The sequence below is a fragment of the Panthera leo genome, chromosome B2, assembly GCF_018350215.1.
Source record: "Panthera leo isolate Ple1 chromosome B2, P.leo_Ple1_pat1.1, whole genome shotgun sequence".
Classification (NCBI taxonomy): Eukaryota; Metazoa; Chordata; class Mammalia; order Carnivora; family Felidae; genus Panthera; species Panthera leo.
Genome location: NC_056683.1, coordinates 79,467,056 through 79,611,234, shown reverse-complemented (window position 1 = coordinate 79,611,234; position 144,179 = coordinate 79,467,056). Strand labels below are relative to the sequence as shown.

General features: G+C 42.2%; 3 protein-coding genes and 1 pseudogene across 5 annotated transcripts; 3 read left to right on the top strand and 1 right to left on the bottom strand.

The window, feature by feature from the left end:
* The first annotated feature begins 9,867 nt into the window (after positions 1-9,867).
* Positions 9,868-49,970, top strand: RRAGD (Ras related GTP binding D). Its single transcript, XM_042939354.1, has 7 exons — positions 9,868-10,256; positions 26,310-26,605; positions 31,849-32,048; positions 33,486-33,600; positions 34,820-34,962; positions 39,629-39,777; positions 47,135-49,970. The coding sequence occupies exons 1-7, from the start codon at positions 10,121-10,123 to the stop codon at positions 47,284-47,286; spliced, it is 1,191 nt and encodes a 396-aa protein (XP_042795288.1). The 5' UTR covers positions 9,868-10,120; the 3' UTR covers positions 47,287-49,970.
* Positions 49,971-62,287: 12,317 nt separating this feature from the next.
* UBE2J1 (ubiquitin conjugating enzyme E2 J1) lies at positions 62,288-89,070 on the top strand. 3 transcript variants are annotated; one of them, XM_042939351.1, is made up of 8 exons: positions 62,288-62,632; positions 71,756-71,829; positions 73,239-73,370; positions 76,267-76,351; positions 76,896-77,001; positions 80,361-80,490; positions 82,032-82,151; positions 88,723-89,070. In XM_042939351.1, exons 1-8 carry the CDS (start codon positions 62,602-62,604, stop codon positions 88,999-89,001), a joined length of 957 nt encoding a protein of 318 aa, XP_042795285.1. In that variant the 5' UTR covers positions 62,288-62,601; the 3' UTR covers positions 89,002-89,070. The 3 variants fall into 3 exon arrangements, with proteins under 3 accessions (XP_042795285.1, XP_042795287.1, XP_042795286.1); XM_042939353.1 differs by lacking the exon at positions 62,288-62,632 and adding an exon at positions 62,962-63,057; XM_042939352.1 differs by lacking the exon at positions 62,288-62,632 and adding an exon at positions 70,637-70,732.
* A 7,076-nt stretch (positions 89,071-96,146) lies between these two features.
* LOC122219098 (gamma-aminobutyric acid receptor subunit rho-2) lies at positions 96,147-136,739 on the top strand. Its single transcript, XM_042937359.1, has 9 exons — positions 96,147-96,274; positions 103,628-103,734; positions 126,525-126,592; positions 128,402-128,625; positions 129,603-129,685; positions 129,884-130,024; positions 132,963-133,115; positions 134,345-134,541; positions 136,428-136,739. Exons 1-9 carry the CDS (start codon positions 96,162-96,164, stop codon positions 136,737-136,739), a joined length of 1,398 nt encoding a protein of 465 aa, XP_042793293.1. The 5' UTR covers positions 96,147-96,161.
* Positions 106,967-107,054, bottom strand: LOC122220847 (annotated as a pseudogene).
* Positions 136,740-144,179: the final 7,440 nt, after the last annotated feature.

Genomic DNA, 144,179 nt, shown 5'->3' with positions numbered 1-144,179 from the left:
CTTACTGACCAAACATGAAGGAGTCATATGAGTACCTGACTTTTCCCATTTCTAGTTTGGGAAGTAGGCACAGGGAAGAACAGGGAAGCGGGTTTTGGAATGGCTGATAAGTAGCTGACCAACCATGTCTGCCACTTTTGTAGGTGACATTAAGTGAAATGTATAAGTGACAGTTCCTAGATCTCATTCTACTAGATATTTATTTATTTAGTAAACTCTACCTTCAATGTGGGGCTTGAACTCATGACCCTGAGATCAAGAGTTGCATGGTCTATGGACTGAGCCAACCAAGTTCCCCTCTTACAGATTTTTAATAAGGTCATTTGTCTTGGAGAATCTTGTATCATTGAAAGTATAATTTGGTGTAACCTCCCAGCCAAAGCAGGAGTTGCCAAGTCCAAACTAATCTACAGATACATAGAGCTGTTAATACCTCTGTCCAGTTGACTCTGTTGTCAAGAGGTTTCTACCCTCATGTTACAGCACCATATACATCAGAAGCTTGTCCTTAAAAGTCCATATGAATAAAAAGTTGATTTTTTTAATAGAAGTCCACATGTAGCAATTCTATCTCACTACTTTGGGACTTTTCAATTACAAATGTCATCTTCAGGGGTGCCTGGGTGGCTCAGTAGGTTGGGCATCCTACTTCAGTCCAGGTCATGATCTCGCAGTTTGTGAGTTCGAGCCCCTCATCAGGCTCTGGGCTGACAGTTCAGAGCCTGGATCCTGCTTCAGATTCTGTGTCTCCTCTCTCTGCCTCTCCCTTGCTGGCACTCTCTCTGTCAAAAATACACAAACATTAAAAACAAATGCTTATCCTTTAAAAAACAAAAACAAAACAAAAAACACAAATATCTTCAGGAGCCCTGGGAGCACTCAGTAGGTTAAATGTCCGACTCTTCATTTTGGCTTAGGTTATGATTTCATGGTTCCTGATATTGAGCCCTTCATGGAGCCTTCTTGGGATTCTCTCTCTCTCTGCCTTTCCCCGCTCATGCTCTCTCTCTCTCTCTCAAAATAAATAAATAAACTTAAAAAAACAAAAAACAGGGGCACCTGTGTGGCTCAGTTGGTTAAGTGTCCAACTGTTGGTTTTAGCTCAGATTATGATCTCAGTTTTGTGAGGTTGAGCCCCGCATCGGGCTCTGGCTGACAGTGCTGAGCCTGCTTGGGATATTCTCTCTCTCTCTCTCTCTCTCTCTCTCTCTCTCTCTCTCTGCCTCTTCCCCACTCATGTTGTCTGTCTCTCAAGATAAATAAATAAACTTAAGAAAAATGTCATCTTCAGTACATTCATGGCTCTAAGTTGGAAAATATCATTATTTATTCCAAAGACAACATGATAGACATCTAAGAAATAGCCAAATCACAGGATTAAGAGAGATTGTCCTGTGACAATATACAATAACTAGACTGTTAAAAATCAAGGACCTTGGGGCACCTGGATGGCTCAGTCCGTTAAGTGTCCAACTTCGGCTCAGGTCATGATTTCACGGTTCGTGGGTTTGAGCCCTGCGTCAGGCTCTGTGCTGACAGCTTGCTCAGAGCCTGGAGCCTGCTTCAGATTCTGTGTCTCCTTCTCTCTCTGCCCCTCCCCTGCCCGTGCTCTCTCTGTCTCTCAAAAATAAATAAGTGTTAAAAAAAAATTTTTTTTTTAAATCAAGGACCTTGATTCACATCTTGCCCCCCAATCCTGTTCCTATCTAGGTCTTACTTATTTTAATAAATGGCATTACTATACTTCTAGATACTCAAACCAAATGCCTGGGAGGAGCCTTCTCCCTGACTACCATGTTAAATAAGCTATCAACAAATCTTATCTAGTCTACTTCTGAAATTTATATAAAATCTACCCACGTCTCTCACTTTCCACTGTTATTTTCTTCCACCCTTAAATCTGCAATCCATTTTCCCCACATCAGCCAGAATGTAGGCATCAGTTATCTACCGCAGTGTGACAAATCATCCCAAACACTGCTGGATTTAAAAAACAGCCATTTTAGGGGTGCCTAGCTGGCTGTCAGTAGAACATGCAACTGTTGATCTAGGGGTTATGATTTCAAGTCCCACATTGGGTGTAGAGTCTAACAAAACAAAACAAAACAAAACAAAACAAAACAAAACAAAACAAAACAAAACACAAAACCCAGCCATTTTGTTTGCTCATGATTCTGTGGATTGGCAGAGCAGGGTTCAGCTGGAATAGCAAGCCTGTGTTCCATGTGGTGTGGACTAGACTTGCTCATGTGCCTGCAATTTAGGCTGGAGAATCCAATATGGCTGGGATGGCTCATTGGAGATGGCTGGGATGTTGGAGCCTTTCTACTCTGGCATCCTTCAGGGCCTCTCTGTACATGGGGAGTCTCCAGCAAGCTAGCCCAGACCTCTTTGCATGGTAGCTCCAGGCTCCAAGAAAATAAAAAAGGATGTAGTAGCAAGGCCTTTTATGGTCCAGTCTCAGAAGTTGTACACTGTCACTGTCACACCTACCACAATCTATTGGTTAAAGCAAGTCACAGGCCCTGTGCACATCCAAGAAGAGGAAAAATAGGTGGAAGGAGTGGCAAAGTCACATTTGCAAAAGGGCGTGTGGGATGGCGTGGAGGGTTGTAGCCATCTTTGGAAACAATCTACCAGCAAGGGCTTTTAGAAAAGCAAACCACACATCTCATCTCCCCTCTTAAAACTTTTCAATGCTTCTAGAGGTACTTAGAATAAAATCCACACTCCTTATCCTGAAAAGACGGCCTGTCTCTAATGCCTACTACTGTCTCCCTCTCTCATCACACTGACATTTTGTTCCTCCAATGCCCTTTCTTTTCTCCTTGGCCTTTCCAACTACTGAGAAACCTTCAAGGGAACACTTTCCATTCCAGCTTTAACTTTGCTATCCCCTCATGCTCAACTCAAATGTCATCTTTTCATCTATCTATTTATTAATTTTTTAAATATTTTACTTTTTTAAAGTGATCTCTACCTCCAATATGGGGCTCAAACCTACAACCCCTAGATCAAGAGTCACATGCTCTACTGACTGAACCAGCCAGGCATCCCTAAAAAAATTTTTCTAAGTAAGCCCTATGCCCAAAGTCAGGCTTGAATTCACAACCCTGAGGTCAAGAGTCACATGCTCTACTGACTAAACCAGCCAGTTGTCCCAAATGTCATCTTTTTTAGAGAGGTTTTCTCTGGCCATCCCATCAAATTCAGGCTCCTTCTCTCATCCTCACATACTTTCACCTCCCTCTGTTTATCTCCTCCAAAGCACAGCCCTAAAAATCTAATTGTCTTCATGGTCATTAAAAACAAAACAAAACAAAAAAACATATTTGGGGCACCTGGGTAGCTCAGTCAGTTTAGCATCTGACTCTTGATTTTGGCTCAGGTCATGATACCAGGGTTATGGAATCGAGCCCTACATTGGGCTCCATGCTAAGCATAGAGCCTGCTTAAGATTCTCTTTCTCTTTCTCTCTCTTTCTCTTTCTTTCTTTCTCTCTCTCTCTCTCTCCCCCCACACACACACCCCCTGGCCCCTGGGTGGCTCAGTTTGTTAAACCTCCAACTCTTGGTTTCGGCTCAGGTCACAATCTCACAGTTCGTGAATTTGAGCCCCTCTCTAACTCCACACTGGAGTTCCACACTGACAGGGCAGAGAGAGAGAGGAGGATACAGAATCTAAAGCAGATTCCAGGCTCTGAGCTGTCAGGACAGAACCTGGCGCGGGGCTTGAACCCACAAACCATGAGACCATGACCTGAGATGAAGTCGGATGCTTAACCAACTGAGCCACCCAGGTGCCCCTCAAAACATTATATTAATAAAATCTCTATAATGATGGATTGCTTCAATGAAAATGATTTAACAATTTTTTTAAATGATTTCATCAATTCATTGACTGTCTTAGGAGTACTGGAGACTGTAAGCTGCCCTTTTGAAAAATTCGATTGGCTTCCCTGGATTAGCAGGAGTCCAGTGAGATTTTGTAGAAGGCTCTTTCCTTTGTTTGCTTCAAGAGAGAATTAATGGCTTTAAATACATATTTTAAAAGAAAGCCTAAAAGGCTTTCAACATATGAATCCCAGGAACCAGGCATAATGCCATCAGATGCCTTAAAATATCCTAAGATGCAGGATGCAGGCTGTATTTAATTGCTTGCCCTCTTCAGGACTGCAATTATTCTGCCTAAATTGTACAGGTCTCTTTTACACAGCTCTCATGTTCCTTGTCACAAGGCATCTAATTGCAAACAGCAAAATAATTCACCAAAATAAGGGCACAAACTTGTGGCCTTTAAAATTCAAATTTTAGGGCACCTGGGGGGCTCAGTTGGTGAAGTGCCTAACTTCTGCTCAGGTCATGATCTCATGGTCTGTGAGTTCGAGCCCCTCATGGGGCTCTGTGCTGACAGCTCAGAGCCTGGAGCCTGCTTCAGATTCTGTGTCTCCCTCTCTCTCTGCCCCTCCCTTGCTTACTCTGTCTCTCTCTCTCTCAAAAAAAAAAATTTTTTTTTAATTTTAAAAAATAAATAAAATTCAAATTTTAAACAAAAAACCCACTTAGATATCATACTTTAGCTTAATGTATGGTACAATATAAACCAGAAGGGGTATTAAATCACTTGCTATTTGTGCTCCTAATAGAAGGAGCCAAAATAATCAGTATTTTTTTTAAGTTTATTTATTTGGGGGGAGACAGAGAGAATGTGAGCAGAAGAGGGGCAGAGACAGTGGAAGGGCTTGAACTCACAAACCGTGAGATCATGACTTGAACCAAAATCAAGAGTTGGAAGCTCAATCAACTGAGCCATCCAGGTGCCCCAATCAGCAATTTTCTTGTGACAAGTAGTTTTCTAACTTTTGTGGGTTAGGAAACTTTGCATTTTTTTTTTTCCTCCTTTCAGTGAATCCTGTAAATTAAATGGCCTGAGACAGCAGACCCATTTTCTGAGTGTATATGTGTTTTGATTCTTTACCTAGGAGATTGGGAGCCAGTTCTTCCCTTCCCTTCCCTTCCCCTCTTTTCAGTTTAAGGCTATAATGTAATTGACTGTAGCCTTTATTTTAATTTTATTAAAAAATTTTTTTTAACGTTTATTAATTTTTGAGGGACAGACTGTGAGCTGGGGAGGGGCAGAGAGAGATGCAGAATTCAAAGTAGGCTCCAGGCTCTGAGCTGTCAGCACAGAGCCTGATGTAGGGCTTGAACTCATGAACTGCGACATCATGACCTGAGCCAAAGTCGGACGCTTAACCAACTAAGCCACCCAGGCCCCCCTTTACTTTGTTTTAAGTTTATTTATTTTGAGAGAGACGGAGATAGCACAAATGGGGGAGTGGCAGAGAGAGAGAACCCCAAGCAGGCTCCACGCTGCAAGCCCAGAGCCTGTCGTGGGACTTGAAACCACAAAGCTGTGATGTCGTAACCTGAGCCAAAACCAAAAGTTGGACGTTTAACTGAGTGAGTCACCCAGGCATCCTGACTGTAGCCTTTAAATAAGATCTAATGTCTGAGTTCCAAAGTGGTTCCACTGTCCACTCCAGGTCCACTCCATGTGGTACCTTGGGCAAATTGTTTAACCTCAGTGTTTTTACCTGTAAAGTAAGAACAATCATATTACTTACTTAATGGGAATATTTCGAAGGTCATATTATTTTGGAAGAGTGCCTCATTTATGGAAAATCTCAGTAAATATTAGTTGGTTAAATTTTAGTTATGTTTTAGTGGGCGATAGACAAAGTTTTCAGGATGCTACAAAATACCTCTGAGTTAAGAGTTTTTGTCAACTATAGGGGCACCTGGGTGGCTCAGTTGGTTGAGGGTCAGACTCTTGATTTTTGCTCAGGTCATAAGCTCATGGTTTGTGAGTTTGAGCCCCTCATAGGGATCTGCTCTGACAGTGTGGAGCCTGATTTAGATTCTTTCTCTCCCTCTCTCACTTCCCCTCCCTCTTTCTCTTTCTCAAAATAAATTTAAAAAATGAAAAAAAAAAAGTTTTTGTCAACTATACTCAAATAAAAATAAACAAAATAGGCACTCCTGAGTGAGTCAGTCGGTTAAGTGTCCGACTTCAGCTCAGGTCATGATCTTGTGGTCTGTGAATTCAAACTCACCAGTTTCTGTGCTGACAGCTCAGAGCCTTGAGGCTGTTTTGGATTCCGTGTCTCCCTCTCTCTCTGCCCCTGCCCTGCTCATGCTCTGTCTCACTCTCTCTCTCTCAAAAATTAACATTAAATTTTTTTTAAATAAACACTACAAAAAACAGTTTTTAAAGGGGAAAAAAGAGTTAAGAGTTTTTAGAAGGAAGAGTTAATAAAAATAAAATAGGTATTTAATAGTCATCGGGCAATGACTAATCATTCAGCAAAGTCTTTAGGCAGTCCTGAAGGGATGAAAACCTAAGAGTGATCATCTCTCGTAGGTCAGCTCCTTCCTGATTACACTCTAATAACTCACAGTTTGTACTTATCTCACTGTGGCATTACCCAGGGTTTAGAGTAAGCAGAAAATTTAGCTTCTGTCTCTTCCTGAAGTTTCCCTCAAAAATATGCCAAGTCTGTGCAGAGAGCTGGCCTGTACTATCTTTCTTCTTCTTTTCTTTCATTCACTCCATAGGCATTAAGGACCCATCATGTACATGGCAACCCGAAATGGTTACATTCAACAGCAAAAACCATGGGCAACCCAGAAACAGATCCTCATATTTTTATAATTTTTTATGTTAAATTTTTTTTAATGTTTATTTATTTTTGAGAGAGAGAAACAGAGCATGAGCAGGGGAAGGACAGAGAGAGGAGACACAGAATCCAAAGCAGGCTCCAGACACTGAGCTGTCAGCACAGAGCCAGACACAGGGCTCGAACTCATGAGCCCTGAGATCATGACCCAAGCCAAAATCAGATGCTTAACTGACTGAGCCACCTAGGCGGCCCAATTTTTTTTTATGTTTTTAAAGTAAGCTCTACACCCAACATGGGCTTGAACTCACTCATGACCCTGAAATCAAGAAAGAGTTGCATGCTCCAGCAACTGAGTCCACCAGGCACCCCAAAGTCTTTCCATTTTTATTTAAATTCTGAAAGAATCCATACACAGGACTTTTTAAATTAAAAAAACATCTCTAAGATGTTTTTTCTAACATATCCCTTATTTGAAAGCTGACAATGTTGAAATAACAGCAAAAGAAAAGCAATAAAATTTTTTCTTGTTGTTTATCAATACCGTACATGTATGAATGACAGTGAATTAGAAGCTCTTAAACCTGTCTGTGACTCTTCTTTCTACCTGAGGGTGGAGCATAATTCAGGATTTGGCTTTTATTGGTTTTTTTGTGGATGTGTTCCTTTTTTCTTAAGAATAGCCCAGTTTTCAAATGTTTAGGGTATGCTCCAGTCTACTGCTGGTGTTTCCTCTAAAATCTCTTTGGGCTCTGGGCATGGTGCGCCTGGGTGGCTCAGTCAGTTGAGCATCAGACTCTTGACTTTGGCTCAGGTGGTTATCTCACAGCTCATGGCTTTGAAGCCTACTTGGGTTTCTCCTTTTCTCCCTGCCCCTACCTCTCTCTCGCGTGCTCTCTCTCTCTCTTTCTCAAAATAAATAAAATCTCTTTGGGAGAAGGCAGAGGATCATCAAAAATCTCCATCCTTTCTGGGTCTCAGGCACAGTGGCGCTATTGGCTTAGCAATTGTCCTCTCTTGAACCCCTGGGTCCCTGGGGGCAGACATGATCAGCAACCAGCCCAGGAATGCTCTGTTTGGGTTGACCTTGGACTGTCTGCTGGGGTCCCATAAGTAGGCCTCTGCAGTTTGAATCAGGCCAGCTGAATGTCCTTCCCAGGCTGGTGGGTTTGTTCTGGGATAGCTGAAAGTCTTTAAACCCCCTCTGGGAAAGGACTTCTTCCTTCCCCCGGGGATTTCCTTTTGTAAAACGGATGAAAATGGGCTAGGAAAATTATCTCAGAGTAACTTCTGATAAAAGCGAATAGAAGCTTCTTGTGGGGGCTATGCCGGTTGCCTCCTACTCCAGCCACAGCCTAGGACCCACTATCTGCCCTCCCTGCCCAATCTCTGTGTCCTGGACTAGTTTCCAGACTCCCTTGCCCTCTGGTTTCCAGCTGGGTATAGCCGCTGGGAGGCAGGCACTTCCAGGAGAATTGGAGAGATTGGAGAGAGAGGTCTGAGTATTTCTTCCTACTGCTGTCTCCTTGACAGTGAGATGGTTCTGGCAGTGGTTGCTTCCTCATCAGCTATAGTTCCTGCTTTGTGCCCCCCTGTCCAGTATGCTAGCCTCTTCCTTTACTCCTACTAGTTTTGGGGTGATAATCTCTTCCCACTGTTGCTAATCCCTGTGTTGATTCTCTGAACTCTGCCCATGCCCCTGTGCTTAAATCCCTTAGCTTAAAGCTTTCTAGAAGTTAAAAATCTTTGCATGTGCCATCTATTTTCCTCCTGAGAAAGACCCTGATGGATACAGTCATAGCAAGTTATGTTGCCTCCACTTGTAAAATCTCAAGACCTTTCCAGTTAGAAGCAGCTGTCTCCTAGGTGTCAACATTCACCTTCAACACACACAACTACTACAAACTCCAGAACATGAGTCATGGTTGGCTAGACTGAGAGTTCTTCCAGGGAAGGGACACTGTTCTGAGTATAGGTGGATTCAGCCTCCCCCACCCCTGCACTTAGCCCAGCTCCTGGCATATAGTAGGTGTTCAGTAAATGTCTCTGACAGAGGCAGCACCCTTGGGCCCCAAGAGCTTCCACTCTCAGCTCCCTGCCTCCTCCCCTACACCACCTGCAGCGTTGCTGGCACCTGTAGGATCTGGATCACCATGCTGGCCAGCTGGTTTATTTCTTATTGTGCTTGACAGAAGGAAGTTCATCCACGTGATTTTTGCAGTATCCAGAAAGGGTGGGTACAGTATGTCCTGTGGTAAAAAGCTTGTGGAGAAATGCAGGTTTTAGTTTTCACCCCCACATAGTTGCTATTCTTATGTGAGAGTTGCCCCCCTCATCCCCCCAAGCCTTGAAACATTTTATTTTGAGATGTGCAATTACAGTCTATGAAACAAATGAGACAGGAGGTGGTCATGAAGAGCCCCAGTATGTTGTACCTGCGACCTAGTCCCAAATGCTGCAGAGGAATTATTATTTAGTCTAGGCAGCCATGAGGCATGTTATGTTTTTAAGAAACATTTACATCCGGGTAGGCCTGATTTTCTAATATTCCTGGTGGGAAGCACTTTGAACCATAAATGCACACTGAAAGGCAATTGCTATGGAGACTGAACCTCTGCAGTGCATTTCTCGGAGTTTTCTTCTCTGAGAGCTTCAGCATGTGTCCTAGGCACGCTGCTCTGGATGGGGGGCCTGGGCCCTGCAGTGTTGGGGGAAGGAGGAGGCAGCCCACTTGGGACTGGAACCCTCCCCAGGAGGGAAAGCTGGAGAAAGCCACCCAAGGTAGGGTGTGTGTGTCGGAGGTGGATGGGGAATAGGTTCTTAGGGTGTGCAGGTCCCCAGCTCGCCGGCCTGTGCGGGGACCACGTGCACGAAGCGCGCGTGGGGGCCCCTGGCGCGCAGCCGCGGTGGGTGACCGTGCAGCGTCCCAGGGCCCGGGGTACCGGGCGTGTGCCACCCTGCGCTTCTGGTTAGGTGGAGGGCCCGCGCCGCCCTTCCTCCGTCCCCCCCCCTTGCCTGGTGTGTGCGCGGCCTCGGCCCAGCGCCCCGCTGAGCGGTGCCAGAACCCGGGAAAGCGCGCGCGCACCCGTGCGGGTGTGTGTGTGTGGTGTGTGTGTGTGTGTGTGTGTGTGACAGTGTGTGTCAGGTGACTTGGGTCACGCAGTCTCTCTCTCCCTCCTCAGGGAGGAACTGCCGCGCTCCGGCTGACTCCTCCGCCGGCAGGCGGGCGGGGCGGGGAAGGGGGCTCCGGGCGCGGTGGGAACCGCGAGACCCAGACCTGGACGCCGACCGCCGCGGGGGGCGCGCGGCCCTGCCTCCGCGGGCTCCAGCGAACCTCCAGACAAAACCCCAATTCAGAAAGAGGTTGCGAGCGGCAGGCGAGGAGGTTTGGCCCCCCATCAGGGTCCCCCGCCGCCCCCGGGACGGCCGGCCGTGGGAGCGATGAGCCAGGTGCTGGGGAAGCCGCAGCCCGAGGAAGAGGACGACGACGAGGAGGATGAACTGGTGGGGCTAGCGGACTACGGGGACGGGCCCGACTCCTCGGACGCCGACCCCGACAGCGGGGCGGAGGAGGGAGGTGAGCTCGGAGTCTCCCGCCCGGCCCCACGCCCCGCGCGTCCTCAGCCCGCAGCCGGTTCCTTCCCTCTGTGTCTTCCAGCCCCGGGCCAGACCAGGCGCGCGGGCCGCGGACTTGGAGGGGGTCCAGGAGCACAGAGTTGAGGAGTGGGGGTGGGGAGGGGCGCCCGAGGAGCCACCGCGGGCTGCAAAATGGGGGATACCAGGTGCAGGCGGCAGAGGGGGGACCCGGATTCGTGGAGAGAGCAGAGAGGAGGCATCTGGGCAGGAGGAACGTATGTTGTCTGTCCCCTTCCAGGGCCAGTATCTCCCCCCACCCCTCAGCCCCAGCTCTCCGCAGGGTCTGGGGGTTGGGAAGGGGAGGGGACCGCCCGGCGCGTCCTGGGATCTCTTACTGAATGCTGCTGTGGAAGCCTGGTCAGATGTCGTGGCTAAAAAAGGCAGCCGGCGGCAGCGTGACTGGCAGGGTCGTCGGCAGCTGCGGGTGTCAGTCTTACCCCGTGTCGCCACGGGAGGGGTCCTTGGGCTGCCCAGGTCTGTGGAGTGGGGGCATCCGTGGAGCCGCGGGGGGATGCGCGCAGGTGATGTGGGAGTCGCCGAGTGGCCGCGGGTTTCCCGGGATCCAGGCAAATACGGTTGTTAGGACACCTTATCTCTGCTCAGTGTCACCACCTGGGCATGGCGGTGCCTGCTCCGGAGTGAGCGCGGGCGGGGAAAGTCGTTACCGCTCAGAAGCAAACTCTATTTCCTGTTTAAGAAGCGGTATTTAGTAATTGTTCAGTCTGTGGGGGTTCCTGCATTTAATTCTTAGGGCCTAAGGAAGTTGAGAGTTTTTAGGATTCCAGAAAGGTTTATCTTTTTTGTCCGCCTCCAAAGCAAGGGAAAAATTCTCTATCGTAGGGTCACTTGAAAAGGTCAATAGAATCTGGCTGTTAACATCTAGATGAAGCTGTATGCTTCCAAAAGAAAGAACTAACTTCTAAACATTTCACTTTGAGGAAATTGTGTGAGGGATAGAACTACCTTTGTGACTTGATTTGGAAGAACTTTTATTGAAATTGAACTTATTTTAAAATTCCTACACAAAGCCTTTCTCTGGAGAACAGTTGCCATTATTTGACATATGATAGGTGCTATTTTCAATTAATCAGAAAGGGAAGAAAGTTTGAAAAAAGGGGGGGGGGGGCGGGGGAAGAAAGTTAAGTAAGCCTTGGGCCTGAAAGATTAGAAAGAAGCTTTCTAAGTCACACTTTTTCATAGCGTCCTGTCTCCAGAGAGGGTTTGTGCTAATTCCCCATTTGCTTAAATTTGGTGTGTGCACCTGTGTGCTTCTTTCTTCTGCACTCCCCATAATTGGTCCCACAGTTGAGCACGTGGCCACGTTTTTGTGGATAAAGGCTTTCAGTCCTTTTGTTGGAGTCTCTAGGGCTACCTTTGGTAATTAAATTGTTCAGTCGCTTTGTTATTATTCAAATTGCTTTCATTAGCTCCTCCTAGATTCTTAGTAGACTCTAGAGATTCCGAATGGGGATGTATTTGCAAGATATTTGAAATGGTAGACACACAATAGGGTGCATGTGTGATACTCTTTTAAAAAAAGAAAGAAGAGAGGCTATATCTGGGAAGAAAAGCCCTGTAATTCGATATTGTCCTGGAGACCTGAGAGGTTCCATGGAAAGTACCGGAACTGCTTATTTATTCTGCAGTTCTTTAAGGGGGCACTTTTAAAATTTGATTTGATGACTTGAAATTGAAATGAAAAGAAAGCTTTGCCTGAGGGGTGGGATTTCCTGAACAAAGGGCTTCCCCAGAGCCTGGTCTTGAATGCTCCCCACTGCTCCTAACCTAAAGGCAAACTCATCTGTAACTGATGCTTTTCATTACTTCAGCAATAAAATCATCCCTCGTGAGTTCTTGGGATCAACCTGGAATCTTGCTATAAAAGCATTGAGTGTATTTATGTGGTAAGAGGAGCAATTAATGAATATTTGCTCTTGCAAACATTACTGAAACTAGGTCTTTCTCCCTCTGGGCCTGCTGTGGGTAGTGGTCTGTTCTCAGAAGACTTCCTCTATTATCTCAGGTTCCTATTCTTTCCGTGTCCCTGACTTTGATTTTGGGGTGTACGCCCAACTGCAGAATCATTATCAGGGTGTTCACTTTCTAGAGTGGCAGATAGGGTCCTCAGTCAGCAGTTCTAGCAGCAATTATTCCTGACAGTGTCATGCCAGCCAGTATGGTCCTGGGGAGTCGAGATGAGGGTGGAGGCCAGGAGTTGTGACTTCCCTTTCTGGAACCTCAGAGTGCCACCAAAGGGTCATCCCAATTTCTAATGGGCCCTGGGCACACGTTGCATTAGAATCCTGTATTATTTTTGGTTAATTACGTTTACCGACTCTGTAAAAAATGAAATGTGAGGGGAAAGGGATTTATTTACTCTAAGGAAAGATGGGTATGGTATATTTTGAACCATGAACAAAGCATTTCTCTAATGAACCCCCTTCCCCCTTTACCTTCCTAATGGACTTTGTTTAATGCCTTTGCTTAGTAGAGACCTGGGGCTTTTCCCCTGAGGTTTAGAAATCTCCCCTGCAGGTGGCATGCCCGACTAGGTGGCATGCCTTACCTAGCATCACTAGGTAAGTTGCAAACCAGTTTATCAGGAGCTGTGCAAAAGAAGGTAGATTGAAAGTGGATAGCGTGAATTTCATTTCCGTTAGTCTTGGAAGGAACCTCTGATCTTATTTTTAAGACGAGGGCCATGTAAGTTTTACCACATTGTGCTATGCACTTCTCCGGCTTGCACTCCGAATTTTACTCATGAATAGCAGGAGTGTTATTGGGCACTTTAGTTCTGGTAAAGACAGATTTGGGCACCTCTCAACCTCCGTTTGAGAGTTGTTAATCAGAGATAAGGTGAGTCTCACCTTCAACCTCCAGGCTCCAGATAGAACTCTAGAGAATGGAAGCAATCAATAAGCCATTAAAAACAATTGCAGCAGAAATGATTTTTAGACACATGGAGTTTAAATCTTTAGTAAATTACTGTGCTTAAAACACTGCAATAACACGCGGCGCCTGGATGGCTCTGGCAGTTGAGGGTGCGTGTCCAACTCTTGATTTGGGCTCAGGTCATGATCTCACAGTGAGTTCGAGCCCTGACTCAGAGAATCCTTGGGATTTTCTCTCTGCCCCTGCCTTGCTCATTTTCTCTCTCTCTCAAAATAAATAAATAAACAAAAAAAAAAAAAACCTGCAATAAGAAGGAAAGCAGTGAAAAGATCATATTTGATCAGAAAGTGAAATTGTTTTTTTCCCAAAGTCTCTCCCAATTTTTAAGGGAAAGACATTATATATACTTGGCTAAAACAGCTGCTCATCCACAGCCCAGCTACATGTGTGTGGTCTTATTTCCACAGCAGCCTGTGAAGTCTCTCCTAAGAGAGCAAGTGACAGTTTAGGTCGTTACTAGAGGCATGAAGAATCCACCGGTCAGCAGGTGATACTTGTAAATGCAGTGAAACCACCTGTTTGCATCTATTAATCATGAGTGTCAGCTTTTTTTTTTTCTTTAAAGTAATTTAAAAGTTATTAGTGAATTCATCCTCTCACTGTTCCTTGAGTGTAAGTAGAGGTAGATAATTTTTCTCATGATAGTGAGACTGTGGCTCAGGGGTGCCAGGACTTTTCTGCAGCCACATGAGCTACACCTGATCAAAGTTTAGGAGCGAGACAAGTTCGTGGATATGTAATCCCTTTCCTTGTAGTTCTGTCTTGTCCAAAAAGGGTTGGGTTGACCCCAGGCCTGGCTATGCCTAATCTCTTGGGTTTCCCTATAGCCCTGGAAATACAGAGATACAGAAGAATTGGAGTAGATGAAATACAGAATAGTTAATAGTGACCAAAGTCACACCTTAGACACGATGCTTGTCCGAATACATATATTTAGAGAGCATATTTTTAAAAGTATTTTTAAATTTTAATGTTTATTTTTTTAGAGAGAGAGAGAGTGTGTAAGCAAGGAAGGGGCAGAGAGACGGAGTCACAGAACCTGAAGCAGGCTATAGGACTCTGTGTTGTCAGCACAGAGCCCGACATTGGGCTCAAGCCCACAAACCTGTGAGATGGTGACCTGAGCTGAAGTCAGACGCTTAACCTACTGAGCCACCCAAGCACCCTATAGACGACATAGGTTTATATTAGATGATTTGTAAACATGTTGCAGTGATTCATAGAATCTTGATTCTATACTTTTTTCAGAAATCTCTCCCATTTTTATATCAGAACACATAAGGTAGTCTGATGGGGAAAAAAGAGGCAGAAACTAAGTTCTGGAGTTCTGGATAAGGGATGTAGCTCTGAGTTTGAAAGATAATCATGGTCAGTCCCAGGTGTCTCTCTGTTTACCCTCTGCTTCAGTCAGTCCCCTGACCCTCATAGCTGTGGTTGGTGACACAGATTCATTTCCTACCTACCACAGCCACTTCTTCTCTGCTCATTTTTCTTACTTTCTTCTCTACCTCCTTTATTCTTCCTTATCTTTTTTTCTTTTTCAAATCTTTTCTGTTCTTCCTCTCTGTGAAAGCCCTCAAGCTCTCTTGTAACTGGCTTTCCCTGGTTCTGCTGTGATACTCAAGACAAATGGGTTTTTCACTCCTGATCTAAATCATTCAAGATGCTGTCGACTTTCTCCTCTTGAGGACCTTCCGGGGAGACTCCTACTCAGTTTCTCAGTGTGTAAAGTAGAGGACCACAGAAAACCCACCTGGATCACTCTCAAAGTGATGGTAAAAAAAAAAAAAAAGTTCACAAGAACTTCTTGCAAAAGTGTTGGTAAATCAGAACACATCAGAAATGTTACTGAATATATATGTCAAGGAAAAACTTATGTATGGGATTATGTTTTCAGTGACCTGCCAGTGTGATGTGAGAGGATTTCATAAAGATTTGGTGTTCACACATAAATAAAAATTACCTTCAAAAATTTTCATGCCTGGGGCACCTGGGTGGCTCATCGGTTAAGCCTCTGATTCTTGGTTTCAGCCCAGGTCATGACCTCACAGTTTTGTGAGTTCCAAGCCCTGCGTCAGGCTCTGTTCTGACAGTGTGGAGCCTGCTTGGGATTCTCTCTCTCCCTCTCTATTTGCCCCTCCCCCACTCACTCTACCTCTGTCTCTCAAAAATAAACTTAAAAAATTTAAAAAAAATAAAGGTTAAAAAACAAAACAACCCCCCCCAAACTTTCATGCCTTTGAAAATATATGTTCTGTTTTCTGTTTGCATTTCATTCTCCTAAGTCTTAATCAAATGGACAATGAATCTTTATGATTTTTGTATATTCTCTTATTAGTGGTATTATTATCATTCATATATTTAATTTCCATGTGGGATGGAATTTCTCACTGAGCTCCAGGGTCCTTTTTTTTTTTTTTTTTTTTTTTTAATTAAGTAGGTTCTACACCCAGCATGGTGCTTGAACTCATGCCCTAAGATTGAGCCATGCTCTACTGATTGAGCCAGCTAGGTACCCCTGAGCTCCCGGCTCTTGAATGTATAAATAGTTCCATTGATCAGAAATGTAAAGGACCACATATAGTGTTGCAAATAGAAACAAACCAGAGGCTTCTTCCTAAAACTGTTAGTATATAGAAACTTAAGCCTTTGTTGACCCCACAGAATACTAATAGCAAAGAAATTCTAACTTTCCCTGAAGGCTATGTGAGCCTTAATGTGGCCACATTCCACAAAAGACCCTCTCATTACCTAGGCTAGGGCTGGAGTAAAAAAAAAAAAACCAAAAACAAAAAGAAAAAAAAGAAAGAAAGAAGGGGGGTGCACCTGTATGCACAGGCTGATAGAGACTTATAGATAAGGACTGGGGTCACACAGCTGGTACATGGCAGAGCTGGGACTTGAACCCCAGTTTGTCACTCTCCTTATACTTTTGTTTTTTTGAGAGAGAGCCTGCACGCAAGCACACCACACATTACAAGTAGGGGGCAGAGGTAAAGAGAGAGAATCCCAAGCAGGCTCCACACTCAGTGAGGAGCCCACACAGGGCTCGATTCCACAAAGGTCAGATCATGACCTGAGCCGAAACCAAGAGTTGGACTCTCAACCTGCTGAGCCACCCAAGCACCACCCCCCCGCCCCAGTATTTTTTAAACCATTTCACTTACCATCACTTTGCCACCATGTTATCCTCATTTTTCGTTAAATCTTTGTTTCACTTTCCCATTTTGGACCCGTTCAAAGGTTATCACCTGTTGGGGAACTTTCCTTAATTATAGTAGTTTTCAATTGTATAATACTTAAGAATTTATGAAGTACATTTCATATGATGTCTCGTTCTCTCCAAAGAGACCTCTTGAGGTTAAGGGAGGCAAGGCCGATGTGTTAGAAGGGCATCAGGACTTTAGTTCCCATTTTCCTGATTTTTGGTTCCTTCTTTGTTGTGAACATTCCCAACCCACAGATGAGTCAAGTGTGGCTCCTAGATAGCCCTGTGCTCAAGGTGCGAGGCACCTGTCCCTTCCTGTGTATGTATCAGTCCTATTGGGTTTTGACAGGGATCTGTCAGTTATTGATGAGGTAATTAACCTGTCCAGTTACGTGGTGCCTCCCCATAATGCTGTTCCATGGATGGTGGGGTTTCCCTAGTATTTTTAGCAATCTAGTTACAAAGCCAGACTGTTTGGAAAATTTTGGGTACTGACAGGACCCAGTACAAGATAGCTAAGTTATGTTCAGTGCCCCTGACCACAGTAGATAAACTACCGAGGCACAAAGTTCATACTCTTGATACTCGAGTGCTAATCTGGGCCAAAGTCAGATATGAAGTTTCCTTTTAAAGCGTCTGTTAATTTAGCTTCAAATCCTGTTTAGTGGCTGTGATTCATTTTTCCTAACCAACAAACATCTATTGAATGTTTATTGTAGTAAGTATTGAGGCCTCTGTTTTTACATCTGTAAAGGGGAAACATTATCACCTTGAGGATTAGAGGTGACACTGTTTTGAGCATGGTGGCCAAGCCTGAAACCTTTCAAAAATGCCCTCACCGAAGCCAACAGGATTAGAGGAAAATGAGCCATTGAGGCATGGGCTTGCATCAAATCTGCATTCCCACATCAAACCTGTCTGTGACCTCATGTGTTCCCACTCTTCCTCCTCTTGGGAGTTCCTGGATTCTTTCCTCACCTGAGCTGCAGGTGGACAGGCACCCCACACTCCGCAGCTTCAAATACCTGTTCATCCTCTTTCCCTTTACCATCTTTGTGAATGGGCCCTTGTTGGCTTGGTCTGCCAGGTTGGGAACTCGGGGCTTCTTTCTCCCTTGTCCTCTGCGTCCAGGGGATTACTAAATACTATTGAGTCAATTGGAATTTCTTACAGATTCGTTCCTTCTGACCGTTTACGTGGCCTGTGCCTAAGTTCTTTCATTTTTCATTTGTGTTCTAGAAATGTTGCAGGAGTTTTTACCTCAGTACCCGGGGTTCGTTGTCTTGCTGCTTCAAAGAATGAAGAGGTGGACACAAAATGAGCAGCAGGCAAAAGTTTATTAGAGTAGAAGATCGGAAAGGGAGAATAGTATGAAAGCTCTCTTTACAGAGAGGGGCCATTCAAAAGTGAATGCCTGCTACAGTAGGCAAAGGTGTTTGTTTTACAAGGTTCTGGTCAGCCCTCCCTTCCCTTCCCCCTCAGTCCTTCCCAGGTCCTACCCTTACTGGATTGATAGCTCTAGGTGCTGGGTTGTCCATTCCTGATTGGCTCGTTTTCATTGTATGAGGGGTGGGTCTACAGCCATGTTCCTTGTGGGTCCTACGTTTTATGGTCTACTACTTATTTTTAGTTAGGTCTTTAGTCAAATTCCAGAGGGAAACTTAAGGGGGAGTAGGTGGTATCTGTTACATTCTTAAGAGGAACCTTATGCCTGAGGGGGTTTGCTGTGGTTAGGCAATCCCAGCATTGTTCCAAAATACGTGTTTTTCCCCACCCAGGAACCTCAGGTTCTCATCTTTCCTTGTCTGCCTACTGAATCCTATCTTTTCCTATTATAGAACAACCTAACTGCTGTCAGGGGAGGAAAAACTTATCCTCTTTTCTCTTAGGTTCTGAATTGGGAGCCTGCAAATTAAACTTTTGTCAGTTGACAAAAGATAGATTAACGAGAAAAACAGATTTAGTTATATACTAATGCATGAGAGTACACAGAAAATGCAATTTAAGAGGTGTTTAGAGGGGTGCCTGGCTAGTTCAGTTGGAAAAGCATGTGACTCTTGATCTGGGTGTGGAGATTACTTAAGTGAATAAATTAAAAAAAAAAAAAAAGAGAGGTGTTTAGAATTCCAGGCTTTATTACCATCTTAATAGAGGGTTGGGAGGAGCTGAGGGGCAGTTCTGTGAGAATGAATGACTTCTTGGAAGGGAGTTGGGGAAAGGGCATTTATGGGAAAGCAAATGACTTTTTGGAAAGATAATGGGCCCGCCGGAGAAAAGATGGGAGGTAGGGTTATTTGGGGATGGAGGAAGTTTTGGGGTGATGGTGGGGTGTCTGGAGCCGACAGCCAAGAAAGAATTCTTGAAGACGTCTTTGGTGCAAAAAGGTGATAAAGCATGGGGTCTGGGGACAGGACCCGTGGGCTGGAAGAGCTGCACTGCAAGCATGGAGGTGACCAATTTATGGAGTCGGGGAGATAAGGTCAAGAGGGAGTTTCTAAAGAGACTTTCACATGCTAAAGACTTACTGGAGGTCTAGCTATTGTCAAGCTAAGGTTGTTTTTCCTTCTAGCAAATCAGTAACCTGAAGACCACGGGGAGTTCCTGGACTTCAGGCTGTGATGGGATGGCCTTTTTTTGGTAAACTGGTGCAGACTCTTATCAGTTTAATCCTTTGTTTTTTGCCCTTTCTTGTTTTGGCGTAGCCGGGAGTGCCCAAGGAATATCATACATGTCCCACCTGGGGGGCGGCAGGGGTCGGGGGCGGACTGGTGCTGTTAGCCTGCATTGTGCCCTTAGCTTGCCCCACGCTCCTTCATCAGGGACCACATCTGTTTGGGTGTGGTGTCAACTTCTCTTCTGACTTGTCTCCTTCTTCACTGAGAGATTAGAGTTGTTTCAGGGAAGATTTGTGGCAATTGAGTTCTTTTGGGAGGCTCTGCTTTAGGCAAATAAGGGATTTCAGGGACTCCCAAAAACTTTTCACTCAATATAATTTTTATGCCACAGTGGCTTATTCCAAACCCCTTCACTGTCTCCACACTGACCCCGCCTAGGGAGTCTGTTTCTGGAATGAACTTCTTGAAGCGTAAATCTGATCATACTAGTCTCCCCTTAAAATCCTTAGTGATTTCCTCCTGGCTTTCAAGGTAAAATCTAAACTTCTCAGCATCTCATTGATGAGCTAGCAGAGTCTAGCAGTGGTTGACAAAATATTTTTGACCGGGATCCACAATAAAATGTATATATTGTGAACCTAACACCACATAAGTCTAAGTAAACCTAAAAGAGTTTCGCTAGCAGTGTGTACTCATATTATGCATGAGGTACGCTGGTATTTCCCAGCTTCTTCTATTTTCTTTGTTGCAGTTTTTGTTTGCTATGGAGATAACAGACTTCTGTATCAACTAACCTATTCAAAGATATTTATTGGACTCATGCCATATGCTTTGTAATTTGCCTGTGTATATATGGGACAATACATACAATATATACAGACAATAAACAGACAAGAAGACAAATGTACAAAGTAAAAAGATAGTTTTGTATGGCAGTAAGAAGACACAGGATTATCAGGAAGTGATGGGGCCTCATTCAGCTGAGAGGAGGTAAAATCGCTGCTGGGCTGAGTGGGAAGAAAGCTAACGGAAGCCTGCCAGGCTGAGGGAGGAGCAAGTCCAACGGGGAGGTGAGGAGGAGGTGAGGAACCATAAGGCCAGTCTGGTTGCAGGATAGGGAATCAGTAAGGAAGATAAACCAGGCCCGGGATGAGAGGACAGCCCATGTAGGGCCTTTTGGGGGAAAGAAGGTGTTTGGATTTTATGTGAAATGCTGTGGGAAGCCATTGGACTCTGTGCAGCCCTTTCTTGCCTTTAAACTACATTCCTTAAACTCCAGGAAGGCCAGGATCTCTTCCTGGCATGACCTTTACCTCATTCATCACTTTTATGCCTCCTTTTCTTTAAGACTCAGATATTTCTCCAGGGAGCCCTCTCTCTGAGCCCGTAACACCTTAGATAGCAGTGCACTGTAACTGTCAGTTTTTCTTGTCTGTTTTCTCCTCAAATCACTAAGGAATGAATCATTTCTTTGTGTCTGCAGCCCCTGGCTCAGCCCCATCTAACACACACTTGGCAGATGATCAGGGAACCTTTATGAAACTGAACAAACTGCCCTCTGGTAAATTTCACCTCCTCGGGAACTTTCTGCACACCTGCTGACACTTTTAAAGAGTCCTCCCTGGGATTCCATCTCCAGTCCCAAATCCTGTGGTTCCTTTCTGATCTTTCTTTTTTAAATAAGTATTAACCCTTTCATTGCAGCTCTCATCCTTCATTCTTCTCCACACTTTTATCTTTCTCACGATGTTCTTTTTTTTTTTTTCCTTATTTATTTATTTATTTATTTAAGTAATTTCTGTACCCATGTGGGACTCGAACTCATGACTCCAAGATCAAGAGTCACATGCTCTACCAACTAACCAGTCAGGTGCCCCTCTCAGGATGTTCTTGAGCAAGTGGTGATGCACAGGGAAAGGTTAATGGAGACAGCCAGAGGTCTAGAAGGCCAGGAGGTTGGCTGCTGCATTTCCTAATGTGCACTCCTTGCTACCTCTCCCAGAGTGGGATGAGAGGCTCTGCAAACCCCCACAGGGTTTCAGAAGCAGAGATACTTGAGGGGAGGTGGGAGAGGATTAGGGGAGAGATTTTTTTAAAATACATACATGATCTGGAGGCCTGGGTGGCTGAGTTTGTTAAACATCCGACTCTCTTGATTTCAGCTTGCTCAGGTCATGATCTTGAGGTGCATGAGTTCAAGCCCTGAGTGGGGCTCTGCACTGACAGTGAGGACCCCGCTTGGGATTTTTTCCCTTCCTCTCTCGCCTCCCCTCCCTGACTTGTTTTCTCTCTGTCTCTCTCTCAAAATAAATTTTAAAAGACCTTAAAACATACACACACACATACATACATACATATATATATATATATATATATATGTATATTATATACATATACGTATAAACATATATATATACATATACGTATACATATATATTTACATGATCTGTATCAGACCCTAGAGGCCCATCACCCTTGAGAGCAATGGCAAATCAATTTTTTCTTTGTTTTCTAAAGTAACCTCTATGCCCAACGTGGGGCTTGAACTCATGACTCCAAGATCAAGAGTCACGTGCTCTACCAACTGAGCCAGACAGGTGACCCTAGAGGAGGGATTTTTGTCAGCAGTCCTCTGTGCTGTAAAAAGCCTCTCCTGATCAATAGCAAAGTGTTTTTCACTGTGGTTCACATAACAAATACATTTATATTGTAAACTAGCACCACATATGTGTAAGTAAATTTAAAAGAGTTTTACTGGTCGTATGTGCTCTTACTATGCATGATGTACTCTGTTATTTCCTAATCTCTTCTGTTTTCTTTGTTGCAGTTTTTGTTGAATGCCATCTGATTGTTGGCTAAGGCCTAGGTGAAGATACCACATACCATCCCTATGAGCTTGGGCACCTTCCTTTTCCCAGAATCCTCAGGTGCAAACAGACTTGTACCTCCTCATTGGATGGGGGTGGAGGGAGTATAAAAGTTTGCAGAAAGGTCTAGCAAGGTACCTGACATGGCGTATATTTCTGTCCATATCAGCTAAATGTAAAATGCATCTGTATGGGTCTGAGGAGTCTCCACAGAGTTGATGGTACCCTTGCTGACCTGGCCTACCATTGCCCAACAGTTTACCGTTGGTGGCTCACGCTTGAATTGGCAGGAAAAAGGAAATATTTCTAACTGTGTGTGTATGTTGCAGTGGCATGTGTATCTCATTTCCCACCCTGTCCGTGTACGTAAACATGCATATACACCACCTCCTCTCTGCACAGTGGCCTCCATCACCTCCCCACTCTCCCAGGAGGAGGAGGTCCATCCTCCAGGGCAACAGTGTGGATGATCATGCCGCATAGACACTTGCAGACCCTGCTGAAGATAAGTTAAAATCTAGACTGACATTCAGCAGTATAAATTGGGAAGAAACAAAGACGCTTACAGACACTTAGATATTTTTGTGTTTGTGCATAATTTGGTGTGGAGTTTTGCTTTCTTTGGTTGGATTGAGTTTTGCACAGCAGGAAAGATTGGATAGACTTTTGGATGGGCCAGCCCTCAGTCTGAATGCTACTTGACCTTCCTAAGCCTGAAATTTGTTTAACTGTGAAGTGGAAATAATACTATGTATTCCTGAAGGAGTTAAATGGGATAAAGAGTGGAGAGTGCCTAGCACAGTACTTGGCATATGGTAGTTGCAGAGTTTTCAGCGCTTGCGTATTTTCCTGTTCTACAAAAGGCATTGTGCCTTTACCTGCATTTGGGCTCTGCTCTTCTTGGAGAGCATCCTTCCCCTCCATCCCCATCAACCCCATCCAAATCCTGCACTGCTTTGTCTGCGTTCATAACCCCTATAATACACTGAGTACAACCCACTGCCTATGGGCATTTCTCTCCTACTCTTTGCATTGATCTAACACTAGCTGTTGGTGAGGTGATGATAGCGTAACTACAGCTCTTGAGGTTTCCATTTTTGTCCTTGAGAATACATTATTTTTTTTTTCCTTGGAGGCACCGGGGTGGCTCAGTCAGTTTTAAGCTTCCAACTCTTGATTTCAGCTCAGGTCATGATCTCACAGTTTGTGGGTTCAAGCCCCATGTCTGGCTCTGCATTTACAGTGTGGAGCCAGCTTAAGATTCTCTCGCTGTCTGGGGGCACCTCAGTAGCTCAGTCGGTTGAGCGTCTGACTTCAGCTCAGGTAATGATTTCGTGGCTTGTGACTTCAAGTCTCACATCAGGCTCTGTGCTGACAGCTCAAAGCCTGGATCCTGCTTCGGATTCTGTGACTCCCTCTCTCTCTGCCCCTCCCCTGCTTTCACTCTGTCTCTCTCTCTCTCAAAAGTAAATAAACATTAAAAAAATAATAATAAAAAGACAAAAACTTTATGACAAGCACTTAAGAGAATGTGGAATTGAAATCACAACTTAAAGAATATTTAATATTTTGAAATATTTTTGTGTCTTCCATGACTCGCTATACATTAAACATTTTTTTTGAAACTAATTTTAATAATATATGTATATAAATGTGTTTCCTTTTTAAAATTAAAGCCAGGGGGGTGCCTTCCTGGCTAAGTTGGAAGAGCATATGACCCTTGATCTCAGGGTCATCAGTTTGAGCCCTATGTTGGGTATAGAGATTACTAAAAAATAAATAAATAAATTAGCCTAAAAATTTTTAAATGAAATCAAAGCCAAATCCCTTTGATGATTGCCCCCAAATCTTTCACTCATGCACTCTTTGTTTGCTGCACATCCTTCTGGATCCTTTTCTAATGCATTTTCACAAGTATTTATATTTTCTACAGGTTTGAGATGACTATTCCTGATGTCATTTTAACCTTTGCCTCATACTTCCCAGCACTCTATCCCTTTGTACTACGTTCTGAGAGGATTGGATGTTCTAGTTCACTACTGCCCTCTTAATCTGTTCTTATTCTGCTTTTCAATCCATATATCTAACCTCCCCCCTACAATTACATTTTTATTTCTAAGGTCTCTAAGGCCATATTTTCCATGGTTGCTCTTGTTCTGAAATTGTCTGTTCCTGTTTTGTGGATACCACCTTTTCTCTGAAGATTTTAATTATACCTGAAACTTTACTCTGACTCCTTTATGAACTCTGCTTCTTCAGATGTATGTTCAAGTGTATGTATGTTAGACATTTGAGGAAATGTCTGGAGAGAAGATAGTACTGCTTCTAGCTGTTGAATCCACACACTGTAGTGAGTTAGGGAAGATCAGAGTACTTGAAGGGTGGAAGTGTGGGTAGCCCCCCGTCTTTCTGGGCATCCTGAGCTCCTAGAGCACCTCCTCCCCTCTCCTACACAAGCTTCTATAGTCTGCTCCCACCTGGAAGTGTGCACTGGGTGGTAGGAGTAGTGCACAGAGTTCACCTACTGGCTTCTTCTCACTATGATTCTCCAAATAACAGCCCTGATGGTTGTCTTCATGTCCTTTCCGGTTTGGGCTCCCACCAGTTCTACCTTCTGCAGCAGAATCTTACTAATTCTGGTCAAGGGCTACAGGTTCCCTCTTCAGTCTGACCTTGGTGTTTCTTAGGGATTTCTCTGTAATCTCAACTTTGAGGGGTTTTGTTTGTTTGTTTGCTTCAAGCTCAGGTATCTATGTTTATTTGTTCATCCATTTATTTATGGTTTATACCTTTTCTGTTATTTTTAGGGATTCACTGAGGGAGGGGAAGACCATGACATGTTATCAGTCTGAAAATTTTAAAACTGGAAGCCCTGTTTTCTCTTTTAATTTATGCCCTGCTTTTACCAAGACTGACTTGTAATGACAGTACTGAGAGTGAGTAGCATATAATGACTGATGAAGAAGAGAGCTGGTGACTTTTTGGGTGCTTTACTTCTGCATTACTGCTTCTATAGTATATTATCAGCAGATTGTTGAATTGGGTCGAGCTGGACTGGAAAAGAATGTGTGGGTAGGGTGGGGGTGAAGTGTTACATAGAGTGGAATAGTGGCTGCGCACATCTGTACCTGCTTACTTTTTTTCAGTTCTTGTTTTACCTGAAACTTGTGTGTTTACCTAAACCTGCTGCAAATTAAAACATCAAAATATTATATATAGTAAATGAAATTCACTAAGACATTATCAAGTATTAATGTGTTCTAGATGATTGTTATCATTGTCTAGACAAGAGTTATCATTTCATGTGGTTATTGTTAGTTACAGTAAGAGAAAAAAGAATCACTTTCCAGTTACTATTGAATTAGAGTGGGACCAGGGAGTGAGAAAGACATAAGAGGTGTTGTCAGAAGGAATATTGGACACGTTTTCATTTCTTTGAATATATTGCTAGGAGTGGAATTGGTAGGTCACGAGGTGACTCAGTGTTTAACCTTCTGAGAAACTGCCAAGCTGTTCAAAACACATCATTTTACATTTGTACCCGTACTGTATGAGGGTTCTAATTAGCCCATAGCCTCATCAACACTTGTTACTGTTGATCTTTTTGATTATAACCATCCTAGTGGGTGTGAAATGGCATCTTACTGTGGTTTTTATTAGTATTTCTCAGATCGCTAATGATGCGGGGGCCTCACTTCATGTGCTTTTTGGCCATTTTTGTGTCTTTGGAGAAATGTCCATTTAGGTACTTTGCCCATTTTTTTTTTTTAATTAGGTTGTCTTTACTGTTGAATTGTAAGAGTTCTTTATATATTCTGGATACTAGGCCCTTATCACATACATGATTTGCACGTTTTCTTCCATTCTATGGGTTGTCTTCACTTTCTTAACAGTATCCTTTGAAACACCCATGTTTTAAATTTTGATAAAGTCCAAAATTCTCTATTTGATGCATAACTCAAATGCATAAGCATCCCTTTACGGCATAGAGACTCTGATGATCTAGGCAAGGAAGACATTGCTATGGAATGCTAAGGCTGGATTTTTTCCCTGCACAGTTTGCTCCAGGAAACCTCTACTCCTCACACTCCAGATTTGCTGGTTGTGATGAGGAATTGTACAGGTTTTCTGGCCCTCTGGAATGGTGTGACAGGTAGTGACACAGCATTCTTCAGTGTTCTGCACTTCCTAACAGGCCCTCCATGAGTGGAGTGAGGTAGTTAGCACTCATGGCATTTGGAAGAGTAGCACTGTCAGTGAATCATAAATCCCATCTGAGGTGGAAGTGAAAGTCCTCTAATTAACCACTGTGACGGCGACTCACCCTCATTCTTGTTTTGTGGTTTCTCCAGTTCTGGACTTCAGCGATCCCTTCAGCACTGAGGTGAAGCCGAGAATCCTGCTCATGGGCCTGAGGAGAAGCGGCAAGTCATCTATTCAGAAAGTTGTCTTTCACAAAATGTCTCCCAACGAAACACTGTTCTTGGAGAGCACGAACAAGATCTGCAGGGAAGACGTTTCCAATAGCTCCTTTGTTAATTTTCAGATTTGGGACTTCCCAGGACAGATTGACTTTTTTGACCCTACATTTGACTATGAGATGATCTTCCGGGGAACAGGAGCGCTGATATTTGTCATAGACTCCCAGGTAAAGCTCAGTCTCAGGTACATGGAAGTGCAGCCCCGCCCCCCCCAGCCCCCCCCCCCCCCCCAGTTCAAACCAGTTCCTTTGTGATGGTTTTGGTTTGGCGTTTCTAGCTGTCTGTCTGAGTTCTGAGTTCACAGCTTGGCTCCACTCAGCTTTCGGTGGGGGTGGGGGAGTTTGTAAAGGGGAAAAGGCTCCCTCTGTGCATTCCTAACCAGTGAGCAGTGAGCAATGTGAGTTGAGTTGAGTATGTCTCAGCGAATCACAGAAACCTCACAACCGGAGGGGACCACCATACGGGCCAAAGACAGCAAATACGTGTCCCCCGTGAAACTCTTGGCAGACATCCATAAAACTGCACAGGTTCTCTGCAACAAAAATATGTGTATAAGTCTACATTTGAAAATGTTTACTCTTAACTAGGAAGGCAAAGTTCTAAGGGTGCAGTTTTGCTTCTGAATTAAATTATTGTAATTATTACTAGTACACAATTGATTGACAGTGTAACTGTTAGGTATTTTATAGGTAACTATTAAATATAAAAAGTAACATTTTGATGAGTATATCTCTTAAGATGCTGGATATTTTCCCACTTAATTATTCATGCTTGAATAAGAATTTAGGATCAATTCTACTTTTGTTTGTGTAGATGTAAGCACTGAGAAACCTTGTTCACATAAATAAGTACATGGATTTGGTTGAGTTACAGCATTTGCTCAATTATTTAAACTCAAGTTATATCCTCTAAGCTGTCCTGTTTTCTACCACAAAGGATTGTTTTTAGTAGTTTACCAAGAGACATCCTGATTGGGCTTTCCTTTAACTTTGAAAGTAAAGACATGGGGACCCCTTGGCTGGTGAAGACCCTTGTTACCTAGGTATTAGTTATTCACTTTATCAGTATTCAAACTAGTCTTCTGAATTGTCTCTTTGGTACTCTGGGCCTTTCTCCTGTGAAGTAGGAGGCCAGCAGTTAAAGGGGAGGAGGGGGAAGGGAAGCAGCAGGACAGCAGGTGCATCTCAGGCATGCCAGTATTAGGAAAGAGTACAGGTAACAGAATTGGGACAATGACACTCTTCAAACTCTCCATGTCCAGGCTCTCTTAGAAAGTGTCCTGGAAGCATAGCTTAGCCTCAGGTTTGTTTTGGTTTGTTTGTTTTTTTTATTTTCTTTTTTAATGTTTTTATTTATTTTTGAGAGAGAGAAGGTGAGAGAGAGCATGTGGGGGAGGGGCAGAGAGAGAGGGAGACACAGAATCAGAAACAGGCTCCAGGCTCAGAGCTGGCAGCACAGAGCCTGATGAAGGGCTTGAACTCATGAACCCCAAGATCATCACCTGAGCTGAAGTCAGACACTTAACAAACTGAGCCACCCAGGTACCCCCCAAGGGCCCTCTTTTGTAGCTGTGGGGGAATAAATGGCAGTAAGTCCTTCAAGAATGCACTAAACCAGCTCTAAGTTCAGGACATGCTATTTCCCTGAAACTGGACCAACAATCAGACAGGTGGGCTCAGCACACCTGCCCCTTCCAGGAATGCTGATGGTGTTAGGGAGGAAGGGATGTGGAAACTGTTAGTAACAATGGTTCTGAGCGCATGCTTGGAAAACCATTCTCTGAGAAGACTGCTCATGCCTGAGAGCATCACAAATTCATTCAGGGAACTAGGTGCCTGTTTAATATAATAATGAAATTTTCAGCTAAGCCTTTTAGTTCCAAGTGATTGCACTGTGTACTAACAGTGTAGCTGTAGGAGTGTGGCCATATGTTAGAAGGGGCTCTTTCTTTATTTTTCGGTGGGGGTGTGCAAGGGAGCGACTTTGCGTTCTGGTGCCTGATCTGTGAACAACAGTGCCTCCCCTCCCATGGGCCCATCCGGAAATGCATGCTGTAGACACCTGCATCAGGTCCAGGGCCTGCTGTCAGTTACTGCTTTCCCGGCTGTCCCACTTGTGCTGACCCGTTTTCTGGCCCATCTGTGGCCTTGGCAGGAGCCCCTACCTTCCTGCTGAGGTCTGCCAGCACCATAAATTAGGGAGCTTGATCTTAGAAGAGCAGCTGGGTTGTGTGCACGCTGCTGGATGGAGGGCGAGCTCTTGGATGTGTCCCACTCATCTGTCTCTTCTAAGCTCCAGTTTTTCCCACTGCTGTTTCTGGACTTGCTGAACTAGGTAGCAGCAGTAGTAGCCGTACCCTTGGGGAAGTAGATTCCAGTCAGATGACTCATCTTTTCAAGACAGTAGCTTAGTAAGTACTCACTTCAATACCATGTTGTGCTTATGTAGCAATTTGCATTTATAGAATTCAAGTGTCCAGTGCAACTCTATCCTAGGTGTTTGTGATATGGCTATAAGGTGGCTAAAATAGGTTCACTTGCCTGTTTTTAAATTGCAGCTGTAATTTGGTTTTATTTTTTACCTGAACATGAAAAATGGAACTTAAATTTGGGTTGGTAAATATGTGTTTTGTTTTCTTTTTTTCCTTTTCCTAGCTGTAGGGCAGAGAAAGGTGTAAGAATGTTTGAGAAATTGGTCCTTTTAGGTTCCACTTTTTAAAATGTAGGAAAAATATTGTTGAGAGCTGTCATTTACTAAAAAGAAGGAATAACTAGAGAAACTGTTTCAGAGTCTAATATATACTTTTCTATTGGAAGCAGACTGTAAAAGCCATGTTTTGGGGAATATTTATAGGATGTGGTTTCAAGCACTGAAAAGAAAAGCAAACTTCAAGGAGTCTTGGCAGCCTGAAGTCACTGCCTTTATTTCTAAGCAGGGCTCTTTTGGTCTGACGCCTCATATTTTTATTTTTTCCTTGTGAATCCCTCACAATGCCAGTATTGCCAGATAAAGATATCACCAAGGAGAACATGTGTCCTCACAGAACGTTGTAAAATAAATGAGAATGAAAACATCAAGAGTGATTTCCTGTGAGCTAAATGCATGACACTGCCGGCCCCCCAGGCAGAGCCCACAAAATGTACCCCATCTCAGGGCCCCTGTTGGCCCCCTGAAGCCATTTCACATGTGCCTTGAGATCCACCATGGAATGTTGGCTTCATCTGCATTGGTGATTGTGACCTGCCTGTAATTCCTAGATATAATTTTTTTTAACTTTGTTTATTCATTTTTGAGACAGAGACAGAGAGAGTGAGTGGGGGAGGGGCAGAGAGGGAGAGAGAGAATCCCAAGCAGGCTCCGCGCTGTCAGCACAGACCCTGATGTGGGGCTCGAACCCACAAACCATGAGATCATGACCTGAGCCAAAACCAAGAGCCAGACGCTTAACCAACTGAGCCACGCAGGCGCCCCCCCAGATCTAATTTTGGAATAGAAACAAGGCAGTGTATTTTCCCCGAATTTTTATTTGTTGTAGAAGATAGTAACCAACACAGTGGGTAAAAATCATCCATAATCCCTCTGCCCTAATAAACCAAGTGTGTTCTTCTTTTAAATGTTATTTTTAGTCCTTGTAGGTATGTGCCACTTCATCACTTAGTTGGTAATCAGATCATTTTATATGCCTGGCAGGCAAGTTACAGTAGCAATTTCTAATCTTTTGATGTGATACTCTCTTGACATTGGCTAGTTTTGCTCACCAACAAGGTTGCTTAACTGCTTGACTCCCCTCTTTAGTTAAAGACATAAACAAGAACAATTTTTGAGGTGTAATTTACATACAACAAAATGCATTCATTATGAGTGTACATACAATTCAGTGAGTTTGATGAATGTATATACCTTGTAACCACTTCACAGTCAAGATATGGAATATTTCCATCACCCAAAAAGGTTCCCTTGTGTCCTTTCTCAGACAGCCTCCCTCCACATTTCAAGATGACGTAAATGAATTCTGTATGGTGTTTAGAGATACATATGTATATAGTAACGTATAGAGAGATGACTGAGAATAAACACTAAACTCAGGATAGTGGCTACCTCTGGAGTGTGGGAGGTAGAGTGATGGCGTAGGCTGGGAGGATGGAGAGAGACACACGGGGCTTCAGTGTCTGTTTGATTTCTTTCTTTCTTTCTTTCTTTCTTTCTTTCTTTCTTTCTTTCTTTCTTTAAGTTTATATATTTAATCTGTATACCCATTGTGGGGCTTGAACTCATAATCTTGAGATCAAGAGTTACAAACTTGGGGTTCCTGGCTGGCTCACTTGGTAGAGCATGCAACTCTTGATCTCAGGGTTGTGAGTTTGAGCCCTGTGTTGGGTGTATAGCTTACTTAAAAAAAAAAAAAAGAGAGTCGCACGCTCCTCCAGCCGAGCCAGCCAGGCACTCCTACTGTTTGATTTCTTAAACAGGGAGATGTGTATGCAGATGTTCATCATATTGTTACAAACGTGTCATTGGTAGGAAGGAGAAAAAAGTAGTATTGTGTTATTTGGGGTCATTACTCTAGATGAGAGGTCAGCAAACGGTTTCTGTAGAGGGCTAGATGGTAAATATTTCAGGCTTTGCAGGCTGTACCATTTCCAAGGAGTTTCCGTAGAAGAAAACCAGTCATCTCTAACAATGCAACACAAACGCAGCCATAGACAATATATATAAATGAGTGTGGCTGTGTCCCAGTAAAACTTTACTCGTAAACAACATGCAGTGGGCCCAGTTTGGCCCATGATTTGCTGACCTCTGGTCTAGACTAGTGGCTCCTAAACCTTTCCTCCTGGCTCCTTCCTTATCCTCCCAGCGACCCATATCATGTTTTCACCTTGAACTGTTCATCACAGTTCACCAAGGGACTAAAAAATTGGGAAAGAATAGTATCCCAGGGAAGGTCCTAGGTATGGAGTCGTTTTGAATTCATAAAACTTCAACTCTGATCTTAATGACTGTCATCAAGCTAAATCATAACTGCCTATAGCTGTGTTTTTCCAGCCTTTCTTTTTCATCTCTTCGTTAATGAAACTTAAGTTTTCAAACTTGAATTCCATGAAACTAGTTTTTATTTGGGCTTTTGCAAAATATTTTGGGGGGCTGTACCCACACGATTTACAGATTAGGAGTGTGTATGAAAGAAAAAAAGGTAACTGTGAGATAAAGTGATGGATAGATTAATTAACTTGACTGGGGGAATCGTTTCATGACATATACGTATATCAAAGCATCACATTGTACACTTTAAATATATGGAGTGTTTATTTGTCAATCAAAGTTCAATAAAGCTGGGGGGAAAAAGAGTGTCTGTGGAAGGCAGCTTAGAAAGGTTTGGCCTCCCTTGACAGGAATGTGCCTTTGTTCCCAGGACGATTACATGGAAGCCTTGGCTAGGCTCCACCTCACCGTGACAAGGGCCTACAAAGTGAACACCGACATCAACTTTGAGGTGTTTATTCATAAAGTGGATGGTCTGTCAGATGACCACAAAATTGAAACCCAAAGAGATATTCACCAGAGGGCAAATGATGACCTTGCAGATGCTGGATTAGAAAAAATTCACCTCAGGTGAGAACAGAAATTTCTCAGCGATCACATTAATTGACAAGTTAGCAGATGTGGAGTCCAAAGTCACAATGAATGATTTGGCATGGGCAGTAATTCACCTGTTTACCCTATTTTGTGTTATACACATTAGGACAGTATTTGGGAAAAGCAAACTTTGCATGTGTTAATTCTAATTTTTGGTGATTTTTTTTTTTTGGTTTTTGTTTAAATGTTTGTTTATTTTTGGGAGAAAGAGCTTGTGTGTGCATGTGTGCACATGCAGAGGAGGGGCAAAGACAGAGGGAGAGAGAGAATCCGAAGCAGGCTCTATGCTATCAACACAGAGCCCAAGGTGGGGATCGAACCCACAAACTGTGAGATCATGACCTAAGTCAAAATCAAGAGTCAGAGGCTTAACCAACTGGGCCACTTATGTGCCCCTTTGTTTTGTTTTTGTTTTTAAAGTTTATTTATTTATTCGTTCATTCATGTATGTATTTATTTTAATTTATTTTTGAAAGACAGAGAGAGAGCGAGCAAGCATGAGCAGGGGAGGGGCAGAGAGAGAGGGAGACACAGAATCTGAAGTAGGCTCCAGGCTCCGAGCTCTCAGCACAGAGCCCGGCGCGGGGCTCAAACCAGCGAACTATGAGATCATGACCTGAGCCGAAGTCGGACACTTAACTGACTGAGCCATCCTGGCGCCCCCCACCCCCAACCTTTGTTTTTGTTTTTTAAGCAAATAGTCAAACCTAATGTTTTTCCCACATGTGAAAAACACTAGATAAAACTCAAGAACATAATCCAGGAAGTTAATCAATGCCGAAGTTTACAGTTTGTGATGAATATGATAGTATCTATATGCACAAGTAAAAGAGAACTCTGAAAACACTTCAAATAGAAGTACAGAGGAAAATCATTTCTCTATTAGTTGTTTTTTAAGATTTTATTTTTAAGTAATTTCTATACCCAATGTGGGGCTCAAACTTAAAACCCCGAGATCAAGAGTCACCTGGCCAGTCAGGCGCCCCTGTATTAATTTTTTATGGGGAGGTATATGCATCATTCAATTTGCAAATTGGAAAATGAAAAAATTAGATGCTTCAATACCAATAATGTAGCTGTTACTAACCTAACAGGTGTTTGTAAAGATGATCTGGTGTGGAATCTTGGAGAACTAAGAAAGCTCATACGGGCACATACCACTGCATTTTTAAGCTTTCCAGTCCAGCCAGTCAGTAGAAAAATGGGTATAATTCTTGCTTTTTGGGAGTTGGGGAAGAATGCCTTGTTAAGACATGTTCACTTTTTTACCGAGTTCATATTGAATTCTACAGGGGGCTAGAATGTGTGTGTACGGACTTAGATACAGAGGGCTGGGTACTGGTGTCATGACATGGCCTCAGCCATCTGTTCCCTAGTCAAAGGGAAAACGTGATGAAATATTTTCTCTTTCAGCTTCTATTTGACCAGCATATATGATCACTCAATATTTGAAGCTTTTAGCAAAGTGGTTCAGAAACTGATTCCACAACTCCCCACCCTGGAGAATTTGCTAAACATCTTTATCTCAGTAAGTACATAATTATCATCCTTGTAGAATCATTTGCAGAATTTTAGACTAATATTGCAAACAGTCTTATTTTTGAAGTGAAAACAGTCTTATTTTTGCTTGCTCTCACAACATTGCAAGGTCACTGAAATATTACTTTGGAAGATTGCTACTACATAACTGTTTCATAGTCTTTAAAATTTAACTCCCCAAACGATTCCTGTACTTCACTGATACAGTGTTTATTCAAGTTGTAGGCAGTCATTCAGTGTTGATAGAGCCCTACCAGATGTAAGGAACATTAAGGGTGGTTTTGGTGATGGTGTGCCTGGGTGGCTGAGCGGGTTAAGCTTCCGACTTTGGCCCAGGTGTTGATCTGCCAGTTCGTAAGTTCAAGCCCCACATCAGGCTCTCCAGATCCCCTGTCCCCTTCTCTCTGTGCCCCCTCCCCTGTGCACACTCTCTCTCACAAAAATAAATAAATATTAGAAAGAAAAGATATATTGTTTTAAATATTTGTGTATGTTTAACACTGTGGATGATGTGCTGGCTGAATGAGTCCTATAAACCGGCAGCTCTAGGCAAGCTCTTCTGTTCAGTTGAGTCAGATGTGATGGCTGTATGCATATTTACTCTGTCACTGTATAGTGGTGAGTTTGTTTAGCTTTTTAAAATTTATTTACAATCTACAGTCAGTAAAATTAGTGTTTTTACTTGCCTTTTCCTAACTGCAGGTACATCTCTAAGAGCCAGGAAACACTGCCCAGTTTGTTTACCTAAAGTAAATAATTTATGAAAAATAAGAATTTTCCATTTCATATGCAAATCCATTATAAAGGTTTATGTGAGGTTTTTAAAGTTTTTATTAAAAATTTTTTTGTTTTCTTTTGATGTTTTTATTTATTTTTGAGACCGAGAAAGCACAGGCTGGGGAGGGCCAAAGAGAGAGGAGGACAGGAACTGAAGCAGGCTCTGCACTGACAGCAGAGAGCCCAATGTGGGGCTCAAATGCTTGAGCCGTGAAATCATGACCGGAGCTGAAGTCAGACACTTAGCCTGCTGAGCCACCCAGGTGCCCCTATGTGAAGTTTAAATTGTAATAAAAAAGAACAAAATTTTAGCAAATTAATCTTTGCTCATTTATATTTTACACTGAGGATGGCATATAATTTTTTTATGTAACAATGACGTGTTCTGAAATCAGCTGTACCTTTAAGATAGCATCTTCTTTTTGTTTCAGAATTCTGGAATTGAAAAGGCATTTCTCTTTGATGTGGTCAGTAAAATTTATATTGCAACTGATAGTACCCCAGTGGATATGCAAACCTATGAACTCTGCTGTGATATGATCGATGTGGTTATTGACATCTCTTGTATTTATGGGTAAGTAAAATATTCTTTCTTTTTATTATCCTTTTTTCAATAAAAAAAATTTTTTTTAATGTTTATTTATTTTTGAGAGAGAGAGAGAGAGAGAGAGAGAGAGAGAGAGACAGAGCGTGAGTAGGGAGGGTCAGAGGGAGAGGAAGGCACAGAATCCGAAGCAGGCTCCAGGCTCTGAGCTGTCAGCACAGAGCCCGACGCAGGGCTGGAACGCACGAACTGTGCGAGATCGTGACCTGAGCCGAAGTCAGACGCTTAACTGACTGAGCCACGTAGGCACCCCATTATTTTCCTTTTTTAAAAAATGTTTATTTTTATTTTTGAGAGAGAGATGGGGGAGGGGCAGAGAGCGATGGAGACAGAGGGTCTGAAGTGGGCTCTGTACTGACAGTAGAGAGCCCAATGCAGGGCTGGAACTCATGAACTTGTAAGATTATGACCTGAGCTGAAGTTGGATGCTTAACCGCCTGAGCCACCCAGGTGCCCCTGGGTAGGAAAAATATTCCTAAAGGCTATGATCAAGCCATACTTAAGATTAGAAAATGAAACCTTTCACAACCTTTGTAACATTTGCATTTACTTATATGATTTTAATACTTTTGTTTTAAATAACTGAGATCTATAAATATACCATTTAGCATGCAATAATAAAAAAATTATTGAGTAAATGCTTGGTATTCTGCTAATAAACATATTACGTTACATCATTAATTCCCTGCTATTCCATGGGAATAGGGAAATGGGAATTACTATCCCCATTTCACAGATGGGGAAACTGAGGTTCAGAGTGGTTAAGTTTCTAACCCCTGCTCACACTGTCAATAAAAGATAGGACTAGAATTTGAACTTAAGTCTAACTGATTCCTGGTTCTTCTACTGATCTGTCATCATATCATAATGTCATATACACTTGGGAGAGACTAAGATCCTAGAATTCTGAATACATATCTCTTATTAACAACACTTCTATTACCTTCTTCATTATAGGAAATAACTTCTGGATTCTCTTTAACACACTTTGTCTTCTTTTATGAGCAGCAGAGAATTATAAAACCAAGCAAACAATATTACCTGTTTATTATTATGGTCTTAGATTCTTAGAAAACAGAACTTGCTGTACATTTAGAATAATATAAAGTAAACCAGGAGTGGGGAAAACTGATTGTGGTACCAGACATAGAAACATTTCTACATGACTTTAAATTTCCTGAATGGGTGTTGTATACAGTGAATGGATATGAATTAGTTTGTCTGTCTTAAGATAGCAAGTTGTTGCCGTTGATTTATATTGGATCTACATGCTTATCCAGTCATTGATGAGGTAAAGCTCGTGTTCATCTTCCTTTTTACTCACCAGCTGTCACCTGCCTCACACAGCCTCCTTCTTCAGCCTTTGTGAGGGTCTCAGTCTTCCCATTTTTCTTTTCCACTATCTGAAAATCCTTTGCCCCCTCAGTTCAGATTCTCTATGTTATACACACGTGCATGCACGGTCCCTTCCATTCTGAAATAGGGAAAGTGATACTTACAAGACTGTAGTGAGGATGAAGTATCATTAGGCTTTACCTGGTAGACCCTGGATAAAGGTAGCTTCCATTATTATTATTGTTGTTATTGTTATTATTGTAATACATTGCCATCTGGCTTTAGAAACAGACCTTATTTCCCAAGTTTATTGCCTTTTTAGTATTATTATTAAACACTGCCATCTGGCTTCAGAAATAGACCTTGTTGCCCAAGATTACTGCTCTACAGCATTCTATTGTTTTTCAGCTACAAGTGGATGACCTTGAAATAGTCATGGAAACTGAATATACCCTGATTACAGTCTAGATTGCTGTGGTAATCAAATACAATAAACACAATTAATCTGGCACATATTTAATGATATGCATAATCATTATTGTGCCATATGGTAATTGGGTGTAAGTGGTAAGCTGTTCATGTAAATGATGTTAATCAGAGTTCCTTTCACCCAGCTAAAACAAACATGAGGCAGGCGGAATCGGGAGGAGTCAAATTGTTTTTCTGAGGTGGAGTGCAGTGTTCCTGAGAACCTGGGTCACAAATCGGGGCGTGGGCTCTGGAGTTTCCTTGGTGCTTGTTGGAGCCACAAGGAGCCAGCGCAGTTAACTGGCAGCAGCCAAGGAAGCAGACTTCTGCCAGTTCCCAGCTGCTCCTTGGAGACCAGCAGAGCCAGAGGCAGGTGATCTGGTGCCTCACTCAGTCTGCTCAGGAATCTGCTGAGCTTCTGTTCACCAAATATACACGCACACACACACACACACACACACACACACACGCATGCACACTTTACAATACGTTACATCGTCCTGTGTTTTCATTGCTTTGTGGCTAGAAACTTGAGTGGTAGAAAATAGATAGCAGTTGCAGTTGTAATGCTTCACCAATTTTTACTTGTTATTTTTTGGATCTTTTTTGTTTTTCCAATTTGTTTAATGTTTATTTTTTTCTGATTATGAATGTAATCCATGCTCATTGTAGAAAATATGTAAAGCATAAGGAATAAAATTAAAATAGCCCCTAACCTCATCATCTAGAGACAGTCACTATTAACATTTTCATATATTTTATTCTTATTTCTCTGTGTAATTTTTAGGATGATGTGGTCACTTTGTATATGTTATTTTATATATATCCTGCTTTGTTCATTTAACATTACCACCTAAGAATTTTCTTGTGTTACTAAGTGCTGTTGGCAAACAGTGCCTGGTGTCTGTTTACTATTATATTTACTTGGAAGTTTTAAATGCAGTTTTCTTCATTGGGTGAAAAAAGTCCAGTGTTTCAGTTTATTGTTCTCAGAACACTCCTTATTAGTAAGGGAAATACAGTATAGAAACACAGCAGCTAAAAATGGTACAAAGGAAGTTAAGAATTCTGATAAAGCGTTTTGAACATCAGAGATCCAACACTTCTTAAAGATTTTTCTTTCACGTTTTGGTAGATTACAGTGAGTCGAATCCTTTTTTTAAAAAAACTACCTTCCACAATTTACTTTTAAGCAGCCATGCGTATATGTGCCAGTTTAAAATAATCTCAAAACTAAAAGCTTGCATTTCCTTTGAAATACTCTACAATTCATGCTTCTCATTTAATCTGGTTTGGCACGCTACTTCCTTGTGATATTTATGAGATTAAAAGCATTAACTCTGAAATTACATTAGTTTGAGTCCTGGCTCCACCCCCATCGTCAGCTTTGACCAAATTATCCTATTGCCTCTCAATACCTGGCTTAGAGGATTCTTAGGCCAGACAATAGATAATTCCTGGTAAAAGCTAAGAATGGTGCCTGTCGCATAGTAAAAGCTGGCTCTTATAATGCAAAGGGATTGGTTTAGCACCAGCTGAGTTATTATGTTGAATTAATAAGGTCTAGCACAATTCTAGTTAATCATTTCTGGTCAATTATTCATTAATTTGGGAAGCAAAAATACATACATGCATGCATACACACACAGTTGCAGAAAAGGTGCAGGGAAGTGCTCTTTTGCCTCTGAGGAAAGAAATCATAACTCTGATTACATTAGTGTCTTCAGAGGGTCCAGTTTTGATCATTCAAGGCGATACTAGTAATAATAGTTAACACAATAGTTAACATTCATTGTGCATTTTACATGTTTTCAGCACTGTGCTCAGTGCTGTATGTCTGTTATTTCATTGCATTGGGAAACTTTGAGGTAATTTCTGTTAGGATACAGGTAAGAAAATTAAGGCTCAAAGAAGCTACTCACTCACATTGCCCAGTTCCCATAATAAGTGGACTAGGATTCAAACCCAAGTCATCTGTGTCTGCAGGCCACACTTTCTTAAATAGACCAGTATACTTATTTAACGTTTTATTTTGAAAAAATGTCAACCCTACAGAAGATGTGCAAAGATAGTCCAGTGAACTCCTACGTACCCTTCACTGGGATTCACCAATTTTTACCAATTTCCCGTATTTGCTCTTTCTTTTTCTAATACAGTTGTTGATTTGTTTTTGCTAAACCATTTGAAAGTGAATTGCAGACATCATGATTCTTTGATCCTACATAATTGGGTGTTTATCTCTCCAAAAAAACAGACATTCTTTCATAGGACCACAGTTTATCAAATTAAGCATATTTAGCATGGCTACATTAATGCATTATCTAATATATTGTCCGTATTCAAATCTTAACCAGTGGTTCCAAATCTGTCTTTTATAGCAATTCTTTCCCCTGATTCAGGCTCTAAGCCAGTCCTTGGCTGTTGTGTCTCCCTAGGCTTCTGTAATTTGGAACAGTCATTCAGCCCTTCTTGGTCTTTCATCAGACCATGCTTTTGACAGCCTGGTTGTTCTTTCAGAAGAAAACAAGAAGCCCCGTGGGCTATGCAGGCGAGAAGAGCTAACCTTCATCCCTCACCTGTGTACCTCAGGTGCCTGAAGAGTTGCCCACCTTCCCCAACAGCCACTCATTGTGTCAGCAGGAAGGGATTGTCATACACCGTGTACATTCTTGTGATTGTGTGTTTCTGAGACTTTTGCTGTAAGGCACTGTAGTTGTAAACAACTTTTCGTTACGATTATCATTCTGTGTGTTAAAGCTGGTCTCTGTTGCTGGGTTACAGTTTGTAGTTTTTCTCAATAGTCAAATATGTTCTGGTTTCTGTCCCTATTCAGCCTCAAAGAAGATGGAGCAGGAACCCCCTATGACAAGGAATCAACAGCCATTATAAAGCTGAATAACACAACAGTTCTTTATTTAAAGGAGGTGACAAAGTTCCTGGCTCTTGTTTGCTTTGTCAGAGAGGAAAGCTTTGAAAGAAAAGGTAATTTTGTGTGTGTGATTTAAATGAAATATTTCACTTCGGACTCCTATTACTTCTGCTCGTTGAATGTGGGCCGTTAGCAGCATGCCTGTGGAAGCTTCCAGGCTTTAGTCACCAGGCCCCCTTGGCTCCTACCCAGCTCAGTCAGGCTTTTGGGAACTGTGAGCCAGCCTGCCCTCTAGTGACGCAGCTGCCAGAGGAGGAGGTGGCACCAGACCATCTTCCCAGGAGCTTTTGCTTTTCTGGCAGTGAAGCTGGCCAAAGCCTTGTTGCCAGACTGTAAAGTCCCTTACCAGGGAGGGCCCCAGTGGCCTCCCTCTTGGTCCACTCTACTGCATGGTGTTAGGGACCATGTGACCCCTTGAGATCCCTGTATAAAGGAGGGGATTTGTACAACATTAAAGTTAGATAGTATTTAACTTCTGTTCAGCCTTTGTACATTATTAAAAAAAATTTTTTTTAAATGTCTATTTACTTTTAAGAGAGAGAGAGAGACAGAGTGAGAGCTGGGGAAGGAGCAGAGAGAGAGGGAGACACAGAATCTGAAGCAGGCTCCAGGCTCTGAGCTGTCAGCACAGAGCTTCACATGGGGCTTGAACCTGTAAACCACAAGATCAGGACCTGAGCCGAAGTTGGACACTTAACCAATTGAGCCACCCAGGTACCCCAGCCTCTGCACATTCTTTAAAGAGTCCTCAAAACACAGGGCTGGCATCATGATTCTGAAAAGGGAAGACATGAATATGCTCAATAGAGCCACCAATAAATAAAAGAAAAACAAATAATATATGAGTAAATGATAAATATGACATAATGTAAATATATACAAATACATATTATATGTGAATGTAAATGAGTAAATAAATAAAAATAAAATAAAGCCAAAGCAACTAAACTCACAGAGATACTTATTCCCCCCCCTACTGTTTAAACTGGGAAATACCAGCTTACTGACACACTAGGGATTTTTGCTAGCAACTAGGGCATGATTTACCAATTTTTTTAGGATAAAAAAATTCCCAACAGAGTGCCAATAGTAACATTTACTAAAATGCCTTTTTTTTTTCTTTATAAACAACACATGTTCATTATAAAAATACTTTGAAACTTTGGGAAAATATAAAGAACAAAATAAAACCATTCAATTTCACCATCTGGAGCTAAATCCCCATGTTAAATTTCTGAGATTTTCTTTCTCCCCACCTCCCTCCCTCATCCCTTCTTTCCTTTTGACAAAAGTGGGGCTATATTGTTTATATAGTTTTATATCGTATTGTTTTTACTCATTTATATCATGAAAATTTTCCTAATTCATTAAGCATAAAAACACAATTTAGATTTTTATTCTTTTTTTTTTTAACGTTTATTTATTTTTGAGACAGAGAGAGACAGAGCATGAACGGGGGAGGGTCAGAGAGAGGGAGACACAGAATCTGAAACAGGCTCTAGGCTCTGAGCTCTGAGCTGTTGGCACAGAGCATGATGTGGGACTCGAATTCACGGACCGCGAGATCATGACCTGAGCCAAAGTCGGACGCTTAACCAACTAAGCCACCCAGGCGCCCCTATTGTTTCTTTTTTAAAATATTTATTTGTTTAAGTAATCTCTACACCCAGTGTGGGGCTTGAACTCATGACCCTGAGATCAAGATTCCCATGCCCTTCCCACTGAACCAGCAAGGTGCCCCTTATTGTCTCTTTTTATTACAAAGTAGATTCAGTTAGAAAACTTAGAAGTAACAAATAAGCAAAAAAGAAATAATTATTGATAAGCTTCTCAGAGATCACTCTCAACATTTTCTTTATAACATTTCAGACATTTTCATCTATAGCTATGTCTCTGTCTATATGGAATGATATGATAAATACTACTTCATAACCTTTACTGAATTTATTACAGACCTCTAATTCACTAAATCTTTTTTTTGTCACATCATTTTAATGATTATGTTAGCTTCTTTTATTGTTCAAAATTTGTATTGTTTCTAGATTTTAATGTTGTAAGTAGTCTCTGATGACCTTTTTTTGCACTAAATATTTGTGTACATCTTGGCTATCCGGAAAAACTTCAGCAAATGGAATTAGGTCAAAGGGTAGGGTAGACAAGTTTTGGTGGCTTTTTTTTTTTTTTTAATGTTTTATTTATTTTTGAGAGAGGGAGAGACAGAGTGTGAGCAGGGAAGGGGCAGAGAGAGAGGGAGACAGACCCCCCAAACAGGCTTCAGGCTCTGAGCTGTCAGCACAAAGCCTGATGTGGGGCTTGAACTCATGAACCGTGAGATCATGACCTGAGCCAGAGTTGGACACTTAACTGACTGAGCCACCCAGGTGTCCTGTGTTTTGGTGGCTTCTGATACATATTGCCAAAATGTCCTTCTGAAAGATTTTATAGGCTTATGCTATTAAGAGAATATAAGTGTATATATAAGAGAATATAAGAGAATAAGAAGAGAATAATATAAGAGAATATATAAGAGAATATAAGAATATCCATTTTGCTATATTCCTATTAATATTGGGTATTAGCATTAAAAAATTTGATTATTGGGGTGCCTGCATGGCTCAGTCAGTTGAGTGTCTGACTCTTGGTTTCGGCTTAGGTCATGATCCCAGGGTCGTGGGATTGAGTCCCATGTCAGGCTCTGCACTGGCGCGGATCCTGCTTGAGATTCTCTCTCTCTCTCTCTCTCTCTCTCTCTCTCTCGGGCCTTTTCCCCCTACTTGTGCTCTTTATTAAAAAAACCTCTTTTTGATTATTAAAAACTTAGTATCGTTTCAAGTTACATTTCCTTGCTTCTTGGTGAAGTTGTAGGTTTTTCCTGTATTTACTGACTGTTATCAACCAAATTGCCTTTTGGGTCCTTGGCTTTCAAAACTTTTAATGAAGTAGTGTTAATCTTTTATTCCTTATTTTCATCTTGCTAAAAGTAAGAGCAGGTTATATAATAGATTCATGGAATTTTGAACATGTACAGGACCATACCTTGTTTCATTCTCTCAATTATAGATGATTCTACCCAGACCCAGGAACTAGGAGTGACTTTCTCTCAAAGTCATACTACCAGTGTATGGCAAGTCAGAGCTAAGATTCCTGGGCTTGTCCCTACATAGAATCAGTTCTGTTTAATTTATTTATTTTAAGAGAGAGAGAGAGAGAAGGGGAAGGGGAAATAAAATTTATTTATTTTAAGAGAGTGAGAGAGAGAATCTCAAGCAGACCCTGCACTGTCAGACTGTCAGCAGGGAGCTGATGACACAGGGCTCGGACCCATGATCCGTGAGATCATGACCTGAGCTGAAGGCAAGAGTTGGGTGCTTAACCAACTGAGCCCCCAGGCGCCTCTGTGCATATTGTGTTTTAAACCATTATACATATATTTCCTTGGTTAAAGATATTTTCAGAATTTATATTTGGTGATTAATACTTCATGTTGATTTTGGAAGCTAAATAAAAGAAAAGTAATGCAAATAGTACAACTAGAGCCCCAAAACAATCTAGGCTAGTGGCAGGTCCTAAAATTTAGGGTACATTAGTGTCAACCTGGAGAGCTTGTTTATTTTGAACTGATTTTAGACTTAACAGAAAAGTTGCAAAAATAGTACATGGTTTACACATATTCCTCATCCAATTTTCCAAATGTTAACATCTTACATACTATATAGTACAGTATGAAAAGTAGGAGGGGCGCCTGGGTGGCTCAGTCGTTTGGGTATCCAACTTCAGCTCAGGTCATGATCTCATGGTTTGTGAGTTCGAGCCCTGCATCGGGCTCTGTGCTGACAGCTCAGAGCCTGGAGTCTGCTTCAGATGCTGTGTCTCCCTCTCTCTCTCTGCCCCTCCCCCATCCACGCTCTGTCTCTCTCACTCTCAAAAATAAACATTTAAAAAAAATTTTTTTAAAGAAAAGTAGGAAATTACCATTGGTATAATACTATTAATGAAACTGTAGACCTTATTCAGATTGCGCCATTTTTCCAAAAATACCCTTTTTCTGTTTTAGGATCCCAAATTGATTTACTGGTCATTCTTCCAAGTCTCCTCCAATCTGTGACAGTTCTTCATCTTTCATGACCTTGACACTTCTGAAGAGTATCGATCAATTATTTTGTAGAACGTTCCTCAAATTGGATTTGTCTATTGTTTCCACACAGTTGGAACAAGATTATGTACTTAGGCAAGAATGTGTCCTTCTCAGTGTATCATATCAAGTGGTTCATGATGTTGATAAGTCTTATTACTGGTGATGCTGACCTTGATTTAGTTAAGGCAATCTCTGCCAGGTTTTTCCACTGGAAAGTTCCTGTCTTTCCCTTTGTAGTTAATAAATACTTTAAAACTATGTAAATTTTGTTCCTCCTCACACTTTTGCCCATTAATTTTAACATCCATGTATGGTTATGGAAGTAAATTTAAGCAGGGATTTATCATGTGGATCTTTTTTTTTTTTCTTTTAATGTTTATGTATTTATTTTGAGAGAGAACACAAGCAGGGGAGGGACAGAGAGGGAGGAAGAGAGAGAATCCATGCTGAGCTCACAATCGATATTGAGATCATGACCTAAGCCTAAATCAGGAGTTGACATTCAACCAACTGAGCTGCCCAGGTGCCTTGTGAATTTCTACTTTTAAAACTTCAAATGCAGCAAGATACTGTTAACATTTTAAATTGCAAAGATGAATTAAGTTAAGATTTTTCAGGAACTATCAATAGAATATTTCTTTTTTGTTTGTTTAAAATGTTTATTTATTTATTTTGAGAGAGAGTGCAAGTGGGGAGGAACAGAGAGAGAGAGAGGGAGAGAGAATCCCAAGCAGGCTCCACACTGTCTGCACAGAGCCTGACTCAGGGCTCAATCTCATAAACTGAGATAATGACCTGAGCCAAGATCAAGAGTCGGATGCTTAACCGACTAAATAGAATATTTCTGGCACCCCGATAGAATATTTCTGCAAGTTGAATTCTCACTGAGCCAGTTTTTTTTAGCTAAGCTTTCTTCCATAAGTTGGTTCCATATACAGTAAAACCTTGGATTGCAAGTAACTTGTTCTACAAGTGTTCTGCAAGACGAGCAAATATTTCTAGTAATTTTTAACTTGATAAACAAGCTATGTCTTGCAATATAAGTAGTATGTGATGCCGAACCTCACATGATCACAACTGAGGCAGTAGTTCTTGAATTTGTTTCGATATACAGGTGCTTTGAATTACAAGCATGCCTGTGGAATGAATTATGCTCACAAGCCAAGGTTTTACTGTATAGGCAAAGAATTTTGAGGTTGTTCTCACATCTTGTATCCAAATTCCCACTAAATAAAATCATTTATTTGCTCCTTATTTTCTTTTATATTTGAAATTTATTCCTTTTATTCTTCACACCCAGTGTGGGGCTTGAATTCATGACCCTGAGATCGAGAGTCGGATACTTTACTGATTGAACCAGCCAGGTGCCCCTATTTTCTTTTAATTACATACTTTATATGAAAAATGGTCCCAAAAACCAAACTGAGGAAGTGGGGAAATGAGTTGGGAAGGTAGAAAAGCCCCCCACAGTGGTGTCAATGAGCCGTTTTATGCTCACTCCCAATAGGAGAATCTCTGAGAAGCTGTGTGGAACAAATTCAGATCATCCCAGTTGAGTATGGAAGACTGAAACATTTATCCACCTTCCCCCAGGCCCCTCTGTTTGAGGAGTACCCTTAAAACGTTCATTCCCATATCTCTGGTACCTGTCTGTGTGCGGTTGAGGAAGTTCTGTGGTACTAAAGAAAGCCTCAGGCAGAAAAGAGCTACTTTTTTCTTTTTTAAGAATTTATTTTTAAGTAATCTCTACACCCAACATGGGTTTCATACTCACAGCCGAGATCAGGAGTCGCATGCTCTACCGACTGAGCCAGCCAGGCACCCCTGGACTTATTTATTTATTATTACTTATCCCTTTATTCTGGTAATTGTCTTGAGGGAGATCACTTGGAGGTTTTATTGCACTGTGGTCACTAACGCTGTAGAAGCACCAGAGGGCGCCTCTGAGAGGGTTTCCAGCTCCTGGGAGCTGAGATGGTGTTTGCTCCAGTGCACTACGACTGTTTGGAAGAATTTCACTCCTTGGCTGGAATCCCAATTCTTTTATTTTGGGTTTGGGCTTTGGAAGTATCACCTGAGTGGATGGAAATAACCACTGGGCTAGTTATTTCAATAAAGTTAAATAGAACCAACTGCCTTATCCTAATTGGTATAAACATAATGTTGCTCTCAACACTTTTACACATTAGTGATGATGAAGAATGCACTCAAGACTTTGGATTATCTTTTATTCTATTCTTGTACCAATAATTTCAGAAAACACAAAAAGATTCTCCCTTACTGTTTTTGCATTTAAAATTTACTTAGTATTGAAAAAAACTCGAGTGTCATTGATTGTTGAACCTGTGAGCTTAGAATTGACCGGAGGTGACTGTTACCACTCTAAACTTAGGACTTTGCTTTCCCCAGGGCTTATGACTATGGCTTAAAGATAATAGATATTTGGTAAATATTGATCGATTGAATCATTGATCCTAAAGCTTTGAGATCTCAGCCATACTTCAAGTCAGGGTCTGCCTCCACTCAGAGTCAATTTAATAATCCCCTTTGGGGAAAAATAATAAATATTTCATGGAAGATATGTCTTAATTGTAAGAAATTTTGGATTCTGACATGTCAGAAAAATGTGCACTTTAGTTGGTTCTTCAAATGTTGTGGATCATAGACACTGTGGAAATGTGGTCTATCATCTGGAAACTTTTTTTTTTTTTTTTTTTTTTTAGAGAGAGAGAGAGAGAGCATGAGTGAGGGAGAGGAACAGAGGGAAAGAGAGAGAGAATCCCAAGCAGGCTCCACCCTCAGCACAGAGCTAGACTCGGGACCCGATCTCATGACCCCAGGATCATGACCTGAGCTGATATCAAGAGTCAGTCGCTCAACTGACTGAGCCATCCAGGTGCCCCATCTCTGGAGCCTTTCCTTAGGAAAACATGTCCATTTGCAAAATCTTGCCTGCAATTCCTGAAGCCCAGCTGCAGAGCTCCTCGGGAAGTCTGAGAACCTTCTGTTACGGCTGCTCTTTTGCCTCCCCATAGTTGCTTGTCTTGGCCACAGCAGACATGAAAAGAGGAGATTGTTTCTAAGTGTCTTTTTAAAAATTTTCTTTTCTTTTTATTTCAAGTAGGTTTCATGCCCAGTGCTGAGCCCAATGCTGGGCTTAAACTCAAGACCTTGAGATCATGACCTGAGCTGAAATCAAGAGTCAGATGCTTAACCAGCTGAGCCACCCAGGTGCTCCATGAGACATTTCTAAATATTTTTGTTTTCTTCTCCAGGGCTTATTGACTATAATTTTCATTGCTTCCGGAAGGCCATCCATGAAGTTTTTGAGGTGAGAATGAAGATGGTGAAATCACGAAAAGTTCAGAATCGGCTACAGAAGAAAAAAGGAGCCACCCCCAATGGGACCCCTAACGTGCTGCTGTAGTGAAGTTTCAGGAGTATCTTTTTAAGCCAGACCTTCCAGTGAGGCCACTGAGCTGTGTTGCACTAAAGGAAAAGGAAAAAGAATATGGGACACATGATGTATTCGGTGTAAGAAAAGAAAAATTCCTGCAACCCTCTTGATCTTCTCTTTTTTAAATAAAGTGAGCACTTTGAAGCCAAAACTTGTATTTTAACAATGAAGTAAAATCTGTAATTTCGTTACACAAATGTAAACTTTTATGGTCTGTGGTCAGAAACTCCTGTGTGAGGACTGCCAGGAACTGTATATATTTTGCTCTTTTTCATGTTTTTTTTTTCTTTGAACTTTGATAAAACAACTTTTCTAAGCTTTTTTCTGTACTTGGTGTCAAGGACATGCATACTGTAGTGTAGTTCAGATCTATATGGCAATCAGAAATCAAAAAGCAATGCACTGGCAATGACTTTTTTTTTTTTAATCACTTTGGGAATCTTTGCTAACAATTGTCGAGAAAAATCATTTTTCAGTGGAGCTGGAACAGATTGGGGCAGCAAGCTCCAGGAGCAATAAGAACTGTCTCCTGTTTATCACTGGTATAAACGGGAGTTTTGTAGAATACTGTTAGCACCAAACTTAACTAAAAATTTCTATAGCTGGGGCAGTACTTCCCGACTCAACAGTTTTTACAAAGCTCTTTACCTCAACACACATCTCTATAATCATTTTATACAGAGAGGTTGTTCCTTTTTGCTGCATTACTGTTCTTTAGAACCTTTGGGACCAGATTTCCAAAATGGTGCCAATCACTGGAGATTGGTCAAAGTAACATCAGAGGCCACATGGTTTCCCAATTGTAGGTGATTGGTACCTACAGATTTAAAAATATATATACAATTCTGTATGTTCGGCCCTGAGCAATGGGCCTGTTGTTGTGCAACATTTAAAATGTTTGTTGAGGATCATGACCGCAGGGAATGTCTCAGAACTTGAGCGGAGAGCATAATCCTGGTGAGCATGTTTGTCGCCACTGAGCCTCCTGCTCATCTGTGATCGTGTGCCTTGTGGACTCTGCCTGTTCCCACCTTAGGACTGAACTAGAGCTCAGCTTGCTAGCAGCACACTCTGCACATCTGAAAAGCCATCCTGCAAACCCCTAACGATCAGTGGGAAGAGGACAGCCAGAGGAGGCGTTACAGTTAGCTATGTCTTTGTCTCCATGAAATTCTTCCACTTATGCTTACCTTAGACTATCAGGATGTTAAGAGACTTACTAATCACCCCTCACCCCAGACCATTCCAAGTAGGTAATTCTATGTCCATCCCCAGGGTCAGTGCCCTAAAGCTACTTGTGGGTATTAGAAAATAATTTTATTTATTTATTTATTTTTAAACAGAGACTCCTGAGGAAATCAAAGCTGGTCCTAGCAAAATGTACCAAGTTTCTAAAGTTACTTGCCCTTGAAACTATCTCACTTCCATCTGTAGCTTCCTTCCATCCTCTCTCCTTTACTCCCCAAATCCTATTCCTTTGAGGCTGCTAACTGCAAATGCAAGACTGATTGTGGTTTAAGATTTGAGTCCTCCCAAGGGTCTGTGCATTTTGGAAGGAAATTTCCAAAAATCATTAAGGCGCCCAACTCCCTTCCTCATGATTCCTGCTCAGAAACCTGGGTCAGTAGGAGCCCAGGGTTCCAAAGGAGCCTTTTCCTTAATTTCTAGACCTATATCCTGTTGGATCTTTGGATCTTTGCCAACAGGCTTGGTACATATGGGTTATTCTTATAAATTTAATGCTCTAATATTTTTTACACAATGTTTCTTTTTGATTAAGCAAATAAAGAATCACTTTTCTAATGTGACTTTATCCTAAAGGTAGAGACACTTGCCTATCTGGTAAATCACACATTACTTAGCTATATATATATATTGTTGTAACCAGGAGGAGCTTCCATTTTTAAGCTGGGTATATGATGGGTTTTTGTTAAAATGTGCCTTAAAAGTCTATTACTTCAGGAGCAAATGGTTCTTTTGGAGAAAGCAAAAATAATCCTATGGCATAGGACCCAATTTCATGGTAGTAAGTGCACTCTTTGATTAATCACACACTAATCCATAGATTACTGCCTCAAACCTGTAAGCATGGTAATGACCTCTTAGTTAAAGACAGATGTAGGAGTTATGTCTAAGAGTTCAATTTTTGAAGTCTGTGCTATTGGAATTACAAAATCTCTTTGATTCCTTTCACATTTTATTTCTGATATGGAACTTGGGTTACTGCGATGCGTACGACCATATTTAGGTCTCAAATCTAATGCTATAAATACAAAGCCCAAATACATGGCTACGGTGATGCCCTGGAACATTTTTGCTCCTTTTCAAGGGTTGAGAACTTGACCTACAGGTTTCTGGGGCAATTAGAACTTCTGTGTAGAGGTGAGACTGAATTACCACCTTTGGTTATTTTTAGTGATAAAAATTAGTGTGTATGACCAGGGTAGAGTGTTTCTGAAGGAATAAGTAAAAAACTGGTTGGCATTCACAGTGTTATTTTGTGAACATAATATATTTTGGACCCTTAAATATAAAATGACTAAGAACTCAGCAATATTGTTAAATACGGGTTATATGCTAACTCTGTTTGAGACATACTCCAGAAAAATGGCTAAACTGTCTTGATTATTAAAGTATGGTATGCATTTAACTTCTATAGACTGGTTGTAATTTGTAATCAAGCATCGTATTGTGTTTTACTTTAAGCCATACATCATTTGTAATTATTGGTAAACCGTTGCTTTCAAGAATGTTAACAGCCAATTGAAAAGCATGTGTCATGCTCATGATTTGGGAAGGCTCTCATTTTATTTCAAGCATATTCATAACTAATCATTCTGGGAGCAGAATATTCTCTTGGTGAAGCGTAGGTATGGTCCTTCCTACTTGTGTGGTTGTATCCCATACAGGAGTATCATTGCTTCACTGGCCCTGCTGGGTCCCTTTAGTAAAATGTTTGTCCTGATTAATTTCATTTTATGGAAATGAAGGTAAACTACTCTACTTACATTGGATTTACACTTTTATTTTTATATTGTGAACACCCTTATCCATATTTTTGATGGGAACGTGACTGTTTGGAATGTAGAACTGGTTTTTCAGTAAACTTCAGATATTAATTCTTGCTTCTCTGGTCCTAGTCCCTAGCTACCTGGGAATTATTTTCCAAACAGTCCACCTTATCGATTCTGCCTTGCTTAGTAAGATTCCACTCTGTGATGACTTTGACAGATACCTAAGAGTTCCCAGAAAAGACTAGCCTTTAGATGTTACATCTTATATATGAAATTCTGTTTCTGGTTGGAAAACCTACCTAAGATAATATTTTTCTATGGTTTTTTATCAGTGGTGATGTTGAGTTTAGGAGAAAGAAAATTGTCTTGAACAGAATTACTTACTGATAACATGATTGAGTGCACACAATATTTCATAAGTGCTTTTATGTAAGTTATCTTCATAAACCCAAGAGGGGGTACTATTATCACTATCTTACAGATGAGGCAACTGAGGGTAGAGGGATGAAATCCCTTGGTCAAGATCATATAAGTAGTAAGACAGTAGGGCCGGAGTCTGCCTGGAGAGTCCACCCTCTCAATACTGCTCTAAGCAGCCAGACCACATGTCCCTTTAAGTAGCCTCCCTTCACAAATCTGAAGACGGGGACTTGAAGTTTAGGATTTACTGCTGCGTGGGCTTATGAAGGCTAAAATGCTGGGATATTAAAAAAAAACACCTTTTCTTACGCGAGAACCAATATGAGCAGCTCTAAATGTACTTCAAGATTATGCGTTTTTCTTCCTAATCCATTAAATAACTCTACTGCCGAAAATCATATTAACAGATAGTGTTTAAATGTCAGAAGAGAATTCAAATACCTTGTCCAGACTTTTGGTCTTCTAAGAAACCAAAGTATATGAAATTCTGAGAAAACCAAGAGAGAATAAGCCTTTGAGCTTAGCTGTATTTAACCTTTTACTTCATTTTTAATATGTGTAACCATATTTATAGAAAACAAAACACTGATCTGGATTAAAATTCAAAAAGATACTTTTCAACCCTAACCTTTTCTTGAGATGCAGACCTATATTTAAAATTGCCATTAGCATACTTTTGCTGTCATCTTCTATTAGGGGACCCTTAAATCTAACATGTCCAAAAATTGAACTTGCTTCCTTCTTGCTAAATCTCCTCTTTCTATGGTGGTAGGACTATACTCCCTGTGGTGCCTGCCAGAAATGTAGGCCTCCTTCTTGGCTCTTCCTTCCTGTTCACCCTTTCAACCACCCAGTTCTTTCAGCTCAGCCTTACAAGCTTTTTTTTTTTTTTAATAGTTTTTTTTTTTAAGTTTATTTATTTTGAGACAGACAGAGACAGCATGAGCAAGGGAGGGACAGAAAGAGAGGGAGAAAAAGAGAATCCCAAGCAGGCTCTGCACCGTCAGCACAGAACCCGATGTGGGGCTCAAACCCTAGAAACTGTGAGATCATGACCTGAGCCAAAACTGAGAGTCTGACCCTTAACCAGCAGCCTTACAAACTTCTATTCAATCTATTCTCTCCGTCTCTTTTGCCATTATCCTGCTTTAGATCACCATCTCCTCTCTCTGGATCTTAATAACCTCTCAACTAACGTCTCTCCACCTCATCCGCCCATTCTCCACACAAGACCCAGAGTGACTGTTCTACACCACAGTTCTGACCACATCACTCCCTTGCTTAACACCCCTCATAACTCTCCATTATAGATCTCAGTCATACTCCTCAATACAGTTTGCAAGAACCTGCTTCCCAGGTTTTTACTTCCCTCTTCAGCCGTGGCTCATTTTCCCTCAACAGAGCTGAACCAGAATGCCCATACAGTGCATGGTAAATAAGAGGATCCATGAGTTTTGATTCTTTTCTTTGTCAGTCATTTTCTGAGGGAAATGATAATTGTTTTTCATTCAACAGTTACTGATATGACACTTTTTATATGCTACGTTTTTTTTTTTTAAACTTTTTAATGTGTATTCATTTTTGAGAGAGAGAGTGAGAGCAGGGGAGGGGCAGAGGGAGAGGGAGACGCAGAATCTGAAGCAGGCTCCAGGCTCTGAGCTGTCAGCACAGAGCCTGACACGGGGTCTCAAACCCACGAACCATGAGATCATGACCTAAGCCGAAGTCGGATGCTCAACAAACCGAGCCACCCAGGCGCCCCTACGAACACCTATTAAGGTGTTCTTAATAAAATACCTAAATGGCAGATTCTGGAGATGCAAGGATTTTAATAGAAAATAAAGCACTTTATAGAACTGTAGGAGTTGACCCTTTATGGAATCCATTTTAAACTTTTTGTTGTGAGCCACAATAAATATAATTCACATTGCAAACTATCACATACTCACACTTATAAATGTTACTTTTTAAAAAGATTTTATTATATTTTTAAAGGGTCAAGTATAAATTTAAATATATTTTTAAATATTTTTAATGTTTATTACTTAAAAAAATTTTTTAAATGTTCATTTATTTTTGAGAAAGAGACAGAGCACAAGCAGGGGAGGTGCAGAGAGAGAGGAAGACATAGAATCTGAAGCAGGCTCCAGGCTCTGAGCTGTCAGCACAGAGCTTCACATGGGGCTTGAACTCAGGAACCACAAGATCATGACCTGATCCGAAGTCAGACGTTTAACCAACTGAGCCACCAGGCGTCCCAAGAGTTTATTTTTAAGTAATTTCTACACTCAGTTGGGGTGCCAACTCACAACATGGAGATTAAGAGTCACACTGTCGAGGCACCTGGGTGGCTGAATTGGTTAAGCCTTTGACTTTGGCTTAGGTCATGGATCTCAATGGTTCGTGAGTTCAAGCCCCATGTCTGGCTCTCTGCTGTCAGAGCCTGCTTTCAGATCCTTTGTCTCCTTCTCTCTTCCTTATGCCTGCTTGCACTCTCTTTCTCTTTCTCAAAAATAAAATAAAACATTAAAAAAAAAAAAAAGAGTTGCACTGCCCACCACCTGAGCCAGCCAGGCACCCCTTATAAATGTTACTTTTTCAAAAATCTCACAAAGTAGGGACGCCTGGATCTTAAGCGTCCAACTTCGGCTCAGGTCACGATCTCACATTTCCTGAGTTCGAGCCCCACATTGAGCTCTGGGCTGACAGCTCAGAGCTGGAGCCTGTTTCAGATTCTGTCTCCCTCTCTCCCTGCCCCTCCCCTGCTCGTGCTCAGTCTCTCTCTCTCTCTAAAATAAATAATAAACATTTAAAAAAATCTCACATAGTATTATTCCTTCTACATGCAATGCATTCTAGTATTTTTTTATTTCCTTTTTGAAAAAGATGTCACAATTCACTAATGGGTCATGCTCTATTTGTAAAGCATTGCTGGAACGAATGAATCCATTTGCCAGATCAGAGATACCTGAGGATTTTCTTTCTAGCCTAAAATATTTTCTTTCCCTAATGTTTATTTATTTTTGAGAGACAGAGACAGAACATGAGCGGAGGAGGGACAGACAGAGGGAGGCACAGAATCCGAAGCAGGTTCCAGGCTGTGAGCTGTCAGCACAGAGCCCGACGCAGGGCTCGCACCCACAAACCATGAGATCACCACCTGAGCCAAAGCCAGACGCTTAACTGACTGAGCCACCCAGGCGCCCCTCCTGTTAATTTAAAAATCTTAACAAACCTAGGGGAAATTCTGAGGAAGTTCTTGAATTTTCCTTTCACTTAATCAGGGCTTTCTGCTGTTTACCAGAGTAGTTGTACTTTCCATTGCCATCCCTTGGACTTTTTTTTTTTTTTAATTTTTTTTTTAACGTTTATTTATTTTTGAGACAGAGAGAGACAAAGTATGAACAGGGGAGGGTCAGAGAGAGGGAGACACAGAATCTGAAACAGGCTCCAGGCTCTGAGCTGTCAGCACAGAGCCCGACGCGGGGCTCGAACTCACGGACCGCGAGATCATGACCTGGGCCGAAGTCGGCCACTTAACCGACTGAGCCACCCAGGCGCCCCGCTTGGACGTTTTTGTATGCTGGGTTGTAGGGGATTTATGAGGCTGCTGTCCTGGCAAGATCATCATTTACTGTAGACTCTATCCTTGACTATAATAAATAGTTAACTTTACCGGGATTTTAGGGACTCATGAATTTACATCTGACTTCTATGTGGTCCTTTGTTAAATCAGATGATACTGGTATTACCCAATATGGAGATTGCATGAGTTTTGCCCTTTTGTAGTATTTTGAGACTCCCAAGAAGCAGGTGAGCAAGGCTCTTCCCCATGAAAGAGACGTGATCTGCTGCTACACTCAGGGTGGAGGAGGGCATTAACTAGTGTCGGGCTGCCTGAGGTCTTGACCACCCTGCTTCTTCAATCTTACTAATCAACGGCTGGGGCAAGGAGGATCTTTCTAGTTTCTCAAAACTGAGCAAACCCCCCCCCCCCCCACACACACACAAAAACCACTTAAGACCCTTCCCCTGAATGGCCAACTACAGTTGACCTCAGTTTCTTCCAATGCTAATGCAGGCCACCCCAAGATGAGCCACTCTAGTGTGAAGACTGAGCTGAAGGCAATCAAGACCTTTCAGGCTCAAGAGAAACTTCTGTCCTTTCCTTAACCACAGAGAAGAATCTAAATTGGGGGTATTTCCCAGAATAAGCATAATTATCAGAGATAGTTTTTATCTGAGTGACCCATCTGTATGGTAGGGCAAACATTTTATTACCAAACATCTGCATTACTTTTTATTGCCCTGTTAAGTGCATTCTTCCCTTGAAGCTCCAGATCCCCACCCACTTCTCCTTAGTTCAGAATGACATATAGAACTCATTTTGCCTGACTTTAGAGTTTCCATGTCTGTGTGGATGCCCCATACACATGCTATAAAATTTGATTTTCTTCTGTTTATCTGTCTCGTGTCAATTTGATTTAGTTCAACCAGAAGGACCTTGAAGGGGACAGGAGTTCTTGCCACCAACACTTACCCTCACCACCTGTGTGGAGAATTCCATTTCTCCTCCTACAAGCTGATTCTGGTTGCTGCCACCTTCCATTATTGCCTAAGTCCCTGTGACTGCTGCCCAGTCATTGCTTGCCTCTGGCCTTGCAGAGAGCTCATGACAGTAATGCTCTGCCTTCATCAAGTAGTCAGTAACCAGGAACAAACTCCGGACTTCTCCCAGACTTCTACAAGCGACCTCAGTCACCTCCCTTCCATGGGAAGCAGCCAGTAAAGGGGCTGACTGGGAGGGGCCAGTCCTAGATATCTTTCCATCTCAGTGGGAGAGGAAGGAACTCAGATTAATAAGGTGCAAGAAAAAGCACCATCAAATTCATGTCCTACCATTTCATTTAATGCTCAAGGCCAGAGCTTTCCAAAGTTCTTGGATCGTAAGAATCACCTAGGGTGTTTAAAAACATAAATTCTCATCTCTACTCCAGCCTTCTTGAATCTGAATCTCTGGGGAGAGGTCTAGGAATTTGTATTTTAAATATGTATCCTAGGCAAGTCTTATATATTGGGAGACATTGTTTGGCCTTATAGCTGTTAAAAGGGATGAGAAGCAGAGATGATGGAAGACTAGGGTTAGAATCACTAGGGGAGCTTTCTTCACTCTTCCACTCCTCCATTAACACACACACACACACACACACACACACACACACACACACACGTCTCCAGCGTTAGTTTCTTTTTCCAATTGGGTTATGTAGCTTTCAAAATCCAATTTATTTAATCAACAATGTGAATGTAAACTTTTTTTTTTTTTTTTTTTTTACGAGAGAGAGCGAGCGAGTGTGCAAAAGCGGGGGGCGGGGAGAGGCAGAGGGAGAGAGAGAATCTTAAGCAGGCTCCATGCTCAGCTTGGAACCAGAGGCTGGGCTCGATCCCATGACCCCAGGATCATGACCAGAGTAGAAATCCAGACTCAGGCACTCAACTGACTGAGCCACTCAAGTGCCCCTTGAATGTAAACTTTTATAGATGTAAACTAAATAATTTAAAAAGTCTAGTTAAATTGTTAAATTTTTTTAATGTTTTATTTATTTTTGAAAGAGAGTGCGTGAGCGAGCGGGGAGGGGCAGAGAGAGAGAGAGAGAGAGACACAGAATTCCAAGTAGGCTCCAGGCTCTGAGATGTCAGCACACAGCCCAATGTGGGACTTGAACTCACAAGCCATGAGATCATGACCTGAGCCAAAGTCAGATGCTCAACCAACTGAACCACCCAAGTTCCCAAACCATGCGTTACTTTAGATATTTAAATATTTATTCATATTAAAATAACAAATTATAAAATGGTATTACAAAAACAAATTAACAAAATGGTATTAATAAAAAAATTTCTTCCCCACTCAAATCATTCTATTTAATTCTTCACAGGCATCTTGTACAGCAGGGTTTTCATCATCATGGGAAATTTTGAATCATCTAACAGTTCCCTCTTGGCTGTTTAAGAAAGAATGTTTAAAAAAAAAAAAAGAGTATTTCCCCCCCAACCCAAATTCTAGTTAGGTAACATACAGTGCAGTATTTGTTTCAGGAGTAGAATTCAATGATTCATCACTTACATACATTGCAACAGCTGCCCCCTTAACACCCATTAGCCCACCCCTACCTACATCCCTCTACCAACCCTCAGTTTGTCCTCTATCTTTAAGAGTCTCTTAAGGTTTGTTTCTATCTTTCTTCCCCCTCCCATACATTCATCTGTTTTGTTTCTTAAATTCCATGTGCGAAATCAGATGGTATTTGTCTTTCTCTACTGACTTATTTTGCTTAGCATAATTCCCTCCAGTTCCATCTACGTAGTTGCAAATGGCAAGATTTCATTCTTTTCGATGGCTGAGTAATATTCCATTGTATATATAAACCACATCTTCTTTATCCATTCATCCATTGATGGACATTTGGGCTCTTTCCATAGTTTGGTTATTGTTGATAATGCTGCTATAAACATCAGGGAGCATGTACCCCTTCAAATCTGTATTTTTTGTATCCTTTGGAATAAATACCTAGTAGTGCAATTGTTGGATTGTAGGGTAGTTTTATTTTTCACTTTTTGAGGAACCTCCATGCTGTTCTCCAGAGTGGCTCTACCAGTTTGCATTCCCACCAACAATGCAAGAGGGTTCACCCAAAAAGAACATGTTTTAAATTGAATAGGATACTGTCAGTGGAGATATTATGGGGTCTCCAAAAACCATTTGTTAAACATCAAGACACGTATGTTTCCCCCCTCTATATTCACTATCTCCACAAATAAGTACTTCTTACGTTTCTCTTTTCAGCGACTTTTTAAAAAGCCTACTAATAATGATCTCCTATGCTTATTCTCCAAGGTCGTACCCTCAGGAATGTCTTCACCTTTCCCCCATAATTTTTTAGGTAACCCTTATTAGAAAACTGCCATTGCTCGAGGCCCTTTCAAGACATATTGTCTTCCTGAAGAGTACTTTGTTCAAAAAGGACAAAGACAAAAACTTAAGGCAACTCTTTTTTCTGAAGAATGGTATCTTGGAAAAATTTTACTTCCTATTCTGGCATATATGCTATATGTTTCCATTTAAGAACATCTGCACCTAAACCTAACATCAGTTTCCAGGGAAGTGAGACTGGCCCGGCCGTTCTCTCACAAGAGGCTAGAAGGTAGGCGGAGTGGTGGCATACCTGCACCTTGCGGTTATTTTGTGCTAAAAGGATAAACTGTAGGGAAGTCCAGGACTGCTTTTTAGAAGATGATGACTTGGCTGTTATTCAAAGCTTGCAAACTGGATTTTAATGGGAAGCAGCATTGAGTTGTTAGTTCTAAAGATGGTAATAATATTCCTGAAATGCCTTGGGGCTGCAGAATTTCTCTACGAAGTTTTGTAATTTGTGTGTGCGTTGAGCATTGTCTGTAGACTGAAGAAAGTTTCACATCTTTATCAACTATGACTTTTTGGAAGATTGTGGATGCTGCAGTGGTGAAGAAAACACAAATTTGTTTAAAAGTATTCGACTCACACTAATTTTTTGCCGTTTTGCAATTTCCCAATGAATAGAAACTGAAACTGCTCTCAGGGTAGACAGCAGAGTTCTAAGTTATTCAGGCGAGTTTGTAGATGACCAAGTTTCTTCCATCAGCAAGTGCCTAAAAAGGTTCAGGGAATGACACACTGGTGTGGCAGGGTAGGGGCCATAAGAAAAAAGGCATAGACAGAGTGGCAGAGGGACAGCAACCATCTGTCCTGAAGAGCAATTCGGAGAGGACCCAGGAAGAGGGAGGGAGAAGACACAGTTGCTGGCACATCACAAAGTACCTGTTCTTTCATCCATGAGCAACTAGCTTTATCTTAGTGGCAGGTGTTTCCTTAACAGCTAAGATTAGAAACGAATGATCCCTTGTTAAACTCATCAGTTCGTCAGAACTAGGGAGTAAGCACTATGAGCACTGTAATTTTTGCTTTTAATTTTAAAAGCGTCTATATTGTGAGGGGCACCTGGCTGGCTGAAAGAGCATGTGACTCAGTCTCAGGGTTGTGAGTTTGAGCCCCATGTTGGGTGTGGAGATTAAAGGAATAGTTTTTAAAAATGAAAGCACTTTTATTGTGAAAAAAAAAAAACAAAAAAAACAAACCAAAGATATGCAATCCATGTAAACAAAGCAAAACTACAGTACTAAGCAGGTTTCTTTTTCTTCATTTTTAATATCAAGAACCATAATTTGGGGGAAGATGTCAGATAATTCAAAACTATGGCAGCAAATTGGGTCTCCAAAAAAGTGTTATTTTAAAGAAAGTCACAGTAAAAATGATTTTAATAATGTTGCAAACAAATGTTTACTACTGTATTTACTACTTTGCTTATTAATGGGAAAAATATTTTTAAAAAAATGTTTGAGAAAGAGAGAGAGAGGGAGAACACATTTGGGACCAGGGGAGGGGCAGAGAAAGGAGAAGAGGGAGAATCTCAGGCAGGCTCTTCACTGTCAGTGTGGAGTCCGACACGGGGCTTGATCCCATGAACTGTGAGATCATGACCTGAGCCAAAATCAAGAGTTGGCTGCTCAACCAACTGAGCCACCCAGGAGCCCCAAGCATTTCCATTTTCAAATGGTGGTGGGAAAAAAGACCTTGCATGACACAAAATAGCCTGATTCCTTCCTAGTGTAGCAAAAACAATCCAGGTTTCAGACCCAAAAGACCTGGACTTGAATCAGGGTTCTTCCACTTCCTAAACAGCCTTGGACAAGATGCTGAAACTTTTAAGATTTCAAAGTATTCAAATCGAGAAATAAATAAAATTCTAGAAAAATTTGTTTTCATCAATATGATAAAAAAAAAATAGCATGTTAGAAGTAGAAGAACTTGTAATGTAGTGGAAAAAACTGAGAATTAAAGTAAACTGCTTTGGGGAGCCTGGCTGGCTCAGTCAGTACAGCATGTGACTCCTGATCTTGGGGTTGTGAGTTCAAGCTCCCAGTTGGATACAGAGATTACTTAAAAAAAAAAAAAAAATTGCTCATGGTGCCTGGGTGGCTCAGTCGGTTATGTGTCGGACTTCGGCTCAGGTCATGATCTCATGGTCCATGAGTTCAAGCCCCATGTTGGGCTCTGTGCTGACAGCTCAGAGCCTGGAACCTGCTTCACATTCTGTGTCTCCCTCTCTCTCTGCCCCTCTCCTGCTTGTGCTCTATCTCTGTCTCAAAAATAAATTTTACAAAAATTGCTCATTTTTCTGAGACCTCAACTGCCTTCATCAGTAAAATGGGTATAAATAACCTACGCTGCTGTCAGTATTGTTGTGAAGAATAAATGAATTGATGTATATCAGGTGCCCAGTACTGGGCCCAATACACAGTAGATGCTCAGAATAGTCCTGGCCTTGCTCCTAGGATGCAAATGAAGATGAGTGGTAGACCTGCACTTCACAGGACTTCTTTACTATCTAAGGAAAAGAGGAACCATATAGGGCAACGATAGTGGTTGTAAATAAATAAACTTTTCTCTATAAACGTTTCTGCTGAGAGAAATCTTTCAATTGGCTTGCTAGAGGTCTTTGCTCTTGCAACAACTTTAATAAACTTTAACATGTGCCCATGAACTACACTGTCAGAATAAATTTTTTTGTTTTTAACCAAGAAAGGAGAGATTATAATTCCTATGGAGCCAGTCTGGTGGAGGAAAGAAGCCTGTTAAGGAGCAAGAATTCTTTGTCTCTTTTCAGGGAGCAAGAACTCCTGTTCCCTTCAAGGTCCTTCTAGCAGGACTAGGAATCAAATTGACACGAGACAGATAAGCAGGAGAAAATAAAAGTTAACAGCATACATACAGGGAATCCACATAGACATGGAAACTCCAAAGTCAGGCAAAATGAGGCTTGTATGTCATCCTGAACTAAGGAGAAGGGCTCCGGGTCTGGGACTTCAGAGGAAAGGAAGGCACTTCACAGGGCAATAAGGAGAACAGATGTTTGGTTATTAGACGTTTGCTCTGCAATACAGATGGGTCACTCAGATAAAATTTATCTCTGCTAACAATCCTTTTTCTGGGAAATACCCCCAATTTAGATTTTTCTGTGTGGTTAAGAGACGGACAAAAGTTTCTCTTCAGCTTGCAGGGTCTCAAGCGCCTTCAACTCAAAATAATCCATATGTCAAGTGGCACATTCTGGGGGGGGGGGGCTGTCTTGAACCCCTTCAGCACTAAGGAGCAGACTAGGTGGTAGTATCTTCTAAAAAGAAAAGAAAAATGTCCCACTCTCAGTGCAGAGGAAATAAAGGAGGAGAGCCCCCAGAGACTACAGCATTCGGAATTTGACCGACCTGCAGGATGAGTAACTGAAAGGCTCCTAATGCTTTCAGAACTCTGTTTCCTTAGCTATCAGATAGGAATGATAATACCTGTTTCACAAGCCTCTTCATTGTGAGGCCTATTGCCACTGGCTTTTGCAAAACTGTCAAATGTTAGACAATTTGAAGATTTAATAACAAAGAATGAAAAAATGAACGAAGCAGCACATTGGGGTTTGGTTTGGTTTGCGCATCTCAGCCAATCTGATTATCCCTTTACTTTTCAGAAAACAACAACATGGAAAGGCTTGAAAGATATCATCTAATTTTATTTTAGATATCCTCCATTTCTTCCCTTCCCTCCCAATTTCACTCTTTACAAAAGGTTGCTGGTACAATTCTTTATATAACAAAATGTAACTTGGCCAGGAGGATTAACCCTTCTTCATCTCACCTAGAATTCCTTCCTTCCCTCTTCATCCTCCCTAGTCTGCCAATCCCTCCCTCTTTCCTAAATTCTCGCCCCTCCTTTAGGCCTTCAAGAACCCAAGCCCTCTTTCTCTTAATCCCATTTTTTCCATAATGAAGCATGAACTGTGTCCTCTGAGGTTCAACCTTACGTATTTGTATGCTTTCCCGCAAATTCAACGTAATTCCCTTAGTTTTATTTGGCAAGTCACAATTATTTATAACTAACTATAAATAAATGCTTACAAGTGTCTTGCACCTGATGACATTATCTTAAAAAAACTGTTCTAAAAATCCTACTCCATTCCTTTATCACTGGATTTTCCCTTCCGCACGTGACTGTTCCCACTCCCATCAGCTATACTGGATCACAGACAAGGCTGTGCAGCGCGCGGGCAGCTGGAGCCCGGGCCCCTCTGGACTCTCAGGCCCGGCTCCAGGAGCCCACCGGCGGCGAGTAGGGCTGGGCCGCTTCCGGCCGCGCCGTTCTTCCGTAATACCCGCGAGCGCCGGGGGACCCCGGACAGGCCCGGCAAAAGGTCGGCTTCCGCTGGGCCTGGGCGAGGGGCAGACGAGGGCGCCGTACGCTTTTGCAGACCCCGGAGCGCTTTCCGCGGGGCCAGCGGCGACTACGCAGTGACGGACGCCGGAGCCGGCCGACCGACCGCCACGAAGCGACCGCCACGTCAGGGCAACTTCACAAAACCCGGGCGAGGGCGGGTGACGCAGGCCGGGCGGCCGCGGCGGGGTTGGGCCCGGGGCCAGACGGGAAAGCTTACCTCCAGCCCGGGCGCCCGGTACAGCGACTCCCCGGCCGGCGCCGGCGCCTGCCCCGCCCTCAGGGAGGCGGGGGAGCCGCGGGGGAGGCGGTGCCATCGTGAAGCCCGCGCCCCGCCTTCACCCTCCTGCCTGCAGTCGGGGCCGGGGCTGGGCGGCGTCTGCGGAGGCTCCCTCGGCCTGGCCCAATCGGCCTGAGCCGCGCTTTCACACCGGCGGCGGCGCGGAAAGGTGGAGGCGGCTGGCCGGGAGGCCGGAGCCGGGCCAGCGATCCGCCATGGAGACCCGCTACAACCTGAAGAGCCCGGGTGAGCAGGGCTAGAGGCGGTGGGCGGCGCCGGCGGGTGGCCGGGGAGGGCGGAGTGACCCCGGACCCCGGGTCGGGCGCTGCGGTTCCCTCGCGTCCGCCGCCACTCGCGGCTCCGCCCCGGGTTTCGCGCTCTACGCGAGACCGCCGCCTGCCGGGATGGTGCAGGCCGCAGGGCGGCCGGGCGGGCACCGGCTGCCAGTCCGGGGACTGGCCAGTTCCCCGCAGTACCTGGACTTTCCCTTTCCTCTTGTTGGTTGCGTAGTGCTGGGTCATAAACTCATATCTAAGAACAGATGTAAAGATGATGTCTGTGGGTAATAGTTAACAGCGCCGTGCCGTCGGTACCTGCACCCTGAACACCGACCGTCGTTATCCTTTCGTCGCTGCCACCGGACTTATATTAGCTGTTTCACTCACTTACACGTGAGGATTTGGTTGTTTAAATATCGCCTTTGCAGCATTTGGGGGCAAATAGAATTAAAGACCTAGAGGAAATACTCTGTATTAAACCAACTAACCAAAGCGCTAAGAAAACTAGTTAGATGAGCCAAGCCCTTTAGTGCTTAACCATGATTTTTGCCATGCCGACTAACATGATATATATCTATATTCGGTCATAAAGACTTATTTTTCTGTACTTAGTGCCCCTGCTTCATTTACAAAACAGCCCAAACAGTCCTAGCCTCAAGTTCTTTTCTGGTGCATTATGAAGATGCACGAAAATCAAGCAGCTCTCTCATATTAAGGCAGGCTGGAAATGAACCACTAGTTTCTGTAAATGGTATTTAAATTTTTTTTTTTTTCAACGTTTATTTATTTTTGGGACAGAGAGAGACAGAGCATGAACGGGGGAGGGACAGAGAGAGAGGGAGACACAGAATCGGAAACAGGCTCCAGGCTCCGAGCCATCAGCCCAGAGCCCGACGCGGGGCTCGAACTCACGGACCGCGAGATCGTGACCTGGCTGAAGTCGGACGCTTAACCGACTGCGCCACCCAGGCGCCCCTGTAAATGGTATTTATTCTATGTGTACCTTGATAAAATTGTCAGGAGGGACAAACTCCACAGTTCAGCTCTAAAATGATATTCCTAGAATATTAGTGGTGGTTTGGCCAAATATTGCTGCTGTTTATTTTTTCATTACAAGAAAGCATCTTTTCATTAGGAATCAGTAAGATTAGCATCTTTATGGAAAGAGCGGACATGTGAGTCTTTGATTTTTAAAAAATACTTAATATGTAGAAACTCCAGAAAAGCTTGAGGTTATTGATTGAGCAGAGCTTTGTTAGCTTGAGTGCTTTCAGGCTGAGAAATGTTCTTAGGTGACCAAGTGTGTAGAATGGGTCATACCATGTATGGGCCCATAGACTCCTTTAAAAATCTAGTGAAGGCTATGGGCTTTCCAAGAGATGCATTTATACAATTCAATTTCAGTTTGGTTAATGGCTCTCCATTCCCCATCTCTTAAGAACACTAGAGGGGAAAAAGGGGAAAATAAAAGACAAAGAGGGAAAGAAAACTTTGGTTTTAAGGATAGATGGTAGAATGCTTAAATTGTTTAGATTGTTGTAGATTATTTTTTATGTTTATTTTTGAGAGAGAGAGAGACAGAGCGTGATCAGGGGAGGGGCAGAGAGAGAGGCAGACCCAGAATCTGAAGCAGGTTCCAGCACAGATCTGAGCTGTCAGCACAGAGCCTGATGTGGGCTCGAACCCACGGACGGTGAAATCATGACCTGAGCTGAAGTCATACATTCAACCACCTGAGCCACCCAGGGGCCCCTAGATTGTTGTAGATGTAAATAAAACTATATGGGTAAAAATGTATGGTGACTCTGGGGGCTCCTGGGTGGTTCAGTCGGCTAAGTGTATGACTTTGGCTCAGGTCACGATCTTGGATCTTGCCATTAATGGGTTTGAGCACTGTATCGGGCTCTGTGTTGACAGCTCAGAGCCTGGAGCCTGCTTCAGATTCTGTGTCTCCCTCTCTCTCTGCCCCTCCCCTTCCTGCTCCCACTCTGTCTCTCTCTCTCTCACAAAAATAAACGTGAAAAAATTTTTAAAAATTAAAAAAAATGTACCGTGGTCACAGGATACCAAGTTCCTTAGGACAGCTGAGATACTTGATGGAGTGTCCAGAGAATAATGCAAATGTGAGTAATAATGCAGTTTGGAAGGAAAAACTGGTGGATCCAAAGACATTGTTTTTAATAGCACATTGCTCAGTTTTCTTTTTTTTAAGTTTATTTATTTTGAGAAAGAAAGCACAAGTGGGGGAGGGGTAGAGAGAGAGAGGGAGAGAGAGAATCTCAACTAGGCCCTGCACTGTCTACACATTGCTCAGTTTTGATAGGTTATCATGCCTGAGGTTATGAAAAGCTTTTAAAATTCTCCAGAATTTTGGGGCACCTGGGTAGCTAGTCCATTAAGTGTCTGACTTTTGATGTCGTCTCAGGTCATGATCTCATGGTTTGTGGTATTGAACCCCACGTCCGGCTCTGCACTGATAGCACAGAACCTTCATTGGATCCTCTCTCCCCATCTCTCTCTGCCCCTCCCCCGCTTCCTGCTTGTGCTCTCCCTCTCAAAATAAATAAACAAACTTAAAAAAATTCTCCAGAATTTTGTGCATTTCCAAAGTATCTGATCTGTCAGCCGGCTGAGCTTTTGTGGACATGCTTCATGCTGTGTTGTAAATTGCTTCCTCTTTTTGGTATCATTTCCTCAAAGGTGGTGGTGTTGTTCTACCTGAGATCATTTTTTAAAATCTTTTTTATTAGTTACTCTGTGGATCATTTGGAGTTCATGGTGAAGGTGAATTAGATGAGATATGGGACTTACCAGAGATGCTAGTAAACATGGTGAAAATGCTTCCTTTGTTTTATTCTCAGTCGTGTGGTATTTTTAGAGTAATCCATGTGTGAAAGAAAGTGATTAAAAGCACTTCACAATGGAAGAGATATAACTCTTTCTAATTAGACATATGCATGGCACAATTAGGAGAATACACATAACTGGTAAAGGGCCAGTGTGCTAGTATGTGGCTAGTACGTATGTTCAGTTTGTAAGTGGGAAAACGTATTTCTTTGTGATTTTTCTGGAATGGACTTGTGGTTAGGGGTAAAGTTCTGTGTGGAGCTACCTCATTAAGCCTCTGACTTAGCTCATCAGTGGTTGTTCTGGATCAAGCTCCCTGATCCCTTTTTGGGTCTGCTCTGGCCAAGGTAGTAGGATTTCAGAATACAAAGTAGGGTGACCTATGTGTAGAGAACTCTTGTGGTAGCTTTCTTCAGAAGGGGTCTATGGCCGTGTTCAGGAGGTGATTGGTGAGAGACTGGAGCAAAGGCACGTGGCCACTGTCTGCACCAGAAACCTGGGAGCTGTTCTAGCCATATACCCTTAGTGTTGGCTGGACCTTCATGCTAATTATTCTCAAGCTTTAATGTCCAATTCAGCCCTTTTCCTAGGCTGTAGTATACCTGGAATTACTGGTGATTCAACATCTTCACCCAGATTTCCCCCACACTGAAAAAATCTCTATGAGGTAATAAAAAACCAAACTCATCAGTTTACTCTCCTCCTCCAGAGTCCCCTCATCCCTTATTCCAGGATTGACAGCAACTAGGCACCCATGGGAATTATCTTTGATCTCTTGGTCTACTCCTTAGTCTACCCCCTACCCTGGAACGAACACCACACACCCACACCCACACCCACACCGACACACACACACACACACACACACACACACACACACACACACATACACACACACACAGGCATACTTGCATGGGTGCCAGTATACACACACACATATTTATCTATTCAGTCACTTTTGTCACCAGCTCCAGTAAAACAAAAAACAAAACTGATTAGATCAGTCCTTAAATTGAAAAAATTTCAATGTCTTCCTAATAGCTATGGATAACATTAAAAGTATAGTGTTCAGTTTGGTCTACACGGCTGCTCACGATTTGATCCTTGTCTTTCTCACCAACCTAGTCGAGACTACTACAACTGTGCTCCGTTGCTTTTTTATTTTTTTTCCCTCTTTTGCATTTTTGCCATGTATCCATTTCGCCCAAGTGACTATCCAGATGGAGTAGCTCTTCTCACCTGTATGCCTTGGTCCCTGTTGAAAGCTCTGCTTGGCATGGCTTCCCTTTAATCCATTGGAAATTCCTATTCTTCAAGCTTCTTTAAGGTTCGGCCTTGTCCAGCTATCTTAAGCAATTAGGTAGACTATAAGGTAGTCCCTATGTTTGTACATACTTGGTCAGTGTTTGTATTTCAATTGTTTTAATATCTTTCTCACTGTGAGTTTTTTGAAGGCAAGAAGCAGGTCTTGGTTATTCGGTCTCCATCACTTGGACATTTTTTTAAATGTTTGTTGAATGGATACCTTTGTAGGGTCTTTCTGGACAGAAACACTAGTCTTTAAACATTTGCTTAAGTGCCTTCATTATGGGAGTAGGAAGAGGCACTTGGGGAGCAGACATTGGGTTCATATCCCCAATATACCCTCCTTCTGCATTTTACCCATGCTTTGGAGATTGATTATATTAAGATATTTGCTTTCTTTCTTTTTAAAAGAACTTTTTTTAATGTTTATTTATTTTTGAGAGAGCGAGAGTGCGAGCCTGGGAGGGACAGACAGAAAGGGAGACACAGAACCCAAAGCAGGCTCCAGGCTCTGAGCTGTCAGCACAGAGCGTGACACACAGGGCTTGAACCCACAAACGTGAGATCATGACCTGAACCAAAGTCTGATGCTTAACCAGCTGAGCTACCCAGGAGCCCAAGATATTTTCTTTCTAAGAGAAATAGATGCTTGAGAGACAGTGACCTGGAAAACATCCCTTTAGCTGGGCTTTGTCTTCAAAGCCCAATGTAAGCCTAGAGAGGTAGAGCCTGGGTATTTGAAGGTTGCTATTGCTAATGCCTAGGCCCATAGAGGCTAGAGTTTGGATCCAGAGTGATCCTGTGGTCTCCGTAGAAAAGAACAAGAGCAGGCATGCAGGTATTCCCCGTCTCCTTTCCTTCCCTGGCATATTGTGTGTCACCATAGTAGAATTCCTTGAATAATCTTGCAAAGAGGTAAGAGAGGAGATGATCGGAAAAAGTTTTCTCTGTATGTGATAACAAGAGATGGAGTATCAGGAGTGGCAGACCATGTTCTAGACCTAGTTGCCAGGCAGTAGTTTGAAACTTGACTATCCCGTAGTGATAGTTCTCCTTGGGAACCAGGGAGCCATGCCATGAGGCCGACTATATATGCTCATTGTCTGTTGTTTTTAAAAAACTTTTTTCAATATTTATTTTTGAGAGAGAGAGAGAGAGAGACAGAGCTCAAGCAGGGGAGGGGCAGAGAGAGAGGGAGACACAATCCGAAGCAGGCTCCACGCTCTGAGGTGTCAGCACAGAGGCCATGCAGAGCTCAAACTCATGAACTGCGAGATCATGACCTGAGCCGAAGTCAGACGCTTAACCTAACTAGCCACCCAGGTGTCCCCTCATTGTCTGGTTTTGAACCAGGGAGAATTTTGAGAGGGTCTTATATCCCAGTCTATTTCTGACAATAACTTGTGACCTGGGGAAGAGGTGGGGGAGAGGAAGGAAAAGAGAATTACGTGAAGATATTATTGACTCCCATTTGACAGATATGAACATTGAGGCAGAATAAGATTAAGTGATTTATTTAAGGATTTAGAGCTACAGAATATAGGAGCCAGAAGTTTAATGCAGCTCTAATTCAGAGTCCACAGTCTTTTGCACTAAGGCATTTATAATATATGTAATGTCATTTCAGGGAAAAAAAGATTATGAGAACACTAGACTAATATTACCTTCTATTTGGCTGCATGGCTTTAGCATTCACATGGTACGTGCCTGTGTGGTCTGTGAACTATGAAAATCAGTATGTTTAGTTGTGGAACACATGATTGTTCCTTTATTCAATTGTTATCAGTTGTTCTTAATTCTGATCCTTTCTTAACATCTCTTGTAATATCCAAGTACTACTGGGTGTTTATTTTTTTTCTTTCCTGTTGAATTGAGCTGAGTGGGGGAGAGGCGGAGAAAATGTGGAAAGAGTTTGCAATAACATAAAATAGATTTCTTCAGCTTAATCATTCAGCCAGCTGATGAGAAATGAAAAAAAACAATCTCCATGGCATCTTTGATTGCCGACAGCAGCCAAATGAATTAACTTCATAGCAGCTTCCATGATTTTATTTATATCTAATATTAATTTGAAAGAATGATATTTTCCTGTGGCTTTAAACCAAGGTTTTTCAATCCTTGTTCCATGGGCCCCTTCGATAGACTGACTAGGTTGAAGGGCGTAAACAGCCTGAAGGCCCCTCCATCCCCAACCAAAACAGCTCTGTTACCTGTTGTACATATTGAGGTTCTCATTAAGCTTTTTTTTGAACAAAGGATTTTATTGTCAAATAAGTTTGAAAACCATTGCTTTTAACCAGATGCTTAGAAAGATTTTTTGGGAGCATGATAGTAAAATTCAATTAAACTAATATTTGGGTGTTTACTATGTGCTAAGCCCTGAGGAGCCTGCAGTGAAGTAAATTGTTTCACAGCAGACAGGTGTTAAGTAATTACAAGTGAGATTTTATAAATTTTATAAAAGATAAAATACAGGGTGTTAGGGCTTAGAGCAAGGAGTCTCAACCTAGTTTCTACGGTAGTGGCTTCCAGATGGGACTGACCATTAGAATAACTAACTTGGAGAGTATTTCTGGTCTCTATTCCCCTCCCAGGACTCCTCAGAGATTTTTATCTATCAGATGGGCATCTCTAGTCATTCTTCGGGGTGCACAAGGGAAGTTGTCTGGAAGACATTCCTAAGGAAGTTCCTTAAAGCCTGTCTAGATGGGGAGTGGGAGTGGGAACAGCATTGCAAGCTGAGGACCATGACAAATACTAGATTAGAAACATGTATGTGAACATTGAGATACATTTCCCCCCATGTTCTAGACACTAGACTTTGTTCAATTCTTTGACTCCCTGCCCCCTACCTCCACCACCTGCCCCAAGACTACAAGCTCCTTGATAACCACAACTATATGTTGTTTGCAGCTGTAACATCTAATATGAACTCAGTATCTATTTGATGTTCAAATACTTTGATCAAGTGAACAAAGTCTGTGCCTACAAGGACCTAGTTTGATGTAGGAGATAGAAAAGAACGAATAATGATGGAGTAGGATAGTGAGTTATGAACGCTTTCCCCCACTTAGGAACCCTTGATTAAAAGGAAATTTTATGCAGAAGTCCTGATACATACTGAACTGTTTGGTTGTATGTGTGTGGGAGTTGTGCTCAGTTAACCTCTTTCATTCCATACCTGTACCTCCATGCATTTTACTTTTATTGTTTCCTCTGCCTATTCATACCCATGCATAATTCCCACTGTCTTTCTTTCAGATGTTAGTGCCTGCCTGACTCCTTTTCTCTTCTGTCTGCTGTCAGGTTAGGTGCCCACCTGGTACATACTTCTCTTATAGCACATTGAACTATATCAGTTGGTTTTCAAGCAGAATTTTGGGGAGCCATGGGCTACCTGGTTTTTTCCTGGCTTTACAGTCCTATGCCAGTATCTTGACATTTTTTAGCACCTACAGCTTGAGGTTTGAGGGGCTGGGATCAAAGGATTGACCTTTGAGGACCAGTAGGGAAGGAAGGAGGGTACAGGTACAGATAGGATTTGTAGGTTGTGATAGGCTGCTGACAGTCATTTATCATGGAAGTAAAAGGCTGTGCCATTAACTGTAAGAGGTGAAAGAGGAGTGAGATGAGGAGTAAACAGGTGTGAAATAGTCTTGGGGTGCTGGCTGGAGTGGGCTGCCTGGCTTACCAGAGAGATTCCGGAACGTTGGGTGGCATTGTGTCCTGGTGGAAGTTGTCGATAATAACTCTGTAATGACATCAGTGTGCCTGCCTCTGTGACTTTTTTTATCCTCTCCTTCAGTAATGCTCAGCTGTTTGGGTATAGATACCAAATAAGAAGATGGTTGGGTTGGGTCAGCTAGAATTGTATTTTATTAGGGGAGTATAAATGAGGAATTCCTAAGAGCCAAAGGTATGGATAAAGAAGGACGTGAATATAGATATAGGTGGTTACAGAAATTTATGGGGTGAGTTGATTGGAGGTTTTAATTAAGCTGAAGAGTCTTCTCAGAAAGGAATTCAAGGGGTACCTGGCTGGCTCAGTTGGTAGAGCATGTGACTGTTGATCTCCGTCAGGGTCTGGCATTGGGCGTGGAACATTGGAGCATACCTTAAAAAAAAAAAAAATTCAATTAGAGCTGTGGAGATTTAGTGACCCCTGGGGACAGTCCCATTTAAATTAATGCAAAATAGTGGGTGAAAATTCCCAAGAGGTAGAGGATATCCTCCCTGTATAGGAAGATACAGGGTCTACCGTTCATAAGCATGAATTCCGGAGGGCACATTTTTGTTAATACAGATATTTTAACAAAATAGAGTTGGAATGCCCGTGTTAGAATTCCAGCTGTCATTGACCAGCTGTCTGGACTTGGACAAGTTATGTAATCTCTCCATGTTTCAGTTTCTTAGTCTGGAAAATGGGAATTTTGTAAAAAGTTTATTCATTTTGAGAGAGAGAGAGGTGGTGCACGCAAGCAGGGGGAGAGGCAGAGAGAAGGAGAGAGAGAGAGGATCCCAAGTAGATTCCACGCTGTCAGCAAGGAGCCCCGTGTGGGGCTCTATCCCATCAACTATGACATCATGACCTGAGCCAAAATCAAGAGTCAGATGCTTAACTGACTGAGCCACCAAGTCTATCATTGTTTTGAGGATTACATGAGTTAGTGTTTATGAAAGTGCTTATTAAATAAAAATAGTGTCTTTATGAGACTGCCCTAAGTATTTAATTTAATATATAACTCTTCTAATGCCATGTCCTTCCCCTCTCTGATTATTACCATTATCCCATAATTAAACTTTAACCATATACTCAGTTGAACTAGTCCTCTGTACAGTTTTTATTGAAATAGGAACTCTTTCATTAGGTTTGTGAATTTGTGCTAATCTCTTGGAAAAGTGTATTTTAAATGTCTCTATCTTATGAATTTTATTTTAGCTGTTAAACGTTTAATGAAAGAAGCAGCAGAATTGAAAGATCCAACAGATCATTACCATGCACAGCCATTAGAGGTAAGTTTCTATCTCCCATGTCTTAGCATGTGGATTAAAAAAAAAATTTTTTTTAACATTTAATTATTTTTGAGAGACAGAGCACGAGTAGGGGGAGGGGCAGAGAGGGGGACGGGCACAGAATCCAAAGCAGGCTCCAGGCTCTGAGCTGTCAGCACAGAGCCCAACATGGGGCTTGAACTCATGGACCATGAGATCATGACCTGAGCCGAAGTCGGACACTTAACCGACTGAGCCACCCATGCACCCCTCTTACATGTGGATTTTAATGCTTTAATATCTTATTTTTATTTATTTATTTTTAAAAACATTTTATTATTTTTTTAAATGTTTATGTTTGAGAGAGAGAGAGAGAGAATGTGCGAGGTGGGGGAGGGCAGAGAGAAAGGGAGACAGAAGATAGGAAGCTGGCTCTGCACTGACAGTAGAGAGCCTGATGTGGGGCTTGAACTCATGAACTGTGAAAATTGTGACCTAAGCCAAAGTCAGATGCTTAACCAGCTGAGCCACCCAGGCGCCCTAATACTTTAATATTTTAAACTAATTACTTAAAATTGTTTTTTCATTGCTTTGAGTCATTACAGATGTGTTTGATGTGGTTTATTGACATATTTTACTCCCTATATTTTCTAAGTATTTATTTCATTAGCCATTCAGAATCTGACATTTTAGAAGCAAATTTCCGGTTTCTGTAAAATGGTCTCAGATGCTAAATTGGTTTTATGTTTTGAGTATGAGGGAGGGAGGGGGAATGGAAAGAACCCCAAACTCTTTATACTTTGAAAGATCTGGCTCCTTGAGGGGCCTCTGCAGTTAGTCTAGGCTTTTTGCACACACATCTCTCTTTTTAGTCTTCCCATCTGTATTTAAATGTGCTCAGTCTGGTTTCCATGACATTAGTGAGAATAAAATGTAATTTTGCACACTGTAAACTGAAAAGTACTTGGGAACTCTAAGATGATATTGATAGCATATTTATTAATATTACTGACTACTTATAAATAAATAGGCTCTTAAGCATCCATGAGGGATAATTTTTTAAAGTTTGTTAAAATAGTAACAGTAATTTTACAGTAATTATTTGATTATATAATAATTATCACTAATTAGTATTCAAGGATTAATTTCCAGCTTAATTAAATGTGGAATCTAATTTATGAATATATAACAGTGCTCAGCTTTTTAAAATGCATTTGTTTAAATTTTAGCTCTTGTGGGACATGGAAACTAGATTAATAACTTTTATTTATAACTTTTATACTTGAGACATTTTGTGCATTAGAAACTATTTTAGTAATAATGTGAAACATTTGATTTTTCTTATCTAGGAATATTTCTGATACTCCTTGATAAAGATGATCAGACCTTTTAATGTTACTAATTTCTTGCTGGTTATTTTTTTTGTTCAGGATAACCTTTTTGAATGGCACTTCACAGTTAGAGGGCCCCCAGATTCTGATTTTGATGGAGGAGTTTATCATGGACGAATAGTACTGCCCCCTGAGTATCCCATGAAACCACCAAGCATTATTCTTTTAACGGTAAGAATTCTTGGCTTTTTGGAATACTTGTGGTTTAACTCTTCATGGCGACTACAGAGTGTGGTTAGCATACTCATTTTCATTAAGAAATAAAGTGGAACATTATTATAATTTTGTCTTTGGGGACCACACCTTGGTAGTACAATTATTTTCCCCAAAAAATAATTCCTAGGAATTATTGATGCTAATGAATGCATAGTGGCCATAGTGTAGGTGATAGGATTCAATGAATTAATGTATGCAAAGTGCTAGGCAGTGTCTGGCACTTGGTAAGTACTCAGTAGAGGGTAATGATATTATATCTCTTAATCGCATCATTTCCTTCAACTTTTCAACTTTGTTACACTCCTTTCCTCATTTTCCTATACAGCTCTTAAAGTAAGAGCTGTCACAGAGTCCTTAATAAATGTTAGTTATATTATTACTATTTTTTAAAATTTACTTATTTTGAGAGAGAGAAAGTGTGCGTGGGCATGTGCAAGTGAGGGAAGGGCAGAGAGAGAGGGAGAGAGTATCCCAAGCAGTCTCTGAGCTGTCAGTGCAGAACCCTACTTGGGGCTCGATCCCACAAACCATGAGATTATGACCTGAACTGAGATCAAGAGTTGAATGCTTAACTGACTGAGCCACCCAGGCACCCCTCTGTTATTTCTGTTTAGATCTTAGAATTTCTATCGTCACATATTTTACCTCCATGTGGAAGAAAGCTGTTGATCCAGTATTCTCTTATTTATCCTGGGATGTTGTTCCTTCAGGGTAAATTTCTCTCTTATTTGTTAAGCATTCTTTCCCTCGTTTCTTTAATTTGCAAGTATGTCTAAGTATCCCCTAACCTTGAAAAAAGCAAAGCAAAACACAGAAACCTTTGTCTGTTGGGGTACATGGGTGCATCAGTTGGTTGAGCATCTGACTTCAGCTCAGGTCATGATCTCACTGTATGCAGGTTTAAGTCCTGTGTCAGGCTCTGTGCTGACAGCTGGGAGCCTGGAGCCTGCTTCGGATTCTGTGTCTTCCTCTCTCTCTACCCCTTCCCCACTTGCACTCTGTTTCTCTCTCCCTCGAAAAATAAACAAACATTGAAAAAAAACGAAAACCTTTCTGTGTCTCTCCTACCTCTTTAAACTGTTGTATTTTCTCTTGGATAAGTTCAAGACATCCTTACTCAAGTTTAGTCTGTTGCAGTCTGGTTTCTACATGCTTACTACACCAATTTCAGGGACTAGTTTCAAAAATCCCGCTGCCCCTTTTCGGTCTTCATCCCAGTCCATCTAAGTTAAATATCTGACACACATGGAGTGGCAAATGGTGAAACACAAGGTATTCATTAATAAATACCAAACTAATGCTGCTTTTACCTATATTTGGTGTAGTGGAAAGAGCATTAGTTTCAGAGCCAGTAGACCTGGATTCTGACCACTGCTCTTGCCATTACATCATAGGCAGGTTATATAATCTCATTGAAATTCACTTTTCTCGTCTGTCAAGGCTTGTGTATGGTAAATATAATCACAATATAAAGTTCCTAGCATATAAAATTTGCTGCTTAACACACATTAGGTGATGTTGAGAATTGTTAATGCTGGGGGTAGTCCTGGGGGGTGCCCTACTGTGTTAGGAGTCCCTTTTTAGTTGCTAGATCATGTGGAGAGCCAAGTGGTCCAGGGGTGGGGCTGGTGCATGGAGAAACTGGCGGGGAGGAATAGTTGGGGCAGCAGCTTTCACCGGAAGTATAGAAATATTCCAGTAGTTACCCAATATATGGTCATGGTTAACACACTGGCTGAGAATCAGTCCTGCCCTCCTGATTGTCAGTATTTACTCTTTCTGGTTCACTTCCTCTCTTTTGAAAAGTCTTCTCCAATCTTCATTCAACAAGTATTTGTTAAACATATGTCATGTACCCTGTAGGTGTGGCAGAGAATAAGTTAAATTCTCTGGCCATGTAGAGCTTGTATTCTAACTTCATGCCTCTTCTTCCTTATCCTTCCCTTAAATATGGATATTCTACAAGTTCAGACTTCAGCTGTTTTCTCTTCTTTCTATAAAATGGTTTCATCAGTCACCTCTGTTAAGCCAGATACCAAAAATGTTTATTGTCTGACATCAGCAGGTCTCTATTTCTGCCTATCTGCTATACGTCATCCATAGCTCTTCTACCAAGACAACAGATCCATGTCCAAAACTGAAATCATTATCTCTGATCTGACTCTTTTGTGTTCCTGTCTTATGAAATTGTATCATCCTTATGGAAATCACTTCAGTGTCAGAGCCTTCTGCACCAATATCTAATTAGGTAACACCAAGTTCTTAGGTTTTATTCCAGCCTCTGTATATCTTCTCTTTTAGATCCTTCACAGGGCCTTGTGCGGTACTGGGCTCAGAGTAGGACATCAGGACATCTTTATACATCAATTATGTATGTAGATTTCAGTTATGCAACTCAGTTTCAAAATAGTGCTACAACCCTTTTTTTTTTTAAGTTTGTTTATTTTGAGAGAAAGCATGCGTGGGTGTGTGCAAGTGAGAGAGGGGCAGAGAGAGAGGGAGAGAGAATACCAAGCAGGCTCCGTGTTCTCATCACAAAGTGGAATGCGGGGCTTGATCCCACAAACCATAAGATCATGATCTGAGCTGAAATCAAGAGTCGGACGCTCAACTGACTGAGCCACCCAGGTGCCCCTAGGTGCTACAACTTCTAAAAACAGCTTTTATTGTTCTTTCAGAATTCAACCAATATTTGTGGAGTATCTATAAGAGGACAAAAGTCTGTGTCCCCTTGGAGATTATGTTAAGAATTTTTTTAAAAAATTGTTTACTTGTAAAATATATTTATACTTATAAAGTATACAATATTAAACACATAAATAGTTTTTTAAATGCCTTATTTATTCCTAAGGCTAATGGACGATTTGAAGTAGGCAAGAAAATCTGTTTGAGCATCTCAGGACATCATCCTGAAACTTGGCAGCCTTCGTGGAGTAGTGAGTATTAATTTAAAGTGAATATAAATCTTCTATTCTGTAACTCTAATAAATTCATAATTATAAAGTGTAACACCCTCTTGAGATTGAAGCTGTTTTGGATAAATAATTTGATGATATTGAATAAATAATAAAAATTCTTTCCCTCTCTTGGTTTTTGCCATTATTTTATTTATTTTTTTTTCCAAGTTTCTATTTTTATTTATTTATTTATTGAGAGAGAGAGAGCGCGCGCGAGAGAGAGATTGTGAGCAGGGGAGGGACAGAGAGAGAGGGAGAGGGAGAGGAAGAATCCCAAGCAGGCTCCCTGCTGTCAGCATGGAGCCTGACGCAGGGCTTGATCTCAGGAGCCATGAGATCGTGACCTGAGCTGAAATCAAGAGTGAAGATGCTTTACCAACTGAGTCAACCAGGTGCCCCATTTTAATACAGCCACTCTACCTGCACCTCTTCAGTGAAAGCCTGTGTGTCTTTTTTCTCTTTCTAGAGTAAACCCAGTTCCTTTTACAAAACAACTTAGATTGATGTTTACTCTTTATTTCAGTAAGAACAGCATTATTAGCCATCATCGGGTTTATGCCAACAAAAGGAGAGGGAGCCATAGGTTCTCTAGATTACACACCAGAGGAAAGAAGAGCGCTTGCCAAAAAGTAAGTTTTGCATTTCAGTCTTTGTTAGGATTGAAATACTTTTCTGGGTAATGGCAGTAGGCAGATAGGTTTGTCTCTTACTTTGTGAGTTACCTTGGTTACAAGATCTAGTCTTAGTTTTGCTATTTTAGAAATTCATTTGTAGCAATTTATTACTCAGGGATGACCAGAGTCTAAAAATTATTTCATGCTGTCCAGTTTTCGAGAGTAGTTGATTATATCAACCTACAGTGGGAAATATCTTCTCCAAGAAAACAGTTCTGGTTATTTGTGTCCCTTTGGGCAGTATTACAGATGGAAAAAAACAATTCAAATATTTATATATAGCTTTTCATAATAAGATTAAAAACTCTTTGAGGGTAGGGAGGGAATCCATTTTATTGATCTTTGCATCTACAGTATCTGGCTCAGAGCAAGTGCTCAGTAAGTGATCCAAAATAAAGTAAAGGAGGTTTTCTTTATCAGGTTGTAGTTTTCTGGTGTATTGCCTTCTCATTTTTTTCAGAGGCATTCTGTCTGTATAACCCAGATTAGTCATCAGATTCAAAGTAGCCTCTCCTTTGAGTAGTGCAAAGACTAATTTTTTTTTTTTTTGATGTTTATTTATTTTTTGAGAGAGAGAGAGAGAGACAGAGTGTAAGCAGGGGAGGGCAGAGAGAGAGGGAGACACAGAATCCAAAACAGGCCACAGGCTCTGAGCTGTCAGCACAGAGCCCGACATGGGGCTTAAACTCGCAAGCCATGAAGTCATGACCTGCGCTGAAGTCGGATGCTTAACGTCTCAGCCATCCAGGTGCCCCTGATTAATTTTTTTTTAAGAACAACTTCTAATACAGTTTATTTTTTTAATCAGTGTACATACAGAAGGGACCTTATAAGAAATCCTATCATGAGGATTTCCAGTGCTAGAATAGTATACCCATCCCTCAACAAATGTTAAAGATTCCAAAATTGCACTGAGGTAAAGAAGAGTATTTAAAAGTACTCACATTCTGTAATTCTTGATCTTGATCATTTTCCTGCCCTGGACTCTGCTGTTTACTACCTCTCGGGCATTTTATGTTAGTTAAATTTTAGTATATCATAGTCTAGAACAGTCCAGAATATGTCCTCTATAGATGTTTGTTAAGTCAAATAAATTTTAATGTCTGAAAGATTTGATAGACTCTTTGGTTTTCATCAACAGCTTTGCTTTGCTTGCTTTCTTTCTTTCTTTCTTTCTTTCTTTCTTTCTTTCTTTATGTTTATTTATTTGAGAGAAAGAGTGCACATACATGTGTGTGCAAGCAGGGGAGGGGCAGAGAGAGAGAGGAAGAGATAATCCCAAGCAGGCTCAGTGCTGTGAGTGCAGAGCCTGACGTGGGGCCTGGTCTCACAAACTGTAAAATCATGACCTGAGCCGAAATGAAGAATCTCTTGCTTAACTGACTGAGCGATACAGGTGACCCAACTTTTCTTTGTAAACCTTGTTGCCCGGTTCTGGGGATATACCTTACTTTAGCTATTAATTGCAAATTATAATATGTACTTTGAACATACAGATTTCTTTTTTTTCTTTGTTGGCTTTCTGTCTTGATACTTCAGTTCATGTATAAGGAGGAAAAAAAAAGAACTTTGTTTTTTTGTTCTAGACTTCTCTGTGTAAGATTCTAGCTTCTTAGTCTGTGATAGAGGATTTTTAAAAGCATGATTTTGTATTCATCCATAGTAGCATATTGTCCTTGTGGATAAACTAATATTAAAAATAAACATTCCCCTTTAAGTTTCATCTGACTTCTCAGTTAAAAGTGGACACATTTTAAGGCAAATAATTTGGATACAACTGACTCTCAAAAGGATATGGACAGCAGTCCTTCTTCTGGTGAAACAAACATTCATCAACAAGTACTGAAGTCGTACTACTTTTACATATATTTTGTTCATGTGAAGTTATTTAATAAATTCAATAACATGTTCTTTCAAGACCTAAGGCTTTTAGTATGTTGAACTGTAAATACAATAAAACAATTTTTTTTTTTAAGTTCAGCAATGTAATACATACTCCTGTGTATTATACATATTTACTTCCAGTCCTACAAATCCTTAGTACTCTTGTGAATTTTAGGGCACTTTTGGCTTTATCTGGACTACAAAGGGGAAAATGAAAACATAGAAAAACAAATAAATCTTAGGAAATAGTCTAGTTAACAAGTTTATCTTGAGTCTATTTAATATAGTGAGTGATAAATTTCAGCCTTTGGATTTTAAACAAGTTCTCTGTCTTTCGAGTTATACTGCTATTTATTTTTTTATTTTTATTTTTTCCAAGTTTTTATTTAAATTTCAGCTAGTTAACATACAGTGCAATATTAGTTTCAGGTGTAGGATTCAGTGATTCAACACTTACATACAAACACCCAGTGCTCATCCCAGCACGTACACTTCTTAATCCCCACCACCTATTGCACCCATCCCCCCACCCACCTCCCTCTGGTAACCATCTGTTTGTTCTCTGTAGTTAAGAGTCTGTTTCTTGATCTGCTCCTCTCTTTTTCTCCCCTGTATTCATTTGTTTTGTTTCTTTAAATTCCACATATGAGTGGAATCCTATACTGCTATGTAGATGAATCGGATTTGTGAATTTTTTCCCTGGAAGTATCTGTAAATTCTATTTTTTTTTTTTTTATTAAAAATTTTTTTTTTAACGTTTATTTATTTTTGAGACAGAGAGAGACAGAGCATGAATGGGGGAAGGTCAGAGAGAGAGGGAGACACAGAATCTGAAACAGGCTCCAGGCTCTGAGCGGTCAGCACAGAGCCTGACACGGGGCTCGAACTTACGGACTGCGAGATCATGACCTGAGCCGAAGTCAGACGCTCAACCAACTGAGCCACCCAGGCGCCCCTGTAAATTCTATTTTTAATGGTTTCTTTACTGTTTTATATATGTTTCTGCTAAAACATAATTTAAACTTTATAATGGACTTTTTTCCCACAGGCTTAACATAGTTTTAAGTGTGACCTTGAGGATAGTGTAATTAGACATTTTGTATGTTTTGTTGTATAGATCTAAAGCTTAGTTTTCTTTAGATAGTATATTAGAAAAAAATGGAACCTAAGCCCTGGATTTTTTTTTTATTTTAGATTTTTAAAAATTGAGATATAAGTGACATGAGTTTCTTTTTTAACACCAACCTAACTTGTATATTTGTCTCAGAACTTTAATTATTGCCATAATTGTCTAATTTACATGTAGATGAATATGATATGGAATTATCCAGTGTTCTTTTATTTTAAATTTAATCATTCAGTAGTTGAGTGTCTTGAATTACCATTCAAGTATGTAATTTATACCCATCAAAAAAATTATTTCCTACCAGATCACAAGATTTCTGTTGTGAGGGATGTGGCTGTGCCATGAAGGACATCCTGTTGCCTTTAAAATCTGGAAGTGATTCAAGCCAAGCTGACCAGGAAGCCAAGGAACTGGCTAGACAAATCAGTTTTAAGGTACTCTAAATTCGTAAATAAATTCTAATTATGTGATCCTTTTGTTCTGGATAGAAAGTAAAGCAATATAGTTCTGTTGCAATAAGGTTTTATAAATCATTTTTTCTTATTATGACACTAATAACATACATTCACAAAAGCATTACAGCATACCAGTTAAAAGCTTGGATTCTGGGGGCACCCTGTGTGGCTCAGTTGGTTGAGCCAATTCTTGATTTCAGCTCAGGTCATGATCCCAGGGTTGTGGGATTGAGTCTTGTGTCAGGCTCTGTGCTGAGCATAAAACCTGCTTGAGATTCTCTCTCTCTCTCTCTCTCTCTCTCTCTCTCTCAAATAAAATAAATTTTTTTTAAAAAGCTTGGATTCTGGTATATAATGCTGGGGTTCAGATCTCAGCTTTGCTATTTATTAATAGTAGGACATCAGATGTATTACTTAGCCACTGTGCCTTTTTATCTGTAAATAATAATGTTACTTATCTTGTAGGATTCTTATGAGGATTGAGTGAGTTAATACTTAAGTATATTGTATTTAGAACTGTCCCTGATACTTAATAAATTATTATAAAAATATAATAATGTATTATTTTTTTAATGTTTATTTTTGGGAGATAAAGACAGAGCGTGAGCAAGGGAGGGGCAGAGAGAGAGAGGGAAACATAGAATCCAAAGGAGGCTCCAGGCTCTGAGCTGTCAGCACAGAGCCTGACGCAGGGCTCAAACTCACAAATTGCGAGATCATGACCTGAACTGAAGTTGGATGCTTAACTGAGCCACCCAGGTGCCCCAAAAGTATAATAATTTAGAAGGAAATAACAATCATACATAATCCCATCCCCAAGAAATAACTGCTGATAATATTTTGGCATGTCTCCCTGATGTCCTTTTTTCCCCACATATATTGCATATAATTACTTCTGGAATTTAATTAGCTCTATTAAAAAATGTCAACCTGCATTAAGCAACATGCTGCTTCCTCCCTGTTCACCTCTCTTGTATCCTGTCTGTCCTTTCATATCCAGTTCTCAGGAGAAATTTTTCCTTCTATTTATTGTATTGCCTGGAAGAGGAGGTGCTTAGGAAGTGTTGGTTTTTTTCTTTCTTCTGAGGATTCCAATTGTACTTAAAATTGCTTTTCTGAAAATTGTAGGGCCAGATGTGTTTTGTATATCCGAATTCCAGATTTTAGAAAATATCAAACGTATACCATATTTTAGCACCTGCAGTGACATCTGGGGCAGTACCCCGTAATCAAATCTATTAACATTCCCTGAGCAAACCTGGGGATATTTACACTAATGTGGGACAAAGACTGTTAATAACCTCATCTGTCAGGCTTCGCCTGGCAATTACCAAAAACTTAATTTGGAATTGTGGATTGTGAACCATGGCTGTTAGCTTTGTCTCTTACCAAATAATGGCTCCTTGAGAGCAGTATTGTCTGTGTTTCTTCCTAAAAATAAGTCCAAGAGAGAATTCGTAGCTTGTGGGTTATTCTGTATATTTGTTGTAATATGCTCTTGGGTTTATCTTATTTTATAGGCAGAAGTCAATTCATCTGGAAAGACTATCGCTGAATCGGACTTAAACCACTCTTTTTCACTAAATGATTTACAGGATGATATACCTGCAACATTCCAGGGTGCTACAGCCAGTACATCGGTATGGCTCTTTCTTTTACATATATGTATGTCTATATCAATATCATTATTTGCAATAGGAGGAGGAGATCTCTAGATGAAATATCTGAATATTTTGATTCTCCTGATAGGTGGACTCCAGCCCACCCTTCCCTCTAATGAATCTTACTGTCTTAAGCAAATTTTTCATACTTTTGAAGCCTTCTTTGTTGTTAAATGGAGCTGAACTGAATAATTTTTGGTCCTGTCATTCCTCCAGAATTCTCTGATTTCTCTGAAGAGCTGGTTATAGTATATAACTATATAGCTATACAGTATATAGCACTACACTCTGAATAAAACAAATTATACATACATTGGCCACTTTCGAAATAGGCACTGTATCTTTGGCAGGTTTGTTAAGCCACGTTAAGATACTCAATAAAGGACTAGAGCCAAAGGTTTGCATTAGACCTGCCCTGCCCAGTACTGTAGCCACTAGCCACATGTAGCTATCTAAATTTATATTTTCAATTATTCAGAATTAAATTTAAAATTCGGTTCCTCACTCGCACTGGCCACATTTCAAGTAACCCATAGACACGTGGGGCTTGTGGCTGCCAGATTGGACAACATAGGTATTGAACATTATCATCTCAGAAGGTTCTGTTAGACAGCACTGCCTTCCTTGCATATAGTAAGTGTCCAATAAGTAATTGTTAAATGAAAGATTAGATGAATGCTATGTGTCTTGTTAGTTGTGCTCTGACCTGTTATCTAAATATTGGTGGGCATAGGTCACCAGGGATTGATTAAGAAAATGTGACTGGATAGTTGCTAAATAATTAGAATTATGGGGGAAAATGTTGACTTCCCTTTCTAAATATAAAAGATGAGCTGTATTTTTGGTAACAGATTATTTGGTTGAGTTAGCCACATCTTTTCTCCCCCCCCGCCACCCCTTCAGTTTTAGAGAGGATTTTAAAGGGTCAGGGAAATTGAAATAGAAGCTGGCAAACACAGATTTGCCCTTTCCTCAGGAATAACTTACTATAAAGTGGGACTGAATAGTCCTAAGTGACTGTTCTCTCCCTTCTCAGAGAGTGAGATGGACAGAGAGAATAGGTTGAAAAGGGAAGGCAGGGGGAGGGTGCTCTGGAGGAAGTACTTGGAGAACTGGTGATGGAGATACAAGGAAAAAGTATATGTGGAGAGTGAAATCATTTGTACATGATCTCCATGTATTTTTATGAATTGCAGAGAGATATTATGAGTTTGTTTTAGTCAGTAAATGTTTTACCTTGAAATATTTGATGGGGCGCCTGGGTGGGTCTGTTGGTTGAGCGTCCGACTTTAGGTCATGATCTCATGGTTCGTGGATTCGAGCCCCATGTCAAGCTCTGTGCTGACAGCTCAGAGCCTGGACCCTGATTCCAATTCTGTGTCTTCCTCTCTTTCTGCCCCTCCCCCACTCGCACTTTAATGTTTTAAAAAACATTTAAAAAATTTAAAAAAAGAAATATTTGAAAATATTTAGATTACTCTTCACCTTTAGAATTCTAATTGTTTTTTATTTTATAGTTTTTGAAAAAATGGAACCAACCTATTATAGAGAGGAGGGTGGTGATCTTTTATCACCTGTAAGGACAGTCTCCTGATATTTGTGATGTGTTTAAATCTGCCTTCAGTCTCTTTTTAAATCTATGTCAAGTCCCTCTGTTGCATATCTCAGTTATACTTATTCTACTTGTAATTTATTTTATTATTAATTATTTATTGTCTATATTACTTCCAAGACTTTGAGTTCCTTGAGGATCAGAGCTCTCTTTCTACTGCTCTGTATCCCCAGTGCCTGGCCTAGTGCCTTGTATATAGTTAGGTGGTCAGTACATATTTGTTGATTGAATAAGTGAATCTTAGAATTGGTACTTAAAAAATACTAGAAATATAGGTAAAGAAGTCAAGAAGTTTAAGTAAATTACATTGCACAGTCGGTAATATTATTACAGTGGTATTTTCCATTTTGGTTTGATTTGATTTGTTTCAATTTTTATTATTGCAGTTTAGTTGACATACAGTGTTATTAGTTTGAGGTATACATTTTGATTTTAAAGTACATAAAACTTAGAATTCTTTTTATTTATTTATTTTTATTTTTTTAAATTATTATTATTTTTTTTTAACGTTTATTTATTTTTGAGACAGAGAGAGACACAGCATGAACGGGGGAGGGGCAGAGAGAGAGGGAGACACAGAATCGGAAGCAAGCTCCAGGCTCTGAGCCATCAGCCCAGAGCCCGACACGGGGCTCGAACTCGCGGACCGCGAGATCGTGACCTGAGCTGAAGTCAGACGCTCAACCGACTGAGCCACCCAGGCGCCCTTAGAATTCTTCTTAATAGGTATAGGTAATTAATTGATACCAATTCTGGTTAAAACAGTGATAAGCAATAAATTGTCTACAGTTGCAAGTTAAGCTCTTAATTATATTTACATACAGATTTATCTCAGAATATGATTATATAAATTGATCACAGTGGAAGTAATTGAAACTTGGTTTTGGCTAGGGGTGGCTGCTTTATATGCAAGTGTAATATAAATTCACTAAAATGTTATACATCAAATCCCAGATAAGCTATGTTTTTTTAGCCTTGAGGGGGCGAGAGATTGCCCAAAGTCTAAATACAGCAGATAATATCAGGCCATCTGTTGCTTTTTGATGCAGATTTTTTTAGCTGTGTAGACTGGGGAGAATACTGATGGTAGTTTTATGTTCTTCCAGTCTGTCAGATTTTTTCCCTCTTCCTAGGGATTGAGATTCCAAATAAACTGTTTCATTTTGTATTAAAAAGTACACACAAAACTTCCTTCACAGATGCAGGTTATTCCAGATTATTATAGAAAATTCATATGTATTACAGGGGACTTACTTGTGACTGTGATGGTTTTTAAAATTAATTAGATTAAATTAAATACAACATCATGTACTTCTATCTTCCCCAAAATGGTCACTTCATCTTAATTAAGGAGATGGAAATTGTTCTGACTTAAGTCTGCATTCAGTGATAGGCGTGTTTGGACAAGTTTAGGTAAACAGCAAAGATTTACAAGTCCTACCAACAAACATACACAGCATTATGAAAATGCTAAAGCCAACTCCATGTGACCTGCCAAGATTTTATCCAGTTAGTTCTTAAACTCCAAATAGTCTAGGTTCCTCTGGGTCTATAACCTTGGGGTTGTTACTGTGTTCCCTTAATGTGATTGTTTTAAATAGGAAAAATTTTAGAATTTTATATTGCAGCACTAGTCAGTAATATATTATCTAAAAGGCATCTTGGGGCGCCTGAGTGGCTCAGTCTGTTAAACATCCGACTTTAGCTCAGGTCATGATCTCACGGTTTGTGAGTGCAAGCCCTGCATTGGGCTCTGCTGACAGCTCAGAGCCTGGAGCCTGCTTCGGATTCTGTGTCTCCCTCTTTCTCTTTCTGCCTGTCTCCCGCTTGCACTGTCTGTCTCTCTTTCTAAAAAAAAATAAGTAAACATCAAAAGGCATCTGAAATAGAAGAATCTCATTACATTAAAGCAGTATGTCTATATGAGTATTTCCATTAAGTGCATGTACTAAAATATCTAAGGTCAGTGTTTTAAGGTGTTGTTCTGAATATGTTAATGATACCAACAGAGGTCTGAAAAGCTGTCCTAAGTAATGACTTTTTAAAAATCAAAATATAGTGTCTCCAAAGGGGTATGTTAATAGTAACAATGTTAATAATAACTAATATTTAATCAGCTGTTGGGTATCCTAAGCACTTTATATCATTACTGCCTTTAATCCTTGTAACTACAGAACTGGATATTATCCTCACTGTACAGATGAAGGAGCTGAGCCTTAGGCTGAATAACTTGCTTAGGGTCTTGCATCTCTGCATCTCCCAAGTGGTAGAGCCAGCCTAGTAATGATAAGGCTCCCTGATCTAGTCAGGGTTATGGGCATTGTATTTTCCCCTCAAACTAATGGAAAAAATAACATGTATAAAATAAAAGCTTTGGGGCGCCTGGGTAGCTCAGTCGGTTAAGTGTCTGACTCTTGATTTCAGCTCAGGTCACAGTCTCACAGTTTGTGAGGTTGAGCCCCATGTGTCAGCGCAGAGCCTGCTTGGGATTCTCTCTCTCCCCTTCTCTCTGCCCCTTCCCTGCTCCTGTGTGTGCGTGCGTGCCCCCACTCCCTGTCTCTGAAAGTACGTATTTAAAATAAAGAAACGAAAAGCTTTAAACTGAACCAATCTCTTGTGCTAGTTTCTGGATTGATAGCAACTTCATATTTTTTATTTTCCTTAAGAGCTTTGCCTGCAAGCCTTGAGCACTTTTGCTGCATCAGACACTTTTAACTTCTTGGCTGAGTAGTTGGAAGAATGGGAGAGTTTAAATGGAATGTTGCTGTATTGGCTGCTGTAACTCAGTTCAATCCAATGAGTATTTATTAAGATATAATAGGATGCCTGTGACAATGTCAGACCTCATAAAATGCTGCCACTTTGTGGATCTCTTCTCTTCAATGAGTGTGTTGTTGCTGGGAGTCCTGGAGTTTGAAGTCCAAGTTTGTGCAGCTCTAATTCAGTATCAGCACTAACTTTTATATTTTTAACTCAAAGTCAGTAGTTCCTTTTCTACTTCTGTGTTATGGGTCATTCCGTATGAGTGCTTCCAAAGGATAGTTTTAAGAAACTCAGATGATTTAAACCTCTTTTTAAAAATTTTTTTAATATTTATTTATTGTTGAGAGAGAGAGAGAGAGACAGAGTGTGAGTGGGGTTGGGGCAAAGAGAGAGAGATAGAGGGACACAGAATCTGAAGCAGACTCTAGGCTCTGAGCTGTTAGCACAGAGCCCAACGGGGGGCTCAAACTCACGAATCATGAGATCATGACCTGAGCTGAAGTCGGACGCTTAACCAACTGAGCCACCCAGGCGCCCCGATTTAAACCTTTTAATGCTGAAATGAATGTCAGATTTAAAAGGTAATTTCTTCTGTAGGTAACTCAGATCAGCAGTTTCTTCCCTAATGTTTATAGCTATTGCCAGGGCAAAGCTATCTTTTAAAGAAAGTATTTGAATTATATTATTTGATTATTTTTCCTACTCAATATTGAAATTTTCTCTGATAGAAAGTACTTTAATGTTTTATATTTACTCAGTTTTTACAGTTATTCTGAATAAAACATGCATTCTTATTTTTTATTTGAAAGGGTGTTGGCACAAATAGAACCAGTATAAAGTTGTTTTCAGTAAAAGAATTAAAGGCCATTGGGTTATTAAGAGTTAAGGTGTCTAGGGGTGCCTGGGTGTCTCAGTTGGTTGAGCATCAGGTCGTGATCTCACAGCTTGTGGGTTCGAACCTCACATCAGGCTCTGTGCTGACAGCTCAGAGCCAGGAGCCTGCTTCAGATTCTGTGTCTCCCTCTTTCTCTTTCCCTCCCCTGCTCATGCTCTGTCTCTTTCACTCTCAAAAATGAATAAATGTTAAAAAAATAAAAGAGTTAAGGTGTCTATATAAATAGAATTCATATTTTATAGAGCTTTCTTATCTATAAACTGTTATTCAAGATTTTGAATCACTTGGTACCACATTATGGTTATGCTTGACCGCCTAGGCAGTCATTGAAAGGAGAGAAAACAGTTGATACCTTGTGCTTTGTGGGGGTAACTAGTATGCCTAAGTATGCTTTACATACGTAAAGTAACACAATTCAAACACACAGTAAAGGGTTCTTCTAGACTTGTTCAGGTGACAGGAGTTATGAGGAAGCCTAAGTCTGGTTTGAAAACTACATCTGATTTTTATTTTTTTTTTTTAATTTTTTTTTTTTAACGTTTATTTTTGAAACAGAGAGCGAGCATGAACGGGGGAGGGGCAGAGAGAGAGGGAGACACAGAATCGGAAGCAGGCTCCAGGCTCTGAGCCATCAGAGCCTGACGCGGGGCTCGAACTCGCGGACCGCGAGATCGTGACCTGAACTGAAGTCGGACACTTAACCGACTGAGCCACCCAGGCGCCCCTGCATCTGATTTTTACAACAGTACTGCTGTGAAGAATGCACGGTTTGAAATTACGCTCTATGCTCCATGATTGTTGGTGGAAGTATGCTGATATAGTAAGATCATGTTGGAAGAGACCTGGTTCATGAAAGGCACACTGTTAGGAGTTAAACTTTTTTTTGCCATTTAGGATGGCAAATTTTCTAGCAGAAAAGAAATCACATTGCTTTCTTCCTTGGCTCTCCTACAAGAAGTGAGGTGTCCAGATGCTTAACAGATATTGCTGGAGTTACACCTGAAAGAGAATTAGAAGGCCTCCTATAGAGCAAATGGCTAAACTCTGTCCTTGTCTTATTTGTTGCTGATAAATTTTTTCTCCACCTGGTGAGTACTCAGAATAAGGTGTGTTGTTGGCTTATTCAGGAGGGTGAGTAATTAGTCCCAGCATTCAGCTTGGTAGTTTTGCCTTTAGTTGTATTTTAGTGCTCTGAGATTCTGTGTACTCTTGAATGGACAATAGATATGTATACAAGTTTTCTTTGCCAGTTTCAAACAAAACTCCCTAAAATTTTCTAGTACGGAGCCCAGAACCCCTCAGCAGCATCCCTTCAACAACCTGCTCAACCTGTAGCTAAGAATACCTCCATGAGCCCTCGACAGCGCCGAGCCCAGCAGCAGAGTCAAAGACGGTCGTCTGCTTCCCCAGATGTGATCCAGGGCCAGCAGCCAAGAGACAACCACACTGATCATGGCGGATCCGCTGTCCTGATTGTCATCTTGACTTTGGCATTGGCAGCTCTTATATTCAGACGAATATATCTGGCCAATGAGTACATATTTGACTTTGAGTTATAATATTGTTTTGTGTCTTAAGAGCTGTGACTCTGCTGCTTCATTAAACATTCTGCATTGGGTATAATCTAAGAATTGTTTACAAAAAGATTATTTTGTATTTACCCTTCATTCCTTTTTTGATCCTTATAAATTCAGTATAAATATAGCTAGACTTTCAGACTGTATCCTGCTTAGTTCAAGGGACTGAAGTCACAGCCCCTTGTCTCACCATATGACCTGCTTTACAGGGAAATAACTTATTGTTGTTTCTCATGCCTCGGCTTCTTTTTTGTAAATTTGTGATACTTTTCTGTATAGCCCTTTGGCATTTTTGGATAAAAGATGGTGTTTTAAGTTCCAGTGAGTATTACTAGTTACTCAGTACCATTTATTGAGTACTCTATTTCTACTTAGGTAGAGTGATAACAGGGATAAGAGTTGAAAAGGGAAAGTAGAGCTCTTCAGATAGTTTGCTGAGAATGTCATTCATAGAAGATGCACTGGAATTGCCCATTCTGTGACTGACATTGTGTCCTAAATGTTGTTCAGTGAAAGTAACAATTTCAGTCAAATAGTTATGAGGAAATGAGATTACATCTTTGTTCCTGGATGTTATTTGAAGAGGAAAGGATGCTTTGAAACCACTTTGATATGCTGTTATCCCATTCTCTCCCAAATGTACACAAGATTTAAAAATAAAAAAGGAAACAACCCTCCATAGATTTTTTTTTTAAGGAAGGAAGGGTCCAAGCCAGAAATCAGTTGATTTTCTTCCAGAAGTCAAGTGGAAGGATCTTCAGATTTTAATGTTTGCTCTGCTTTGAATTGTATATCTTTTGAAGGTATTACATGTCTAGCTTTGTAATCACTATAAATGTAATTATTCCAGGAATATGCATAATGTTGAAATATTTTATGTACCGTTTCAATAGAAAAGCTCAGGGCCCAAGTAACAGTGATAGAAATGAGAAAAACCTTTACTTAGAATTGTCCACCTAATCAAAACCGAAGAAATAATTGTCAGTGCAAAATCAATATATAACTTAGTACTAGCTAACTTCACAGATTCTAGTAGATAATTTTATCATCATAATGCCTGATGAGAACATAGAATCACAGAAAAGCATTGCCTTCAGCATGTTTGGTAACAGCGTTGAGGGCACTCTTAAGAGTACTTGTTAATGAAGATGTAGTTTTTAAATATAGGCAGTCCCCAGCTCTCAAATAGGTTATGTTCTAAGGGTGCATTTGTGAGTTTTTTTTACAACTCAGTGTTGTAAGTGGTGTTCAGGTTCTAGACAGGTCCACAAAAGTTTGTCCATAATGTATCTTGAATACTTTGGAGGGTGGTGTTCATAAAGTCCTTAGTGTAGTTTTAACTAACTAAAATTATGGGCAAGATAGAAACAATTTGTGAAATGCTATTAAAGGCAAATTTAATTTTTATTGCTGCTATGGACTTTGGGTCTGTTAATTATTAGACAAAATTTCTATTTTCATCTGCTAGCCATTTTCCTTTATGTCCACATCTAAAATAAACAAACTGTATACTATTATACAATACATAATTGTCTAAGCGTTAATAAATTAGCATTTTAAAAGTGTTTACAGATTGTTTCTGTTATATCTACAGCCAAAGTTAGTAAAGTTTTAAAAAGCTCAAGGACTTTATGAAGACCTCATATGTCAGGAGAATTAAAGGTTACCATTTTACAACTTTATTGCCATGGGAAAGCACATTCTGAAGTCTTGGTTTGGAACACAAAATACTAGAAGTAGTTCAGTGGTCTCCTAGCAAGAAGTCACTGACCCTTGGGAAGACCAGATGACCTTATCACCTGAGAAGAAGAAAATCCCCCTGCTTTCAGCCTTTGATTGTAGATGAACCGTGTGCTAGGAACAATCTTCCCTCCGCTTCTTCTCAGTGAAACTTGAGCCAACCTCTGGATCTACGTGATCCTGTTGCATGTTTCCAATGGAGTGTACCTATACTTTAAGATTGATTAAGCCAAGAAGATTTTGAATTGTGCAGATCCTTCTCTATCTGATTTGCCTCTCCTCCCTCACCTGTCAACTGATAGGTCACCTTTTTGTTTGTATTGGGATGTTTTAAGCACCTGATACACATATCTGAAAAGTGGCATATTTTTTGCTCCTTCCCTTTCAGCTCACATATGCTACTTAAAAATCCTTAAGTTGTCAATCTGATCCCCATCGTGGAGTTGATGAGCAAAATTGATCTTTGGGGCTATTCTTACTCAAACGCCACTTGAAGAGACTCTTCAGAAAACAGTTGTTTTTAAAGCCCCACCTTATCCCTTTAATTAGAGTGTTGGGACAAAACCAGATATGTATCTGGTTGGTGAAGGTTTAGGACTCCTTCCCCCAGTCCTCATGTTTAGGTAATTCATGGCTTTTTCTTTGACCAAAAAAGCACATGACTACATATCAAGGTAGTTAAAATAGCATGTCAAAAAAATATATAATGTCTGTATCACCTGTAACTGTTTAAGCCAATGAAACCTTTCAAATTGTATGTATTGTGGGGCTTTTATGTAGCACTTTACATTTTCATGCTGCTTATTGTTTTGTTCCACTGAAATAAATGAATTTCATCAAAATTCTCACCTAATTTTTTTTAAAAAACCTTTAAAGTTGTTTATCATTTTGACTATGGAAATATAATAGTTCCTATTTCAGGAGAATAAGAAATCTTTTTGTTATTTTTGGCTATGAATAAACTTTCTGGTATCTTGAGACCTCCCATTTTTATAGACCAGAATCCGTAAACAAATCTCGCACATCTGGACTTACTTGGGCAGAAACCTAGGCTGAAGTACTGAAAAACCTGTATTGTTCCATCATTTGCAAGTAAGTATATGAAAAGCGAATGCATTTAGTGAACCTGCCTCTTAACAAAGACTAATGTGTACATTAACGTGTACTGTTTAAGCCTTTGTGGGAGGCTTGTACCTTGCTCAGAAGCTCTTTGGAACGCCTCTTGAACAGTTGCCTTCAGAACTAGTTTGAGCTGCTCAATAAAACCAGTGACTTTATTCATACCGTGTTTTGACCAAAGGTGGTATTCTTTATGTTATTCGGCCTTCTGTCCATTCTACCTCCTTAAATATTTTTTCCCATCTTACCACTTCGTGCTCACTGCCATTACCCTAATGAGCCTTACTCTCCTCTGAATTAGTGCAGTAACCTCTAACAAGTCTCCAGTCTTCCCCCATTCCTCACACTGCAGCCAGTGTCGTCTTCAGTGCACAGATCTCATTCTGTCTTTTAAGCCCACAGCCTCAATGTAGGTCATAAGGCTGTGTGTAACCAGAGTCCCACTGTGCTCTCTGGCCTAATCTGACAGCTTACTGGGGCCTTTCCACAGCTCTGAGCATGAGCACTGGGGCCAGTCCTGTTTCCTGAGAGAACTGAGCAAATGTTAAAGTTACACATCCCCTGTCTTACACCATATATAAAACTTAAAATGGACCTAAGACCTTAGCGTTAAGAGCAAAAACTGTAAGATTATTAAAGTAAAACATACTAAATCTTCATGACATGGGTAAGGCAGTGGTTTCTTAGATACAAGACCAAAATCACAAGCAACCAAAGAAAAAAATATTTCATCAAAATAAACTTTTTGTGTTTCAAAGAACATTAATAACGTGAAAAGAAAGGAGTACTTGGTGGATCAGTTGGTGAGGCATCCAACTCTTGATTTTGGCTCAGGTTACAATCTCGTGGTTTGTGGGACTGAGACCCACATCCGGCTCTGCACGGACAGTACGGAGCCTGCTTGGGATTCTCTCTCTCCCTTTCTTCTCCTCTCCTGCTTGCACGTACTCTCTCTCTCTCTCTCAAAACAGATAAACTTAAAAGTGAAAAGATGACACTGAATGGGAGAAAATATTTGCAGATAATATATCTGATAAGAGACTTGTATCTAGAATATCTAGAGAACTCATATAACTCAATAATAAAAAAAAAAAAAAAAGAAATAACCTGATTGAGAAATGGCAAAGGATTTGAATAGACATTTGTACAAAGAAGATACACAAATGACCAATAAACATGGAAAGACGCTCAACATCAGTCATGAGGGAAATGCACATCAGAAGTATAGTAAGCTGCTTCACACCCAGTATGATGGCTAGAGTAAAAAAGTGAGGAATTGGAGAAATTGGAGTTCTTATCCATTACTTGTGGGAGTGCAAAATGGGGCAGCCCCTTTGAAAAACTTGTAGTTCCTCAAAAGTTAAGCAGAGTTACCATATGACCCAGCCATTCCACTCCCAGGTATATTGCCAAGAGAAATAAAAACATGTTCACACAAACTTGTACATAAATATTCATAGCATTATTGTTAGTAGCCCCAAACTGGAAACCCAAAAGCCCATTGACTGAAGAATGGATAAACAAGATGTGTTCTGTCTCTACAATGGAATGTTATTTGGCAATAAAGAGGAATGAAGTTATACATACTGCAACATGGATGAATCTTGAAAACATCATGCAAGAAAGGAAGAATGGAAGGGAAAGAGGAAGGAAGGAAGGAAGGAAGGAGAGAAGAAGAGAAAGAAAAGAAAGAAAAAGAAAGGAAGAAAGAAGACAACATGCTGAGTGAAGCCAGACACACAAGGCTACATATTGTATAATTACATTTATATGAAATGTTCAGATTAGGCAAATCCATAGAGACAGAAAGTAGATTGGTGATTGCCAAGGGCTGAAGGGAAGTGAAGGGAAGGAGGAGGTATGAGGTTTGTTTGGGAGGAGATGAAAATGTTCTAAAATTAGATAGTGGTGATGGTTGCACAACTCTGAACATACTAAAAACCACAGTTTTAAGAGGTAAATTCATGACATGTGAATGATATTTCAGTAAAGCCATTATTTAAAAAGTTACACTTATCTCCAGCTGAGTTTTTCTCCATACTGTGATCACAATAATTGAACTACTGAAAATAAGAAAGATTAAAAAAAAAATGATAGGACCTAACATTGTATTCAAATGTATCCAAAACAAAACAAATATTTCTTGAAAACCAACAATATCTATGAACAATTCTAGGGTTCCAGCCAGTCCTTTTATAGGCCTGTTTCAAATGGAAGAGAGGAAAAGAGTGATCTTTCGAACAAAATCTACAGAAAAGAACTTTAATGGGTCTCATCCCTTTCCCACTAAATCTTCAGGAGCAATGTGACTTTTTAAACAAATTACCTGGATAATTCTGAGAAGTGGCCAGATTTGGGAATCACTGAATTAGTCCCCATACTGAATTATTCCCACTCCCAAATTCCTGTTTAACTCCTGTAATTTGGCTTCCTGCCACATCTTTGAACTGAAACTACAGTTAATCGAAGTTTGGAGATCCAGCTGAAGCTGTTTTCTGCCTTCACTTCCTCACATCACTCAAACCAGAAACTCCTTTGGTTTTCATAGTCACCCTCTATGCTTTTGTTCGGGCTTCCCATCCATCCATTCGAAGTATAGGTTCCAGTGCACCTGGCTGACTCAATCGGTAGGACATGCAACTCTTGATCTTGGGGTTGTGGGTTGGAGCCCCACATTGGCTATAGAGAGTACTTAAAATAAAATCTTAAAAAAAAAAAAGTATAGATTCTCAAGGTTCTACACTTACACTGGGACTTCTATTTTCCTGGAAGATCTCACCCTTTCTTGTGGTTAAACTACCACCATACACTGAAGGCTCCAAATCTATTTCTCCAGTCCAGACCTTTCTCCCGAGCTCCAGGCTTCTTTATACTCCAGCTGCCAGATCGGGCATCTGGAAGTCCCATGATACCTCACACTCCACAAGTCAAAAATCTACGTCCTCTCCCCCCAAATTTGTCTACCTCTAATGGATATCGGTTAATGGTGGTACCATCCACCAGTCCTACCTCCAAACTAGAATTGTAGATAACACTGTTGACTTCTATCACCTCCCATTCTGTTCAGTCAGCAAATGTATTCTACTTCAGAAATAACTTGACCATCTCATTCTTCTGTCCTCTTCCCTCCTCTTCTTTCATCTTCCCTTCCATTAGGGCAAGACCTCACCCTCCTTTGTTATTACAACTTCTCCGATCCAACTGATCCCAGTTAGGAATTCCTTAAAAAAATAAAGTGGATCATGTCACCCCACTTTGCTTAGAGAATCAAAAGAACTTCTTTTGATTCCTTCTTACATAATAAAACCCCAATTCTGTTTCAGTTCTGGCTACTGTTCTTCCTTACCTCCAACCTCATCTCCCTACGTCTCTACCACACTAAACTCCTCTCCATCTTGAACACAGCAGGCAAGCAATAAGTAGTCTTTAAGCATTTTATTCCTTTCAGTAGATTAAATATAACCACATACATCTTTACACTTCTAGTATTCATAATTCCATATCCCAGGATAGGAATCAAGCCTAATTTATGATGAAATTATACATTTTAAGATTGAAGACCAAAATTAATCTGATGCTCGTGATCGGAAGAAGAGCTTACATAATCATGAATTCCCCTTTGGTGTACGAGTTCCTTCAAAATCAAATGTCTTTTCACTGAAAAAAAGATGTGTATGTGGGAGGAAAGCAAGCATCCGTGGCCATAGACAAAGCATGAGTTCTTAGATGGAGAAATAAAGCAACCTTGTGAAAACAGGTCATTTGTGTGTTTACTCAGCATTTCCTAAGCACATTCATGCACTCATCTTGTCCATCAGGTCTTTCCTGCAAATCCACTCAGAATCCAAGCTGTCTCCCTGGTGGATGTGACAGACTGGTTTTATGCAGCCAGAGGGAAGGATTAATGATCTCAGCAAAGAGCTGGCATATTCAAGAGGTTTAAAAAATGTTTTACGTAACAGTTTTAGCCAAAGCTGCTCTCGGACTCAGCGGCAGCAGAATTTCACAGGAGGACAAACTTGTTGACTAATGGCCAATCATTAGGCAGCAGGGAGGGCAAAGCCTTGGTGTTTGTGTCACGCCTGAGGGGTGGGAGGTGGGGTGGGTCAAGCTTCACTATCAAATACTGAATCGGAAAAATCAGTCTGGCCAGTCATGCCCTCGCAGCCCCTCGGAGAAGTACCATCACAAAGCGACAGACTGAATCAATGGTTCAGCCCAGGGGGGTCTGCCCCGCTGCAGGTTACTGGCGAGCAGCTTCTGGTATCGTAGACAGTCACAGAATGCCTTATTTCACAAGACTCATTTTGTTCTTGTTTTGCCTGGCGGCTCTTGTGGAGAGCAGAAAGCCCAAGAGGAGGAGATGGACAGGGCAGCTGGAAATGCCCAAGCCAAGGTAAAGTCGTGGGGGGGAGAGGGGGGAGGGAGGTCACTTGCAGCAGCAGCAGCAGCAGCAGCCGCATAGTGGGATGGCTCCCAGGAGGGCCAGGGGTTACCTCGTTTCTATTAATCTATTTCCAGCCGGAGGTAGACAGGGCCACCACCTCACTGAAAACAGCCTCTCTCGGGGTACAAATATGCTATAGTGTCACAAGCCACGAAAGAGCAAAGCTAGACTGGGTCGAGCATTTTCTTCTAGTACCTGTGTTCTGCCCAAGCATTTTGACTTAAGGCAGGTAGTTGAAGATTTTGTGGGTCAAATATCCTGTACTTCTCCGATTGTGCTGCTTTGTTTCTCAGGATTACATCCTGTAGGGACCATAGGTGGTCTGCTGAGTGATTGCACTCAAGTACTTTGGAGAGGGGCCTGTATATAGGAATTTAGTTTGAACTACTAAGAAAACATTGTAAATGGAAATTGTCCCCTTTAAATTATTTGATTGGGGGGCACCTGGGAGGGTGCAGCCGGTTAAGTGTCCAACTCTTGATCTTGGCACGGTCATGATCTCACAGTTCATGGGTTCAAGCTCCACACTGGGCTCTGTGCTGATGGTGCTGAGCCTGCTTGGGATTCTGTCTCCCCTTCTCTCTAGCCCTCCCCCGCTTGTGCTCTTTCTCTTTCAAACTAAATAAACATTTAAAAAAAAAAAGTATTTGGGAACAACTTTATAATGGTATCGGGTTTCATTTCACTGTTTTGAATCTTCAAAAGGTATTTGAAATTTGCTAGGTTATCAGGAATACATGTGTGGACAACAGGAATTGCCATTTCACGATGTAATGGAAACATTTCCAAGATACTGGTGAGGCAATCAAAATCATTACATTACAAATCAAAGTTCCCTATTAAGTTTGTTTGAACTGATGTACAAAAAATGATACTCCAGGCCTGATGTAGACATGACTATTCAGAAGAAAAGAGCAAGCAGCTAAGATATAAACACCACATGTGAGATGCTACACCTGTTTTCCATTCTACTAAGCGTTATGTAAACTAGTGATTATGAATATAAAATAATATCTTGAGACACAGTTTCTAGGTCACTGGTTTTTATTTTTAATTAGGCACTGCTATCGTTGACAATTTTTTGAAATTGTACCTATATGTATATTTACTTATAAATTATATACACGTACTGTTATAAGCATATATACTAAAGTAAAATGATTGCTTCCTTATTTTTAGATAAAAACTGTCAGTAAGAGTTACAATCTCTATCTTCTGTGTCCCAGCGGACCATCTTAAACACCCCAGGGGTGTGCTGGCTTTGGAGACTGCTCCCTGGGGGATATATGTGCTCTGCAGGGCCTGATGCTACCCAGGTAGAAAGCAAACAGATAAAACTTGTCCATGATGCCGGGAAAGAGGCACTGCTCTGGAAGTCTTGCCCTGGTTATCTTGCCAGGATCACAGGCTTTTGGACTGGAAGGAACCTCAGGGGTCACGTGAGCCAGCAATTATTCTGCGTTCTAATTCTGTGACATGTGAATAGGTATTGTGTGAAAGGGGGCCTCAGGGTCAAAGAAACTTGGGAAGCTCTGGTTCAGACGATTTTAAACAGATGTCTCTATAGCAGAGCTTCTAGAACATTTATTATGCAAATAGACATTCTGAATCTTGAAGGGGAAAATAAATTATGCAGTTTCTCAAAAAAACAAAACAAAACAAAACAAAACAAAAAACCAACCCACTTTTTTGGACTATCTTGTGGGAGTCATAGTTTACAGAGCACATATTGGGAAGCACGGACTCATTTACGGATGCTGAAAAGTCAGCTCTCAGGCGTGGGTAATTCACACAGCTGGCTAGTGACTCCATAGGACTAGAATGTAGGTTTCCTGATTTACCCAGCCTGGAGGAAAAGCATTATATGGAATGGTCTATTCCCTAAGAATGGTGCTAGGGTTCAGCACAAGCCCCTCAGGGATCCTCAGGGATCCTACTCAGCAGCCTGGGCTGTCACATCTGTCACTCCCCAGAAGACCCGCAGTCATTCCCAGACACCTGCATGAGCTTGGGGACAGATTGAATCTGACCCTTAGGGGTAAGGGGAGTTTCTTCAAATCCATCCCATGAGATACTAAGGTGGAAGAAAAGATGAATGTACACATTGAACAAATATAAAATAATTATTGCAGAGGGGCTGGGAAAAAAGATAGAGAAAATGTCATATCAGGAAACATGGTTCTAGGCCTTTCTAAATTTTTTTTAATGTTTATTTATTTTTGAGAGAGAGAGAGAACGAGAGCAAAAGCCCTGTGCTGACAGCAGAGAGCCTGATGTGGGGCTTGAACTCATGAACCACATCATGACCTGAGCCAAAGTTGGATACTTAACTGACTGAGCCACCCAAGAGCCCCAAAATGACCTGAAACTTTACTGCACTTATCTCTGTAGGGTCACTTCTTTTCTTTGAAGTCCTGTGTCCCCCACCCTGCAACCCCACACGGTCATACACACACATACCACATACCATACATAGGATTTTACACAGTGTCACACACACCACATGTACATGGTCTCACACACACAATCATCCCTTCACATGTAAGATATATGGTCACATTCACACATACAATCACACACACCCCTACACACTGCTGTTAGGATCTCTTCTAACCTATATACCTTCCATATCACTGTGGCCAAGGCACCCTTACAAAACAATTATTCTGCTCAGGAGCTACCTTTTCAAAAACTTCTGGCTTTCTGATCCTTTGTGTCCCTGTTTATTGAATTGCTGCCACCCGAACCTGTTTTCTCTTAGCTATTTGATTTGTTCTCTTCTCCCTGCCTTTCAGCCTCCCAGCTTTCTCCCAACTCCTCCCTGCGTGCTACCTAAGTTGGCCACCTGACCACATGATTGCTTTCCTACAGGAGAGGCCCTTTTCCCCGGAGATCTGAAAATGCACCTCGCTCTAGGCTCTGAGGTCTGGGCTCTCCCTGGATAACACTCTCTGGTTCCTCCTGGTCCCAGAGCTGGGGGGCCCCTTCCATATTTCCTCTCCTATTTGCTGCCCCCCTTGGTACTGCCTGCCCTTGGCTGTCCTTCTCTTGGTCTGCATCGTGGCTCAAGTTCTGCTGGGCCCAGGAGCAGTTTTGCTTTCCTCCTGCCCAGTGACCTTCATCCTCCCCAGAGGCCTGGGAAGGAAGTGGTGCCAGGAAGTCAGGGAATCCAGGTTCAGGCCCTGGTTCTGTGGCTCTCTGGCCATGGCCGTGTTTCCCAATCTTTCTGAACCTCATTTTTCCCACTGAAAAGGGGTGATTTTGAGACCTTCCCCACTGGGATGATGGGGTAACTAGAGCTCGGGGTCTGCACAGAGAGGGGGTGATTCATACAGGCGTAGTCATTTTGACTGCAATTATTGTTACCAAATAAACTTCAACACAGTGGCGCTAGCCCTGCTTCTTGAAGGTGTAGCGAGCATATCATTCTTCTCTCCCCACCCAAGGCTGGTTTGAGGTCCTGTGGAGGTTCTGGCTGCCCCATATGGGGCTGGGACTCAGGGTATGACCCCTGGAGTCTGAAGTCTTCGGTCCAAGGCATCCAGGCTCTGAAAGGATGAATTGAGGGCATCTGGCTCACACAAATAGCTCAAGGCTGGAGATGCTAGTGGCCTGACTTATCAAATAACTGGTTCCTTAAAAAAAAAAAAAAAAAAAAAAAAAAAGACTCAACAATGGCATAGGCATTCCAGTCTCCTCTGTCCTGCCAGGGTGCTGGAGTTCTGGGACTTCTGTTCCCTAATCCGCCTCTCTAAATGGAAATGGAAACTGTTGGCCAGCAGGGATTTGCTCCATGTGAGACAGAGGGGTAGTGTGCCCGTTGCACTCACAATTTAATGTCTGTGATCTGCTAACCCCTTCGGCTGAGCTCTTCCTCTACCTTTCTGGGGTGTCTTTTCTGGGGTGTCGAATGTGGCCTGTCACACAGTTGCTGAGCAGGCACTGGGCCCGGTGCCTCTTGACTTCTGGAGCCAGGCTTGGGGCAGAGACTGTGAGAGTGGAAGCTCCATGGAGGCACTCTGACGGTGACCACCATGCTTCAAGGGGACTGAACTGGGTTCCATATTCCAGCTAACCAGGAGGAAGACTTCTCTCCAATTGGCTTGTCTAAAAGCAACTCTGATCATGGCTTCTTCCTCCAACTGCTTACCTTCCGTGTTTTCCTGTTGCCTTTGGATAAAGACAAAGTTCTTAACGTGATCTTCAAGGCTCTGCCCGGCCTGGTCCCTAAGGTGCCCCTGCAGCCCCACTCTGTCCATTTCAGTGCCTCGCCCTTCTCTTTCCCTTTTATTGAATGCCCACTCCTCTTTCAGCCACTCCTCTTTTCACGTCAAAACTGGTGTGTCTTAAACCAAACTATGGGTGTGTTGAATTTATTTCATATTTAAAGTTTATTTATTTTGACAGGGAGAGAGACAGAGAGAGAGAAACAGAGAGTGCAAGCAGGGAAGGGGCAAAGAGAGGGGGAGAGAGAGAATCCCAAGCAGGATCTGTACTGTCAGCACAGAGCCCGATGTGGGGCTTGAACCCATGAACTGTGAGATCATGACCTGAGCAGAAGCCAAGAATCGGATGCTTAACTGACTGAGCCACCCAGGCTCCCCATGAGTATGTTGAGTTTCAGTGCCTACAGGATAGCCACTGGGGATAATTAGACAGTTGGATAAAAGGTCTAGAGCAGGGGGTACAGATTTAGGAATCCTCAACACGTTAATGACAATTGAAGCCACAGCTATAGGCGAGCCTGCCAAACAGGGTGTAGAGGGAGAAGAGAGGGCAGCTGGGACAGGGCTCTGGGGACACTAGCAGTTAAGGGATGGGCTGAGGACGAGGGGGAGACTGCAGTGGAGATTGAGAAGGAACCGTCAGAGTGATAGGAGGAGAACCCAATGCCGGGTCTGGAAAGACCAGGTTTCTAGCAGAGGCATGGCCCTCCGTGTGGCAGAGAAGCCAGCACCCAGCAAGAGTGCCTGCAGGGCCTCGGGTCAAGCACAAGTGGGGCAGGGCGGACTTGAGTGAGGGGTGGCAGCAGCAGGTGACACACAGCTCTCTGTGTGGAGGATCATTTATTAGGAGGGGGAAAGAGTTTTATTTTAAAGAAAAAGTTTAAAGATGAATATAACTGCCACACCTGTACTGCTGCCACTGTTTAATACATTTTGCACGAGAAGGACGTGCGGTCTAGACAGATATTCTGCTTAGGGGTCAAGGTGGGAGAGACTTGAACCCGGTTTGAAGGCTGACGAGAATAAGCCATGGACGAGGGAGATGCTGAGGAAGTTGGGGCGAGGGTGATTGAGGGCAGAGGTCAAGGGCTCTGGGAAGAGGGTCAGGCACCTCTGCCCAACCCCCAAGTATTCTAAGAACCTATGAGTGAAAATACTACTACTGCTCCTGCTCCCGAGTTGCCCCCTCCCTGTTTTCACCTTCTCCCTGAGAAGCTCCAGGTGGACTTCAGAGAATAGTTGGGAGGTCTGGAGCTCCAGGTGGCTCCTGGGCTGTAAGGTGGGAAGCCCCAGCTTATAGGGGAATCTGCTTCTTGGGTGGGGAGGGAAGTCGGGGCAGACTAACCTTTAGGCCAGCACTGCAGAATAAAACTTTTTGAGACCGAGGAAAAGTTATAGATCTGGACTATCCAATATAGTAACCACCAGCCTCATGTGGCTATTAAGCACCTAAGTATGACTAGTAGAACTAAAGAACTGAACATTAATTTTATTTCATTGTAATTGACTTAAACAGCCACATGTGGCTAGTGGCTAGTGGCTACTTTATCGATCAGCCCAGCTTTAGAACTCCATCAAGTTGCACTATCTGGGCAGAGCTGATAGAGAATGAAAGTTAATGAGGATTTCACAGAAAGATGTGTCAAAGAACAGAACCTCAAAAGAGGAAACATGTTACTTCCCTCTTATAGAGTTTAAACAGGAAATATGCCTATTTCTCTAAAAAACATGAAGTGTGATAAGAATACTGAGAATAAAATAAGGATGTATATATAAATGAACAACAAACATTCAAAACAAAATCCCTTCATTTACTTCTAAAATCCTTAAATATCCTACACATAACGCTGACTTCTTATAAGGCTGTTTAGTTTCTTCTGTCAAGAATTAGATCTCACAAACTTACAAGAAGACCACGGGGGAAGGGGAAAAAATAGTTTCAGAGAGGGAGGCAAACCATAAGGGACTCTTGAATATAGAGAACGAACTGAAGGTTGATGGTGAGAAGAGGGGAGAGGGGAAAATGGGTGATGGGCGATGAGGAGGGTACTTGTTGGGATGAGCACTGGATGTTGTATGTAAGTGATAAATCATGGGAATCTACTCCCGAAGCCGAGAGCACACTGTATACACTGTATGTTAGCTGACTTGACAATAAATTATATTTAAAAAATAAAAATAAAAAACATTCATAGAAAAAAAAAAAGGAATTAGATCTCACATCTTGTTAGACCCAAATCCATCCATCCTTCTTTCCTTCCTTCCTCCCTCCCTTCCTTCCTCTCTCCCTCCCCTACTCTCTCCTTTTTTTAAAATCTTAGAATTCTTTTTTTTTAACTCTTTTAAAAAATGTTTATTGGGGCGCCTGGGTGGCTCAGTCGGTTAAGCGTCCGACTTTGGCTCAGGTCATGATCTCGCGGTCCGTGGGTTTGAGCCCCGCGTCGGGCTCTGTGCTGACAGCTCGGAGCCTGGAGCCTGTTTCAGATTCTGTGTCTCCCTCTTTCTCTGATCCTCCCCTGTTCATGCTCTCTCTCTCTCTGTCTCAAAAATAAATAAACATTAAAAAAAACTTTTTTTTAATGTTTATTTACTTTGAGAGAGAAAGAGAGCAGGGGAGGGGCAGAGAGAGAGGGAGAGAGAAAATCCCAAGCAGGCTCTGTGCCATCAGCACAGAGCCCAATGCGGGGTTTGCACTCATGAACCATGAGATCATGACCTGAACCAAAATCAAGAGTCAGATGCTTAACCGACTGAGCCTCCAGGCACCCCCATCACAAAACCAGTATTATAGTAACATAAGAGAAATGTTTAAAAAGAAATATATATATATATAATCCTCCACCATTCAACCCAACTGCTGTCATCCAATCATTACCTTACGAAGGCTCTGCAAGGGTCTGGTTCTCAGGACTGACTATGAGGGCCTGGGGAGGACAGGGTGGGTCGGGAGGGGTGTGTGTGTGTGTAGCCTTTGGTGGATGGAGAAGAGATGTCTAACAGATAGCTCCTATAGGGAGTAATCTCCCCATATGCCTTTGTGGGTCATTGGGAAAACATCTCTTGCTTGTCTTTGCAGTCACCTATATAAGAAGAACCTCGACGTGACCAAAATCCACAAGGGAAAACCTCAGCCACTTCTTAGAGTGGAGGACCATGATTTCTCCATGAGGCCCGCCTTTGGAGGTAGGACTGAGTCCCCAGGGGCTGCCTGCTGCCCTGTCCTGTTCCCTCAGGCACAACCCTCCCTCGGGGCCCCAGTTTTCCCACTCACAGTCAGATAAGCCCAAATCGGCTTCCGAAGTCTCTCATTTCCTCAAGGAGAGAAGAGTTGGAAGGAAATGAGCTAAGAAGGCTGTTGGCTGAAGTGTTGCTAATGGTTAAGATGTCTACGACCAGAGTGGACCTGCCTTGCTGCTGCCAGCTTTCTTTTCCTAAAACATGAGCCAGCCTGGAGCGTCTGGACACAAAATGGCTCCCCTGGGTCAGCCACCATTCCCAGTGATTAGCTGGGAATTTGGGGTTTTGAGGGCCACCTGCCTTTCGATGCAGCAACAACAATTTAACCCATGATGAGTCCCCTCATAAACTTGGCCCCTAAGGAGCTTTGCTGCTTTGCAGTCAGGGACGGGTGGCCAGGCTGGTGGCCGTCCTTTCTTTCCAGGAATTGGAGAAACGCCACAGGAAGGCCAGGAAAGGAGCCATCTGCTCTCAACAGGTGGGGAGTGGGGTAAGAATAGCAGAATGTGCAAGATGTGCCCCGCCAGCCACCCCCCCCCCCCCCCCCCCCCTCAACTTGTATACTTGGGAAACTGAGCTCTGGTGCATTTCAGCCAACAGGTACTGGCCAAGGCAGACCTGGGCAAGCTGGCTTCCCTTTCCCTTTATCTCCATTTCCAGATCTTCTCTTAGGGCCCTGGGGCTGTAGGGGTGACCTGCAGGCAAGTCACAGATCCTCTCTGAGCCTCTGTTTGCTGGTTTGCAAAATGGGAATTGTAATCCCTACATCTGGGGTTGTTGTCAGGATTAAAGGAGATAATGTATGTAAAGCCCTTGACACATAAGGATTCAAGTTCCTTTAGAAAAACCCAGCTGTCAGGCCTGCCTCTTGTGTGACTGTTATGGGATTAGACATTAATTCATCCCAGGGGCCTTTGCATTTTAAAAGGCCGCAAAGCCTCTCACTCAGTTCCCTGAGCTCTGACACCTGCAGAGCAGGAAGAGAAAAGTAGGAGGCAGATTATGGTCCCATGTGCCTTCTTCCTGCCCAGGAATGTTGTTCATCACTGGCTCAGGTCAGGAGGTTACCAGCTCCCCCAGGGCTCACCATGATAATGCCCACAAGGAATTTTATGAAAATAAAGTTTTCCTAAATAAGCCACTCTAAAATAGCTGTATCTGCTCCAAGAGGTCTAAGTGAGACATTCCTGTCACAAGGAAGATCCACCTTGCCTTTCTGGTAGAGTGTCAGTTAAGTGGCTAGGACAACAATACACAATGGCATTAATGACAGCACTTTGATACTGGTTTTTCTGCACCAGGGACCATTCTAATCAAGGTATGTACATACAGGATCTTATTTCAGTCCTCAGGACAGCTCTGTGATGTAGATACTATCATTTTTCCCAGATGGGGAAACTGAGGCCTAGAGAGGTGAACTCACTGGGTCAGGTCACACTCCTGCTGAGGTTAGGCCCTCCCTCCTGGCAGAGTGTCTTTTCTTGTACTTTCTACTTGTATGTCCCTCAATGCAGGGCTGACATACCCATCAGGCAGAGTAGGCATAGTGTTAAAGGATCACAATGATATTCTTAGGGACCCCTGAAAATATTTTAATGTATTTAAACACTTTTCTTCTTTTAATGTTTTGTTTTTGAGAGACAGAAAGAGAGCATGAGTGGGGGAGGGGCAGAGAGAGAGAGAGAGAGAGAGAGAGAGAGAGAGAGAGAGAGAACCCAAGCAGGCTCCAGGCTCCCATCTGTCAGCACAGAGCCTGACACGAGGCTCAAACCCACAAACCATGAGATCATGACCTGAGCCAAAGTCAGACGCTTACCCCACTGAGCTGCCCAGGTGCCCCTAATGACTCTTACCCTCTGTAACCTCTGGGAGTATCTGAACAAGGGTTAGAACCAAGAAGCTTTCCCTGCAGGTACTCCTGAGGGTCTCCATTCCATCCAGCACCCTATCCTTGGGCAGGGGACACTGTCCAGGTGGCAGGCAGGTCTCTGAGGAAGGAGACTGGCAGACATAGGTGACTCTGCAAGTAACAGACTCTGTGCAAGTAACTCCTTACTTGTTGGCAGCCCTGTGCCAGGAGCCTGGTAAGAAGCAGAGCCTGGGCCCAACCTGCCCTCATGCTCGCCCCTCCAGACTCCCTCCCCGGCTTAGCACCCACGCATACTAAGCAGGTCATTTGAACAAAGATGTTGTGAAGTTATGTCTTATTCCTGTCCTCTCTTCCTATTTTATTTCTATAAGAGGGGCTTCCTGAGGATTGATGTTTAAAAGTAGTTGATAAAGAAGAATTTATCTGAGGCTAGATACCCCATGGTGACCTTTTCGGCCTGGAAAAAGAACAGATTAAAAAATCTAGCAGCTTCCTAATAATCCCAGGGATCAGTTGAAACAAAAATACCTTGCCTAAGCTCCCAGCTGCCTGATTCAGTAGTGCGTCCTGGTTAGAGGAAACTCCAAAGACCTGGGGTGTCTCCTCCATTTGTTAGGAGATATGCTGCAATGCAGGTTTTTTTAATATTTAGTTTTTAAGAAATTGTGGTAAAATACATATAACATAAAATTGACTATGTTAACCATTTGTAACTGTACAGATCAGTGGCATAGTTATACAACCATCACCCCCACCCATCACCAGAATGTTTTCATCTTCCCAAACTGAAACCCTGTCCCCATTAAAAAGTCAACTCCAGCTCTTTCCTTTTTCCCCAGCCCCTGGCAACCACCATTCTACGTTCTGTCTCTAGGAATCTGACCACTCTCGGTACCTCGGTACCTCGTGTAGGTGGAATCATACCGTTTTTGACTGGCTTTTGTGACTGGCTTATTTTATTTTTATTTACTTATTTATCTTTGTTATAGCACAATTTGTATATTTCAAGAAGACAAAAAATTAGTATCGTTTACAGTATCTTAAGATAAATTGCCTTCGAATGGGAGCTTCCTTCCCAGTACTTTGAGGTCTACAAGGCACATGTAGAAAATTTACTTCTGTGGAAACTGAGGACTGCTTAAATTGAATGGCAGGCAGGGAGAGGGCCTGTGGTTTTTCTTTTTGATTAATTGCTGTAACACTGTCCTTTGGGCGACTGAGGGAGTCTCATGTTTTCTTTAGACATCATTAGGCCCCAGAGCTCTTGCAGGACAACTTTGACGCCGTATGAATTCTGCCATCTTGCCAACACTGATGAGACTGACGGTAGTGAGTTCTCACTCAAGTTTGTGCAGCTTTAAAAGAATGCATTTGAGGAGGGAGTCATCATCAATCTGGCTTATTTCTTTTAACATAATGTCCTCAAGCTTCACCCATGTTGTAACATAGATCAGCATTCCCTTCCTTTTTAATAATATTCCACTGAATGCATAGATCACGTTTGGTTTATCCATTCATCTGTTAGTGGACATTGGGTTGTTTCCACCCTTAGGAAATTATGAATTATGCTTCCACGGACATAGGTGTACAGATACCTGTTTGAGATCCTGATTTTAATTCTTTGGGGTATATTCAGAAGTGGAATTGCTGGATCATAGGGTAGTTCAGTTTAATTTTTTGAGGAACCTCCACACTTTCTTCTACAGCAGCTGTACTTTTTACATTCCCACTAGCACAATGTTGATATTTAACGCAAATTGTATACAGGGGAGGTATAGGAGGGATGGAGTGTCATCATCCTACTGTGGGTAGGAAAAGAAAAGCAGCTCAGGGGCTGAGGTGTGCTCTCCTTGCCCTGCCACATGCCAGCCTAGAATTCTGAGGAGTCTGAGAGTTCTGAAGTTGGACTTAACCTTCAGGATTGTCGTGAAGGTGCATTTATCAAAGAGGTAGGATAGGCTATCTGTAATTTTGCAGTATCTTTGCTTGATTTATAACCTTCAGATACACATATGGCATATGGGTCTCTGGTTGTGCTCTTGCCTAGAGGTTGACCCGCAAATGTTGTTGCTGTCCATAGACGTCACCTCCTGGCACCTGGCACCAGGGAGGAGAGTGGGCCCAGAAGGGCAAACCTCGAGGTCAGCACTGGGTGGGTTGAGACTGAGTGACTCAGAGAGACCTGAAGACTGAACCCAGCCTTTGACCAGGGGCAGGTTGGGACACCATCTGGGCCAAAAGCACCTTCCCCATATCAGTTTCTAGAACAGAACACTTCCTGTGTTAAATCCACACAGCAAAGGGCTGAATTCAGCAGAGAAGGTATGCAGCATTGGCTCATATGTTTCCTTGAGGTAACTGCAAACCCAACGTGTCCAGCTTCACTTCATGAGCCTGCCGATTTTCTGTCTGCTTTTTCTTGGGCAACTCAGGCTGGAAGGTGTTGAGCTGGGCTGGGTTTGCCCTCCTTCTCCTCCAAGTCAACCAGTTTGAATCAATTCACCCATTAAACTCTCACTCAGATCTGCCCCCTCCTTCCCCTCCCTCATCCCCTTACACCACCCATTCTCAATATGCTCTTGGGAGGTGAAAAAAGTCTCAGACGTTATTGTGGTTTGTGGCCCTCCAAAACTCAGTCCTCCCTGACAAAGTCTTTTTCCTTAGTATTTTATTTAAGTTAAAATTAACTAAAACCTTAAATTCCACTAGAATTTTCACTTTAGGGGGCAACAAAGGTGAGAAGTTTGGAAGTACTGCTTACAGCAACACCGTGGTTCCCACCCCACTCAGGGCCAGGTTCACTTCCTGGAAACATCGCTTCCATGTGCTGCTCCCTCAGAAACTGCAGGCTCCCCATATTCTTCAAGAGGAAATGCAGCCCCTGCTTCTCCCTGCTGGGTCCCAAGACCTCCACAGTCTTCTCCCTGCTACCCCTGACGAGGACTCTTCCCTGCTAGAACGCTTTCTGTCCCTGCACACCCGTGCTTGTTTCTGCCTATGAGCATCTGTTCCCAACGCCCCTGCTCCATGTTGCCCTGCTTCATCCATCTATCCAGAACCCACTTTAACTCCTCTCCTCTAACATGTGGCATCTCTCAGCTATTTTGAACTATATGACCTTCTGATTTGAAATAACTGCACAGATTCATTCTTTCCCTCACAAGACTGCCCCTCCACTTCAGGCACCAAACGCAAGTCGTCCCCAAGTCACCTGCACTTGTCTGACTTGGCTACAAAATCAGGAGTTCCCACACACCCTCCGTAGGCTTGGTAGTTTGCTATAATGGCTCATAGAGCTCAGGGGAATACTTTACTATTGCTGGTTCATTATAAAGTAGATTATAAAAGACACAGACGATCAGCCAGATGAAAAGGTAGGCAGTATAAGAACTAGAGTCCTGAGCACGGGGGCCTCTGTCGCATGGAGTTGGGGTATGCCATCTTCCCTGCATGTGGATGTGTTTGCTATCCTGGAAACTCACTAAACCCTGTTGTTTAGGGTTTTATAGAGGTTCCATTCCATAGGCATAATTGATGAAATCATTGGCTATTGGTGATTACCTCAGTCTCCAGTGCCCGCCTCTCCCCAGAGGTTGGAGGGTGGGGCTGGAACTTCCAACACTCTAATCACAAGGTTGGTTCCCCTGATAAGCAGCCCCCATCCTGAAGCTATGTAGGCATCCACCAAAAGTCTCCTCATTAGCATAAACTCAGAATGTTTGGTGGAGGTTTGTGATGAACAAAAAAGATGCTCTTCTCACCCCTATCATTCAGGAAATTACAGGGGTCTCAAGAGCTAGGAACCAGAGAAAAAGACCAAATATATATATTTCTTTTCATATCACAATATCACAATTTCTGTGTCACCTTATAAGGTTACTGCCTACTTACTTCTCTAGCTGCACTGTCTCTAATGCGATGCCTTCCTAAGGAACTTTCTAGGGTAATTCTGGTGCTTTTCACCTGGGATGATAATTTAGAACCACCCCCATAGAAGATGCCCTCTGTGTTTGGGGCACCCAGATCTATGAGTGCCCCCATGAGCTCTTCAAGTGCTTTACTCTGTGGCCTCATCCTTAGCAGGGATTCAACCCTGGACTTCCAAGCCGCAGGAGTCTGGCCACCAAGGCCTCAACTGCTACTCATCTGGCCATCGTGAGACCCATGGAGCCAGTTTAAAGCAAGGTCATGGCTCTATTTGAATCTAAGGCCTCCTTTTGAGTGCTCCTTGGACCTCCCTGGCTCTGCCTCTCCACTTTGCCACGCTGGGTGGGCTAGTGCTTCCCAATTACATCTGAGGTTGGGGGGGGGCGAAGTGAGGGACACAGCTGGCTCTCTGGGGTGCGGCTCCTGCAGCCTTTTTCCTGGGAGCTACTGCCCTTGGAGGAGACTCCTCTGATCCTTCCTTAGTGCTCGTGGCCCTTCCCTTCTGGAACACAAACCCTAACTTGCCACCCACACTGTGCTCCTACTCACTCCTTCCCCTGAAATTAATCTTCCCTTCCTGGTCTCTCCCTGACATAGCCCCTTCTCTACAGTCCTGCTTGGGGCAATCTCACTGCTTCCCTCACTTGACCCCACACGAGCCCAAGTGACTAACAAGGTCACCATGCTCCAAAAGGATAGGATGCTGGTCCCGGTAACAAGTCTGTTTGGGGATGTTAAATTTAGGAAATTGTTAGATATCCAGTGGAGACCTCTTTCAATCTTTATCAACAATCAGGCTATTGGAGTTTGAGTCAGAGATAGGGCCCAGGAGGGTGATGAGAGTCAGTCTTTCAGGGAAGAGTTGTTTGTGGGAGGGGCTTTGTTGCAGACACCGCAGAGGGAGGGGTTTCAACAAGGGGTGGGGCGTGGGGTGGTAGCAAGCATCCGAAGGCGAAGGTGGGGAGACAAGTAGGAGGTGGAGACAGCTAGTGGAGATGGGGTAGCAGAAGAGTTTGACAACAAGTGGAAAGTGGCCACCAGGGCATGGGAAATTGTAAAATCTCACTTCTGGAAGTCTTCTTAAAGGTCAGTCGTGCAGCGGTCCTCAAACTTGAGAATGGATCCGCGTCACCGCAGTGCTTACGGAGACCCAGCCTCCCCAGCCCCCACTACAGAGCCTCTGGCTCAGAACGCCTGCGGTAACACTTGAGAATTGTATTGCTAACAAGTGCCCGGTGAGGCTGATGTGGCTCATGAAGGAAGAGGCCCTGATTGAGTCCAGCCTAGATCCTAAAGTCCTAACACCAAAAATCCTGTTTTAACAAAATACCACAGATGGCTTAAAGAACAGAAATTTGTTTCTCACAGTTCTGGAGACTGGAAGTCTGAGATCAGGGTGCCGTCCGATGTGGTTCCTGATGAGCGTCCTCTTCCTGGTTTCCATGTGTGGCCTTTTCACTGTGTCCTCACGAGGTTGAGGGAGAGAGAAGCAAGCTCTCTGGTCTCTTCTTACAAGGGCACTGGTCCTATTTGAGGAGATTCTACCCTCATGTACTACTCACCTACCAAAGGCCCCGACCTCCTAACACCATCACATGGGGAACTAGGCTTCAACATGTGAATTTGGGGACATGAGGGGACACAAACATTCAGTCCACAGTAGCCACTTCCTTCCGTGGGGTCTCTGCCAACTCAGCACCTGCATAGGCCTTTTGAACCTTTCTTAGTGATGAATATCTGAGAGGTTTCCCAAAATTGTTAAGCACAGGACCTGCAACAAAGGGCAAGGCTGCTCACAGGCAAACTTGTTTTCACAAAGAATAGGCGATCAAGGCTGTTTCCTTGGTGAGTCAGCGGTGGAAGGGGAACCCTGTACTTACTGAGGTGTTCCACGAACACGTTCTTCATCGTTTACACAGGGGCAGCTGTGCCTATTCCAGATTCTCCCCCGTCCACTAGGACACTCTCTTGGTCTCTACAAAAATATTTTCTTGAGGTAAGCATCGTGGTAGTGTTCTGTAGGTTCTTTAGCAAATTACCACAAATTTAGAGACTTAAAACAACACAGATTCGGACACCTGGGAGGCTCAGCCGGTTAAGTATCTGACTTCGGCTCAGGTCATGGTTTTGCTGTTAGTGAGTTCGAGCCCCGTATCAGGCTCTGCGCTGACAGCTTAGAGCCTGGAGCCTGTTTCAGATTCTGTGTCTCCCTCTCTCTCTGCCCCTCCCCCCACTCGTGTTCTGTCTCTGTCTCTCTTAAAAGTAAACATTAAAAAAATTTTTAGGGGCACCTGGGTGGCTCAGTCGGTTGAGCGTCCAACTTTGGCTCAGGTCACGATTTCACGGTTCGTGGGTTAGAGCCCCATGTCTGGCTCTGTGCTGACAGCTCAGAGCTAAGAGCCTGCTTTGGATTCTGTCTCCCTCTCTCTCTCTGTCCCTCCCTGCCTGCACTCTGTCTCTGTCTCTCAAAAATAAATAAACATTAAAAAAATTTAAAAAAATTTTTTAAACCACACAGATTTATTATCTTACAGTTCTGTTGTTCAGAAGTCCTAAATGGGTCACACTTGGCTAAAATTAAGGTGTCAGCAGGGCTGTGCTCCTTCCTGGAGGTTTCAGAAAGAATCTGTTTTCTTGCCCTTTCTGACTTGGCTGCCCAGATTCCTTGGCTCCTGGCTTTTTTCTTCTGTCTTTAAAGCCAGGAACAGCTGGGTAAGTTCTTCAAACGTTGCATCACTCTGACCTCTTCTCTTTCTTCTACATTTAAGGATCCTTGTGACTACATTGGGCCCATCTGGATAATTAAGGCTGCTCTCCCTATTTTAAGGGCAGCTGAATAGCAACCTTAATTCTATCTGGAACCTAAATTCCCCTTTGCCATGGTGCCTAACATTCACAAGTTCTGAGGATTAGGATATAAGCAACTCTGGGGGGCCTATCACAAATATATATAAGGTGAATCTTTACATGTGTAAACAATTATCCTTGAAAACACTATGCAGCTTCTCAGAAGTCTGCCTCATATCTCCTCCCAGCTGGTGTCTCCCGAGGGTAACCATTATGCTGCCTTCTATCTCCATGAATTAGTTTTGCTCATTCTTGAGCTTCATATAGAGGGAATCATACAGTGTATGAAGTGACCATGTTCCTCTTGGAACAGTATGACCATTATAGAGGTGGTTTTTTGTTTTAGTTTTTTTTTTTTAAATCATTTTAAGTGCCAGTCTGTCTTTCCGAGGCTTCTATACATAGGACCTTGCCTGACACAATAATGCTGCCATTCAGAAAATATCTCTTCCATGTGAAAACCCTTCAAGTCATTGAAGACTGTCCAATGTTTTTAAATTTTGCAAGATCAATATCCCATGTCCTTCGATAGCTCCTGACATGGTGTCATCGCAAAGTGCTCCCTACCCCCACCCCACTTCAATAATGAGGTGCTATTCTATGCTATTCACAGGGGTATTCCTGGTTCCAGATGCAATCCTCCCTCAGATGTGATTGGGTCACACAGAGCCAGGGAGTCAACCTTCTGTTGCTCCAGATGTCTATGAAAACCTTTTGCGTGTCCTTCCAAATTCTTTTATGCATATGCAAGTAAATATGCACATGGTCTCTCCCCACCCCATCTTTTGGACAATTGTTAGTTGCTATACATACTCTTCTGCACTTGATTTTTCTTTCTGACTCAGCAATATATTTTGGGAATCTCTCCCTATTAGTTCACAAAGAACTTCTTCATCTTTTTAATGGTTACTTATTATTCCATGGTATGGATCTACCATACTTCATTTGATCAATGTCTTATTGAAAAATATGTGAGTTGTTTCCAGAATTTCACTATCACAAATTGTATGTACAAATGTCATTTTGTAATTTTGGCAATCATGGGATTATCTAAATAGATACAGAAAAGCTCTTGATAAAGAAGAACACCTGTTGATGCTAAGAATTCTTAGCAAACCAAGATCTGACAACAGATGAGAAGAAATAAAATCCAGTAGAAAAACAGATGACAAGCAATTCATAGAAGATGAAATTCTGAAGCTACAAGTGTTTAAAGGTGCTCAAACATATTGGTGATTGGAGAAATAGAAATTAAAACAACACTGAGAAAGAATTTTATACCCATCAGATTGACAAACCTTAGAAAGTTGGATCATGACAAGTGTTGGCAGCCACTGGGCATAAGAGAACCCTCCTTTGCTGTCAGTGAGTGTGACCATGGTGTGTAACACACTGGTAAGCTTTCTACCACAGTCACCCAAGAGACTGGCAGCCTGAGACAAGGACACGGAGCCTCTGTAAGACAAGGGGGATATGGGGTTTATTATAGGACCAGCACAGACTTTAGATCTGGACACAGAGGTCACCAGGTGGGAGAGTTTTGCTACTGGAGGCCAAAGGCAGGACCACGGATTTACCAAAAGAACCATGGAGTCTGTTGCATCTCGGCAAACACCAGTCCAGGGGTTGATTGGGCCAAGCACTTCATGGCAGAGGCCAGCCAGCATGGATGCAAGGGCCCTTTTCTCCTCCATGATGCAAGGTCAACTAAAGTGAGAAGAAATTAGAAACAGGACTAGATTGAGCTGCTGTTAGTTGGTAATTGAAAAATTTTCACACTTTGACGCATGATCTTTTTTGCGAGAAAGGTCAAAAAGCTGCCTTTTTTCCCCCACATTTGAGAAGTGTGAGTTAATTATCCACCTTGCTCCCCTGTACCTCCTGACACTGTACACGCAACCTGAAACGTCCTTCTTCCCTTCGCTACCTGTTAGAAGTAACCAGTGCCTCAAAGCCCAGCCCAAATGCTGTCCCTATGGTGACACTCTCTCCAGTGCCTCAGAATTAATCAAAAGCTGTCTCTTTTGTGAAATTTTCTACAGTGCCTTTGGTTAGAATTAATTGAGCTTTGCTCCTATTATCACAGAGCTCATTGTCCCTCTTAGTGGATTTTAGTCTCCTGGAGGAAGGAACCGTGCCTTCTTGATCTCCACATTCCCAGCTGTGTGGTCTGGGAGACACGGACAGTGTGGGTTGGAATGAATGAACCAGTCAGTCAGGGAAGGTGTGGTGAACCAGGAAACACTCACACTGGAAGGTCTTATTGAGAGTCAGCTGCAATGCTGATTGATCTCTGAAAGACTGTGACACCTAAAATACCAAAGTAACGGGGCACCTGGGTGGCTCAGTTGGTTAAGCATCTGACTTTGGCTCAGGTCATGATCTCACAGTTTGTGAGTTCGAGCCCCACGTCAGGCTCTGTGCTGACAGCTCAGAGCCTGGAGCCTGCTTCCAATTCTGTGTCTCCCCCTCTCTCTCCCCCTCCCCCGTTTACACTGTCTCCCTCGCAAAAATAAATAAACAAAAAAAGTTTAAAAAGAATAAGATAAAATACTAAAGTAAGAAGAAGAATGCTGAAGTGACCAGCATTAAGGTCTTGTTTGTTTGTTTCAATTAATTTTACTACAAGTCTGAGATTTCATTATAAAAAGAGGCTTTGAAAAGACTTTGAAAAGACAGTATCTTTGAAAAGATACTGCCAGATGACAGAAGACACAGACATTTCTCCAAAGAAGACATCCAGGTGGCCTGCAGACACATGGAAACATACTCAAAGTCACTCATCCTCAGGGAAATGCAAATCAAAACCACAATGAGATACTACCTCACACCTGTTAGAATGACTAAAATCAAAACCAGAAGAAACAACAGGTGTTGTTGAGGATATGGAGGAAAAGGAACCCTTAGGCACAGTTGGTGGGAATGTAAACTGTGGAAAATACTATAGAGGTTCTTCAAAAAATTAAAAATAGAACTACCATGTGATCCGGTAATTCCACTACTAGGTGTTTACCCAAAGAAAGTGAAAATACTAATTCAAAAAGATAAATGTACCCCTATGTTTACTGCAGCATTATTTACAATAACCAAATTATGGAAGCAGCCCAAGTGTCCGCCAATAGAGGAATGGATAAAGAAGTGGTGTGTGTGTGTGTGTGTGTGTGTGTGTGTGTATGTAGTGGAATATTATTCAGCCATAAAAAAGAACGAAATTTTGCCAATTACAACAACATGGATGGAACTAGAGAGTATAATGCTAAGTGAAATAAATCAGTCAGAGAAAGACAAATGCCATATGCTTTTACTCAGATATGGAATTAAAAAAACAAATGGAAAAAAGAGACAAAAAAACCCCAGACTCTTAACTATAGAGAACAAAGAGATGGTTACCAGAGGGGAGGTGAGTGGGGGATGGGTGAAATAGGTGAAGGGGATTAAGAGTACACGTATCATGATGAGCATTGAGTCATGTATGGAAATGTGGAATCACTATATTGTACACCTGAAACTAATATTACACTGTATGTTAACTACACTGGAATTAAAAAATTAATTAATTTAAAAAAGACTGCCACATGAGCCGGATTAATTCAATGACCACAGTGTTTCTTTGGACAAACCCTTGATGTGTTTTTTCCCTCCCTTTAATGGGGCAAGTTTTAACTCCTTAGTACCTGGGAGCATGCGTTGCTAATAACTGCCAGCCCTTCTTCAAGTGTGGCCCACAGAGATTTTTCTGTTGTTGGGTTTCCCCATTTTGTCCTGTGGCACAGTCTGGAGCAGTTTATTTCTGCTCACATTGCTGAAGGTGAGTGAAGCCACGCTTCACCTATGGCTAGGGCTGGGTGATAGTCCAGGACCCGAGTTTGGCCGTTTGGAGTCCAGGGTCAGTGGGCAGTGACACTGGTGTGGCAGGCAGAACACCATGGGTACCTGCGATTTCCTTGCAGAATTGGGTCTACAGTGTGGCCCCTCAGTGACTAGAAACCAGGGCTAAGAGGTTGGCAGTCATTCCTTCCCCCAACGTGTATTAAGCCCTCCTCAGGCCAGGCTCTCTGTTCTGTGAGTGCTGAGGGAAATACAATGAGTAAGTTTCAGGCTCTACCCTCTGGGTAAGTGAGATAGGCCACAATAATAATGGCAATGATCATATAACTAATTATAGAACATCTTATATGCCAAACCCTTACATGGGCTTTCCATGGATTAACACATTCAATCCTCATGACAACCGTATGAAGCTGGTATATAATTACACCTATTTACAGATAAGGAAACCAAGGCACGGAGAAATTATGTATGCCCAAGGTCACACTGCTGGTGGATGATGGGACCAAAATCCAACTCCTGGCTACCACAGTAGGTTTATTTTTTGACTCTTTTGAATCACAGAGTCCTTTGAAAATCTGTTTGTTTCCCTGAATAATGATAATCTCTGTTACATGGGCGTGCATGCACACACACACACACGCATGCTTACTTTTTATGTAATTTCAGAAGGTTCGCAGAAGGCTTGCACCTGTCCCTAGGGGCTCCATGAGCTCAGGATAACTACCCCTGCCTGCCTTGCACAGATGATCTCCACATGAGGGCACTGGTGGAGAGTGACAAATCACAGACATGACAAAGCAGTCAGGGGCAGCTGGAAGGTGGCATGAAGGGTACCGAGGGAGGGCTGAGGAGGGAATGCAAGGCCAGGTGGGGCACCATAGGAACAGAGAAATGGGCCTTGATCCTCTCCAGAGCCTGTTCTCTCTTCTGGCCCCCATGAGAGCAAGGTGGCTTTCTCGGGCTTGTCTTCCACTTTCTGATTTTGATCATTCATTCCTATAGCAGAGGCTCCTCCACCCACTGACAAACTGGTTGGGGAAGATAGGAGTGGGGGGACTCAGGGACCTGCCTCCTTAATCCAGGCTGGCAAATGACCCCTCTCTTCTCCACCTGTGGGACCACAGAACCTGCAACATCCTCCCTTCCTCTTCTTCCTTCTACACTTTCAGAGGAACCTCATGCCATTGACTTCAGGTCTTGTTATCTATTAATATGATCACTGCCCCACCCTACTCTAATGTGTGGGGGTGAGGGTGCAGAGTTTGGAGGCTGACAAAGCAGAAAGACAACCCTCCTCCCCAGTGGTTGATGGGGGGGTGGATGAGTGTTCTGGTAGGAAAAGAACAGGACACGGTGGGGTCCGGCAACCTCAATTAGGGGGTTGGGGAAATCCTTCTAGAAGAAAGGTGGGGTTTAAGTTGAGACTCTGATCAATTTGACTAGTTTGAGTAGTAATACCTCATTGTGTTTCAAATGGAGTTATGTCTATTTTGTGTGTCTGTGATTTATTTCCTCTTTTTTGAAATGTTTGTTTGAAGTCTCGGCTGTTTTTGTATTGGGTTGTCTGACTTTTTCTTAATGGGACTCTTAAGAATTATTTATATATTCTGCATGCGAGCTTTTTGCCAGTGGTGGTTTTTGATAAACAGGAGTTCTTGATTTCTTCAGTGAAAAATTTTTTATTGGATTGTAACATATATACAGAAAAGTACACAGATCATAAGCGTACAGCTTAGCGAATTATCTAAAAGTGAACATTTTCTTGTAATGAGCATCTAGATCAAGAAACAGTATTTCCAGAAGTCTCCTCTCCCTATAATTATCCTTCCACCATGGGCAACCATTATCCTGACTTCTAATGCCAAATATTCGTTTTGCCAGATAATCTTAATTTCAGTGTAAATCTATTGATCTTTTCTTATGGTTAGTGTTTTTGTGTCTCGATAAGTATATTGCTATCCTGAGATAAGAATATATTCCCCTTGATTACCTTCTGGAGCTTTGTTGTTTTGCTTTTCACATCTGGATCTATAATCCACTTGGAGTTATTTTGCATATTGCATGATTTGCATATGTATTTCCAATTGTCCCCGCATTGGTTATTAAAGATATATTCCTTCTCCAATCACCTGCAGTGATATCTTTATAATAAATTAATGTTCTCAGGCGCCTGCGTGGCTCAGTCAGTTGAGCATGCAATTCTTGATTTCGGCTCAGATCATGATCTCACGGTCATGAGACTGAGCCCTGTTTCAGACTCTGCACTGAGTGTGGAGCCTGCTTGAGATTCTCTCTCTCTCCCTCTGCCTCTCTCCCCCACTTGCGCTCTCTTTCTCTCTCTCTCAAAAACAAAAATAATAAGTCAATGTCCTCAAATGTGTATTTCTACTTCTGGACTCTCCATTCTGTTCCATTTTGTCAACTGGTTCATTTTTATGCCAATTCTTTACTTCCTCTTTACTGTGGTTCTGTAATAAATCAGGATACCTGCTGAAGCACATCCTCCCACCCTGTTTTTCTTCAAGAAAGGCTGCTTTGAATTTCCTGATAAGCATTTTGTCAAGTTCCATAGGAAAATCTAATGAGATCTAGATTAGAATTGCATTGAGTCTGTAGATCAATATGGGATAATTAATATTTTTACAATATTGAAACTTCCAACCCAGGACCATGATCTATTTTTCCATGTACTTATGTCTTTTAATTTCTCTCTATTATATCTCATTGTTTACTTCATAGAGGACATTCAGATATTTTGCTAGATTTTTCTCTAGGTACTTATTCCTAGGTATTTTTGATGCAATTGTTAAAGGCACTTTTGCAAATTTCCTTTTCTAACTTTGACTTTTGTATATTGACTCTGTATTCAACATCCTTATTAAAGTCTCTTATTAATTCTAATAACTTATCTGCTAATTTAAAAAATTATATGTCTAATCTTATACAAATAATGGCACTTTTGTTTCTTTTTTTTCCAGTCCTCATAACTTTTTCTCATTTCTTGCCTTATTGTGCTGTCTAGTCCTTTCCATACAATATTGAATAGAAGTGGCATTTATATTCTCATCCCATTCTCAATATTAAAGGAAAACTTACAACACTTTACCATTAAATATGATATTTATTGTAGCTATTTTTTGGTAGTTATCTCTTTTCAGATTCAGGAAGTTCTCTTCTATTCCTATGTTTAAAAAAATCATAAATGGGCACTGACTTTGGCAAAGGCTTTTTCTGTTAATATGAAGGATTATATTGATTGATTCTATTTTTATAGTTTACAGTTTTAAGAAGAATTTCCAAATCTTAATTTTTTAATCTATTTCACTTAGTATACTAAGATATTTTTTAATTGTATTTTTTTTTAGAGTTTATTTATTTTTAAGAGAGAGAGAGAGAGGGAGAGAGAGTGAGAGAGAGAGAGAGAGAGAGAGTGGGGGAGGGACGGGGAGAGAGAGGGAGACACAGAATCTGAAGCAGACTCCGGGCTCTGAGCTGTCAGCATAGAGCCTGATGCAGGGCTTGAACTCAGGAATGGCAAGGTCATGACCTAGGCCAAAGTTGGATGTTTAAACAACTGAGCCACCCAGGTGCCCCCACACTAAGATATTTTAAAGTTGATGTGATTTCAATATCTAAATCCCCTTGTTCCTATTCTCTATTTTTTTCTGCTGGTTATTGTGTATGTCTTATTGTGTGCCTGGTTATTTTTATTATGAACTATATATTATATTTATGATATTTTTAATAGATATAATTGAAGATAACACCTGGGATGGTGTTATCTTCCTCCAGAGTGGATTTCTGTTTATTTATACCAGGTGCCTGGCAGCACGAATACTCTGTGCTGCCTGAGGCCACTACCACTCCAGATAACTTCAACCTACTGACAGAGTAGGGACTGATGTGATTTGAAGCTGAGCTACATATCCCGCAAGGGCCTATCTACCTTCACTGCTAAGGTATACTTTTGGGGATCCTAAGGTGGAGCAGCCTGCTTGGTGGGCCCTGGATTCTAATCCCGGCCCCAAAGCTTCCTGAAACCATCAAAAGCATCCTTCAGCTTCTCAGTTGCCTTCCTCAGCTAGCGGATGCCCCCAGGAGAAGTGGATCCAAACATTGAACATCCCTCCTTGGGACTCTGGTTCCCTCTCACATCCTCATCTAGGTTTATTTTGTTAGTATCAAAGTCTTCAGAAATAAATTTTTATATTTGGTCCAGCTTTTTAGTTTTCAGTAGAAATGTTAGTGTGAATTATTTAGCTTGCTAGTATTCAACGTTGGAAGACTTTGATTGATTTTCCAGTGTGAAAACAACCTTGTATTCCTGGAATAAACCTGATGTAGAAGTGATTTATCTTTTCTTTTTTTTTTTTTTTTTTTAATATATAGCTGGGTGTGATCTGTTACTATATTGTTTAGGAGCTTTGATTCTATGTTCACGAGTGACACTGACTGGTAATTTTGCTATCTAGTGCAGTCCTTGTTCTGACTTCATAAAATAACTTGACATCTTTTCACATGGATTTTGATTTTCTAAATATTCTTTTTATATTTTCTGGAAGAGTTTATGTAAGATTGGTGCTCTTTCCTCCTAAAACTTTGCTAGAATTTGTTGGTGAAGGCATCTGGACCTATCATTTTCTTTGTGGGAAAATTTAAAGACTCCGTTTTTAAAATAGTTAAAGGACTTTTCAGGTTTTTGTATTTCTCTTTTTATCAGTGTTGGTCGGTATATTGTATATTCTTGGGGATTAGATAATTTCATCTAAATTTTATTTATTTATTTATTTATTTATTTATTTATTTATTTATTTATTTAATGTTAGTTAGTTACTTACCTGTCTGTCTGTTTTTGGAAGGAGGAAGGGCAGAGGGAGATGGGGAGGGAGAATCTTAAGCAGGCTCCTTGTCCAGCTTGGAGCTTGATGCAATGCAGGGCTCAATCTCATGACCATGAGATCATGACCTGAGCTAAAATCAAGAATCAAGAGTCGGACACTTAACTGACTGAGCCTCCCAGGAGTCCCTCATCTAAATTTTAAAAGTTATTGGCAAAAAGTTGCTCAGAATAACTTCTTTAATTTTTTTCATGTTTGTAGCATATACAATGATGCCTTTTTCGTTCCTGATAGTGGCTATTTTTGCTTTCCTTTTTGCAAGACCAATCTTTTTAGAGTTTTATCAGTTTTACCAGTCCTTTCAAAGAATCAATATTTGGCTTTTAACAGTATCCTTTCAATTGTGTGTTTGTTTTCTATTTCAATACTTCCTGTTTTTACTTTTATTATTTCCTTTTATCTACTTAAATTGCTTTTCTTTTCCTAAGTTTTAAAGATGGATGCTTAAAAAAAATAAATAAATAAAGATGGATGCTTAGCTCATTGAATTTAAGCATTTCTTCTTTTCTGAGATGATAGTTAAAGTTATACATTTTCCTGTAAAAAACACTTAGCTTGCATTCCATGAGTTTTGATGTGTAGTCCTTTTAATCATTTTGTTAAAATTTTCATTATGATGTCTGCACTGACCCATCAGTTTTTCCAGAAGTATATTGCTTAATTTTCAAATGTATGAAGATCTTCTAGCTATATTTTTGTTATTAATTTCTAGCGTTCATTGAGTTCATAGTTTATATAAATTCTAACCCTTTAAAAGTTGTCAGAATTGCTCTTTGGCACTGTATATAGTAAATTTTTGTAAGTGTTCACTGAGTGCTTCAAATTAATGTTTATTATATAGTTTTTGCATTCATTGTCCTATATATGTCCATTATGCCAAGTTTGCTAAATGTTTTCATCTTATGTGCTCTTACTGGGATGTTTTTGGTCTACCTGTTTTATAAATTCTGAGAGAGATGTATTAAAATCTCCCACTATAAATGTAAATTTTTCTGTTTCTCCTTCAATTATGTCTACTTTTGTTTTTGCATTCTGAAGTTATATCAGTAAATGCACACAAATTTATATGTATATTTTGTTGGTGAATTGAGTCATTTATCATTACTAAATGCGCCTCTTTATTTATCTCTTTGTCTACTTTATTGATATAATATAGCTACACTCATTTTCTTTTGGTTAGCATTTGAATGTTTTATCTTTTGCATTTCATGTTCTACTTTTCTGTATCTTATATTTTCAGTGTGTCTCTTTAAATAGCATAAAGTTGGGTTTTGTTTCTTGATCCCATCTGACAAACTTTAGCATTTCTGAATTCTAAAGTTGGACAATGTTTGTTTGTTCAATGGAGCATTTAGTCCATTTTTATTTATGAATAATTTATACGTTGGCTTTAAAACTATCATCCTACTATGTCTTTTTTATTGTCCAACCAATTCTATGTTCTTTCTTTTTTCTCTCTGTTTTTTTGTGGATTGATTACTTTTGGTTATTCCTATTTTGGCTTTCCTATTTTAGTTTTGAACATGCGTACTCTTACTATTTGTCAGTGGCTTCCCAGAAAACAACAGGAACTCTTGGCTTATCATACTAGTATGTTAATTAGCTACTTTTACTGTTCTCCTAGACAATGCAAAGACCTCATCACTTTTACTCCATTTATTCCCTTTCTCACTTAAATGTTATTTTTGTTTGCATTTCTGTTTAGCTTTTTCATTTCCATAATACGTTATTAATATTGTCTTATGGGGCACCTGGGTGGCTCAGTTGGTTAAGCATTCAATTTCGGCTCAGGTCATGATCTCAGGGTTTACTAGTTCAGGCCCTGCCTTGGGCTCTGTGATGACAGCTCAGAGCCTGGAGTCTGCTTCGAATTCTATGTCTCCCTCTCTCTCTGTCCCTCCCTCGTTCATGCTCTGTCTGTCTGTCTCTCTCTCAAAAATAAATAAACATTAAAAATTTTTTAAATAAAATTCAAAATAAAATAAAGTATTGTCTCAAAAATAAATAAACATTAAGAATTTTTTAAATAAAATTCAAAATAAAATAAAGTATTGTCTTACATAGTCAGTGTTTACTTAGAATTGTGCATATGTTTACCATTTTTGTTGTTCTTTATTCATTTTTGCATCCCCAGCTTTCCCTCTGGGATCAAATTCCTTCAGCTTGAAAAACCTCTTCATTTAGGACAGGATACATGTTGGCAAATTCTCTGTTTTAGTTTGTCTGAAAATTCTGTCTCATATTTATTCTTGGAGCCAGTGGGGAAGAAATGACATATATTTTAATTTCAAAAATGGATAAATTCCTAAGTGTGCTTTTTAGGACCATGTGAGGAGAAATGATAGGAAGGCTGAGAACCGAGAAAATGCTTAACTACACAGGTATCTCCCTTATACTGCCTTGCATTTGTCACCTCATTGGCTATACTGCATGAAATCCCACTGGTGACTTCTATTTAGCTTACCAGATCCCTCTCTTAAAGCAGCAAAATCCGTAGCAGTGTGAAGAGGCCAAAGCATGAATGCCTACTAAGTTTAACTAGGCTTTTCTGTCTCTTTATGGGACCCAGGCTTACTCAAAACATAAAATTGTTCACGAAAGGAGGAGAAAATCCAGTAATTTGGAAGAATTCTCCCAAAATCATGTTAGGAAGGGTCACAAAATAGACAGTTCAGGAGAGCCTGGAAACATTAGCCCTACTAGTGCACGTCAAAGGCAAAGGTCAACTCCATTGCACTCAGACCAAGGAGGGCAGAGCTGTTGGTTCTGTTCAAACTTGAGATATGAGTCCCTAGGAATATAGCTTTAGAGCCTCCTGAACACACAGATTGTTTACCTCCAATGACCCAGGTCTCCTGAGAACTTGACCTGCACTCCCACGTGGGCAGTGCCTCCGGAGCACTGACGTCATCCTCACAGGCATTATCACATTTCTCTTAGGGCAGCTGTGGAGAGCAGGGCAGGCCCTGAGAACAGAGAGACACAGTAACAGGCTCCAAGCAAGCTGATATATTTTATCTTGAAAATGTCCTTTGCCAAAACCAGCTCCTATTCATACACCGTGCCCATTACCTGAAAACCGGGCCACTGGGAAGTAGGTTCAAAGAGGGCGATGGCTGTATTGTTTCTTTCCTTTGGCTCTTGGAATGACCTGATGTTGCAGATCCCGTGGCACTTTAGAGAAAGGGAGAGGGGGAAAGGAGAGCCGGTCAAGTACAGCACACATCCATGAGAGGCAGTGGTGCCAGGGTTAAGAGCTCAGACTCTGGTCTGTTTTAACATCTCTGGCAACAAAGTGTCCAGAGGATGAAGGAATTAACCAGCCCCACTTCCCCGATGGCAATGCTGGGGGCACATAGCCCCACGAAAGGGAGCAGGGTCTGGGTACTAGGAGAGGACCCTGGCCAGGCTGCCCGCAGACTCTCCCTCATGTTGCAAGCCCCCTGGGGGAGAAAGGCAGACCAGTCAGACCTAGGAGAGAGCCTCCTCCCCACACTGAACATTGCACTCTGGCACCTTCAAAGCACCCTGGGAGCCTAGAATAAAAAGAGAACACAGCTGTTAGAGCAGGGACGTCTCACGGGCCCTGACCTAAGCTCTCAGTTGAAAAATACGAGAAAATAAAAAGATCAACTTACCCCCTAATTTATCCGAGAGGGAAAAGTAAAAATAAAAAATAAAGCATTGTATTCATTTACTTTCATGTTTCAGAACATAGGAAATACCGATTAAATTCCACTAGTAATAAATAAAATTCTTCCATTCTATTAGACTCGGTCAAAAAACGAATCTTCAATGGTGGGATTGCAAGTATTAGCAGGTGTACGGGGGACATTTGTGGGAGTTGGTGAGCCCATCCAATGCTCTAGGCTACCTCCATGAGGACCCTTGGCCCCCCAGTTTGGGCTAGAACTGAGTATTGAGCCTTCTGGTTCCTACTCCATGTCAGAGTCTCCCACCCTTTTTCCCAGCCCATGACCAAAGTCTTGGTGCCTTCCAGACCTTCCAGACCCTCTGGTCCCTCCCAGACCTTAGGTCTCTTCCTAAGACCCAGACTCCTCCAGCCACCCTAAGGTTCTCCCTGCTCAGACCACAGTGGGTCAGCGTGCCCTCATTCTGCACCCCCTGGCCAGGGTTCACAGGCTCCAGGTGCCACCGGGCTGGCCTCATGCCCTCTGTCCACCTGCCACCTGACTCTCAGAGATGTTTTTTTTTGTCCATAACTATAATAGCATGTGTTAATATGCTTGATAAACACAAATTTTTGGCTTTCTCCATTCTAGATTTTAAAAATATATTAAAATCTGGGGCGCCTGGGTGGCTCAGTCGGTTAAGCATCCGACTTCGGCTCAGGTCATGATCTCACTGTTTGTGAGTTCGAGCCCCGCATCGGGCTCTGCCCCTGGAGCCTGCTTCAGATTCTGTGTCTCCTTCTCTCTCTGCCCCTTCCCCACTCATGCCCTCTCTCTCTCTCTCTCTCTCTCTCTCTCTCTCTCTCAAAAATAAACAAATGTTAAAAAGTTTTTTAAAAATCTTAAAATCTAAGAAACATTTTATGGAAGTATAACATACACACACAAAGTACACAGATTAAAGTGGGCAACCCACTAAGTTGTCACAAAGTGAGTGTAACCATCATCCAGCCCAAGACATAGAACAGGAAGCCACAGATAAACCCACCGCTAAACATGGTTTTGGAAATCTTGCCACAGGCCAGGTGGAATTGAGTGTCAAGCCCCTGTGCTATGTATTCTCCTACTTCTCATCTGACACGACCTGAAAGGGTTTAAAAATCTTGTACAGTTATGTCTTTTGCAGCGATCTGACTGCACAGAGATCTTGTCTCACAGCAGACTGAAGATTTCGAGAGGGCAGGATCCCAGGTATCTGTTAGGTCCTCTGTAGGTAGAGTTTGAATAATCGAACAAATCTAGCCCTGGGCATGCAGGTGTCCCAAGCCCAAATCAGAGGCCATTAGGCACTATCTGTCCTCTATAGATGTCACAGGAGGACAATTGACCAGGGTCCCTATTCAGGCACTAGAGCATTATTCCCTTGACCCTACAGAGATAACCCTGGGATGTAGAAAGTAGTAATCCAGTTCATCAGTTCATCCAACAAGCATGGGTTAAACATTCTCTCTGGCCCAGGAAAGGCAACATAGGGCAGACACAGTCCCTGCCCTCAGGAAGAAAGCTGAGGCACCCAACATGTCAGGAAGTAGCAAGAAAAAACCCCTCATAGAATTCGAGCCACTGCCTCACACCTGTTCCAGTCAGGCTACCCCCAGGAAGGGGGTTGGGGTTGTTGACCCAGTGGTAGATAGAAATGTACCTTCACCAGATGTCTTTGCTCTTCTGCAGGCCCTGCTATCCCGGTGGGTGTGGACGTGCAGGTGGAGAGCCTGGATAGCATCTCGGAAGTGGACATGGTACTCAGGGCCCTTGGTGGGGCAGCCTCTGGTGTGGAGTCCTGGGGTTAAGGTTCTGTGAGCACCCGTGGCTGGTGGGGCTGCATGGGTGTAGGCTGTCCCCTGGTTGGTGGAGCAGGGGCCGCAGGGAGTAAAACGGGGACTCACTCAGTTGGCTCAAGTGCACTGAAGCCTAGAGCAGAGATTCTCGACTTGATGGGTAAAAGTAACTTGGGGAGTTGGTTAAATGCACATTCCTGGACCCCACCCTAGTCTTCCTGAACCAGAGTTTCTGGGAGTGGGACCCAGCACGTTATATTTTGAACACACTCCTCAAGTGATGTGACTGGTGAGATGAACCACACGTGGGGAAGCATGGGAGGTGGACATTTTCAGACAGAAATTCTGTAGTTTCTGCTCTCCAGTGCCTGCCTTGAGCATCGCTCCCCTACGCATTCCTTGGCAGGGTCCACCGAGGCCAGGTGGTGAGGGAGGGCTCTTTGGAGAAGCCTCGTTTCAGCTAAGACTTGAAGGGTAAGAAGTAGTGCGGGGAGCGCCAGAGCAAGAGCAGGAAAAAGGCCCCTGAGGCAGAAGAAACAGGTTTACAAACATAACCTAAAACAGTGCAGCACAAAAGGAGGAAGAGGTGGGAGTAGAGGACTGGGCAGGTAGGGTGCTGCCTTCCATGGGTGACCCTGCAGGACAGCCAGAAGATGTACAGGTGTGCTGGTAAAGTAGAAGTTTGTGGGCACTATGCTCTGAGACCACCACCACTAGGTGTCTTTCCATCCTTGCTCCCAGAAGAGGATGTTTGGGGGCACTTATTTACTTATTTGCACTTATAACTTAGCACTCGCATCTTCTGGCTGTGGCAGAAGGGTCAGAGTCTTGGTCAAGGCATCAACTATGCAGGCAAGGAGACACTGTTTGGCAGAATGAGCTTTGAGGATGAAATTATAGCAGATATGCAGCTGTCCAACCCTTCATCCATTCATTCCTATGCCCCCCATTTTTCCATCCTGCAAATATCTATTGAGCGCCTACTATGTGCCCTGCCAGGCACAGAGTTAGGGCTTAGGGATTCAATGGTGGGCAGGACACACTTCTGCCTTCAAAGATTCTACAAGACCAATGGTAGAAACTCTCTTAAACGGTTTCTATCATTGACGGTACAGGTTTCTCCAAGTGTGCGCTAACTCGAAACTGAATGCTTAGCCAATAGGTAAGGAGCCCTGTGTGCACAAGTCGAGGTGAGACAGAGCAGGACTTTGGGGAAATCCCGCCCTGCTGGCCCCCATGTCAGGCTGTCCGCCTTACAGCTGCGGGTTTCATTTGCAAAGCCTGAAGGATAGGCTGCTCAGTTTCCTGGGCTCCAACCTCGTGATGCACTATGAACCATTCTCTTTCCTACGGTTTCCTAGCAGCACCATTGTTGCAGCCACTGTCCTACAGGGCTGCAGAACTGTCACCTCCAACTCTGGAAGCTGAGTCTGAGGTGTCTGTTACATTGGTTGATGATGAGTTGGCTGTAAGAAAGGAAGGTTTCTGGGGCGCCTGGGTGGCTCAGTCGGTTGAGTGTCCAACTTCGGCTCAGGTCATGATCTCACGATTCATGGGTTCAAGCCCATGTCAGGATCTGTACTGACAGCTCAGAGCCTGGAGCCTGCTTCAGAGTCTATGTCTCCTTCTCTCTCTCCCCCTCCCCTGCTCATGCTCTGTCTGCTTCTGTCTCTCAACAATAAATAAATGTTAAAAAAAAAAATAAAAAGAAATAAAAAGAAAGGAAGCTTTCCAAGCATTTCTGTTTGGTGTCATCTCGGACTCCCATAGGACTTCACCATGACCCTGTACCTGCGGCATTACTGGAAGGATGAGAGGCTGGCTTTTCCCAGCACCAACAACAAGAGCATGACCTTCGATGGCCGGCTGGTAAAGAAGATCTGGGTCCCCGATGTCTTCTTTGTTCATTCCAAAAGGTCATTCACCCATGACACCACCACTGACAACATCATGCTGAGAGTGTTTCCAGATGGGCACGTGCTGTACAGCATGAGGTAAATGCCCATGGGGTCACTGTTTCTTTGTCTAATGCCATTCTACTATGTATGATCAGTCTCTTTGGCCCTGAAGAGTTTATCGCCGTCATTGGGCTTGTGGGCTATACAGATGGTCCAAGTCTCCTGACACCTGTTAGAACTTTCTAAAGATGAAATGATCACCCTAGTAGCCAGTGACTTCCCGTCATCTGGGATCTTAAACTCAGGCTAGGAGACTAGTTAGGCTCGAATGAGTTTGGGGAATCAATGCCCTTCTAGATACCTTCCACCCCCGAGAGCCTATGATTCTAGTTTGTTGGTAATAAAGATTAAAAAAGGTAACAATAGGGGTGCCTGGGTGGCTCAATCAGTTAAGCGTCAGACTTAGAGTCAGGTCATGATCTCACAGTCCATGAGTTCCAGCCCCGCGTCGGGCTCTGTGCTGACAGCTGAGAGCCTGGAGCCTGTTTCTGATTTTGTGTCTCCGTCTCTCTCTCTGCCTCTCCCCCGCTCCTGCTCACTCACTCTCTCTCTCTCTCTCTCTCAAAAATAAATAAACATTAAAAAAAAAGGTAACAATAGCTACTGTTTATTGAGTGCTATTGCAGATTGACTTGTGGACTAATGAGTATTACACAGGCTCATTCCACATCTTCTTGGCCTGCTTGTATGCTTCACCAGAATTCAATGCTAATAGCCTTGGGGTGGTGGAGGGTGGGGGGAGGGCATAACCACCCAGGCATCCTTGAGGGAGGCAGCCTGCTGGCTGAGGGCAATGCCCAGAGAAGGGTGCAGATGTGGGCCACTGACGGCCAACACCCTCAGTAGCCGGGACCTGGGCCATGTCTTATGGAAGGACAGAACTCTAAAAGTTAGGGTCCTGCAACTTAGATACTGGGATTTCCAAACTGCTGAAGTAGACGTGAGGAGGCAGCTGCTCTTGGTCATGCCAATAACTCACTGCATGAGCCAATATGCTCTTTTGGGTTGCCTAGGATTACCGTCACTGCCATGTGCAACATGGACTTCAGCCACTTTCCCCTGGACTCCCAGACCTGTTCTTTGGAGCTGGAAAGCTGTAAGTATCCGTATTCTTAATGACAGATCTTTGCCTTTTTCCCTGTCCAATCCTTGTGCCATTTTAGTAACGTGAGACCACGTACTGCCTGCCAGTGTTAAGACCTGTTCTCACCGAAGCTGGTGTAGGATTTCCCTGTTGTTTCAGCCTGCGTCAGAATCAAAGGAGTCAAATTAACTTATTTTCCTCTCCCCAAAGATGCATATACAGATGAAGATCTGATGCTGTATTGGAAGAATGGGGATGAATCCCTGAAAACAGATGAGAAGATCTCCCTGTCTCAGTTTCTGATTCAGAAATTTCACACCACTTCCAGACTGGCCTTCTACAGCAGCACTGGTAGCTAATGTTTGCCATGGTCTAATTCAAATGTGGAAGAAAACACATGAGAATTCTCCAACCTTAAACTTTTCCCTTTCTAATGAAAATGAATTTGCATTATTAAATAACATATAGTTCTACCAAACATTAGCAGCACTTAAAAGCAGGGTTTTAAAAAGTTGCTGTCATGTCTCTCATGGCCAGAGGCAACCACTCCTAACGAAGTGGAACACACCCTTGCAAACATCTTGCTTTAATTATGTAATTGCACAGTTGTGGGGTCATGTTTTACATGCTGTTCGGTAATCTAGTTTATTTGACTTAATGATATAGATGATAGCTTTCCGAGGAAATGTATTTATTACTTATATTTCAATCTATAGATTTATTTTTAATGCTTGGTGTAACTCATCCTGGACCCTGGGCTGTGTCTGAAGTTTTGAGAGGATGCACTTGTCAGTCCCTTTCTAATCTCACTGTGAGCTCTTGTAGTAGTTTTCAGAGGGCTGTCATAATAAAGTACCATGGTCTGGGTGCCTGAAACAACTGGAAGGTATTTGCCAAGGTTCTGGAGGCCAGAAGTCTGCAGGACATGCGCCTCCCTTAGGCTCTAGGGAGGAACCTTTCCTTGTCTCTTTCTAGTTTCTGGTGGGTGCTGCATTGCTCTGATGTCAGCTTCTGTTATCATATGGCATTCTCCCTGCGTCCCTCTCTGTGTCTTCACATGCTGCTGTTTCTGTGTCTCTCTGTCCACACTTCCCTCTTCTCTTAAGGACACCAGTTGTTGGATTATGGCCCATCCTAATCCAATATGACCTCGTCTCATCTAGATTCCATGTACAAAGACTCTATTTCTAAATAAGCTCACATTCACAGATACTGGGAGTTAGGACTTGGACATATCCCAATTCAACCCACGATAGCCCTGTGGTAGCTACAGGACCCTAGAGGACTTCTCACTTAATTACTCTTTGTGTATTGGGAAGCCCAGGCTCTTCTGTGGAAAGCTTTTGTTCTACTTTCTGCCCCCACATGGCCACCATCTCCCTGTTCATCTGCCCCTCACACACCCCTCTGTCCCCAACATCAAACGTGGAGAAAGTTCGAGCCTCAGTCAAGGTTGTGTTAGTGTTTAGACAGCTCAAGCTTTCTTCACTTTATGCCCACAGTGCTTGTCCTCATCCCTTTCTTCCCTTTTCTGTCGATATGTATGTCCACAGAATTTTCTTTTCTCATATCTTCTTGGTAAGTTCAAACCAACTCTCTTTCTAAAACCAATTTTAAGAATGTCTTACATAACTTTTTATTATGTGCCACTGTTTTTTAAAAATATTTTTTCTTTTTTTATTGAGGGACAGAGTGCATGCATGCACACGCCCTCGCGCACAAGTAGGGGAGGGGCAGAGAGAGACGGAGACAGAGAATCCCAAGCAGGATCTGTGCTGTCAGCATAGAGCCTGATGCAGGGTTCCATCCCACAAATGATGAGATCATGACCTGAGCCAAAATCAAGAGTCAGACACTCAACAGACTGAACCACCCACGCTCCCTTTTATTTCTTTATTTTAGAAAGACAGAGAGAGCATGAGTGGGGGAGAGAGGAAAGAAGGGGAGAGAGAGAGAGAGAGAGAGAGAGAGAGAGAGAGAATCTTAAGCAGACTCCATGCTCAGCATGGAGCCCAACATGGGGCTTGATCCCTTGATCCTACAACCCTGGGATCATGACCTGAACTGAGATCTAGAGTTGGGAGCCCAAAGGACTGAGCCACCCAAGCACCCCCAGAGTATACATTTTTAAGGATCCTGGTTTCTTCCTAGTGTTTCCAAGGCAACTCTCCCTGATTTTCTTCCAAGGAAAGGATAGTGGAATAGTCCTTAGCAGAATGAGGGCAACTCTCAGCCTTTCCAGAAAAACCCTGTGCAAACCTAAGGAACAATGTGATTTGCTTCATGGGTGCCAATTTAAGTGTGGAAAATCTGACATGACTGGGTAAGCGCTGTGGTATGAATAAAGGATTGGGAGTTTCTGTCATAGTTGAAGAGTACTTTCTATTTATCCACTCCACTGAAAGCACCTACCTCATTGAAATAACCCAGGAACTTACATAGTAAACCATGTGCCAAGCTTCTAATGGACCCATCCTATTGTTCCAACCTTTCCCTATTGATCCACCCCTTCCTTTCCCTGACTCAGTACTATCTTTCCATGCCAGCCAGTTGGGCTTTGTCCCCTTCCTCAGCAGCATTTTTCTGGGTGCAGCCTGAGGTCCTCCTGCATCCAAACCATCAGGGCAGTGTGCTTGACAAACAGATTTCTGGGCCCTCTTGCAAGCTACTGAGTCAGCATCCCAGGCTGGGCTGAGATGGGAGTGGGGTAGGTGTGTGCACACAGTTTCAGTCCACTTTATACATTTATACTGTCCTTGCCACCATCTGTGGTCCCAGTGATTGGGTATCGATTTTGTGGATCATTTGAAGCCTTACCATTTTAGTCTTTGTTTACAACCACTCATCTTGTGATGTATGTGGAGGTTGGCTCAGCTGATAATCTACAACAAAGGGAATAGTGATAAGATCCCAGCTCTGCGGGCTCCTGCCTCACTGGTATTGGAATCAATAAAATAGAACCAGTCCCCCCGTCTTAGGTTCCTGAGCTGTGAGTCCTCAGGAAATATGGTCCTGGTTTGCAAATAACAAATACCAAACAAGCAGCTAAACCTAGATCTCTCTACCTTTTCCCAAAGTGCTATGGAGAGAAATTAGGTAATATTGAATAAATAAATGTGTTTATAGGAGAGAGGGCTTCGATTTTAGAAAGGAGATATATTCTATTAAGTCAATGATCATTCACTTTGAACTTTCTGCTGGAGATGAGAGCAATATGGGGGAACCCAGGGAAGGAGTTTGTTTTTGCCTCTCTCACTGAACCTCACTCACTTCCTCCTGTGTCCCCCAGGCTGGTACAACCGTCTGTACATTAACTTCACGTTGCGACGCCACATCTTCTTCTTCTTGCTCCAAACCTATTTCCCTGCCACCCTGATGGTCATGCTGTCCTGGGTGTCCTTTTGGATCGACCGCAGAGCTGTGCCTGCCAGAGTTTCACTGGGTAAAAGCATGTGATAAGGTGTGATAGGGTGGTTATTTTTTCATAACTGATCACTATAAAAAGAAAAAGTAGGGGCGCCTGGGTGGTTCAGTTGGTTGAGCATCCGACTTCAGCTCCGGTCAATATCTCGCAGGTGACGAGTTCGAGCCCTGCGTCGGGCTCTGACAGCTCAGAGCCTGGAGCTGCTTCCGATTCTGTGTCTCCCTCTCTCTCTGCCTCTCCCCCACCCATGCTCTCTCTCTGTGTGTCTCAAAAATAAAGATAAACAGTAAAAAAAAAAAAAAAATTTTTTTAAAGAAAGAAAAAGTAAAATCATTATTCAGAGTTCTTAACTGATTGGCTGCCAGAGCCAAAAGGAGCAGACTTGCCTCCTGCTTCTTGCCCTCACTGTTCCCACACTGCTCTCAGCTTCCTAGACTATTTTATGAAAACCACAGGGAGCTACAACTGCATCGGCTTTGCTCGAGTCATTTCAGAAGGAAAAGGCTTGTCTGGGGAATAGATGTCCACTACCAGCAGTGTTAGAGCTCACTACGTCGATGAATAAGACAATTCTGCAAATGCCAAAAACTTATTTTGTAAATACAAGAATTTTTTTTGTTGGCCTTGTTTGCATAGAGTGAGAGTTTGAAAGCAGGGCCTGTATCAGGAGACTTGGGGGAGGGAAAGGGCTGTATGCCCTGGAGTTGTGGTTTTAGTCCTTGCAGACCCTAAATTCCAGAGTGAACCGTAACAGCTCATCGTTGTCAATCTGGACAAAATCAGGCTGGGCTCCCAGAAATGTGAGGGTTTAACCTGCAAGGCACAGCGAGGAAGAAACTAGCATGCAGGCTTCCGGGAATTTCCACAGTCTTCAGAGACTTAACGTGGCCCAGAGAGAGAATGAGGCCATTCCTTGTGGTGTGGGAAGTTTCCTTCAGTGGTGTCCTTTACTCACTGTTTCAAATTCCACATCTGGACGGGTCCTCCGTGAAGCCCTGCTGATGTGGTCAGCCATATCGCAGAGACCCAGTCCCCCAAGGGGCGTAGAATGAAAGAGGACCAGCAGTGAGCTGGCCAGGAGGGGGGCTGCCTGCTGCCTGTGGGGCAGATCCTCAGCATGGATGTTTCCATGCCCCGGGGATTTCTCGTTAGATTTAAGAGATGGAGAATATAACACGGTGACTCAGTGGACTGTGGGAGCAGTTCTGTACCCTTGTCGGCGGCTGAACTAGAGCTGGATGTTGCAGGTATCACTACCGTGCTGACCATGTCCACCATCATCACGGGCGTGAACGCCTCCATGCCCCGCGTGTCCTACATCAAGGCGGTGGACATCTACCTCTGGGTCAGCTTTGTGTTCGTGTTCCTCTCGGTGCTGGAGTACGCAGCCGTCAACTACCTGACCACGGTGCAGGAGCGGAAGGAGCGGAAGCTCCGGGAAAAGGCGAGACAAGTTTCATTCATTTCCTGTCCTAGCTCAAGTTACTGGTTGGATGAGAATGGCAGGAAGGAGGGTTGTGTGTAGAAAAGGGCGATGTTTATGCAAAAGGAGGGAGATCTATTTTAGAGTAGGTTCTAGCTTCTACCACAAAGGATCCCAGAAAGCAGAAAGTCTTTGGATCAAGACGAGGAACAGGAAGACCTGGATCCTTAGGTCCAATTCTGCTACTTATACTGGGCTTCCGTTTCCTCATCTGTAAAAATGGAATAGCTGAACCCTCACCTCGCCTTCCTCCCAGGGTTATTGTAAAGATCTCATGAAGTAATGTATATAAAAATTATTTTGAAGCTGTGGGGTTCTAGAGTATCTAGTATAGTATGGTATCTAAAGCATCTAGATAGTATAGTATCTAAAGTATCACTGTTACTATTGAACATGTTTAGGGAAGGTTCCTCCATGTCCTATGACCAGACAAAGAGAGTTCTAGAGTTGAACATTCCTGTGTTTATCTGCGCTCTGACCCAGTGAAAATTCAGCCACATACAACTTTGGCCTTTAGACTCATTGGAAATACTATGCTATATACACTGCACTGCAGTATATTAACCCATAGCATGAGATACAGTGGAAACGAGAAATTCAGGCAATGTGCATAGGCCTTTGGCACAGGGAGGGAAAGTCAATTCCTTTCGTATTCAGACTCTCATTAATCGCAATAAGAAATAAAATGTCAACTTGTTAACCAAATCATTGCTCATCATCGCACCAATCGAAATGGGCATTCTCCTAAAAGGTATAAAGATCAGGGGATATGAAAATCCCACATTTATGCACGTCTAGGTGCCTAATAGCTCCTTAACATAAGGGACTTTTAAATTTTAGGAAAAGAGGATATGTTACCTTTTCAAAAATAGTCTTTAAATGCCCACATCATACGTGTTAAATATTTCTACACTGCCTCCAAATAGGCTAAATCGTTTAAGAATTTATTTTTAAAATTCTATTCAAACCTTTTCTACTTTAGCATTTGAGTGGTATGCACTGAGATTTTCAATAATCTGCTCATCGGTCATTGTCAAATGGTTTTGGATTATATTTAAACATTTTTGATTTATAATCAAATGAACTTTCCCAGATAGAGCTGTTGAAAAAAATAAGAAGCCTTCACCTGACAAATATGGGCTCATGAATTGTTGAGTGGTGCCAGCTAGAAGCCCACTCTTTGCTGACTCAAATTTTGGAAAGAAGTTAAGTGAAACCATTTCCTTCCTTAAAAAAGGCATTGCAGGGGCGTCTAATGGGCTGAGTTGGTAGAGCATGTGACTCTCCATCTGAAGGTTGTGAAGTCAAGCCCCACACTGGGCATGGAACCTACTTAAAAAATAAAATAAAATAATAAAAATGCATTGAAGGCACCATGACCTTTTATGCTTTAGAATAAGGACACTTTCCTACCTAGTCATCTTTTGATTCATGCACAAAGAGGTGGAGACCCACAACTGGAATGAGAATGCGCAGGTTTAAAGTTTTGACTCTGACGCTAGCTATGTAATTTCAGGAGAACTATATAGCCTCTCTGCAGCTGAGAGCATGTGAACTCAATCAGTGATTCTGGACCCTGGCTGCAGAGTAGAATCACCTGGGGAGCTTCGAATTAATTCGTTTAGAGTGGAGCCTGGGTGTGGCCATTTTAAAGAGCTCCTGGATGATTCTAATATGCAGCCAGGGCAGAGAGTCATTGGACTGAGTGATCTCTGGAGATCCTTCTAGTTCTGCCTTTCTGTGGTTCTGAGTAGCCAGAGGGCTTTTCTCTCGGCCCAGGCCACCTCCTCTGCACCTCCCCAGGGTCTAAACATGCCTGCCACCTCTCTTGTGTTTGCTGCCTGCAGTTCCCCTGCACGTGTGGAATGCTTCACTCAAGAACCATGATGCTGGATGGAAGCTACACTGAGTCTGAGGCCAACAGCCTGGCTGGGTACCCACGAAGCCATATTCTGACAGAAGAAGAAAGACAAGACAAAATAGTGGTCCATCTGGCTGTGAGCAATGAATCCAACTCCTCTAGGAAGAAGGGGCTTCTGAAGGGCCAGATGGGTCTTCGCATCTTCCAGAACACCCATGCCATTGACAAGTACTCCAGGTTGATATTTCCTGCCTCCTACATATTTTTCAACTTAATTTATTGGTCAGTGTTTTCCTAGAAGCCCTGAGGCTATGCTTGGGAAAGGACATAGACATCTATGGGGCCTGGCTAGCCGTCTGCACATGGACCTGCTGACCACTCTTCCCTCACCAGACGGAGCAGCTGCCCCTGGACCACCAGATCCTGGACCACGATGGCAGTACCCCCTCTCAGAGGAGCCCAGGAGCCCTCCAGCTCCCTTTTCCCTGACCTCATGGGTTTGCTCCTCATTAACGCTGTGTTCTGTGTCCTACTTCATGCCTCATTGGGACTGTCTTCTTCTGTTCTTGTGTGTAAACAAGAGCACATGAGCCCCCCCCCCCCAAAAAATGACTCAAATGCCTCCTAGATATTCTGATACCCTAAGGAAGCCCAGGATTCAGTTGTGAAGGGACAAGGAAGAATAAAGGGCAAGCTTAGGGGCTTTATGGATAAGAGACAGGAAATAGGATTCAAAATAGGAATTAAAAAATATGTAAACCCATACAACTAGATTAAGTGCCTACCTAGGATGGAAAAAAAAAAAAGCTCAGATCCCTGATTGGAAATGATTTGACCTGTGTGAGTCTGGCAACTCACAGGATTTTGCAATCCATTCAATCATTCGTTAAATATTGAGCACCCACCTTGTGCCAGGTACTGTGAAAACGAACAAATAGAAGTCTCTTTTCTCAGAGAACTTCTCTAAGCTTGCACTCATTCTACATATGGCAGAGGGTACTTCTGCCCTTCTTTCTCTCCCAGCCTCCACTTACCCCATGGATCTGTTCTGTTTGCTGGTGCTTTTACTTCTATGTCTGTCTAGAAAAGCACTTTCTGTCTCCTGTGAGGCCCTCCTAAGGCTAGCTTAATACTTCTTTCTTGGAATCTCCATTCAGGGCAAGTATAGTATTGGGGAGAAGGCCAGGGATTTGAGAATGGGTGATAACAGAACTTGGTCTTGGAGAGGAAGGAGCCATGAGTCTGCTGTGGAAATGTGTTCCACATGCCATCCTACCTCCCTTTCTGGGCTTCTCCCCCAGCAGACAGATGACCTCAATAATTCCTGTGTCCACCCCTTCCCCCACCCCAAGGGTGGGCAGAACTGCCCCTGCACCCTGGAATGATTTCTCCTTTCCACAAGGAATTGACTTTCCTCTAATGTGGCTAAGCTCAAATTAGGAAAGCAATCTGATTGAATCTATAGTAAGTTGTGAATGACCATTCCTCTTAATCCTATTTTAGGTGTTTTCTAGTTAACTCAAGTGAACCTCTAATTAGCAGTATTTATGGAAATATAAAGGATATGATTTTGAGAAGGGGGCCTTTTCTTTAAATCACAGCACTTGGGGGCGCCTGGGTGGCGCAGTCGGTTAAGCGTCCGACTTCAGCCAGGTCATGATCTCGCGGTCCGTGAGTTCGAGCCCCGCGTCAGGCTCTGGGCTGATGGCTCGGAGCCTGGAGCCTGTTTCCGATTCTGTGTCTCCCTCTCTCTCTGCCCCTCCCCCGTTCATGCTCTGTCTCTCTCTGTCCCAAAAATAAATAAAAAACGTTGAAAAAAAAATTAAAAAAAAAAATAAATCACAGCACTTGGAATCAGAGGGCTGATCTGGGGAGTAGGGAGGGAATGCCCAGCTCAGATTTCTTGTTTAATAAAAGAAGTTGTTCTGCTCTGTCCCCTACCTGCTGCCCCTTCTACCTTCCTGCTCAGGGTCTGAGCATCTAGTCCTTTGGTCACAAGTATACAAATGGTACAGGAAGAGAGTATAACCCTGCCTTAAATCAAGTGAGCTCTGGCCTGTGGAGTCTGCTTTGCAGCTCCTGACTTCCAGGGGCAGAGCTTTTTAGTTCCTGAAGATTAGAGCACAGGTAGGTACCAGAGCCTCCTGAAGTTTCAAGTCAAGGGCCCGTACATCCCTGATCTGCTCACTTCTCCCGCACCACAACCGCCATACGGTTGCCCTATGCATCTCCGCTTCTCTGGTCCTTCCTTTCGTCAGTTACCCACCCATTTCCTCTGTTCCCATACCCATTCCTTGTGTGATCCTGGTCCCAGACACCCCTTTGCTTTGCCACTCCACTGTCCCTGTTGAGACCCAGACTCACCATCTCTGGCCACCAACCCTACCAGTACAGAGGCTGTGTGATCAGGACTGGGATTTGAGGAGTTAAACTCTCAACAGGACAGCCTCCAGGCAATAATATGGCATAGATTACCTTGGGCAACTGCGAGTTTGGGAGGTTCCCAAGACCACTCTCAGGTTTAATAATTCACTGGAAGGACTTTCAGAACTCAGAAGAACCATTATACTCACAGTTATGCTTGGATGTGGCAAAAGGACACAGATTAAAATCAGTGAAGGAAAGCAGCATTTAGGGCAGGGAGCAGGAGAGACCAGGCACAATTTTTAACTATTCTCTGTCAGTGAAATCATGCAGTTAGTGCTTATTTCTCTCAGCAATGATGTTTGACAATATGTACCAAGTATTGCCAACCAAGAAAATGTACCCAAGTCCATCAAGGTGTGCAGAGTTTTTATTAGGGGCTGGCCAATGTAGATACAGCTAACTGCCCACCTGGCTGACCTTAGTCTCGAGCCCTTTCAGAGGTTGAGCTGACAACTCTTATCCTTAGGCCTCCATCATAAATCACACTGTTAGTATAGACTATCTGGCTTGACCCAAGGCTCCAAGGTAAAGACTCTCCTATCAGGCAGTATATTCCAAGGGCTTAGAAATTACCTCCAAGGAGCTGAGGCTGACACAAACCCTTTCTTTTGTCAAGGCTAATCCTTTAGTGCACAGCAATCTTTGTAAATTACTTATTGTTAATGCTGATCACTGGGTTGCTATTATAGATTCATGCAACAAACATTTTAAACATGCCTTGCACTGGGATGTTCAAACTAAGAACAAGAGTTAGTTGCAGCTGTCAGAGAGGGTATGCATATATAGAGGACAGTGTACACAAATATCTACAAGTTAAGAAGTGTTAAATGCTACAGTAGTGGTTCAAAGTGTAATGGGAGTGCAGAGGAAGGAGAGAATGATTTCTGCTGGGAACACTGGATCTCATGGAGAAAACACCCCTGAGCTGCCCCTTGAAGGTTGGAGATTTGGAGATGAACATGCTAGACGCACATCGCACATGTAGAAAAGTACGTACTGGATCTGTGCCATCCAATATGGTAGCCACTAGTCATGTAGCTATTTAAATTTAAGTTAAAAGTACGGTTCTTGCCACTGCACTAGGCACATTTTCCAAGTGCTCTTCTCAATTGCCGCATGTGGATAGTGCAGACCTAGAGAATGTTTCCGCAATCACAGAAAGCACAGATAGTGCTGCTGTGGATGAAGGGGTCAGCCTGAGCAGGGGCATGAGAGCGGCAGGAAAGTCTGGGGCTGCACAGTGTAAGGTTTGTGGGACAAGTCATCTGTTTTGCTGGGTCCTAGGCTATGGGAAGAGGAGGTGAAAGACCAGCACTTTCCACAACACTAGGGTCATGGCAGGCTTCCCCCATGCCAGTGCCAACAAGGACAGCGCCCCCTCCCTGGAGTTGTCTGGCCCAGAACCACTGGGTTTCCTAGCCTCATGGACAGATGAAAGATGAAACTATGAAAAACAAGGATTATTGGATGGTACAGGGCATCTGGACTTGTTTAGAAATTTTTACTCTCTATAGATTCTCGTAGGCCACAGTGCTACTCAAAGAATAATTATGTTGTCATTAAATAGATTGCTGTAGTTGTCTTATTTAATCCCAATACTGCTCTGCTTCTGACTATGTTGTCTTCATAAATTGAGGCTCATATAACATGGTAGCCTGTTCACACTCAAAAAAATAAAGATGTATTTTAACTAGCTTACATATTTAACTGGAGTTAATAGTTAATAGTATGATGTTTACAATCATAAATAGCATTTTATCATGTAGAATCATAATATAATGACACCACTGTATTTAACATTGCCTTACTGCAGTGTAACACAGTCTGACTCTACTTAAGAAAAGTAGAGAATTAAAAGGAGGTAAAGAAGAGACAATAGTAGGGGTGTCTGGGTGACTCAGTTAATTAAACATCTGACTTTGGCTCGGGTCATGATCTCCTGGTTCACAAGTTCGAGCCCAGTGTCAGGCTCTGTGCTGCAAGCTCGGAGCCTGGAGCCTGCTTTGGATTCTGTGTCTCCCCCTCTCACTGCCCCTCCCCCGCTTGTGCTCTGTCTCTCTCTCCCAAAAGTAAATAAACATTAACAACAAAAAGAAGAGACCATAGTAGGAGTAGAAAACAGGAACTAAGGAAATGTTGAGGACATGGAATGATTCACTCTAGAGGCAGGAAGACAGCAGTAAACATGATTGTTATCAGGGATGCTTGAATGATACTTTATTTCACTGACTCTAAGGCACCATTGATGTAAGATGCACCCATATTTTACGTACCACCAAGAAAGAAAAAAATGCTATGAATTAAATTACAGCATGCTAGTGATTATGAGTCCTGATTTCACCAATATTAAATTGTGAAAAAATATGCATGTTGGATAAATGAAATAGGTATTATACAAAAGCTGGTGATTGGACATACTTCTTTGACACCACAGAACCAACATTTATTATGCACTTGTCCTCAGGCGCTCGTGCCTGGGTGGGGGAATGGGGTGATGGCAGATACAGAAATAAATGGGCAACACCTTTCAGTGATTAAGAAGTTTACATTGCAGTGGATGTGTTTCAAATTTTTTTCTTTTAACGTTTATTTATTTTTGAGACAGAGAGAGACAGAGCATGAACAGGGGAGGGGCAGAGAGAAAGGGAGACACAGAATCTGAAACAGGCTCCAGGCTCTGAGCTGTCAGCACAGAGCCCGACGCGGGGCTCGAACCCATGGAGCGTGAGATCATGACCTGAGCCGAAGTCGGACGCTTCACCGACCAAGCCACCCAGGCGCCCCAGCAGTGGATGTGTTTCAAAGGAGAGAGAGAGATCATAGAATTTGAGGAATAAATGCTATTTGTGGTAAATTCTGAGCAATGGATAGATATAATTTCAACTGGTAGAAAAGGAGAGTGGGGATGGTAACATGGCAGAAGGAAAGCTGAGCTGTTCAGGAGACAGTGGGCAGATACCCTACCAAATGTACAAAAGTCTCAGGTTCCCATCTTTCTAGTTCCATGACCCTGATATCAAGAGTCCTTTTAGGTTCATTCTGCTTAGAATAAACCTGGGGAAGAGATTTGTCTGGTCTGGTCTGGGCCACACATGTTGAAGATGATCAGAGCTCTGTGTTAGAAAGTTAGAAGGTTTAGAAAGTTTAGAAAGTTAGGACTCTTCAAAGACATTTTGATTTGGTTCAGTATTTTTGTAAACATCTGCAGAAGGGAGACCAGGAATTCAAAAAATGGAAAGCTGCGTAGTCTGAGGGAACCGATGAGGGGGAAAAATAATGATAAGTATAGTGGAGAAAGTTCACATTAAGTTCAGTTATATGTGAGAGCCACAGCCTGTGTGCTGACATTAACAGAGACTGGGAAGCCAGGGGAAAGAGCTATTCCCTGTGGAGGGTGAGGAGTTTGGTCCTGGCAGACAAGTGGAGATGTGAATGAAAGTTATAAACATTGGTCTGGGGCTGGAGGGAGGTAAGGCTCCCTCTTAGATGCTCAATGAAGCTCAAAGCTCAGTGAAGCTGTCAGAGTGGGTGGAGCTCCAGGAGCAAAGCAGAAGAGAAGAAGTCTGCAGACAGGAGCTTAGGAGTTTATTTTTAGGTGGGAAGAGAAGGACTGATCAGAGAAGTAGGAGACCCAGAAGACTGTTGTGCTTTAGAAACTGGAAGAAGGGAGACTCTCAAACGGAGGAGGGTACAGCTGGGGGCAAATGTTAACCATAAAAATAGAGAAGGATAAACACTGTGATCAGACATGGCAAGATGGAGGCCAAAGGCTTGGTGGGATCAAGCACACAGGGAGATGTTAAAGAAGAGGGACCTAACTATAAGTGATTTAGGGAGGTAGAAGGGAAAAGGCTCAGAGAATTACTGCTATTTATTATGGAAAGAATATTTTAGACTCTTGTTTTCTTGGAGGATTTAAACATAACACAGTGGCATACCTGGCCTGAATGAGGATTGTGATCTCAGTGGTTGGTTTCCCAAATTATTATATTGGAATTTAGGGGACCGGTCTGAAAACAGTGTTTATAACCTAGTTGCCAGGTCTGTGGACCAGCAACAGTCTTGAGGACTTGTGCCATCCTCTGTTCCCACATGCATGGGGCGGGCACCACCGGAGACAGTGTGGCCACTGCTTCAGCCATCAGGGAAGATAGAACAGATGTTAAAGCAACCTCATTATGTAAAGGGCCAGGTATTGAGTGCATTCTCTTGTGCTTGGCACTGTGGTGAGAGTGGATATGTGGTTCCCAATTCAATTCTCATGTAAACCCTGCTGAGGTGGGAAGGATTGCCCCTACCACATACCCACCAAAGCGTGCTGTCTTCCATAATTGTGTTCAATACATTTAGGTAGGTGGATTTCGTGAAGCAATTATTATTTCCCATAGTATTTTCAGGAAAAAGGGCAATTTATTCCCTTACTTAGATGGGCAGAAATGAGGTTGGAAAGAGTAGAAAGAAAAGAAAACCCAAGCTGGTCTAGGTTGTGCAGAGACATGTGGGCATGGAGTCACCCCTACACCCAGGTAGAAACTTAGAGTCAACTAGGACACGTGGCTAGCTCTTGAGGTTGGAAGCTGGCCTGTGGGACCTGCAGCTATTCAGGGCGGCCAGGGCGAAGCAGTATGGGTTTCCATCACTTACGCTGTTATAGGGAAGGAAAGTTTTCCTCGACCCTCTTAGAGTCCCTGGCTGAGTCTGCAAGTGAAACTGAAAAAGACAGAAAGATTAATAGGAGAAAAGCATACATGTTTATCTAATGTAAGTCTCATGTGACACCGAGGATTTGAAAAGAAATGAAGACCCAAAGAAATGGTTAAACCTGAGTGTTTTTGTGCTAGATTTGATGAAGTGTGAAGCGTCATGGGAAGATATGATAGGACAAAAGGTATGAGGTAAGTGTAGTAAATGGGGGTGGGGGGATTTAGCAAGCCTTGTTTCTTCAAATTCCTTCCTGTGTCCCTTCATCTTTGGAGATAAGGGTGCTCCTTTCCTGTGGGTGTGGAAAGGGCAGCTGTCACATAAAGGTTATGACTTGCTTCAGGGGACGGTCAGAAAGTCCGTCCTGCACAAGCCGTTTCTCAAATTCCTTACTCTTGAAATAGTCAATAGGTTATAGTTTGGGGGTTGCATGTCCTGTTTAAATGGTACAGACCAGCATGATTCATAACCCCACCACCATAGACCTCTTCCTTTTTCCTTTCGTTGCAAAAGAACAGACAGCTGTGCTTGTGGGATTAACACTGGATTGGAAGCAGCTGATGCCCCCACCCCCACGCGGTCACTAGGAAATGTGGCAGGAGTTAAAATG

Coding starts and splice junctions, on each gene's coding strand:
- RRAGD (XM_042939354.1), top strand. CDS start 10,121: ATGAGCCAGGTGCTGGGGAAGCCGCAGCCCGAGGAAGAGGACGACGAC. Junction 32,049..33,485: donor TTAGAAAAAATTCACCTCAG/GTGAGAACAGAA, acceptor TTTCTCTTTCAG/CTTCTATTTGACCAGCATAT. Junction 33,601..34,819: donor TGCTAAACATCTTTATCTCA/GTAAGTACATAA, acceptor TTTTTGTTTCAG/AATTCTGGAATTGAAAAGGC.
- UBE2J1 (XM_042939351.1), top strand. CDS start 62,602: ATGGAGACCCGCTACAACCTGAAGAGCCCGG. Junction 62,633..71,755: donor CTACAACCTGAAGAGCCCGG/GTGAGCAGGGCT, acceptor ATTTTATTTTAG/CTGTTAAACGTTTAATGAAA. Junction 73,371..76,266: donor CAAGCATTATTCTTTTAACG/GTAAGAATTCTT, acceptor TTTATTCCTAAG/GCTAATGGACGATTTGAAGT.
- LOC122219098 (XM_042937359.1), top strand. CDS start 96,162: ATGCCTTATTTCACAAGACTCATTTTGTTCTTGTTTTGCCTGGCGGCT. Junction 128,626..129,602: donor CACGTGCTGTACAGCATGAG/GTAAATGCCCAT, acceptor TGGGTTGCCTAG/GATTACCGTCACTGCCATGT. Junction 133,116..134,344: donor GCCTGCCAGAGTTTCACTGG/GTAAAAGCATGT, acceptor TGGATGTTGCAG/GTATCACTACCGTGCTGACC.